This window comes from Pseudorca crassidens, chromosome 7, assembly GCF_039906515.1.
Source record: "Pseudorca crassidens isolate mPseCra1 chromosome 7, mPseCra1.hap1, whole genome shotgun sequence".
In the NCBI taxonomy this organism is placed as follows: Eukaryota; Metazoa; Chordata; class Mammalia; order Artiodactyla; family Delphinidae; genus Pseudorca; species Pseudorca crassidens.
Window position 1 is genome coordinate 87,280,180 of NC_090302.1, and position 116,061 is coordinate 87,396,240.

The following is a 116,061-nucleotide window of genomic DNA, read 5'->3' on the forward strand; positions in this document are numbered from 1 at the left end:
AAGTCATTCATTCACTTATTCAGCAAATATTTATCGACTGCCTACAGGTGGCATCACTCTTTGAGGCGCTGGGAATATATAATAGTAAACACGGCCAGGCACTGCCATGGGGGAGCTGAGATTCACAGTCAATGTGCGAATAAATAAGATAATGTCAGATATCAGTGCAGTGAAAAAGTGCTACGGAGTGACTTGTTAGAGTGACTAGTGAGCACAGGAAGAAATTCTGTGAAGAGGTGGTATTTTGAACTGAAATTTGAAGGAAAAGGAGACAGCCCTGCAAAGATAGGTTCCCCCCTCCAGGCTGAGGGAACAGCTAGTGCAAGTGACCTGAAATGAGAAAGATACATGTATTTGAGGAAAAAACAGCACTACATAGAGGAACTGGTCGGTAGAGAACAAAGGAAGGAAAGAATAAAGTAAGGTGAAGGCATGGGGAGGAGCCAGATACTCCTGGTGAGGAGTTTGGACTTTATGAACAACAGGAAACCACTGAAGAGACTCAGACAATGGTGTTATCTAATCCGAGTCACTCTGGATGCTGAGAGAAGATGACCTTTTGGAGGTGGGGATGGGGAGTGGTCGTGACACTGAAGCAGGGGGAGCGAGACTATGACAGTCATCTGAGAAGAGTGCCCCCATGTTCATCCTTTGGCCCCCTTCTCCTTCTGTCCACACTTACTCATTTGGTGACGTTACCCAATCTCTTGACTCTAAGGACGCTGTGCACTGAGGACCCCCAAATATATAAGTTCAGTGGTAACCCAGGCTGTTCATCCAGACTTGCATTTCCAACTGCCTACTTAACACCTCCATTTGAATGCCTGTCATCTCATGCTTAAGTCTAGTACTGGTTTCTGATATTACCAGCAAATGTCAAAACTTGTTCCCCTTGCAGACTTCCCTATCCCAGAACATGGCAACTCTTATGTTCCAGTTGTTCAGGTGAAAAACCTTAGAGATATCCTTGACTCCTCTCTTTCTCTCACATCCTGCAGCCCATCTGTCTCCTGTTGACCAACAATTGTATTTGTTTTCAGTTTTAGATTATGCTAAACAACACTGCTATGGATATTCTTGTATTTGTACTTTCCCACACGTGTGCATGTCTCTCTCACACACACATACATGTGATTGCAGGGTCATACATGTTATACATGTACAACTTCAATTTTACTAGTGTGTCAGTCCCACTCAGGAGACAAACCACACAGCAATTTGAACACGGACTATTCAATATTAAAAAATTATTTGGGAATTAGCTACTAAAAGGGCATAAAAGAAAACTCAAAAGAATACTCAAAGGCTGAAGAAGAGTATTTAGGAAACAAATGAACTTGGAAGGTAATTCCTGGAGCCAAGGCTGGGATTCAGACCTCACTGGAGAGAGTGTGGTTGCAGCCAACTGGTTGGTGATGAAGTTCTCTGGGTTGCCCGAGACAGAGCTGCTCACAGTCAGGAGGATAAGTCTGGTTAGCAGGGAACTGCTGCCTGGGACCAGAAATCCCCACTGGGAAGCTGACAATACTTGCTGGAAAGCTACTGGGGGGTGGGGGGGGGGTTGCTGTTGAACTCCCTGGGGTGAGCCCTACTGGGGCTCAACTGGAAAAAACTGACATTTATTTTTACAATATTGAGTCTTTCAACCTACAAACTGGCATATCTCTCCTTTTAGGCCTTCTTAATGTCTCTCAATAACGTTTATAATTTCCTTAAAAATTCTTGCTCTTATACAAATTTATAATAAGAAAAATATCAAAAATATGCAAAAGTAGAGAGACTAACTTAATGAACCCTCACTTACCCATAGGTATAGGTAACCATGATGACAGTTAATAACAAAATTAACTATCATTTCATGTCCATTTTTACTTTGTATATACCCATTTTCCCTACTCGCAAACCCCTATAATGGGAAGGACTCTTTAAAAGAATAACATAAAAATAATGCAGTTATTACAATTTAACAATTAGTAGTAATTCCATCAAATATACAGTCAGTATTTAAATTTCCCTGATTGTTACATACATATTTTTAAGTTGACTTTTGAATCATTTTCTTCTTAAAGGACTACACATTGCATTAAAGTCATATGTCTCATAAGTGGTATAGGTTTTCTCTCCCACCCTTTAAAAAATGTTTACTATCATTTATTTGTTTAAGAAATTAAGTTGTTAATCTTATAGAATTTTCCACGTTTTGAATTTGCTGATTGCATCTCCATGGTGTTTCTTAACATGTTCCTTTGTTCCCTATATTTCTTCTAAACTATTTAGATCTAGAGCAGAGGTCAGCAAACTTTCACTTTAAAGGGTCAGATAGTAAAGATTTTACTTTGGGTTTAGTGGGACATACGGTCTCTGTTGCAAAACAGACCCTGGCCATTGTAGTACAAAAGCAGTCATAAGTACTTAAATGACAACTCTATGGATAGGATGAACCTCAAGGGCATTATGCTAAGTGAAGTAAGTCAGAGAAGAAAGATAAATACTATATGATCTCTCTTATATGTGGAGTCCTTTAACGATGTGTGTGTGTGTGTATATATGTGTGTGTATATATATATATATATATATGATATGTATATATAAATAAGCTCATAGTTAGAGAGCACAGATTTGTGTTTGCCAGAGGCAAGGGGTGGGGGTGGGAGAAATGGTGCACTTTTTGTGTTTGTCTTTTTGTTTTGGGTTTAAATAGATTGAATTTTTTAAAAGGGAGGGGGTTAGGGAGAAATATGTACAGGAGTATTGGGAACCATGGGTAGTTAAGATGTTCCCATCTTCTCCAGTCTTCAGAGATTATTAATACCCAAATGACAATAGTCTACGTCTCTATTCTACTGCCATCAAAGAGTTCAGTATTTTATTAGGTTTTCCTCCTCATGTAATTTTAGGGAACTGTTAAGGAACCTGTTGCCCCAATCCTCCCATTCTAGCCAAGAAAATCTGGTCTCTGGCTCTGGGACAGTGCTTTGCTCTGCTGGTCACTCCTTGCCGTCTTTCTCCTTTTCCAGGCTGCTATCCTTCTTCTTCTTTCTAAGGGAAAATAAAAACATTTAGTTATAAGACAACTTAATCTAGATTTAGGGGGAAAAATCTAATATTGCAGGTCAATAATTCTGCTAGTTATACTCAATCTATATGCCCAAACAGAATAGGTAATGTCTCAGCCTAAAGCATTTTCATATACATGATGGGGAGGGGTAATGGTAGGTGTATTAGCATCACTAAAAGAGTCATCAAAGTGTTGCCTCCAAAATTAAAGGACAGCCTGCTCCCTAAAATACGGAAGTTCATTGCAATCCTCCAAATGATAGTTTTCAACTTGGAAAAATTTAAGATCTTGTCTCCACCAGCTATAGAGGAGGCAATGTAAACTCTGTGGATCAAAGAGAATTTCTGTAACAAGTGATGTGATTCCTGGGTTTTGTTTGCATATACAGAAACAGTAATGATCAACTTAACCGAATATATACTGAAAGAACAACCTGAGAGATCTTTGGTAGGGAAACTGTGGAGTTCCCTGATGACTGAAACTTCCTAACTTGAAAGAGCTATGAAAAAGAGAAGAGACTATAGATAATTTCATATATATGTGGAATATATAATATTGGGAGATAGAATCTAAAAGGAAAGACCAAAGCACAGATAGTGTGACTGTCTTAGCCGGGGTTCTTTCTGATATGAGGACCTTGTGAAGACAGTTATTTTGGGAAGTAATTCCAATGAGCAGGAGTTGGGTTGGGACCAGGAGATTGAACAGGAAAAGACAGAAAGACATGAATATGTCATTGAGCTGGTCACTGCTGTGAGTGACTGAGGCTCCATCTGCTGGAAAAGCCTCTGAGAAAATGTAGAATGCACCTCAGATTCTTCTGCCTTAAGTAAAAAAGTACAGTAGTTTATCTATTGGCTCCCGGCTCCGTGATCAAGGTTGCCCTGTGGGGTATCACCTCCCTCAGTTCCAGGTTTGCCTGTATGTCAGGTGATGAGCGAGTTCCTGTGGGCTAAGAGGAGCCCCAGCTCCCTGAGAGATAGCAGCTACTGTCAAGTTCTGCCTGCATTCCTCTCTAAACCATGCCGTTTTATTAAGCGTTTTACAAGGATTACCTGTCTTGTTTAATTATTACTCTTCCCATTGAGGGTTGGTTGGCAAAGCAGATATTGTAGATCAGCCTTCTCAGCACAACCACATCTGTCCCCAAAGGAGTGAGAGGCTGAGGTGTTTGATAGATACGAAAACAACAATTACCGTTTTCACTAAGGCCTGGAAAAGGCCAGGCCGATGCCCATCCTGCAGTCCTATGCCCATCCTGCAGTCCTATGCCTCTGCTTTATTTTTCTTCTGAGCATATTATTTATTGGCTTATCTTATTTGCTTGTGGTTGGGTCTCCTGCCACTACAATGTAAACTCCTTTGGATTGGGACTTTGTTTTGTTAGAGCAAAAGGAAGTAGTCAATAAATATTCACTCTTTAATGAAAAAGGAAAACGAACGTTTATTGGTGTGGAAGCAATGAAGTTAAGTTCCCGTTAAAGAAGTTTTGGTAAAGAGGTGATAGACACTGGTACAGGTAAGGGGCAAGTTGCAGGGTCTCAGGGAGCAGGGATAGATCTCAACTGGAAGCCTATAGCATATGGAGTTAATGAAGAGGAAATTTTTAAAAAACTGAAAAAGGCAAAGATGGGAAGGGGTTCCTTCACAATTGCCCCATTTATCAAATGTTTGTGTGTTTATTATCAAATGTTTGTGTGTTTATCTGTCCCAGCACTCAATAGAGGACAGAATGGTTGGACACAATATGGTAAGATGCAGAAGTGGGAGCAAAGGGGGTGGCAAACTGGAGAAATTCAGAGGAAGAAAGAGGCCTGAAGAAGGCTCTCTAAGATGTTCATAAGGGCCTGGCCTTCTCCCTAAAGCATCTGTGTAAGTGAGCTGTGGTATGTGTTAGGGGAAAGGATTACAGGAAGTTTCACACTAGAGAGACCTGAAGAGAATTTGACTTTGTCACCAAGTTTTCAGTAAAAGAGGACAAAACTAACTTTTCTACTGACGCAGGTCATCAAATGTCATCCAAAAATGGAGAGTGGCTTTCACAAAGGAAAAGCAGAGCTAATAATTATGTAAAAATTAGCTCCCTGAGAGTAGATTTCTTGAAAGTGGCAAGGTTTAGAAAACCTGAGAGAAAAGTAGAAACAAAACAACTTATCCTGGGCTTGGGGGCTGTGGATGGTGGAGCTGGGTGCTGTGTATTCAGCCAGTGTCAAACCAGAACTCTTTGTCCGGTGAATCAGTATTTCCTGTCAAAGCTGAACTTGTCAGACAGACCTTCAAAGAGTTCGAGGATCCCAAGAGTCCCAGGAAACATGTGCCCACTCTTCCTTCTTTGTTTCAAAGCCCCTCTTCCACTGTTGTCTGTGGCTACATTTTCTTGTCTGTGGGGCACGATGCAGCTTGGGAGGCTCAGGCAGCTGAAGGCTGGAATCAGAAGAGACATTCCTGACTCCACACACCCACTGTTCCTTCCCCTTCTTTAGGTGTCAGAACTCTGGGGGACCAAATCCTGGGCTAGCGTTTCTGGCCCTGCCTAAAACCCTCTGTGTCGTTCAAACAAACAATAACCGTTGTTGTGTAAGTGACATAAGTCAAGCCAGAAACATGCAACCCAGAGAAGTATATTTTACATTTTGATTTCTTCTTTCCTTTTGGCAAAAACTTGTTGTTCCCATCCCTGCCGGGGCAGATATAAAGTGCTCTTAGTGTGGAGTGGAGAGGGGCCATTCTGCTTTAGCCTGGTGCCTGTCCTGGATGCCCCCTGGTTACAAAGACACCTCCCCGTGGGAAAGCAGTGTGGGTCGGCCCAGGCTTGCACAAACGAGGTGCTCCAGCTCCCACGCTGGCTCCCAGATCAGCCAGAAGATTTTCAGCCAGGGCCAGATCTCCTTAGCACAGAGTGACTGGACTGCAGATTTGATAAGACCTCACTGCATCGCACAGTGCATAGAGCCCTGTGTCTGAGGTTGAGGTAAGGCTGAATTGAAGGAATACTTTTTGACTAGTAGAAATCACATGTACTATTGAACAGATTATGAAATTGGTATCATTTGTGACATCATCTTTTCCCAGGCTGGGAAATTCGTTATTTTAAATTTCTCCCTTTCCTTTATGTTGTAGATAGAAGTGGTCACCAAATCCAACATTACAAACAACCCCTCTGAGTGATTCCTTTCCTTTTCATGCCCTGCCATCTCCAAACACTACCCATCGTCTGGGATGCAGCTGGGAGGGAGGTGAGCATGGGCTCTGGAGAAAGACATTCCAGATGTACATGTTGGCTTTGTCGTGTAACTTGGACAAACTAAACTTTCTGTTCCTCAAGTTATTATTATAAAATGGGATTGAAAATACTTCTTACTTTGCAGGGCTATTGTGAAGATTAAATGAAATAACATTTATAAAAATGTTAAGGGGAGACCTTCAAGATGGCAGAGGAGTAAGACGTGGAGCTTACCTTCCTCTTCACAAATACATCAAAAATATATCTACATGTGGAACAACTCCTACAAACACCTACTGAACACTGGCAGAAAACCTGAGCCTTCCCAAAAGGCAAGAAAATCCCCACGTACCTGGGTAGGGCAAAAGAAAAAAGAAAAAACAGAGACAAAAGAATAGGGACAGGACCTGCACCTCTGGGAGGGAGCTGTGAAGGAGGAAAAGTTTCCACACACTAGGAAGCCACTTCACTGGCGGAGACAGGGGTGGGCTGGGGGGAAGCTTCGGAGCCGCGGAGGACAGCACAGCAACAGGGGTGCAGAGGGCAAAGCAGAGAGATTCCCACACAGAGGATCAGTGCCGACCAGCACTCACCATCCCAAGAGGCTTGTCTGCTCACCCGCAGGGGCGGGTGGGAGCTGGGAGCTGAGGCTCGGGCTTCAGAGATTAGATCCCAGGGAGAGGACTGGGGTTGGCTGAGTGAACACAGCCTGAAGGGGGCTAGTGCACCACAGCTAGCTGGGAGGGAGTCTGGGAAAAATTCTGGACCTGCCGGAGAGGCAAGAGACCATTGTCTTGGGGTGTACGAAGAGAGGGGATTCCTACTCCGTGTGCCCACAGATGGCAGAGCACCGCTTAAGCAAGCTCCAGAGACAGGCGCAAGCCGCGGCTACCATCTCGGACCACAGAGAAGGACGTGGACCGCTAACACTGCTGTTGCTGCCACCAAGAATGCTGTGTGCAAGCGCAGGTCACTACCCACACCTCCCTGGGAAACTGTGCAGCCCGCCGCTGCCAGGGTCCCATGATCCAGGGACAACTTCCCCGGGAGAAGTTGCACCTCAGGCTGTTGCAATGTCACGCTGGCCTCTGCCGCCACAGGTTCCCGCCACATTCCAATTGTGACTACCGTACCCCTCCCTCTCCCTGGCCTGAGTGAGCAAAAGAGCCATAATCAGCCATTGTTTTAACCCCGTCTTGTCTGGGTGGGGAAGAGATGCCTGGGGGTGGCCTACATGCAGAGGTGAGGCCCAAACCAAAGCGGGACCCTAGGAGCTGTGCGAACAAAGAAGAGAAAGGGAAAATTCTCTGTGCAGCCTCAGGAGCAGTGGATTAAATCCTCGCAATCAGCTTGATAAACCCTGCATCTATGGAACACCTGAAGAGACAACAGATGTTCCCAAAATTGAGGCAGTGGACTTTGGGAGCAACTGCAGACTTGCGATTTGCTTTCTGCGCCTCATATGTTTTTGGTTTTATGTTTATCTTAGTTTAGTTTTTAGTGCTTGTTATCATTGGTGGATTTGTTTATTGGTATGGTTGCTATCTTCCCATTAAAAAAACTTTTTAATTATTATTATTCCTTTTTTCTCTTTTTGTGAGTGTGTGTGTGTGAGTTTCTTAGTGTGATTTTGTCTGTTTAGGTTTGCTTTTACCATTTGTCCTAGGGTTCTGTCTGTTTGGGTTTCTTTTCTTTGTTTATTTTTTGTTATTGAGGTTTTGTTTGATTTTCTTTTTTTTTTTTTTTTTTGAGGAACGCAGGCCTCTCACTGTTGTGGCCTCTCCCATTGGCTCCGGACGCGCAGGCTCAGCGGCCATGGCTCACGGGCCCAGCCGCTCCGCGGCATGTGGGATCTTCCCAGACCGGGGCACGAACCCATGTCCCCTGCATCAGCAGGGGGATTCTCAACCACTGTGCCACCAGGGAAGCCCTGATTTTCTTTTTATGAGCGTGTGTGTATTTTTCTTTGTGTGATTTTGTGTGTTTAGTTTTGCTTTTACTATTTGTTTTGGGCTTCTATCTGTTCTTCTTTTTTTCTTTCTTTTCTTCCTTTTCTTCTGAGCTGTGTGGCCGGCAAGGCCTTGGTGCTCCAGCCACATGTCGGGCCTGCGCCTCTGAGGTGGGAGAGCCGAGTCAAGGACATTGGACCACCAGAAACCTCAGAGCCCCACGTAATATCACTCGGCGAGAGCTCTCCCAGAGATCTCCGTCTCAACACTAACACCCAGCTCCACACAATGGCCAGCAAGCTCCTGTGCTGGATGCCCTATGCCAAACAACTAGCAAGACAGGAACACAACCCCACCCATTAGCAGAGAGGCTGCCTAAAGCCATACTAAGTTCACAGATACCCCAAAACACACCACCGGATGCAGCCCTGCCCACCAGAAAGACAAGATCCAGCCCCACCCACCAGACCACAGGCACCAGTCCCCTCCACCAGAAAGACTACACAAGCCACTGAACCAACTTCACCCACTGCGAGCAGACACCATAAATAACGGGAACTACAAAGCTGCAGCCTGTGTAAAGGGGACCCCAAGCACAATAAGTTAAGCAAAATGAGAAGACAGAGAAATATGCAGCAGATAAAGGAGCAAGGTACAAACCCACCAGAGCAAACAAATGAAGAGGAAAGAGGCAGTCTACCTGAAAAAGATTTCAGAGTAATGATAGTAAAGATGATCCAAGTCTCAGAAACAGAATGGAGAAAATACAAGAAATTTTTAACAAGGACCTAGAAGACCTAAAGAGCAAACAAACAATGATGAACAACACAATAAATGAAATTAAAAACACAATAGAAGAAATCAATAGCAGAATAACTGAGGCAGAAGAACAGATAAGTGACCTGGAAGATAAAATAGTGTAAACAACTACCACAGAGCAGAATAAAGAAAAAAGAAAGAAAAGAATTGAGGACAGTCTCAGAGACCTCTGGGACAACATTAAATGCACCAACATTCGAATTATAGGGGTCCCAGAAAATGAAGAGAAAGAGAAAGGGTCTGAGAAAATATTTGAATAGATTATAGTCAAAAACTTCTCTAACATGGGAAAGGAAACAACCACCCGAGTCCAGGAAGGACAAAGAGTCCCATACAGGATAAATCCAAGCAGAAACATGCCAGGACACATATTACTCAAACTATCAAAAATTTTTAAAAAAGAAAAAATATTAAAAGCAACAAATAACATACAAGGGAATCCCCATAAAGTTAACAGCTGATCTTTCAGCAGAAACTCTGCAAGTCTCCTCTATTTACAATAGCCAGGATATGGAAGCAACCTAAGTGTTCATTGCAGATGAATGGATAAAGAAGATGTGACACATATATACAATGGAATATTACTCAGCCATAAAAAAGAACGAAATTGAGTTATTCGTAGTGAGGTGGATGGACCTAGTCTGTCACACAGAGTGAAGTAAGTCAGAAAGAGAAAAACATATACCATATGCTAACACATATATATGGAATCTAAAAAAAAAAAAGGTTCTGAAGAACCTAGGGGCAGGACAAATAAATAAAGACATAGAATTAGAGAATGGACATGAGGACATGGGGAGGGGGAATGATAAGCTGGGATGAAGTGAGAAAGTGGCATAGACTTATATATACTACCAAGTGTGAAATAGATAGCTAGTGGGAAGCAGTCGCATAGCACAGGGAGATCAGCTCGGTGCTTTGTGACCACCTAGAGGGATGGGATAGGGAGGGGAGGAGGGAGATGCAAGAGGGAGGAGATATGTGGATATATGTATATGTACAGCTGATTCGGTTTGTTATAAAGCAGAAACTAACACACCATTGTAAAGCAATTATACTCCAATAAAGATGTTAACAACAACAACAAAAAAGAAATTCTGCAAGCCAAAAGGGAGTGGCAGGACATATTTAAAGTGATGAAAGGGAATAAACTACAACCAAGATTACTCTACCAAGCAAGGATCTCAGTCAGATTTCACGGAGAAATTAAAACCTTTACAGACAAGCAAAAGCTGAGAGAGTTCAGCACCACAAAACCACCTTTACAACAAATGCTAAAGGACCTTCTCTATGCAGGAAAGACAAGAGAAAGAAAAGGCCTACAAAAACAAACCCAAAGTAATTAAGAAAATGGTAAAAGGAACATACATATTGATAAGTGATAAATGTAAATGGATTAAAGATACAGACTGGCTGAATGGATACAAAAACAAGACCCATATATATGCTGTCTACAAGAGACCCACTTTAGACCTAGGGATACATACAGACTGAAAGTGAGGAGATGGAAAAAGATACTCCATGCAAATGGAAATCAAAAGAAACCTGGAGTAGCAATAGTCATATCAGACAAAATAGACTTGAAAATAAAGACTAAAACAAGAGACTAAGAAGGACAATACATAATGATCAAGGGATCAATCCAAGAAGAAAATATAACAATTGTAAATATTTATGCACCCAACATAGGAGCACCTCAATACATAAGGCAAAGGCTAACAGCCATAAAAGGGGAAATTGACAGTAACACAATAATAGTAGGGGACTTGCACCAATGGACAGATCAACCAAAATGAAAATAAATAAGGAAACACAAGCTTTAAGTGACACATTAGACCAGATGGACTTAATTGATATTTATAGGACATTCCATCCAAAAACAACAGAATACACTTTCTTCTCAAGTGTACATGGAACATTCTCCAGGATAGATCATATCTTGGGTCACATATCAAGCCTCGGTAAATTTAAAAAACTTGAAATCGTATCAAGTATCTTATCCAACCACAATGCTAGGAGACCACATATCAATTACAGGAAAAAACCTGTACAAAACAGAAACACATGGAGGCTAAACAAAACGCTACTAAATAACCAAGAGATTACTGAGGAAATCAAAGAGAAAATCAAAAAATACCTAGAAAAAATGACAATGAAAACCCAACGACCCAAAACCTATGGGATGCAGCAAAAGCAGTTCTATGAAGGAAGGTTATAAAAATACAATCCTACCTCAAGAAACAAGAAAAATCTCAAATAATCAACCTAACTTACACCTAAAGCAATTAGAGAAAGAAGAACAAAACAAACCCAAAGATAGCAGAACAAATCATACAGGTCAGATGAGAAATAAATGAAAAAGAAGTGAAGGAAACAATAGCAAAGATCAATAAAACTAAAAGATGGTTCTTTGAGAAGATAAACAAAATTGATAAACCATTAGTCAGACTCATCAAGAAAAAAAGGGAAAAGACTCAAATCAACAGAATTAGAAATGAAAAAGGAGAAGTAACAACTGACAATGCAGAAATACAAAGGATCATGAGAGATTACTACAAGCAACTATATGGCAACAAAATAGACAACCTGGAAGAAATGGACAAATTCTTAGGAAAGTACAACCTTCCAAGACTGAAGCAGGAAGAAATAGAAAATATAAACAGACCAATCACAAGCATTGAAATTGAAACTGTGATTAAAAATCTTCCAACAACAAAAGCCCAGGACTGGATGGCTTCACAGGTGAATTCTATCAAACGTTTAGAGGAGAGCTAACACCTCTTCTTCTCAAACTCTTCCAAAATATAGCAGAGGGAGGAACACTCCCAAACTCATTCTATGAGGCCACCATCACCCAATACCAAAACCACACAAAGATGTCACAAAAAAAGAAAAGTACAGGCCAATATCACTGATGAACATAGATGTAAAAATCCTCAACAAAATACTAGCAAACAGAATCCAACAGGACATTAAAAGGATCATACACGACGATCAATTTGGGTTTATCCCAGGAATGCAAGGATTCTTCAATATATGCAAAACAATCAATGGGATACATCATCTTAACAAACTGAAGGATAAAAACCATATGATCATCTCAACAGATGCAGAAAAAGCTTTCAACAAACTTCAACACCCATTTATGATAAGAACTCTCCAGGAAATGTGCATAGAGGGAACCTACCTCAGCATAATAAAAGTCATATATGACAAACCCACAGCCAACATCATTCTCAATGGTGAAAAACCGAAAGCATTTCCTCTAAGACCAGGAACAAGAAAAGGTTACCCACTCTCACCACTATTATTCAACATAGTTTTGGCAGTTTTAGCCATGGCAATCAGAGAAGAAAAAGAAATAAAAGGAATCCAAATCAGAAAAGAAGAAGTACAGCTGTCCCTGTTTGCAGATGATATGATACTACACATAGAGAATCCTAAAGATGCTACCAGAAAACTACTAGAGCTAATCAATGAATTTGGTAAAGTAGCAGGATACAAAATTAATGTACAGAAATCTCTTGCATTCCTACACACTAACAGTAAAAAATCTGAAAGCGAAATTAAGGAAACACTCCCATTTACCATTGCAACAAAAAGAATAAAATACGTAGGAGTAAACCTACCTAAGGAGACAAAAGACCTGTATGCAGAAAACTATAAGACCCTGGTAAAAGAAATTAAAAAATGATACAAACAGATGGAGACATATACCATGTTCTTGGACTGGAAGAATCAACATTGACCATACTACCCAAAGCAATCTACAGATTCAATGCAATCCTTATAAAACTACCAATGGGATTTTTCACAGAACTAGAACAAAAAATTTCACAATTTGTATGGAAACACAAAAGACCCCAAATAGCCAAAGCAATCTTGAGAAAGAAAAACGGAGCTGGAGGCATCAGGCTCCCTGAGTTCAGACTATACTACAAATCTACAGTAATCAAGATGGTATGGTACTGGCACAAAAACAGAAATACAGATCAATGCAATAGGATAGAAATCCCAGAGATAAACCCACACACATATGGTCACCTTATTTTTGATAAAGGAGGCAAGAATATACAATGCAGAAAAGACAGCCTCTTCAATAAGTGGTGCTGGGAAAACTGGACAGCTACATGTAAAACAATGAAATTAGAACACTTCCTAACACCATACACAAAAATAAACTCAAAATGGTAAAAGACCTAAATGTAAGGCTATCAAACTCTTAGAGGAAAAAAAAGGAAGAACACTCGATGACGTAATTCACAGTAAGATCCTTTTAGACCCACCTCCTAGAGAAATGGAAATAAAAACAAAAATAAACCAGTGGGATCTAATGAAACTTAAAAGCTTTTGCACAGCAAAGGAAACCATAAACAAGACGAAAAGACAACCTTCAGAATGGGAGAAAATATTTGCAAATGAAGCAACTGACAAAGGATTAATCTCCAAAATTTACAAGCAGCTCATGCAGCTCAATATCAAAAAACAAACAACCCAATCCAAAAATGGACAGAGGACCTAAATAGACATTTCTCCAAAGAAGATATACAGATTGTCAACAAACACATGAAAGGATGCTCAACATCACTAATCATTAGAGAGATGCAAATCAAAACTACAATGAGGTATCACCTCACACCGGTCAGAATGGCCATCATCAAAAAATCTACCAATAAATGTTGGATAGGGTATGGAGAAAAAGGAACCCTCCTGCACTGTTGGTGGGAATGTAAATTGATACAGTCACTATGGAGAACAGTATGGAGGTTCGTTAAAAAACTAAAAATAGAACTACCATATGACCCAGCAATCCCACTACTGGGCATATACCCTGAGAAAACCATAATTCAAAAAGAGACATATATCACAATGTTCATTGCAGCACTATTTACAATAGCCAGGACATGGAAGCAACCTAAGTGTCCATCAACAGATGAGTGGATGAAGAAGATGTGGCACATATATACAATGGCATATTACTCAGCCATAAAAAGAAACGAAACTGAGTTATTTGTAGTGAGGTGGATGGACCTAGAGTCTGTCCTACAGAGTGAAGTAAGTCAGAAAGAGAAAAACAAATACCATATGCTAACACATATATATGGAATCTAAAAAAAAAAAAATGGTTCTGATGAACCTAGGGTCAGGACAGGAATAAAGACTCAGACGTACAGAATGGACTTGAGGACGGGGAGGGGGAAGGGTATGCTGGGATGAAGTGAGAGAGTAGCACTGACATATATACACTACCAAATGTAAAATAGCTAGCTAGTGGGAAGCAGCCACATAGCACAAGGAGATCATCTCTGTGCTTTGTGACCACCTAGAGGGGTGGGATGGGGGGGTAGGATAGGGAGGGTGGGAGGGAGGAGCAAGAGGGAGGGGATATGGGGATATATGTATATGTATAGCTGATTCACTTTGTTATACAGCAGCAACTAACACAACATTGTAAAGCAATTATACTCCAATAAAGGTGTTAAATAAATAAATATTAATTAATTTAAAAAATGCAGATGACTAAAGAGCATGGTCCCAATTGTTCTTTTAGATGTGATGATTAGAAGAAAAATGTTTATAAGAATGTGCACCAAAATGTTAATAATGTTTTTATACTGAGGTGGTGGGATTTATGAGCTCGTTTTTTTTTAAACTTGCATCTTTGTGCTTTTCTATATTTTTAAAATTTCCACAATGAACATGTATTACTTTTGTAACTAAAAATCATTAATATGAATTAAAGTCCACCAAAACTTGAAGAACCGGTTAGATGATAGCACTTTTATTAAAACTTTCCCGATCTTCCCAGTGGCTGGATCAAGGCTCAGCTAGGAAAGATGCATTCCAAGCTCACTCACATGTTTGTTGCCAGATTAATTCCATCCCCGCCACACACACACACACACACACACACACACACACAGAGCTGTTCCTTGACATGTGGGCCTCTTAATAAAACAGCTCAGAAAATGGCAGCTTGCTTCATCAGATCAAGCAAATGAGAAGAGTCAGAGAGAGAAAGAGAGAAGCCACACTCTCTTGTAACCTAATCTTAGAAGGAACCACCCATTACTTTTGCTGTATTCTATACATGAGAAGCTAGCTCACATTCTAGGTGCAGCCCACATTCAAAGGGAGGAGATTATACAAGGAAGTGAATATAAGAGGCAGGCATTGTGATCCATTTCAGAAGTTACCCACCACATGTACATACTATATGATGCCATTTAGAGGCAAACCTAATCTTCAGTAAAATAAATCAGAACACTGGTTTCTTGGTAGAGGTCACACGGAACTTTTCCATGGTGATGAGGATGTTCTATATTTTGATATGTGTGTTCATGGGAGTACAACTTTATCAAAACTCATGTACAGTACACTTAAGGTCTGTGTAATTTATTGAATGTAAATTGTACCTCAGTTTAAACAAATTTTATCTTACATTTTTTTTTAAAGGGTGGATAACTTAGCCTTCCATATTACCAGAAATGGAAGTATGCAGTAGTTCACTTGTGTGCTTGATTTTAAACCAAAGTTTCCACCTTTACTCTTTTTTTTTTTTTTTTTTTTTCTGTGCTGGGCCAGATCTTAGTTCCCCAACTAGGAATGGAACCCATGCCCCTTGCAGTGGAAGCACAGAGTCCTAACCACTGGACCGCCAGGGAATTCCCCTACCTTTACTTTTCAACATCAAAAAATGTATTCAACTCCACTTAATAGATTGAGAAATTACCTGTCAATATCTGACTATGAATTCAGAAAAGACTTAAAATAAATTCGTATTTCACTATTCACAAGAGTACCTCAATGTATTTGAAAATTAAATTCTTCAATGTGGAGACCGTTATTTTTTCCAGTCTGTTAGCTGTTTTCTTCCCACTGAAGAAATGCAACTGAATGTGTTATGTTATTATAGCAATAAACATTAACTTCAATGTAAAGCTTTTAAATACTTTTTTTTATCTTTTAAAATTTTTTATTACACTTTTTGTATTTTAAAAACGACTGTATAAGCTGGAAAGCCACCATAAGTATACTTACATCAGCAAATTTTTTTAATGTTTGATTTTTTAAATTGAGGTATAATTGACATATAACATTATATTAGTTTCAGGTATACAACATAATGATTCAGTATTGGTACACATTGCAAAATAATCTACCACCATACATAAGTTACAAAATTTTCAAAAATTTTTTTCTTATGGTGAGATCTAGTCTCTTAGCAACTTTCAAATATGCAGTGCAGTATAATTAACTATAATCACCATGCTGTGCATTACATCTCCATAACTTATTTATTTTATAACTGGATGTTTTTATACCTTTTGACCCCATTTCACCCACCCCCACCCCACCACCTTGACAACCACCAACATGTTGGCTGTAAACACATTATTTTTAGAGTTCAATAAATGGTAACCAAAAATTTTCCTTGCCATACATGTCTAGCAACTCTACATAGTATGGAGATAAAACAGTTCGAGAACTAGGCCTCTAGAACTGGAATCAAAAACTCAAATGCCTACAGTCAAGGCAGAGAAGTAACATAAATTAAGGAAGTAGGCCAGACACCTTAATTCTTAATTCTTTCAACACAGGCACAGAGTAGGTATAATTTCTATTTCCACAAACAAATAACAAACGTTGGCTCTTTTGATTCAGCTATCATTTTCCTCCTATCCTCTCAACTCTGTTTGAAGGAAACAACACTACAAGCACACTGGTGGAAGGCCAACATAGCCACACCACTGGCGACACAGAGAATGGTGGAGAACATGGCAAAATTAAAAGTGCCCCCTCGACCTCAGTGCCAGCTGAGTGTTGTCCTGTGGAAATTCTGGCCCAGCTGACAAGTTGTGATTTCTTTCAACTGATGCTAGAAATCCAGTTTCTAATGTGAAATTTCTCAATTTTTATAAAAAATTTTATTTAAATGACAGAGCAATATAAAGCAACAAACTCAGAAAACATTTTAACACTGCATAGACCTAAATAAAACATATCTCTAATCTCTAATTGCCCTTAGGACAATTTCCAGAGACATTAAACGGTTTTTATAGTTTTTTCTACTTTCTCTCATCTAACCAGAGAGTGGGCCCACAGAGCATCTCATGCTGCCGTCCCACCTTTCCATAGACTTAACATCACGCTTCAGGTAAGCAGAATTTGAAGAACAAGGTTGGGTACTGTGACACAATTGACGAGACACATCTCTGTTCTGATCTTTGAGTGAAGAGGATGTGGCAGTGAAGCCTAGGTATCCTGTCCCATTGTCTCTCCCTTCCCTTCCTTTTCCCTCCCTTTTCCTCCCCTTCCCCTCCCCTCTCCTCCCCTTCCTTTCCCTCTCCCTCTTTCTCCCTCTAGCTTCAGACAGTTGACCACACTGGCTGGAGGATGATACCTTCCCACCAGGTAGCAGATGTAAAAATTTCCCCGGGCTTATCTATACCCATCTAGGAGCAAGCCTCCACTGGTACTAAGGCCAAAAATGGAACAACTTAGGGCTTCCCTGGTGGCGCAGTGGTTGAGAGTCCGCCTGCCGATGCAGGGGACGTGGGTTCGTGCCCCGGTCCGGGAAGATTCCGCGTGCCGCGGAGCGGCTGGGCCCGTGAGCCATGGCCGCTGAGCCTGTGCGTCCGGAGCCTGTGCTCCGCGAGGGGAGAGGCCACAACAGTGAGAGGCCCGCGTACCGCAAAAAAAAAAAAAAAAGGAACAACTTCTTGAGGAAACATATTAATCTGGAATTTTTTCTTTCTAAGGTAGGGGTCCTTACTTTTTTCAGTGCCATGAACTACAACAGAAGTCTAGGGATGGCTACAGCCTCCTTCTCCAAATAATGTTTTTAAATACATGAAATAAAATACATAAAATTATAAAGAAAACCAGTTACCATAAAAAGTTACTGCACTATTTTCTAAATATGATGTACTAAAAATATTCTTCTTTATGAACATATTAAATAACAAGAACTAGTGGAGGCACTAATAACTACCAGAATACTGAGCAGCACATAAATGATTTTCTACAAAAACTATAAAGTGATATGAAAGTATTTCAATTTCTATTGATAACAAAGTCACAAGCGCAGCCAATATTACTGTGGTCTTGCCTACATTCAAATGAAAAGAAATGCTAAATTTTGGTTAGGGAAAATCAAGATGTATTCTTTCCCCATCCAAGTTCACCAGCCCACTAAATTCTGTGAACCCCAGGTATGAACCCTTGGTACTAAAAATATGGTCTGGGCCAAAAGTCTGGGGTAGTGCTTCTCCAATCACCTGGGTTAAAATGCAGATTCCTATTCAGTGTGTGCACCCCGATATTCTGCATTTGTAACAAGCCCCAGGTAATGCGATGTTCTGGTCCAGGTCACAATGCAGAGAAAATGTTCTGAGGCTTATCATGGGAGACCTCAACCTGGAGTGGAGGTGAGAGTCAGAGGCACACAGATGGTATTCCCTGACCGTGGGAGTCCCCAGGAATGGCTTGGGGTTTCTGGTTTCATCCTAAAGAGGCATGCTTTGTTTTACCATGTGCTTCAGTATTTAATGACAGAAAGAGAACTTGGACATTCTGAGCACTGGGTGCCCTCAGTTTCCCAAAGCTACCACGGAATAGCAGCTACTGGTCAGCTAAATCGCTGACCCTTGGCAAGTCCCAGCACTCAAAATGTATGCACAGGTACACATACCCATTCACAGAAAACAGAAATTACTCACAAGTCATAAAAATGATTCACCAAGACTGAAAAGTTGACGCGATGATGCAAAAGGAAAAATGTCACTAAAGTCTCTGAAAGTATTGACATATGTACCTTTGCCATTTTCCTGAGAGCACAGAAAATATATATAAATTAAAATAATATGTAATATATAAATATACAATAATAATAATATATAACATATATAACTCTTCTCTAAACTAGGTTTCATTCTTCAGGCAAACTTAGCTGTCACAAAACTCCAGTGCCCCTGTACTTGTACTTATATATCTAATATATAGAAAAATATTAAAACAGCAAGAAAAAGTCCAGATTAACAAATGTCACTGTTTTTAGCAGTAAAATAGCCAGACGTAAGCAAAATATCAAGAATATTAAACTAATTTTCCTTGTTCCATCCAGAATAGTTGTTGGTTTTTTTTGCGGTACGCGGGCCTCTCACTGCTGTGGCCTCTCCCGTTGCGGAGTACAGGCTCCAGACGCGCAGGCTCTGCGGCCGTGGCTCACGGGCCCAGCCGCTCTGCGGCATGTGGGATCTTCCCGGACCGGGGCACGAACCCGTGTCCCCTGCATCGGCAGGCGGACTCTCAACCACTGCGCCACCAGGGAAGCCCCAGAATAGTTTTTATGTTTTTGTTTTTTAAGAAATCCAGAGACCTGGGGCACTGGGCTACATTTCTTCTTTAGCCTCCTTGGAACACATGGATCCCTTTTGCACCACCTCTCTGCATCCAGCATTCTCAGCTAACCTTAATTCAAAAGCCAGATTGGCACTACCATCAACCTCCCACCACGGGAATCTGGTTCTGTAGAGGAAGAGCAGAAACTGCAAGTTTCAACCCAGCTGCAAGGACTGCCGGGCTGTTCTTAGGGTGCCCTCTGCTGGCCACACATAGAAGCAGAAGTCTTTCCACACCGATAAAAAGAAAGGGTCATTTAAGGCCAAGTATTTGAAGTGACTGCAAAAGAAAAACATTTAAGTAAGAACCCCATTCCAAGGCATTCTGGCTATTAAAACAAAAGACTGACCATGTTAAGACTTTAGAAAAACACAAAAGCATCTTCCTTTAAGAATTCTAAAAATGAAAATTAGAAAAAATATTTTTGCAAGAAAGCAAATCTTGTTTTCGTTTGTTTAATATTTATTTATTTTGCTGTGCTGGGTCTTAGCTGCGGCACGTGGGATCTTCGCTGAGGCATGAGGTATCTTTAGTTGGGCATGCAGGTTCTAGTTCCCTGACCAGGGAATGAACCCAGGCTCCCTGCATTTGGAGTGTGACGTCTTAACCACTGGACCACCAGGGAAGTCCCTGTTTTTGTTTTGTCACTGAAAAAAATGAGTTGATGTTTAAATTTTTCAAGTCTTAGCACTTTTGGTCCCTGGGTTTCAGAAATGATGTTGATGATGCAAGAGAAGGTGGTTACACAGTTTGGGAGCCCCAAGGTAATACTCTAGAAGCCTTTTAAAAGTAAACTGAGGGCTTCCCTGGTGGCGCAGTGGTTGAGAGTCCGCCTGCCAATGCAGGGGACACAGGTTCGTGCCCCGGTCCGGGAAGATCCCACATGCTGTGGAGCGGCTGGGCCTGTGAGCCATGGCCGCTGAGCCTGCGCGTTCGGAGCCTGTGCTCCGCAACGGGAGAGGCCACAACAGTGAGAGGCCCGCATACCGCCAAAAAAAAAAAAAAAAAAGTAAACTGAAACAGGGGGCAGAGTCAAGATGGCAGAGTAGGAGGACATGGAGTTTTTATCTCCTCACAGGCAGCCTTCCAAGCAAGCACCTACTGGGCACTTGTGGGAGACTTCGGACACCTAAAGGGACGGGAGGAATCCCCATGCAACCAGGTAGGACGTGGAAGGGAAGGAGCAGGGGGAAGAAGGGTGGAGGCAGGATTGGACCAGTGCCCCTGATAGAGGGACTGCAGGAGAAGAGATATTCCCCTACTCAGAGGGGCCCACTCACAGTGAGGGGATCAGCAGGAATGGAGAGGGACCTTTGAGGGATCATGGGATCATACGGGAAAGTGGCCAGGATCTCCCTTGCATGCTTAGGCCCCAGCAAGCCTGCTGGGGTCCCAGGCCTGGGTGTCCCCAAAGCCCACTCCGGCCACATGGGTCCTGGGCCTGAGGCCCCCTCAAAGCACCCTCTGGCAGCACAAGTCCCAGGCCTGAGCCCCACCCCCACCAAGGCCTCCTCTGGCTCTACAGGTCCAGGAGGGCCAAGCGCTGTCCCCCTTCCAAGGCTCCTCCTGCTGTGCTGGCCCCTGCGGGCATGCCTGTGGAGGCCTGCACCCCAGCTGGCCCGTGCAGGCACGTGTGCTCCAGGCCAGCTTCAGGAGCAGACGCTGGTGAAAGGAATGTGCACAGAGATGGGTTGACGTGTCCGGTCCTGAGGCCTAACTAGAGGTCTTTGAGGGCCTACTGGGGTGGTGGGGGTTGGCTGTGTGTCACCATGGGGGCAAGGACACAGAGCAGAGGCACCAGGGAATGTTTTTTTTCTTATTTTTTTTATTCTTATCTTTTAACTTTTTATTTTATTTTTTGCTGTTGTGGTTCTGTTTTGCCTTCTTGTTGTTATTTCATTTTCATTTCTATATTTTCTAATATATTTTTAATTTTTCTAACTTTATTTTTTATTCTTTGTTATCATTCTGCTCTTTTTTGTTTGTTGTTGTTGTCGGGTTTTTTTTGCTGTGCCATGCAGCTTGCAGGGTCTTGGCTCCCAGGCTGGGGGTTGGGCCTGAGCTCCTGTGGTGGGAGTACTGAGTCCAAGCCACTGGACTAACAGCGAACTTAAGGCCCCAGGGAATATTATTCAGTGTGAGGTCTCCCAGAAGTCCTCATCTCAGCACCAAGACCCAGCTCAACCCAACTGCCTCCAAACTCCAGTGCTGGACATCTCAGGCCAAACAACCAGCAAGACAGGAACACAGCCCCACTCATCAAAAAAAAGTGAAATGACAAAAAAAATATGTTCTAGATGAAGAAGCAAGGTAAAAACCTATAAGACCAAATAAACGAAGAGGAAATAGGCAATCTACCTGAAAAAGAATTCAGAGTAATGATACTAAAGATGATCCAGAATCTCAGAAATAGAATGGAGGCACAGATCGAGAAGATACAAGAAATGTTTAACAAGAACCTAGAAAAACTAAAGAACAATCAGTGATGAACAACACAATAACTGAAATGAAAAACACAATAGAACGAATCAATAGCAGAATAACTAAGGCAGAAGAACGAATAACTGAGCTGGAAGATAGAATGGTGGAAATAACTGCCAAGGAGCAGAATAAAGAAAAAAGAATGAAAAGAAATGAGGACAGTCTCAGAGAGCTCTGGGACAATACTGAATGCACCAACATTCGAATTATAGGGGTCCCAGAAAAAGAAGAGAAAGAGAAAGGGTCTGAAAAATATTTGAAAAGATTATAGTTGAAAACTTCCCTAACATGGCAAAGGAAATAACCACCCGAGTCCAGGAAGCACAAAGAGTCCCATACACGTCAAACCAAAAGAGAAACACACTGAGACACATATTAACCAAACTAACAAAAATTAAACTCTAAACTCAAAGAAAAAATATTAAAAGCAGCAAGGGAAAAGCAAACATACAAGGGAATCCCCATAAGATAATGAGCTGACTTTTCAGCAGAAACTCTGCAGGCAAGAAGGGAGTGGCAGGATATATTTAGAGTGTTGAAAGGAAAAAACCTATAACCAAGATTACCCAGCAAGGATCTCATTCAGATTCGATGGAGAAATAAAAAGCTATACAGACAAGGAAAAGTTAAGAGAATTCAACACCACCAAACCAGCTTTACAACAAATGCTAAAAGAACTTCTCTAGGTGGAAACACAAGAGAAGGAAAAGATCTACAAGAACAAACACAAAACAATTAAGAAAATGGTAATGGGAAAACACACATTGATAATTACCTTAAATGTGAACGGATTAAACACTCCAACCAAAAGGCATAGACTGGCTGAATAGATACAAAAACAAGACCCACATATATGCTGTCTACAAGAGACCGACTTCAGACCTAGGGACACATACAGACTGAAAGTGAGGGGATGGAAAAAGATATTCCATGCAAATGGAAATCAAAAGAAAGGTGAAGTAGCAATACTCATATCAGATAAAATAGACTTTAAAATAAAGGCTGTTACAAGACACAAGGAAGGACACTACATAATGATCAAGGGATTGATCCGAGAAGATATAACAATTGTAAATATTTATGCAACCAACATAGGAGCACCTCAATACATAAGGCAAATGCTAACAGCCATAAAAGGGGAAATCGACAGTAACACAATAATAGTAGGGGACTTTAACAGCCCACTTTCACCAATGGACAGATTATTCAGACAGGAAATTAATAAGGAAACACAAGCTTTAAATGACACAACAGACCAGACAGACTTAATTGATACTTATAGGACATCCAAAAGCAGGAGAATATACTTTCTTCTAAAGCACACATGGAACATTCTCTAGGATAGATCACATCTTGGGTCAAAACTCAAGCCTTGGTAAATTTAAGAAAATTGAAATCATATCAAGCATCTTTTCCAACCACAACACTATAAGATTAGAAATCAATGACAGGTGTGGACTTCCCTGGTGGCGCAGTGGTTAAGAATCCACCTGCCAATGCAGGAGACACAGGTTCTATCCCTGGTCTGGGAAGATCCCACATGCCGCTGAGCAACTAAGCCCGTGTGCCACAACTACTGAGCCTGCGCTCTAGAGTCTGCGAACCACAACTACTGAGCCTGCAAGCCACAACTACTGAAGTTTGTGTGCCCTAGAGCCCATGCTCCACAACAAGAGAAGCTATCATGATGAGAAGCCCATGCACCACATCAAAGAGTAGCCCCCACTTGCCGCAACTAGAGAAGGCCCGCATGCAGCAGCGAAGATGCAACACACCAAAAATAAAAAATATATAACTAAAAAAAAAGAAGAAAAAACCAAACACATGGAGGCTAAACAATACACTACTAAATAACCAAGAGATCACTGAAGAAATCAAAAAGGAAATCAAAAATTACCTAGAGAAAAATGACAATGAAAACACAATGACCCAAAACCTATGGCATGCAGCAAAAGCAGTTTTAAGAGGGAAGTTTATAGCAATACAAGCCTACCTCAAGAAACAAGAAAAATCTCAAATAAACAACCTAACCTTACACCCAAAGGAACTAGAGAAAGAAGAACATACAAAACCCAGAGTTAGTAGAAGGAAAGAAATCATAAAGATCAGAGCAGAAATAAATGTAATAGAAACAAAGAAAACAATAGCAAAGATCAATAAAACTAAAAGCTGGTTCTTTGAGAAGATAAAATCGATAAACCATTAGCCAGACTCATCAAGAAAAAGAGTGAGAGGACTCAAATCAATAAAATTAGAAATGAAAAAAGAGAAGTTACAACAGACACCACAGAAATACAAAGCATCCTAAGAGACTACTACAAGCAACTATATGCCACTAAAATGGACAACCTGGAAGAAATGGACAAATTCTTGGAAAGGTATAACCTTCCAAGACTGAACCAGGAAGAAACAGAAAATATGAACAGACCAATCACAAGTAATGAAATTGAAACTGTGATGAAAAATCTTCCAACAAACAAAAGTCCAGGACCAGATGGCTTCACAGGCAAATTCTATCAAACATTTAGAGAAAAGCTAACACCCATTCTTCTCAAACGCTTCCAAAAAAGTGCAGAGGGAGGAACACTCCCAACCTCATTCTACATGGCCACCATCACCCTGATAGCAAAACCAGACAAAGATATCACAAAAAAGAGAAAATTACAGACCAATATCACTGATGAACATATACACAAAAATGCTAGCAAACAGAATCCAACAACACATTAAAAAGATCATACACCATGATCAACTGGGATTCATCCCTGGGATGCAAGGATTCTTCAATACACACGAATCAATCAGTGTGATACACCATATTAACAGATTGAAGAGTAAAAACCATGTGATCCTCTCAATAGATGCAGAAAAAGCTTTTGACAAAATTCAACACCATTTATGATAAAAACTCTCCAGAAAGTAGGCATAGAGGGAACCTACCTCAACATAATAAAGGCCATATATGACAAACCCACAGCAAACATCATTCTCAATGGTGAAAACCTGAAAGCATTTCCACTAAGATCAGGAACAAGACAAGGATGTCCACTCTCACCAATATTATTCAACATAGTTTTGGAAGTTTTAGCCACAGCAATCAGAGAAGAAAAAGAAATAAAAGGAATCCAAATCGGAAAAGAAGCAAAACTGTCACTGTTTGCAGATGACATGATACTATACATAGAAAATCCTAAAGATGCTACCAGAAAACAACTAGAGCTAATCAATGAATTTGGTAAAGTTGCAGGATACAAAATTAATGCACAGAAATCTCTTGCATTCCTATACACTAACAACAAAAGATCGGAAAGAGAAATTAAGGACACAATTCCATTTACCATTGCAACAAAAAGAATAAAATACCTAGGAATAAAGCTACCTAAGGAAGCAAAAGGCCTGTACTCAGAAAACTACAAAATACTGATGAAAGAAATCAAAGATGACACAAACGGAGAGATATATCACATCCTTGGATTGGAAGTATCAATATTGTGAAAATGAGTACCCTACCCAAAGCAATCTACAGATTCAATGCAATCCCTATCAAATTACCAACGGCATTTTTCACAGAATTAGAACAAAAAATTTTACGATTTGTATGGAAACACAAAAGACCCCAAATAGTCAAAGCTACCTTGAGAAAGAAAAACAGAGCTGGAGGAGTATCAGGCTCTCTCACTTCAGACTATACTACAAAGCTACAGTGATCAAAATCCCTACAGTGGTAGCGACTTCCCTGGTGGCACAGTGGTTGAGAATCTTCCTGCCAATGCAGGGGACATGGGATATCCCTGGTCCGGGAAGATCCCACATGCCAGAGAGCAAATAAGTCCGTGCACCACAACTACTGAGCCCGAGTGGTCACAACTACTGAAGCCCGTGTGCCTAGAGCCCATGCTCCACAACAAGAGAAGCCACTGCAATGAGAAGCCCGTGCACCACAACAAAGAGTAACCCCCACTTGCTGCAACTAGAGAAAGCCCACGTGCAGCAACAAAGACCCAATTCAGCCAAAAATAAATAAATAAATCAATTAAAAAAGAAAAGAAAGACAGTATGATACTGGCATAAGAAGTATAGATCAATGGAACAGGGTAGAAAGTCCAGAGATAAACCCACGTACCTATGGTCACCTAATCTATGACAAAGGAGGCAAGAAAATACAATGGAGAAAAGAGAGTCTCTTCAATAAGGGGTGCTGGGAAAACTGGATAGCTACATGTAAAAGAATGAAATTAGAACACTACCTAACACCATACACAAAAATAAACTCAAAATGGATTAAAGACCTAAATGTAAGACCGGACACTATATAAAACTCTTAGAGGAAAACATAGGAAGAAACTCAATGACATAAATCACAGCAAGATCTTTTTTGACCCACCTCCTAGAATAATGAAAATAAAAATAAACAAATGGGACCTAATGAAACTGAAAAGCTTTTGTACAGCAAAGGAAACCATAAACAAGAGGAAAAGACAATACTCAGAATGGGAGAAAATATTTGCAAACGAAGCAACTGACAAGGGATTAATCTCCAGAATATACAAGCAGCTCATGCAGCTCAATATCAAAAAACAAACAACCCAATCAAAAAATGGGCAGAAGACCTAAACGGACATTTCACCAAAGAAGACACACAGTTGGCCAAGAGGCACATGAAAAGATGCTCAACATCACTAATTATTAGAGAGATGCAAATCAAAACTACAATGAGGTATCTCCTCATACCAGTCAGAGTGGCCATCATCAAAAAATCTACAAACAATAAATGCTGGAGAGGGTGTGGAGAAAAGGGAACCCTCTTGCAGTGTTGGTGGGAATGTAAATTGATATAGCCAGTATGAAGAACAGTATGGAGGTTCCTTAAAAAACTAAAAATAGAACTACCATATGACCCAGCAATCCCCTTACTGGGCATATACCCTAAGAAAACCATAATTCAAGAAAACACATGCACCCCGATGTTCACTGAAGCACTATTTACAACCGCCAGGACTTGGAAGCAACTGAAATATCCATCAACAAATGAATGGATAAAGAAGATGTGGTACATATATACAATGGAATATTACCCAGCCATAAAAAGGAATGAAATTGGGTCATTTGTAGAGATGTGTATGGACATAGAGACTGTCATACAGAGTGAAGTAAGTCAGAAAGAAAAAACAAATATTGTATATTAAGGCATATATGTGGAATCTAGAAACATGGTACAGATGAATGTATCAGCAAAGCAGAAATAGAGACACAGACGTAGAGAACAAACGTATAGACACCAAGAGGGGAAAGGAGGAGTGGGATGAATTGGGAGATTGGGACTGACATATATACACTACTATGTATAAAGTAGATAACTAATGAGAACCTGCTGTATAGTACAGGGAAATCTACTCGGTGCTCTGTGGTGACCTAACAGGAAGGAAATCCAAAAAAGAGGGGATATATGTATACATATAGCTGATTTACTTTGCTGTACAACAGAAACTAACACAACATTGTAAAGCAATTATACCCCAATTTAAAAATAAACTGAAAAAATAAAGAACTCCTACAACTCAACGAAAGAACAAACAACCCTATTCAAAAATGGGCAAAGAGTTTGAATAGACATTTCTCCAAAGAATATGTACAAATGGCCAACAAGCACATGAGAAGATGCTCAACATCACTAACCATCAGTGAAATGTAAATCAAAACTACAATGAGCGGGCTTCCCTGGTGGTGCAGTGGTTGAGAGTCCGCCTGCCGATGCAGGGGACACGGGTTCGTGCCCTGGTCCGGGAGGATCCCACATGCCGCAGAGCGGCTGGGCCTGTGAGCCGTGGCCGCTGAGCCTGCGTGTCCGGAGCCTGTGCTCCGCAACGGGAGAGGCCACAACAGTGAGAGGCCCACGTACTGCAAAAAAAAAGAAAAAAAAAAAAACTACAGTGAGATATCACTTCACACCCATTAGCACACCTACTACTACTACTACCAAAAAAAAAAAAAAAAAGGAAACAAGTGGTGAGGATGTGGAGAAACTGGAATCCCCATGCACTGTTGGTGGGAATATAAAATGGTGCAGCTGTGGTCCATGTGCTACCGTGAAAAACAAACGATGGGGTTTGGAGAGCTTCCAGTTCATGAACACACTGATGTGCTGGGAGCGGGGCACACCTGGAGGAGTCGTGGAAGCTCCAAACCATTTCCCACATACCTTGTCCTATGCATTTCTTTCCTTTGGCTGTTCCTGAGTTGTATGCTTCATAATAAACTGGCAATAGAGAGTAGAGCACTTCCCTGAGTTCTGTGAGCCATTCTAGCAAATTATTAAACCCGAGGAAGGGGGTGTGGAGACCCCAGATTGATGGTTAGTTGGTCAGAAGCACCAGTCACAACCTGGGACTTGGGTTTGGCATCTGAAGTAGGGGGCAGTCTTGGGGAACTAAGCCCTTAACCTGTGGGGTCTGTGCTAACTCTGGGTACTTAGAGTCTGCATTTAATTGTAGGACCCCTAGTTGGTGTCCAAAGAGTTGGAGAATTGCTTAATGTGAGGGAAAGATCCCACACATTTGGCATCAGAAGTGCTCTGTGTATAGAGGAAACAAGTTTCCTTTTACCATCTGAAAGAACTGAAAGCAGGGTCTCAAAGACATATTTGTGCACCCATGTTCATAACAGGATTATACACAAACAGCCAAGAGGTAGAAGCAATCCAAGTGTCCACTGACAGACGAATGGATAAACAAAATGCGGTATATCCATATGATGGAATATTATTTAGTCTTAAAAAGGAAAGAAATTTGGACACATGCTGCAACATGGATGAAACTTGATGATATTATCCTAAGCGAAATAAGCCAGCTACCGAAAGATAAATATTGTGGGATTCTACTTTTATGAGGTACCTACAGTAGTCACATTCATAGAGAAAGAAAGTAGAATGGTGGTTGCCAGGAGCTGGGGACAGGGAGGAATGGGGAATTATTGTTTAATGGGTATAGAGTTTCAGTTTTGCAACATGAAAAAGTTCTGGAGATTGGCTACACAACAGTGTGCACATACTTAACACTACTGAAGTGTACACTTAGGAACGGTTAAGATGGTAAATTTTATGTTATGTGTATTTACAATTAAAATTTTTTTAATCTTAAAGTAAACTGAAGCATGTCCACAGAATCATTCCTTCATTTGCTGCCCCGTCCATCTGGCTCAGCTTCTATAAACTTAGAACGTCAGAGCTGGCAGGGATTTGGAGACATAGTTCCATTTTAAAGATTAAAAAATGGAGGCGACAGTGGCAAGGTGACCTGTGAAGGTCTTGGTATGTTAGCAGTGAAGACAAGACTAGAAAGAAGAGCTCCTGACTGGCCCCCTCCAGACTGGGGCCCTACCCTGCACCACGACCCCGATGGGGACAGTCCATTTCTTGATGGAGATCATAATAGCTCTCATCCAAACCGGGGTTCCTTCCCACACACCACTGGTCTGGGGGGTCAGGCAAGCCCAGGAAAAAAAATGTACCTTGGTTAAAGTCCATATATGATCTGAATTTCAAAGCCCCTGAACAAACCTGGAAGGAGAAGAGGAGAGAAATACGACCAACTTAAATGCTGACAGGGCACACTGAGTATTGTTTTTTCCATTGAGTTATTTTGTAATTTTTCCCAACATGAGCCTTGAAAGGAATATTACCCTTCAAGGCAGGCTGAATAAATGACCTACTGTTTTCCTGCCTGTCTACAATAATATCACAGTATGAGGTATGCATATAAATTATTTTTTATTTTACTTTGATGATTGGGAAAAGATACCAACATATAAGATCAAATCAAAGCTAGCAAATAACTCTACTGGCAGTTAAGTGGCTGATTTTATTAAAATAAAGACATGTCTGTTTAAACCAAAAAAATGTTGCCGCTGGCACTCTGCTTTGGCTGGGACCTTTGAAATTAAGGCCAAGGTGCTGATAAGCACCCTCACAGCATCGGCCTCCTTTGAAGCACTCGCAGTACCTGGAACAGCACACAGATGTGCGGTCCACGCAAGTGCCTTGGAAACAATCCCTTTCACCAGTGGTTTATTTTGAGAAGATTCACTTTCAGCTGGTAAGGCTTTGCCCGGATACATTTCTCAGGGCTGATGATGGCTCCTCGTGCAGCACATGATGTAGATTCTCTTTGCATCTTGCAGACATTCCTGTTGTGCCTTAACCAGGGGTGAGCGCCACAACCAAAACAGCTGGGAATATTCCCTCATTCCCCCCAGTCTGCAAGCCAGTCTGCAATTCTGCCCCAGGTTCTAGCCCTTCAAATCTTGAGGGATGTTTTCTTCGTCCACAGGTTGCTTAGGTTTTAACTGGCTGTTTAAAGTTAAAAAGGAATATCTCAAGCCCCCTGCCATGCTGAAAGGAGAATAAAAAAGAGTGAAAATAAATTCCATAGATGGTACAACCAACAGTTACTGACATCTTTACAAATACAGTCAACTTAATTTTTTTTGATAACTTGGCTGTTTCTTTTTCTTTATTTTATTGAAGTATAGGTGATTTACAATGCAGTCAGCTTAATTTGAAGGGAATTATTGAGCCCCCTGTTTTACTTCCTCAAATTTGTGTATTGATCGATGAGAATTAACCCTCTTATTTACAAATCTGTGGGGGCAGAAAAAGAGCAGATCAAGTCTAATAGAGAAACTTGGAGAAAAAATAAGCCCTTGGTTATTACTTGAATAAACTATACAGTATTATCCTAAAATAGTGTCCCACCTCTGAGGCCCCAAAATGCCTTTCAAAAGTATCTTAGTCACTCCTCCCAATATCCTTAGCACATGGTGCTTCAATGGAACACAGATTTAGTGAGGCCCATTCACAAAAGGAAGACACACAACTTAAGGGCTTTTCTGAGAGGAGGAAACAGAAAACTAGATCTCAACCCTTTGAATTTTCATTACATGGCCCCATGGTCCACATGAAGGAGTATGTCATAAAAAGAGATGAACTGAATGATTTAAGTAAATTTTATCCTAGAAATTGTAAAGTCAAAACACCTCCTGCTCTTTCACTTATAACAGATTAATCAGGCTTTAAAAATTCATATTTTACTAAAATGAGTTCATTTAAAAATCCCACTTACCAAATATTTAACCCTACAAAGTTTAATACAGAGAAAATGTAGTCTCCACCTACTAACATTCCAATGTAGGCAACGGATACGTTCTGCAGAAAAAGAGAGGATTAATGATTTTAAAAGTAAAGGCTTTAGGGGGAAAACTCATACATATAGTGAAACCTGAAACTAAATATTTTAGTTACTTTTCAAAGAGACTCGCATATAGCAGGGGTTCATGGAATATTGAATAAGTGGATAAAAACCATTACATATGGCTTTATAAAGAAAATGAAATAAACTACAGCACCATAATCACAGAAACTGCATTATCCATACCCTCTTCCAGTTAATACATAGGAAGAAGATGTAAGAGTTGGGTTGTAATCAGCTTTCCAGATTTCATCTCTTTACCATCATTGGGTAGTGAATTTTAATCATATTAGTCCTAAACTTGAACAAACTAAGACATCTGATAAATTACAAGCAGTACTCTGTCCAGTGTATTCTCAGAGGCCCTTGGGCAGCCAACACAGAAGTCTACTGTTGAAGCACTCACTCACGGTAGGAGTTCACGTGAACAGAAACACAAAGCAACTGCAGAACAGAATTTAGAACACCTCCACCCTCCTGTTCATTAGTGTGTGTTCAAATGCATGTACACACACGCAGCATACACACCAGTCCCAGAGTTAATCACCTTATAACTGAGCATAGATCTAGGCCGAAAACAGTTCTTCACAAGAATTCCCTTTCTTAGTCAGCAAGGTTCTCCCAGAAAACCAAACTGTAGATCACAAGGTATCTTAGCACAGAAATTTGGGTTTTTTTTCAGCTATTTCACTTGGTTTTCCCAGACCATCCCTTCCCACCATTCCCAATTTAAGTCATAATTTGTCTCTTCCTTTTAACTGAGCAAGTCTTCCCTCTTTTTGTGGATTAGGAGATTAGAAGACGTAAGGAGGGATTACCCAGGCACAGCTGAAAATATCACAAGCCTTCATTCTTACTACAGCACGGATAATAACAACAATAAAATCAAACAGTCAATTCCCCAATTTGGTTGTGCATTTCAAGGCTTCAACCACTTACCTTGATGGCTCCAACCACCGCCGTCGTCAGGGCCGAATTGTAATAGCTGCACAAAAGTGTGGAGTACATCAACAGAAACCTGGGGCAACGAAGAAAACACTTGAGTGTGCCTTACTGGTCTGGGTAATAAACAGATTAAGAAGAGCCAGTAAGTGACCCACACAGGCATTTTAAACAAATGAAAAAGAAAAACACACCATAAAGATTAAAGAATACCTACATCTTAAAACATCTCAATAATTCGATATTTTCAGGAAAATGGTCCAGTCGTGCATTAGCCAAACTGTCTACCTTAGGTGTCCTTTTCATTTTGTCTGTGCATTTTCCATCAGTGTTTCCACAAAAAGGGGATAAGGACAATGAGATTCTTTTAATGATCTGAAATCTTTCGTTTAACAGATGTTACAACAGTGGGTTTCAGTCCTCTCTCTGCATCAGAATCACCTGGTGCACTTTTAACACCATGATGCCCGGCAGAGGGTCTCCAACTGGTTTGAGGTGGGGACCCAGCCATATGCCATATCAAAGCTCTATGGATGACTCTAATGTGCAGCCAGTTCTGAGAACCACTGGTGTTAGCAGGGAAAACCAGTTGAATGATTGCTAGCTTTGGACAAAGAAGATTTAAATAATGGATTCCACATGCCAGTGGTACTCCTGTACCTTATTACTAAAGTTAATCTGACAGTCATTCAACACTGACCAGTATATGGGCACTTGTCAACAAAATGACTACAGAATCATGACCAAACACCCGATAAGAAAGTATACATATACACAGGAATGTAGAATTCAATCAGAGATAAAGAAATATATTCATTTCACTCAAGTAGTAACGAAAATTAGCTGTAACCTAGGTGGGGTGCAAAATTTCATCCACTGGAATCAGGTGATTAAATGTTGAAAGAGGTTACAATAAAAACTGGTTGAGAATGAGACTGGAAAGATACTGAGAGAGCGTAAGATGTATTGGATTTTAAAGCTAAACACCAGTTAGAAGGCATGAGCTTGGGAATTGTACTCTAAGAAAGGGCTCAGCCCCTAAGCATTAGGGAGACTCCCCCTGGGGCAATTTAGCACCCAGTCGCAGGTCCAGGACCAAACTTCTGATTGTTAATAACAGAATCTAGATCACAAACAGTAACCGTTTTTGTCCTGAGTTATGTTCATTACCCGGGATGATAGAGAAAAAATATTAGAGATAACATACATCAAGCTGAGGAATAAACTCAATTACAAACAAATTCTGTAATCTTCAAAATAATGTCTGTCTTTGTTATTAAGGTAATTACAATAATTTGGCAAGTTAGAGAATCCAACATCTTGGTCTTTGTGGCTTGTATTTAAAATGTGCAATTGATATTAAATTTGCAATTTTCACTTGAATGGGATCAGAAAATCTAAGTCTGTACGCAGTATTCAAATGTTTAAAAGAAGTTGATTTACCACATTGCCAAGTTTGGTTTATTAGATTTCAAAGAGTTGCTAGGCTTGTAAAGCAATCTGGCCCATCAGCTTCTCTAGGGCCTAATTAAGGCTTGGAATTGCTGGAAAAATCAGGTAAATTACATTTGTAAATCACATTTTAAATGTTTAATTTTTTTAAATTCACTAAGTTGTAAACAAGACTGATTTACAGTAAATTATTTAGGAGATTTCAATCAGTTAAACTTGGGTTAACAAACCATTAATCAAATAATGAAAGTAAGTATTCTTATGTTAGTATAAAAATTACTAGCTTTATAAATAGAGCAAGAATATTTATAAATTGGCTTAAGAAAATCTAAGTTTTTTTAAAATTTTTACAATTTTAATAAATTCAACATTAATTCAGAGTCCCAGGGAACTATAAATAATCCAACTTATGCATAAAATGAAAAGATTAAAAAACTCAACCTGGTGTTACTTGGTGCCTGCTCTGCTGGGCCTGGGTAGTAAGAGTATATAAACCCACAGCATCTGCCCTGAAGGAGCTAAGAGTCTAATAAAATAACAGAGATCACAACTCCCAGGAGGGGCCCAACCCAATTTCCAGGACACAGAAAAGCTTCCTGCAGGCTTCCTAAACTGGAGCGCAGCCTTAAACTTAGACAGTCATGAATATCCTTTATGTCCTATTTTTGCTTAAAATTTCCTACTCCAGGGTTTCCAATCATGCAATGTTTTCTTCATTCCACATTTTAGCGAAACCACCTTGGCCAATATCCATCTAGCATGAGTGTGGGCCACTAGGACACTCACCCACCAGCTGGGCTGAGCGAGGGGAGGAGTCCCTGTCTCCAGCCTCCTGGGGGAGTTTGAATTAGCGGCAGTCCTCCTAAGTGACAGATGGCATCTGACACAGGAACAGCCACTTTCTGCAGACAGAAAGGCTGCACTTCTTAGTATACCACCTGGGTGTCCCCAGAGAGGGTAACTATAAAATGACGAGGATCAAAGGAGTGTATTAAAACTTTTTCTAAGAAAAATTATTTATTTCTATACGCAAATATGCACCTACACTGTCCTTTGGCTAAGACCAAGGTTCTGAATTAAAAGACCCTCCATTAACTCAATGCAAAGGAAACCACTTTTAACACCAAAAATGTCAACCTCCACATGACAGTTTTGATTTTAGCATCTGTGAATTAATAAAATGTAAAGATATTTAAAAGCACTGCTGAATTCTCAGTACATTTCTGCCATTACGTACTTATAAAATCGTACTTATCATCTGTGTACATTTGAAAACTAATGGCACATACAAAAGATACACATTTATTCAGACAACAGATACCAGCTGGTGTTTTGGCTTGTAGGGCCCCAAGGGATGGAGGTACCCATGTGAAAACCCCTGAACCAGAACCCTTGCTCAAAGGTTTCTTCCTGTTTCTGAACAATAACACAAAAAATAACTGATTAACCCAAAGTTGGACGGCACACTCGTGGGAGTCACAGGCAGAACTCAAATGGCCTTGTTTACAACTTGTTGCTGGTTACCATTCCATGTACACGCATACATAGAAGTCCAACACAAATGTTCAAATAATAAAATGTTACTTTTACACTCCTTCCACCAACCACAATTGTACCCAAGCACATGACTCTCTTATTTCAGATTTCAAAGAATTTCAAGTAATCTCATCTTGCCCATCTCTGGTAAGAACTCTCTCCTACCCCAGACCTCAGTGGTGTGCCAGGGAAGCCAAAGTCATGGGATAAATATGATCTATTTTCCTGGAGCATCGATTTTACGCTACAATGTGGTTTGTTGGGAAATGATGGAAATATCTACACTCTTTGAAGGTTCTGTCACTCCTGTGTCCAAGCAATCAGCAGAATCCTATTTTGTCTTGGACCCTACATCTTGGCAGGATCAGTGAAGGTTCAAAGAATAGAACATTTTTTATGCTGTGAGTAGGGAAAATTGATACATTTGTGTTTCTATTAAGGAATATATTACTGCTTCAGTGAGATCAAAGAGGCTGCTACTAGGGCAGAAACAGATTAGGATAATTGCCTCCAGGGCTTAGGGGCTGGTGCCAGATGCTGGTGTGAATGAACCAGAACCTGTCACTTCTCGGCAAGATTAAAAAGAACAGCAGAACTAGCTTTTTAAAATCTAGTTTGTCAACTTACATTTCAGTCTTATTTTACCTCTACCTGCATTAAATTATCGTGGCTCCCACAATCCAGTCTACCTGCCTGATGCAATTTCACTTCATCATATGCTTTATTTACAAACTCTTGATTACAAATAGCATTTCTTAAAGCTGAATCATTCACCATGACTCAGAAGAAAAGTCTGCTCTTTTCACCATTCCACTGGCTTCTTAACATACAGTTCTAAAGTGTTATAGTTTTTAAATTATATTTTCAACTCCGGATAGAGGGTTGGTGGTCAGAGAAAGCAAGCTTGAAATGCAAACTTGAAAGCAGTGAAAATAAGAAAGAAGCTGAGAGAGAGTTCTCTGGAGTCAAGGGTCGGAACACGCACATGTTAGTCCTGAGGCTCCCTGAGCATGAACCGAAGAGAAGGGACAGCCAGTTCCAGTTGTTCTGAAAAGCAAGGGTATGCTCAGAAGCTTACAATGGTTTCTATTACTGCAAAGAAGCAAGTGACCTAATCATCGTGTCCTCTGAGTGAGAAACTGTAAGAAAGCAGGATTCTGAAAAATTCACCATGCCAAAATGGAAGTTTCCTTCTAGAGCTGTTTCAGAATTAAAACATGGTGGTTGAAGATGAAGCAGACATAACAGAAGAAAAACTATTGAAGTCATGGGCCATAGGCAGAACCAAATCTGTCTGGGGTGAAAAAGGACAGCCAAACTGAACAGGCTGGGCTCAGAAATAGAAATATTAACAACAAAAACAATAGTTAACACTTACTGAACATTTTCTATATGTCCACACTAAGGGCTCTTTACTCATTCAATCCACATAACCTTATAAATTAGCTACATTACATCACTGTTCCCATTTTAAAGATAAGGAAATTGAGGCTCAGAGAGGGTAAATAACTTGTCCAAGGACCCAGAGCTAAAAAGTGGCAAAGCCAGGATTCAAATCTAGGCCATCTGATTCCAGAGTACAGGCACCTGTTAGAATGATGCCATGATTTTAGTGTCCTCAAAAGACCCACTTAAAAAACTGAGACCTACCTAGGTTTTACCCTTAAAGTTGTAGAATCTGAAATATTAATGTTTTCATCATTTACTGATTTATTTTTAATTACTATGCCTTTATGACATTTTTACATGCAAAATGACTACTGATAAAATACTAACAACTTTTATCAAGAGAGTATTTGTTTTCTAGGAAGCACATTATTAATTGGAAAAAAAGGCATGTAGTTGTAGATCAATAGGGTCAAGATTCTGACAAAGAAGCCCCAGAAGTGCCAGCTCAGGGACTGCCCACCCCACCACTCACTGCAGACAGCTGACGTCAAAGGGTTTACTTCTTGGGACTTCCCTGGTGGCACAGTAGTTAAGAATCCACCTGCCAATACAGGGGGCACAGGTTCGAGCCCTGGTCCAGGAAGATCCCACATGCCGCGGAGCAACTAAGCCCATGCGCCACAACTACTGAGACTGCGTGCCACAACTACTGAGGCCCGCGTGCTCTGGCCCGCACGCTGCAACTACTGAAACCCACGTGCCTAGAGCCCGTGCTCTGCAACAAGAGAAGCTACCACAATGAGAAGCCCACGCATCACAATGAAGGGTAGCTCCCACTCACCACAACTAGAGAAAGCCCACACATAGCAAAGAAGACCCAATGCAGCCAAAAATAAAATTTTTAAAAATAATAAAAAAAAAAAAGGTTTACTTCTTGATTTCCTTCATGGAATGGGTAAATAGTAAAGTGCAAGTGAAAAAAACAGACAAAACAAAACAAAAATATTATCAAGTTTATAATGACATGAGATAAAACTAAAACTTGGCTCTGCTGTTCACAGGTGAACATGGGCTTAGGCAAGGAAACATGCTGGTCTGAGTTTGTGTGATATGGGTTGACTTTTTTTTAATTGTAATGGGGGGAAAAGGATGATTTCACCAAGGGTAACTCACAAACACAGCTTAGTAGATTTTTTTCAAAGTTACATGTTCTCAGTCAACAACTGGGAAAACTACAAATATCTTACTACACTTAGGCCTCCAACAATGGCTGCCTAAGTACTGACAGCACTTAGTACTCACCCACTGCCAAACAACCAATGCCTGAAAGAACACATTATTTGAGAGACTACTGGTTTTGAAAGAGGCACAAGAGATTGCCTAATATCCCTCCTTTGGAAAAGAGAGAAACTGGGTACAGAGTGATAAGGGCATTTGAGCCAGGCAGGCATCAGAGCAGCGGACAATAGGTACAGGATCAGGGTGCTTCAGGGCAGAGGCCATTGCAAAACAGCACTGTCTGTAAACTGAGCCCTGGGCCAAACCCCAAGTGAGAAGGGACACTAGCCCACTGAGGCCAGACCCTCAAAAAGGCCAGAGTGGTCCAGGTCAGGGGCACACCTGGCTACCAACTAGACTGAAAACAATTTGTCCCTGCAGGGAAGTTTCTCAAATTCCTATTTTCGGTCCACAGGACTGATTAAGATTAAATAATATGCTCACAGGTCACCAAATACACAAGAAAGTAAACCATAATGATACTCACAAACTACATATTTAGTCAACCAACGACATATTCAGATTCTCAAGAACTGCAGATATTGGAATCATCAGATGCAGAATACAGAATAGCTATGTGTGTAATATCTAAAGAAATAAAAGGTACAGTCTCAAAGATGACCCACAAAAGAATGTTAAGAATGAACAGACAAGTTTGAAAACAAACTGTGGAACTTTTACAAATAAAGTAAAAATTGTTAAAATCAAAAACTCCAGCAGGGAGGGGCAAGATAGGGGTAGGGGATTAAGAGGTACAAAGTACTATGTATAAAATAAGTAAGGTACAAGGATATACAGTACAACAGAGGGCATATAACCAATATTTTATAATAACTCTAAATGGAATATAACCTTTAAAAACTGTGAATCACTATGTGGTATACCTGAAATACATAATACTGTACATCAGCTATACCTCAATAAAAAATAAATTTAAAAAAAATCTCCAAGAAACAGGTTAAACATTAAATCAGACACAGCTAAAGAGAGAATTACTGAACTTGAGGATATACATAAAAATACTTTTACTGATGTGATTACGTTACTGCAACTAAGATCAAGTTTAAGAATTGAAGAGTGTTGATCAAAGACTCATGAATTGTCTTAGTCCATTTACACACAATGAAAATTACAGTACTAGTAATGTAAAAAAATAAGGGGGAATTCATCTTTCTTCACAGGAAAAATCTTTTGACAAATAATTCCAAGACAGTCATTCAAAGACCCTTTCTTATGGGATAAGACACAGGTGCTTGTGTATACATGGAGCCCAGTCCAGGAAGGATACTCCAAACAGCAGTTGCTTCTGGAGAGGAAAACTGCAGTGTCACAAGGCAGGGAAGAAGGGAAGGTGGCTTATGTTCCCTATGCATCCTTTTGCAGCTTTTGTATTATTTACTAGTTGTATGTATTATCTATTTATGAAAAGGACTTTACAAGTTTGGGGAACATATAAAAAGACAAACTGCATGGCCACTCAACAGGAAGCTATACCTAAGGGAAATTTTAAGAACAAAAGCCTAAAATTATTGGGCAATATAATGGCCTGGGCATCTCTCCTCAGAAAACACCCTGAATATAACAGGTACAACACTACAGAAAATGGTTATTTCCAAATATTTATGTGAGGTGAGAACCTTGGGAACCTTGGGACATTGTGACAAAGACAAAAAACACATTTGAATTTGATAGGGCTGCTGATTTTATTTCAAACTAACTTTCAGAAATCAATATGCAACATCATATTTTGGAGGTCACATTTAGCATGGGTCCCAATCCACTCCTCTGCTGCAGTGCTACTTTTCAGTAGAAGTTGGAGAAGCAAAAAGGGATTTTGACAGAGCAGACGGAATGTATATTTTGATTTGACTTGTTAAGAGATACCACAGACCAAAGCTTCTTCTTATCTATGGCTTCTTACCCCAAAAAACAGGAAAGAAGAAACTGTATGATAAATAGAACATTCTTCCATTGGTTGAATTCAGTAGCCTATTATCAAAAAGAAAGAAAACTAATGGTTAGATTAATAATACTGGTTTTACCAGTGTGTACACTCTAGTACAAATTCCAGTTTCGCAAACAGAAAATACAGTTTCAAAAATCCTGGGTAATACTAGCTGTGTGGCATTGGGCTAATTATTTTTCCTCCCTGAACCTCAGGCTCATTTTACAAATGGGGATTATTTTTTTAAAAACTTCCTCAGAAGGTCAATGTGAGGATTTAATGAAATTGTTTAGAAACTTACAGGTGGCAAGAGCAAAATGACAGCTATTATTGCTATGGCTATCGTTAAATCTTTACTAATTTGTAGTCATAAGATCAGCGTTGTGTTTTTAATAAATAATATTAAAAGAAAGCTTATTATAAATTTAATAATTCTGGCAAGACTAAGAAAACTTAAAGTTCATAAACTGTTTTCAAGAATTTGCACAAGAGGAAAAAAAAATGGGAATTCCCTGGCGGTCCAGTGGTTAGGACACAGAGCTTTCACTGCCAGGGCCCAGTTCCATCCCTGGTTGGGGAACTAAGAGCAGCCAAAAAAAAAAAAAAAAAAAAAAAAGAATTTGCAAATGCTTAGGAAGTATCATGAACAAATAAACTATTGTGTGCTATTTACAAAGCAATCAAGTAATTGGGGTAGAGGAGCTGGTAGACAGAGAAGTTTAAGACAGCTTCTGCTCTTAAGTGAGAAAATAAAAACCCTTTTCAGGTAACAATAAAAAGGAGTATTTTATTCATGATTTGTCCCTTGCCTGCATCCAAAAATGACTTTACGGTGACTCAAGACTATATGTAAGTACATGCTGAATAACATGATTAAATATAAATTCTATTCACTTTCTATTAAGCAATACTTTGTTAGCCAAGTTTTAGTAACTTTGTAGATTTAAAACTATTTAAATCTTTCTTAAGTTTATAGTTCAAATTTTTAAACCAATTAAAATGGAATTCTCTTCTCTGATTACACTTTACTGTCACTGTTTCATTAGTAACACTCTGACCACCTCTTATGAAAAAATACACATTAAATGTTGATAACTGCCAAACATGGTTGATGGGTACATGGGATTTGTTATACTATTCTCTTTCCTTCTGAACAGGTTTGAAAGTTTTCATAATAAAACTTTCTTTTTAACACTTACTTGTGAAATAAAATAATTTAATAAATATAAATCTGTCTTACTGGCAAGCCCCAAGCTGATCAAAGGGTCATAAAACATCCAGGACAGTTTATACCAAGAGAGTCAAAGATCAAAACCAAACAGAAACTTATGGAAAACATTCTGTGTCTGAAAAATTAAATAAGATTGTGAATAAGAGAAAAGCATATGCCCCAAACTTCAAACCAAAGGTAGGAAAACACTTATTTACTCAAAGAACTGGGAGTATTTATGAAAACAGTATACAAAAACTATATATTCTTGATACCACATAAACCATTGAGAGCTATGTAGTAATTTTCATAAAAATACTTGGATTCATTGCCAGCCTAAATTTTGATAGATTTTAGTTTTATTTTGTTTCTTTAATAATCATGAGGCTCTGCTGGTGGCATTTTAAAAAGTCATGTGGCATGACATTTATTTGAAAACATAGAAAATAAAGATGAGTAACAATATTAAGTACTTGCTCCTTTAGACTCACTATTGCTATGAAGATATGTTGGAGTGTGAATCTTTTTCATTTTTCATTAATGTGTTTTTTAATCAGAAAAAAGTCCTATTATTTACCCCTATTCATCAACTGCAACACACTAAATGTACCTTGAACTTATTGCAATGATTCAAATAACTAAAGAAAGTTCACCCACTATTTTCCAGGGGCCTAATTTGTTAACAAGAGGAGCTGGCATTACTGACTTTGTCAATCACAGATAGAATCAAGGTGCTATTACCAGATCTGCTGACTGTGTTAAGTCGATGACTGTGTAAGTCCAAGGTCCAAGAGTGAACCCCCAGTACAGTGAGTCACACACACGAGTCTTAACACAATCTCTGACCCCCTACAGTCAACCGGGAATAATGACTCATCAAAGTACTCCTTCCATTAACAAGAGAAGTTAACCTTTCACTCGAATTCCTCAATTAACTTTCAATACAATCAAACCAAACTTGGCAAATAAAATGCAATTTTATATTGCAGACTAACACACCTAATTATGTAAGTTCACTACTTTTTTGTATTTGGTTCACAGTCTAAAATGGATTCAGCCATGGTTAAAAGTGACCAACTGGAAGAAATTCATAGTGATTCAATGAACACAGAGCAAAACAACATTAGTAGTGAAAAATCTTACTATTTTTTCCTACAGAGTTTTAAAAATTACTGATTACAGTGTTATCTCTTTTGGCATCTCTTATCATATAATAATTTTAAATTAGAGCCAAATTTTTAACTTTATGGTTTTCGTATCTTTGTCATCTTATAGAAAGCCTTCTCTTACAGTCTCTTACAGAAAATAAATATATTTTTCTGATTATAATTTTTCTTATAAACTTTTAAATTAAATCCATATATTTAGCTCTGATCCATCTGAAATTTCAGTGAATAGTTATCATTGCTGGGGCTCTCAGGTAACTATAGTAACTTCTGTTTGAAATCTTAAGAGACTGATCAAATGGAAGAGGCTAGATGGGTAAATACTGAGATATTCCAGCATCGAAAGGCAGAATAGGAGCATAATATTCTCCTAGAACACCAGGATTGAATAAGTTAAGGTAAATGTTAGGCCTCTTATACTTTCTAAGCTATAAGTGATAGGTTATAGTTTTTATCATATGTGAAGGAAAGAAACACTTTTCATATACTGATACAAATTAAAAAATTGAGGGGCTTCCCTGGTGGTGCAGTGGTTGGGAATCTGCCTGACAATGCAGGGGACACAGGTTCGAGCCCTGGTCCGGGAAGATCCCACATGCCACAGAGCAACTAAGCCCGTGCACCACAACTACTGAGCCTGTGCTCTGGAGCCTGTGAGCCACAACTACTGAAGCCTGTGTGCCACAGCTACTGAAGCCCATGAGCCAAGAGCCAGTGCTCCGCAACAAGAGAAGCCACCGCAATGAGAAGCCTGCACACTGCAAGGAAGAATAGCCCCCGCTCACCACAACTAGAGAAAGCCTGTGCGCAGCAACAAAGACCCAATGCAGCCAAAAATAAATAAATAAAATTTTTTTTTAAAATTGAGATTACAGCAGATGATGTGTTTCTAGAGCCAGACAGCCTCCTGGATCTATCACTTACTGTCTTTGGAAAGTTTTTTAAACACTGTGCCCTAGATTCCTTGTCTATAAAATGAGGATAATAATAGTACCTTCTCCTCAAGCTACTGTGGGAATGCAATGAGACAGTTCATGTAGAATACTTCAAACAACGTCTGATAGAATAATTCCTCAATAATTATTAGCTATTTTTACTATTACTTGAGAAAGTATAATAATTCTGCATGGTAATCATTACAAGCAGGTGGCAACTTCTGAAAGCACCATGCTATAAGTTTGTAAGTCAACGATTTAAATGTGGAAATACATATTCCTATTGAAATGCTGTTACAAATTATTAACATAATACATGTAGTCTATTTTCAAAAGGTACCTAAAATTCAGTTTCTGGTCACTACGCCATTTATAACATTGTTCCCATAGGGAAATGTGCTTTTAGTTTCAATCAGGTGTTCTAAGAGTTCCTAGAAGTTTCTAGATTTCTATTTCTAGAAATAAATATATATCTGAAAGGCTATAAAGTACCAGAATCTCAGAACAGATAAACTCCAGAGACTCAAAAGAAAAACTCATTTTTATGATAATGAAAAGAGACAAGCCGGTAGGACGTTGAGGACTCATAATTTCACCTTGTTTATGTAATACTGCTGACACTAAATTGGTTTAATTGATGGTAGCTGAAAAATAAATAATGTGCTTTTAGATATTCTGCCCTGTTCATCATTGCTAGAGGTATACGGGGTGCTTGCTTTAACTTCCAATATTCTGAACTAACAGTGAGGCCCAGGTTCACACACTGAGACCCCTTTAATCAAAACTGGGGTTTCTTGGTAGTTTTCAATATAAACATATGGAAATGGATGTTTACCCCTGGGGACATTGCTGCTAAGCCGTCAACCTTTCTCTTGTTCTGAGAAAGGAACTGTACGAGGGAGAAAGTATAGTTCTGAGAAAGAACAACAAGCCCTGACATTCACCCCAGGAGTCCCCAGAATCTGAAAGCTTTTAAAGTCATTCAAACCCTAAAAGGTGACAAATGGGATTGACGCTCAACCCATGTGCACCACACAACCATGCTGACTGTTAAATACAGAAATGCTGTCAACGTCTGCCGCTGGGGTGGGGGCGACGGTGGGGGACTGTGAACCCCACCCCCGGCCCAGCAACAACAACAGGGTTAATGAAGGTTAATGCCCAGCCCATGGTGTGGAGGGGGACGTCTGTGGGAGAGGCCAGAGGCCACACTAGACCAGGATTTTGCCCAGCATACCTCGTTTCTCACATGAACTTAAAGTGGTTTGTCTGGTAACTTTCTGAGCCCGCACATTTCAAGGTAGCCATGCGGATGTTATGGGGTGAATATTCACTCTTCCTAAGAGATACCCACCTCCCAACTGGGCCTCCCATCCTTCTACTAACTTATCATTTTATTTGTCTCTGACAGGTGTACAGCAGATAAGGTGAACAGGGCAAATACCAAAAGAACAAAACCTTCTCAAAATTCAAATGTAGATCCTGGAATATTTAGAGGCAAATGCCATGATGTCTGGGATTTACTTTAAAATATTCCGGGGGCGGGGGGAAAGTGAGAGCAGATGAGGATAGATGAAATAAGAAGGGTGAAATGCCAAAAAGTGTTGAAGTTGTGTGATAGGTACATGAGAGTTCATTCAATTATTCTATTTTGTGTGTATTTTTCCAAATGTCCATAACAAGGGTAATAAATAAGTAAATCCATTTTTTAAAACTATCAAAATCCCCTTCAAAGTTAACTAGCTTTCTCAGGATCCCCATGCCAACAAAGGGGAAAGGGAGACTCAAACTCAGATTTTTGTTGTTGTTTTGCAAAAAGCTTCAAGACCAGAGTTTTTTTGACTACTTCCTGCTACTCCCCACAGTTCTAAAGATAAATGCCGAGAAAAGGAAAGTGTCAAAGGTATTACTGGGCGTACCAAACATCTTGCTTTCGGAAATCCTAGTTACCTTTATACACTTTTTATTTCAGTAAGTACCACAGGTTAAATATTAAAATTTTAAACACTGCTAAGTAAGAATGAATGACTGTAATCAGCTCACCTGTCGAAGGTCTCCGGTAGAGACACTAAGGATAAGAGTTGGGATAATCATGAAGCAGGCATTGTAGAAAAGCACTCCATATTTCCCTAACTCCTGCAAAAACCAAGAAAACTCCACTCAATTTTAGAAATATGAAGCATCAGACTTCCTGGAGCCATTTATTTTATTTTCCCCTGAAGCTAATTATACAACCATGTACTTATGCAGAGTTAGAACATGCATTCTGACCAGCTCTGTATTGGAATATTTTCAGCAAATTTCTGATGTAAAATGCTTCATTTCAAGTGTACTGTGATTTCCAAAAAAAAATTTGCTTTATCCAAAAAATGACAGATAAAGTGGATGGAGATGGATGGACTCTGAGGTTCCACCCATCTCTGACATTCTAATTGTTCTTTTTTTAAAAGCATGCTATTCAAAATGGGAAATGTGGAACAAAGTAAACAGCATTAACAATATTAATATAAATAGAACTCCTTCAAAACATCTGCTCTTTCCATTAAGGAACAGCAGGGTTAAAACACCAGGTATCTTGTTTTCCAAGCTTGCATAAATTTAATTTTCATTAGAGGCTACATCCGCCACTTTCCATACAGGGTGACACACTGTGATTCTCAAAAGACAGCAAAACCAGTTTTGTAAAACTGCCACCATTAAAAACCAAATGGTAGTGCAGAAAAATACAGCGCAGATAAAAAACAGCTCATAGGAATAAGCCTGTCCATCAGAGGGAACACCCTCACTCAACACAAAGAACTTGGAACAAAGAAACATGTGCCTGGCCCATCCTCCAGAGCTTCCTGCACAGCCTGGGGAGGGGGGCGGGCGTGGTGAGGGCTGGGAGCTCTGACCTGAGGGCAGCCACAAGGAAGGGAAGCTCATACGCCCACCCGCCCCTCGTGACAGGACCTTATAAATTATCCATTCCAATCATCTCATTCCACAGATGAGGAAACTGAGGTTTGGAGAAGTGAAGGTTCCAGGTCACAATAACCAGTCAGCAGCAAAACTTGAATCTGTAACCCACATCTCCAGACTCTCAAACTACAGCTGCTTTCAGAATACTCCTGACTTCACATTGGTCACTGATGATGATGGTAAAAAAACTTCTTCTAATTTTAATTTGCCTTTCAAAATAATCCCCTTTCTATATAGTATTCTGACTTTGCATCTAAAATAGTGCCCATTTTTCCCTTCCTACCTAATTTTCACCCAAACTTTGCAAGACAAGGAGTAACAAGAACCTATGCAGACAAGATAATTAAAAAGAAATTAGTAATCTGTAGATCATAACATGTAAATTAAATTACATGTCATCTTTACAAGTTCATTTTTTCATGTAATTTCAGTGGCCAGATGACAAAGCCTAAAAGCTAAAGGAGTGAAGATCTGGTACCTTTGGGTCCATTTTCTGTTTGGTATAAACACCATTCGCTGCTGTGAAGATATCATTCAGGAATACAAAAATATAGCCTTCCAAGTTAAAAGCAAGGTCAGAACTGGGAGGGAGAACACAGAGGAGTATGATTATTCAGAAACTCACAACTTGGCCTCAGACACTCTCTGTTTCATCTTTCCTAATCAAATCCATTTGTGATGCTAGTAACTACCTTTTCTCTGGCATATTTTCCCCCTGTATGGTGATGAATGGTTAATTCTTCTGCCCTGTCCCCAGACAAAAACAAAACCAGGCCTTCAGGAGGCTTAAACTTAATCACAACCGCTTAAAACCAGAGGGACATTAACCATCTTCCTTTGACTGCAAAGCCATTCTTTTGCTAACTGGTAAAGAGGAATGATTTGTTCAACCCACCTGTGGCTTATTGTAGTAAATAGGGCCTTCCCCAGAGTACAGCCCTCTGGGGACAGCTGAGCAGTGACATGGTAAAGGGGTCAAATGAGGAACTGACACCTCCATCTGGTCCCCACTCACGTCATCCACTAGCACCCCCACTAGCCTGTCCATCAAAAAGGCAAGGCAGGGATCCATTCCTTCTCTGCAACTCCTCTAAGGCCCCTTTCTTCCCATTCTTTGAAGCATCTTCTCTTCAATTTCCATTTTAAATAAATAACACTAGTATAAAAATGTTTGGGGGGAATATGGCAAAGGGAGGAGAGAGTGAACAACAGCTAAGCCCAGATGTGATGCATTCACCTGCACTTGATCTTGCAAACAGTACCACACCCATGTCCAAATTCATAAGTATATATTGTCAAGAAGGTTTCCTTTACCCTCTTTGGGTCAGTGTCTGGGGGCCTGTGAATTTAACTGACAACAGACAGAATAACGGGGGAAAAAAATACAAATTGTTTTAAATATTTTACATGCACAGGAGTTCACAGAAAAGAAATGAAACTCAAAGAAGTGGTCAGACTCTGGGGCTTAGATACCATTTTAACAAAAAAGAGGGTTTGGGTGTTAAGGAACAAATAAATTGTGGGAAAGGGACTAGGAAATACATAGGGGAAACTAATGGAAGATAAGGGTTATTTTAATAAGGTTTGTTTATGCAGATTCATCTAGATGCTTACTCTCTGTCTCTGGTGATAAGAATTGCTTTCCTATTTCAAGTACAGGACCAAGGGACACCTTCACAAAGGCAAATTTATGGTCTACTTTTAGGCAGAAAAGGGAGGGCAGAGAACTCTTCCCACATCTATTGATTCTCAATTGCCTTCAACTCAAAATAATGTTTATGCCAAAGTGGCATATATTGGAGTGGCATATCCTTATCCCCTTCAGTATCAAAATAAGATTATTTCTAACCAAAGAGAAGGAAATAGGTAAAAATTGCATCAAAATCTGAATGCAAATTAAACCAGATTTTGCTTGAGGCTTCCACTGCCATTATTTACCTACAAATATATTTGTGAGAATATAAATTAATTTTAGATCATCATAAATCATAATTCTCTGGCTCAATCACAATAGAATCTCTGAAAATAAGGGTTTTCCAGATCTTTCCTACCCACATTCCGCTCAGTGTTAAGAAGTGTCTGCCATTCCCTAAGATGGCAAAGAGATGAATGATCAAAAAAGTGAGGTACCTTTCCATCCAGAGGAATGGAAAGGAAGTGTTACTCACTTCCTCAGGGAGCCTAAGGGGAATTCTTGGAGTTTTCAGGTCTCCTACTTGAGGGGGCCAGGAATTCCCAACATCATTTGTTTGGGCCAGTAGTGAAAGCACAGACGTTTGATAAGAATTTACTTGTGTTATAAATGGGAGCAGATTCATGGTCAACCCGTGCGATTGTCATTTAGGGCTGTTCGCAGACGTTATATTTCAACTTTTCCTGGCCATGTGACTTGCTTTGGCAAATACAATGTAAGAAGAAGTAACACGTCACTTCCGGGGGAAAGCTTGGAGAGCCAGCAGACAATTCCTCACATGCCTTCTTCCCTTCTGGATGAGCAAGGAAACCCCCTTTAAGGCAGAGGTTCCATCCCCCTGGGTCCCTAAGTAGCTACAATGGGCAGAGCACTCCCACAGCATTCACTGATGTTAGTATGCATCTGGAGTGTGAGCAGAATATACCTGGTACGTTAAACAACCACGATGTAGGGGCTATTTGTTACAGCTGCCTAAACTGGCTCATCTGTTACCTGCCTTTGATGAGTTAATTTGAGTGAGAGCAGAGAAGGGTGCGGTGACAGCTGGGCTGCAGCTAAGAACTGTGCTTGTTACCCACAGGGATATTTTCCATTCTGTGGGTGCTGAGGAAGGGGAAAGCCGAGAATTACTATTCCAAGCTGGCTCTTGGGTAAAAGTCAGATGTTTTGGGAAACACTACTTACCCTTTCAGCTCACTAGAGTATCACCTATGAGCTGAATTCCTACTAACTGCTTCTGGCGATGTGCTTTCATACACACAGGGTCTGACGTGCCACGCCTCATCAAAGACTTACATTTTTATAAACCAATTTTTGTACAAGTCTTCAACTGGTTCTAAGTTAGTGGTTTTCAGACTGAGCTCCAAGAAACCTAGAAGAGAGAGGTGTCCCTGGGGAGACCTCAGCCCTGTGGGAGGAAGGCACTTTTAACAGAGTACCTCCCTTTTTTAGCTACTTCACGCATACGTTTTGTTTGAACAAAAGTCTTCATGATCAAAACAGGCTCTAAGTGTAGCTGCTTAATGTCTGTACCAGCACCATATCAGGCATGAAACACAGCACTGAAACCAAACAGGCCAGCTTTAAGGGGGATGAGCTCAGCCACAGCTAGAATTGGAGAAGAGGAAGTTACAGATAAAAAAGGCAAATAATAAACCCTGGTCTAGGCAAGGGACTAAACACATTTATAACAATAATAAACACCATTATTATTGCTAATATCTGTCACCAGCTGGCATGCTATATCTTTAATCAATTTCTTTTGCTTATTATCTGTTTCCACCAACCTGAATGAAAGCTCCATGAAGGCAAGGATTGTTCTCGGTCTTGTTAACTGCTGGACTCCTCAGCACATAGAATGATGCCTGGCATATAGTAAATGCTTCAGCATGTTTTTGTTGAACTTGACCACGAACTAGTGTAAATCCTGGTTTACTATTATCTCATTTAATTCTCATAGTGATGCTATTAGGTGGATGATATTCTAATCTGCACTTCACGGTCAAAATAACTGGGGCACAGAGAGGTTAAATAGCTTGTCCTTGGTTATAGAGCCAGTAAGTGAGGAGACCAGAATAGGGTTCCAGACATCCTGGCTCTGTAGCCCACACCTTATTTAATTTGCAATTAATGATCCAGAACTCTTGTTTCTAAATGAGTTAATGAAACTAGTTTAACTGAAATTCCTCCAACTTTTTCTTTCTTCCTTTCATTCACATAGGTTTTTCTTTTCTATTACAGTCGTCCCTCCATATCCACGGGGGACTAGTTCCAGTACCCCACACCCCCACGCCCTCTGCATGCAGGTACCCAAATCTACGGATGCTCAAGTCCCTTATATAAAATGGTGTGCAGCGTCTGCATATAACCTACATACATCCTCCCATATACTTTGAATCATCTCTAGATTACTTATAACACCTAATACAATGTAAATGCTATGTAAGTAGTTGCCAGTGCACAGCAAATCCAAGTTTTGCTTTGGGGAATCTTCTGGTATTTAAAAAATATATATTTTCGATCCATGGTTGGTTGAATCCACAGATGCAGAAGGCTTGGACACACAGGGCCAACTGTATCCTTTATACTTTATAAATGAGGAAACTGAGGCACAGAGAGGCTAAGAAATAGCTGACAGAAGTTAAGTTTCAAACCAAGGAAGGTAACTGCACACATGCTTTAACCACTATGCTATAAAAGGAGTCCGAGCGCCTGCTTTCAAATGCAAACTTGGAGTCCTTATTCCTGGTCAGGTATATTAATGAATAAGATAGTAGTCATGCACTGGTATTGGCTCATGTCCCAAACATTTAATGAGCGTATTCCATCCTTGGAAATATTGACCAATAAGGCATCACAGGATGATAAAACAAATCAGCTTACAAGGGCTTTATAAATCTGTTATTCTTCTTAGTCAAATGCCTAAGAACTTTTCAAAATTCTTTGTAAAATTTTTATATTGAAGACAAACATTCAGTAATAAAAGTATACAGTTTACTCCTTTTATGAAGAAAAGCTGTATTAATACCTTGTAATGCTCACTCTATATATTTCTCAGAAATGTTCTGGCCAACTTGGAACCCAGTTTGACTTTCACAGGAACACATGGGGATTCCACTAACATCAACAGATTTGTCTCTTGGCTGCTCAATTCAACTGCAGCCAGATGGAAAATGAAAAATGAGGAGGGGGCCAGGCCTATTGTCAAAGACACAAAGGAGTTATTGAGCAGAAATAGTCCAAAGTCTTACCCAGCTGCTATGAAAGCACCAAGAATGATGGCAAAGACACTGACAATGATGTTCAAGGAATACTGTTTCCTGTAATAAATAAATAGTGGATGGATAGATAGGTAGGCAGACAGATGGATAGATGGATAGATAGATAAGGAAAGGAGGAGGAGAGGAAAAAATATAGATTATATTTTTAAATAAACTGCAAATAGACATTGTTAACAGTTTTATAGCTAAAATCTAACGGACAGTGCTTTATGTAAAAAGAGTACTAAAGGTACCTTAAATGGATTAGGAAATCAGACCAAATTTACTTTATTTCTTAAGTAGTTGTCTTAATCTAATTACAAATGTATTTCTCTGTTCTCACTAGAAAGACGCTGGGACAAAATGCAGAAGAGCTCCTGCTGGTGGGTCTAGTTGGTATGTACTTTTATCAAGCATCCAAAGATTAAGATAAAATTCAATAGTAAAACTTAAAACATTGGGCCATCATCCAAATTTCATCATTAAATTGTCTCCACAGCAAAATCAAGAATCACCTTTTTAGATGTCAGCCTGAGTATCTTTATGAGAAATTTTTAAACCAACATTATAAAAATTAATTTATTCTGATGTTACACCATAATTACTGCATCAGAATGAATCTCCCTGATTTTCTGCTACTCCTATTCTATACTATATACGTGGACAACTTTTCCTCTACATTCCAAAATCAGTGTATATTCCATCTGGCTCAGGAAACAGATTTACATCTGTTTTGGGGTTGTTGGGTTTTTTTTTTTTATAATTTTTGACCACACACACATTTTATTTATCTAATGTAAAATTATAATCGTTTTTAAAAAACACTCATTACATTCTTAGGGAATCATGGAAATAGGAGACTGCTTTTAAGTGAACAAACCATTTGCCCTTAAGTTATTGCTACTAGCACTTCAAATCAACTATTTGAAAAGATGACTAGATGTTGAGAATTTGCTAGGTAAAAATAATGTGGGGGTGTGGGGAGAGGACACCAGAGGAAAAGAAGAAAAACAAAAATCACCCGAGTATGATGGTTTCCAGGAGTAAAGTAAGTGGAATGGTAAATTTCCTGAGCACGGTGAACATCGGCAAGCTGTCAGGAAAAGATTCAAGTATAATATCATCAGACACCAGGTACTTTTTTAATGCCTTACATTTTTAATTAAGCCCATTAATTTTCCAAATTAAATATAAGGAATTAACCTTAATTATCACACATGCTACTAATAAGTCATATTAAATAATAAAAAGAAATGGAGATTCAATAATTTCATGCCACTTTTACTTACTAGCAATTCAAAACATCATACTATCCAACTACTACAAAGTTTGTGCTAAAAGATTATATGCAGTGTGAACCAATATAGCCTTTGACAAATCAAGTTGGGACTATGTATGGACAGTCATTAAACGGTCCTAACCTAGGACCTAATTACTTCTTGCTGGGAAACTTACCCTAAGATAATAACCCAAAGGAAAGAAAAAAAATCGTGTGCACAAACATGTTCATTGCAGTAATGCCTTTGGGGAAAACATCAGAAACCACCTGAATATCAGACAAGGCAATGATTAAATAAATTATGATAAATCCACTTGAGGGAACATTATACATTAATTCTATAATATAAAACTTTACCACTCTTCGAAAACGAACGTTAAATAAATCAAGGAGGTGACAAAACTATGTACAGTCTACAACTGTAATAAAATACATTCTGTATATGGAAAAAGACTGAAAGTGAGTATTTAAAATAGTATGTTAGAGGATAAAATTATGGGTAATTTTTCCCTAAAACTTTATGTAATGAGACCACATTCACTGCCTTTCAAAAATACTTATGAACCTTTCACCCACTCTCAAAACCCAGAGATTCCAGGACACAGTTCAATGCACAGCCACAGACTGCCAGGGCTGGAAAAACCCACCTCCATCTGCTTCCAATGTGACCCTGAGAAGATGGTGACCAAAGAAAGGAAAGCCAGAACCACAGCGTCTGGGGGGTGGGATGGGCAGCTCCTCCTGACCAGACCTGAGGAGGGGTTTCACACTACAACCAGAGAGCAGTGCAGAAAGAATTTTCAGGAACTTCACTTAAAAATGTCTTATGAGACTGGTCTGAACTGCCTTTTTCAAAGCAAGACAAAAAAAAAAAAAAGTCTCATTATTTTCCATTAAATTCAAAAAGTATTTTTAGATGATGCCTTTTAAAAGCAGATAAGGGGAATTCCCTGGCAGTACAGTGGTTAGGACTCTGCGCTCTCAGTGCCGAGGGCCTGAGTTCAATCCCTGGTCGGGGAACTAAGATCCCATAAGCCATGCAGCATAGCCAAGAAGAAAAAAATAATAAAAAAATAAAAGCAGACAAGGATACTTAATGGTAAAAAGCTGAATGTTCCTCCCCCTAAGATCAGGAATAAGACCACTCTCACCACTACATCTATTCCGCATGGTAGTTGAGGTTCTAGATGGGACAATTAGGCCAAAAAAAAAAAAAAAGTATACAGTTTGGAAAAAAGAAAAGAAAGTTGTCTCTATTTTCAGATGATATATACAGAGAAAATCCTAGAAATCCATTAAAAAATATTATTAGAACAAATGAAGTAAGTGTGCAGGAAACAAAATGAATATACAAAAATCAACTGTACTTCCATACACTAGCAATGAGCAATCCAAAAAGGAAATTAACAATTCCATTTATGATAGCATCAAAAAGAACAAAATCCTTAGGAATAACGTAACAAAACCAGTGTAAGAATTGTAATACACTACAAACTACAAAATATTGTTAAAAGGTGAAAGAAGATTAAATGGAAAGACACTCTATGTTATGGATCAGAGGCTTAATGTTGTTAAAATGGAAATACTCGCCAAATAAATCTATAGATTCAACACAGTCCTACCAAAATTTCAGCTGGCTTTTTTTCCCCCAGAAATTGACAAACTAATTCTATAATCAATGTGGAAATGCAAGAAAACCAGAAAGCCAAAACAATCTTGAAAAAGAAGAACAAAGTTGGTGGACCCAATTTCAAAACTCACTACAAAGCTACAATTATCAGTATTATCTAGTACTAGTTTAAAGATAAACATTTAATCAAAGCAATAAGATTGAGAATCAAGAAATAAATCTTTCCAATTACGGTCAATTAATTTTCAACAAGGGTGCCAAGACAATACAATGGGGAAAGAACAGTCTTTTCAATAAGTAATGCTGAAACAACTCAACATTCACATGCAAAAGCATGATTTTGGACCCCTACCTCACACTATATAGAAAAAATTATGTAAAAATATATCAAAGACCTAAATGTAGGAGCCAAAACTATAAAACTCTTAGATGAAAGAATAGGATTATATCTTCATGACCCTGGGTCAGGCAAAATTCTCTTAGACACAATACCAAAAGCACAAGCAACAATAACAAATATAAATATATCAGACTTCCCCAAAATGTAAAACTTTTATAAATAGATAAACAACATGTGATAGATATATACAATAGAATACTATACAGTCTTACTAAGGAATGAAATTCTGATACATGCTACAACATGGATGAAACAAAAACATTATGCTAACTGAAATAAACTGGACATAAAAGGACAAATATTGTATGATTCCATTTGTATGAAATATCTAGAATAGGCAAATTCATAGACATAGCAAGCAAAATAGAGCTTACCGGGGCCAGGGGGATGGGGGAATGGGGCATTCGGTTTAATGGGTACAGAATTTCTGTTTGGGATGATGAAAAATTTCTGGAAATAGATAGTGGTGATGGTCGCTCAAGATGGTGAATATACTTAATGACACTTAACTGTCCACTTAAAAACAGTTAAAATGGTGAGTTTTATATTATGTATATTTTACCTTAATTATTAATTGAATTTTTAAAAACTTAGAACTTTTGTGCTTCAACGTACACCATCAAGAGAGTAAAAAGACAATCCACAGAATAGGAGAAAATTTTGCAATCATATATATAATAAAGGACCTGTATCTAGAATACCTAAAGACTTAAAACTCAATAATTAAAAGATAAACAACCCTGTTAAAAAATACGCAAAGGACTTGAATAGACATTACTCCAAAGAAGTTATATAAATGACTGATAAGCACATAAAAAGATGGTCAATATCATTAATCATCAGGGAAATGCAAATCAGAACCACAATAAGATACGACATCACAACCACTACGATGGCTATAATCAAAAAGATAGACAATAACAAATTTGGCAAGAATGTGCAGAAATTTTAACCCTCGTACACTGCTGGTGGGAAAGTAAAATGGCACAGCCACTTTGGAAAACAGCTTGGCAGTTCCTCAAAATGTTAAACACAGAATGGCCATACCCCCCAGCAATCCTACTCCTAGGTATAGACCTAATCAATAGCAATTCTGTTCTTCCACTTCATCAGGCCAAAAACCATGAAGGCATCCTGGTCTTTTTCTCATACCCTACATGTTATTCATCAGGATACTGTGTTAGCCCTTTCTTCTAAATATATCCAGCACCCAGACTATGGCCTCAACCTCACACTAAAAATAACCAGGGGATCCTTGGAGAAATGGCAGGAAAAGTCCAAATAAATCTGGGACATCATGTACCAGGAAGCAAGGAAGTAATCAAAGACTACTGGGGCTCTAGAACATAGGAGTCAACTCAAAGAGGCTCCCACTGACCTGAGATGATATAATTTGAACATCAAAAGAAGTATTTATATAATGAATTAAAACATTAAGTAAATAAAACAAATAGAATAATGGAACAGAATAGAGAGCCCAGAAATATACCCACACAAATATAGTCAACTAATCTTTGACGAAGGAGCAAATACAATTCAATGGAGATAGACTAGCCTTTTCAACAAATGGTGCTCAAACAACTGGACATCTACACGTAAAAAAACCTGAATCTAGACACAGGCCTTATACCTTTCACAAAAATTAAGTTCAAAATGGATTATATACCTAAATGTAAAACATAAACTTCTGGAAGATAATGTAGGAGAAAATCTAGATGGCCTTGGGTTTGGCAATGAGTTTTTAGATACAACACCAAAAGCACAATCTGTGAAAGAAAAAAATGATGGTGGAACTTCATTAAAATTAAAACTTCTGCTCTGAAAGACAGTGTTAAGAGAATGCAAAGACAAGCCATAGACTGAGAGAAAATATTTGCAAAATGCATATCTCATGAGGGACTTGTTTCAAATAAATGAAAATGCATGAGTTAATAATGATGGTAAAAAACAAAACAAACAATAAACAACAACTCACTATTGAAGGTGACAGGACACTAATTTATTACTCTGAACATTTATAAATAAAGCTTTATCCTGCCTTTCCTGTATGATATGGTGAATGAAAGTTTGTATTTATTGAGGAAGTTTAGACAATTAATGTAGAAGGGGTGATATAGTTAGAAAATCATCATTTTTCAATTTGAAATGAAATAATGGATCTAGACAATGATCATCAAGAGGCTAAAACCATTAGGGGAAAAATTGATGGGAAACATTCTAATAAAGGGACAAGACTGACCCCTTAAAATCATTAAAAGTGGAACTGATCCATTAAATATCATTAAAGGTGGGATAAAACATTATGTATCCCATGAGGTGATGCAGTAGAAGGAACCCAACATCACCAATAAACTGATGTTGCCTGAAAAATTGAATCTGAATCTGATTAAGCCTCTAGGACCAACTACCAGTTTATGGAAAATAGGGGAGAGAGAGAAACATACTACATGACACCACGTATAAGCAATCTTCCTTCCTTCCTCCTCAGTCTCACTTGCTGAAAGCCTTCCTCCTCAGTCTCACTTGCTGAAAGCCTTCATCTTACCTCTTCTGCTATGCATGTAGAGAAGTGTTGAAGAACACTTGTAATAAAGATGTTTGTAAGATCACTAAAACAAGAAGGCCTCATCTGCGAGGCAGAGACCCCCAGTGCGGCTGGACAGCTATGGGGGTAACTGAAGGCATCCCCACGCTGCAGGTGGGCTCAGAGACAGGGCAAGAGGATATGTAGCAACACAGCAATAGCACCTACCACAGGGAGTTTTAATACAAATTTAAGACAATTAAGGAAAATTGACTGTCCTAATCCCAGAAGGAAACAACAAAACAACTAAAATATGTAACTAAAAACAGTATTGGACATTTTGTTTTTCACAACAACCACAATCTGTCCTTTCCAAACAAGAGTGAAAGACAACAGGCCTAATTTCACATTTCTCAGTTTTATATGTACTTTCTCCTTCTGGTCTACCTCCTACCTGCCACTTTTTTTCTCTCCCTATACAAACAGGTTTCCTTCCATTTCTGTCACCCTTTGGTCAGACTTTATTTTCCCATTATTCACATCTTTTTCATAAGGTTTGTCACCCTAATGTGTGTTCATTAGTCTACATATTTCACACCACGTTTTCCAATTTATAGGATGACTTGGTCTTTGTACACTTCTATTTTCATTTTTGCAGTGACTTTTAACAGAGTAGTCAAAGGACCATAAAATAAATGCAAATGCAGATTTCAGAAGTATATATCACATACGTGAAAATAACGTCTGTCATTTATTTTTCCTTGTACCAAGGCTGACCTACACCAAATCTGACAGAATATTCCTGCTTTTTTTTTTTTTTTTTAAAGAAAGATTTTTTTGACGTGGACCATTTTTCATTTTTTATTTTTTTCAGTACGCGGGCCTCTCACTGTTGTGGCCTCTCCCGTTGCGGAGCACAGGCTCCGGGACGCGCAGGCTCAGCAGCCATGGCTCACGGGCCCAGCCGCTCCGCGGCATGTGGGATCTTCCCGGACCGGGGCACGAACCCGTGTCCCCTGCATCAGCAGGCGGACTCTCAACCACTGCGCCACCAGGGAAGCCCTATTCCTGCTTTTATAAAACTGTGATGAAACCAAAAGTTACACAGAACCATATTCGTATAAATGAATCTTCCTGAATAAATCAAACCTTCTCTATCTTGATTTCTATAGATTCACATTCTATCTTCAGACTTGAACATAAAGAAAAATATATCAGCTTTTTAACATTTCTAAAGCATTATCAAATTAAATTCAAAACTCTACCTTATTTTCTTAAATTATGGAATATTATTGTCTTCTATATGTAGCCCAAGCAATATCTTGAAAAATCAAAGCTGGTCTTTGTGACACTAAAAGCAAACGAGTGAAGACTCCCATCAACCATTATCCTGCACTCTACCTTAATTTACTTGTGCTTGATAATCCACTTATGTGGTTTCCAATGTAGAGGAGAGGCAGAGGAAACAGCTTCAATAAAAAAAGAAAGAATATTTGGTTAGTACTCCAATAACATTTTCTTTCATATATAAAAATGGTGACATTCACTCCGCATCAGTAAGCAAATCATTCTGAGTTCCTTTCCTTGCAATGACTATATTTTCCAGAATCCAGAACACATCATGACTTTCTCCATGTGATCAAAAAATAGTTAGGTAGGAAGTGATATCCATAATCATGGTGGTGGTGTGGAGGCTGGATAGAAATGGAAATCTTGACCTTGCCCACATTAGTAGACTATTTCCCTAAAAGAAAGCTCTGAACAAGCACCTCTCTTAGGTGGAGACCCCTAGCCAGGTTGGTGAGTTGAGGATGGGTGTTTATCGCTTATAAACTATATAAATATAGTTTATGAATGAGATTCAGAAGGCCATTGAAAAAGTGTGCAAACTTCTGTTATCTATGCATATATGCACTTTTCTGGACAAAGGCAAAGGTCTATATCCCATTGATGTGTCACACAGTTGGTGACACTTTCAAAAAGTTGTGTATACTGGCCACATTACTTTGGAGTTACTTTGTTTGCTTTAAAGGCCTAGAATAATTAAATATCTACCAAGGTTAAACAATGTAGCTTGTACTTGAATTAGGTTTACCGAGCTCTGAGCTCCTGAATTATTTTCTGATTGTTAAGAGAAATATTATTCAGAACACACTGAAAAAGAAACAAAATGTAACACCTAGTCTTCCATAAACAAACAAAAAAAACCCTTCATAAGCTCATATGATAACTTTTAAGAACTTTTTAACTAATATAATACTCCATAGCTATCAAGATGAGTCCAACATTTCTTTTTCCACTAAAAAGACACTAAGCGTGCAACTCCTATATCTTTTGAAAGCTTTTTTTTTTTTTTTTTGCGGTACGCGGGCCTCTCACTGTTGTGGCCTCTCCCGTTGCAGAACACAGGCTCCGGACGCGCACGCTCAGCAGCCATGGCTCACAGGCCCAGCCGCTCCGCGGCATGTGGGATCTTCCTGGACCAGGGCACGAACCCGTGTCCCCTGCATCGGCAGGCGCACTCTCAACCACTGCGCCACCAGGGAAGCCCCTTTTGAAAGATTTTTAAATACTATGTGTCATCTGCAAAAAAGTTACAGAATTTCTTTATTAGGAAATTTGCTCAAGAAACATAAGCAAGATAATAGATCCAGGACCTTCCCTTTTATTCATCAACATTGTAAATGAAAAATGTTTGGGCCTGCCATATCAGTAAACAAAGGATGTTGCAGCCTGATGGCTTGATAGCCACTACAGCCCCCCTGAAAGTGAGCTCTGAGGGAACTCAGGATGGAGACAAATGGGCTGCCCACTGCCAAGCCCTCAGTCACTGCAGTCACCCCCATGGTGCACCCTGAGGAGACTCAGGATGGAAAGGAAGAGGATACTGGTCCCAGATAGCTAAGGTCACATCAAAGGAATAATTTCAATGAGCCCAGACTCTTGCATCTTCCCATACATAGAAAAGCACTAAATTCATTAGCTTGAGATACTATCTGGCTTTCTTTAACTAACAGTAATCTTTTGAAGTTCCAACTACCAGGTCTTTTTTGCAAAAACTCCTGTATATGCTGGCCCTTCCCTCACCTCTTTAGAGCAGTCCCTCCGAGCCACCTGAGCTATCTGAGAGACTGTCTCCTGGGCTTAAGTCCTTGTTTTGTTCTCAAAATAAAACATAATTCTCAACTTTTACGTTGCACATTTTTTTTCAGTCAACAACATTCTGGTTAACAGTGTACAACTGACTCAACAATCACACAGCTGGTGATATTACAACTTTAGAGGTTCTTAGGTGTTGAAGAGAATCAGTTGCCCCTATTTCCATATACAATTCAAAATAAAGACAGTACTGACTTCTAGTTTCTGGTAACCACGGGCTAAATTATTTGTGCTAATTCCCCTGCTGATTAATCAATGCATTAATTAATCAACTTTATAATTTGATAAGTTAGATATGCCTGTTTTGAATTCCAGGGGAACACTAAAAGAACTGAAACAGAGGAGTTCCATGGTGCACAATTAAACACTATAATTCACCAGTAAGATTTAACTAATTTAAAATTTTAGGCACCTATGGGAATTCCCTGGCGGTCCAGCGGTTAGGGCTCTGCAATTCCACTGCAAGGGGCACGGGTTCTATCTCTGGTCGAGAAACTAAGATCCCGAATGCCGCGAGGTGCAATCAAAAAAAAAAAAAATTAGGCACCTAATCATACAGCCTCAAAATACATAAAACAGAACAAAAAACCTGGCAGAAATACCAAGAGAAATAGACAAATCCATAATCAGACATAATGGCTATAGCAATATCTCTCTTCTCACATACTCTTAAAATGTGACTGACACTCCCTTCCATCCAGAGGTAGTGTCTATGTCCCTACAGCAAAAGGCAACTGGAACACAGAAAAAAGGCATCTCAAAAAAACCTACAGCAAACAATACACTTAATGACGAGATAGTAAAAGTTTCCCCTTTAAGATCAGACAAAAATGCCATTTCCATTTCTATCAACATTGCACTGTAGGTCCTGTGCTATATGGTATGGCAACTAAAAGAAGTGAAAGTTAGAATGTTGCAGATACAAAGACAATATACAAAAGAAAGATAAAAATATGTACCTGAGAAGTGGAATATGTCCTGCCATATCAGTAAACAAAGGATGTCACAGTCACCAGCCACTGCAGCCACCACCTTTGCAGCCACAGCCTATGGTGAGCTGGTGAGCCCTGAGGAAACTCAGGTTATGAAAACACAAGATACTGGTCCCAGATAGCTGAGATGCATCTCAAAGGAATGATTTCAGTGAGCCCAGACTCTTGCATCTTCCCATATATAGAAAAGCTCTAAATTCCTTAAGTTGACATATCTGGTTTTCTTTAATTAACAATAATCTTTTGATGTTCAGACCACCTGCCCTTTGTTGCAAAACTCCTATATGTCCTGGCTCCTCACCTCACCTCCTCAGAGCACTTCTCTCACAGTTACTTGAGATGCTGCCTCCCAGGCTTGAAGTACTAAAAGTTCCCGCCGTATAAAACATAACTCTCAACTTTCACATTGTGAATAATTTTTTAGTGGATATACTTCTAACTTTCCAAATAATCTGGGGGTGTTTTGGCCGTGCCATGCAGCATGCAGGATCTTAGTTCCCTGACCAGGGATCAAACCTGTGCCCCCTGCAATGGAAGCGTGGAGTTCTAACCACTGGACCGCCAGGGAATTCCCCTGTTTTTAAACGATACATGCAATAGCAAAAAAAAAAAAAGATGTACCTCAGAAAAAATCTAACAAAAACTGTTAGAACTCTATAGAGAAAATTATAAAACTTTACTGAGGGCAGTTAAAGAAGGGGTATGCACACCATGTACATGGATTGAAAGATTCAATACTTTAAAGATGTCAACTCATTCCAAATTGCTTTAGAGCTTCAATGCAATTCCAGTCAAAATCCCAAAAGGTTATTTTTCATGAATCTTGAAACCTGCTTCTAATATTCACATAAAAATGTGAAGAACCAAGAACTTAGGAGGAAAGACTTGCTCTACCAGATAGCAAGACTTTGCATAAAGCAATAGTAATTACGACTGTGAGGTAATGGTGCAGAAACACAAATAGACAAATGAAAAAGCATGGAGAGCTTAGAAATATATGTGAACAATAGTACCAAGATATAAGTGGCACAATATTAAGGATAAATTTTTCAGTTGAGTCTGCGACAAATGAAAAAATAAATGAAATTGTACCATTACCTCACACCATCCACAAAAATCAACTCCAAGCAGATTAAAAACCTAACTCTGAAAAACAATATATCTTTTATCTAGAAAAATATCTTCATAACCTCAGAGTAGGGAAGAATTTCCTAAATAAGAAAAATAGTGATTAATTATTAAGGAAAAGACTGATAAATTTTAACTATTTTAAAATTAAGATTCCTTTTCATGATAAGGAATACATGATAAAGGAATACAAGATAAATACAATAATAAAGAAAATAAAAAGATATGAAACAGAGCGGGGAAATATATTTGTAATGCTGTATATAACTAACAAGAGGACTATCATTAATATATTTTTTAAAACTCCTACACAAATCAGTAAGAAAAAGACATCAACCCAACAGAAAAATGGGCAAAAGTCTTGAACAAGTATTTCACAAAAGAGGATATCCAAATGGGCACTAAAAAATGAAAAGGCACTCAACCTCATTAATAAACAGGGAAATGCAAATAAAAGCCAAGAAGATGTCATTATGCACCCACCAGATCAGCACAATTTAAGATGACTGGCATACCAAGGATTGGCAAGAATGAGGAGCAATAGGGACCTTCATGCACTTTCGTCAGGAGTAGGAACTGGTACAACCACTTGGGGGAAGAGTTTGCCATTATCTACTCAAGTTGACAATATGCTCACCCTAGGAGTCAGCAGTTTCACTTCTTGATAAGCTTCCCAAAAAACTCACGCACATGTGCTGTTTCGGACTGAATTGTATCTGCTCGAAATTCACATTTTGAACCCCTAGCCCCCAGGTGACTGCATGCGAAGATAGGGCCTTTAAGGAGGTAATTAAGGTTAAATGAGGTAATAAATGTGGGGTCCTAATACAATAGGACTTGTGTCCTGATAAGAAGAGGAAGGGACACCAGGAGTGCATAGGCACAGAGTAAAGGCCACATGAGGTCACAGTGAGAAGACAGCTGTCTATATGCCAAGGAGAGAACTCTCATCAGAAACCAACCCTGTTGGCACCTTGATCTTGGACTTCCAGCCTCCGGAAGTGTGAGAAAATAAACTTCTGTTAAGCCACCTAGTCTGTGGTATTTTGTTATGGGAGCCTTAGGTGACTAATACTTGTGCACCAAGATCCAGCTATCAGTATGTTCAGAACAGTACTTTTTATTTTTCTAGGGCCCAAACTAGAAACAACCCCAACTACCATAAACAGTAAAACAGATAAATAAATTGTAATATATTTATACAATGAAAATAAAAGAATACGGCTACAACAATGTGGATGAATCTTACCAACATCTTACCAACATAATATTAAGTGAAAGAAGCAAGATACAAAAGAATATATAGAGTTTAATTCTCTTTATATAACATCCAAAAATAGGCAAACCTAAACGACAGAATTCAAGGATACATACAAATTTAGAAAACTTACAAAGAAAGCAAGAAAATTATTAATACAAAAGTCAGAATAGTGGGTAAAGAAGGATTTTGTGATCCCATCTCATGACGTAGGTAATGATTACAAGGGTAATTATTCATTCAACTACACAGTCATGTATGATGCCTTTTTTCCTATGTCTAGATCATATTTCACAATTGTTCAAAGTATTTAAAAATTATATCATAAGCTAAGTGTAAGCAAGCCCAACAATACTCTGATTTTTCTTTTGATGACTGGGTTAATATCTTTCCTATACTTCAATATTTTGTTTTTCTCTTTTTGTGGATGTCCCTGATTATTGATGCAGTAAGCGTGTGCTTAGTCGACCTGATGAATAATCCAGAGCTAGATGCCAGTGTTTTTCCAGGCCTGAGAGACATGGCAGTGAACAAACCATGTGAGGTCCTCACTCTCTAGGAACTGCAGTCTGATTTAACCTCCCTAAATCAAAAAATGTCACCACGATCGATTTAATACCACCTGTCGTATGGGATTGCTCTAGGAATGAAATGTCTGGCCTCATGCATGTCACCCAGCAACTGTACAATAAAAGTCAGTTCCGGGTTTCCCTGGTGGCGCAGTGGTTGAGAGTCCGCCTGCCGATGCAGGGGACACGGGTTCGTGCCCCGGTCCGGGAAGATCCCACATGCCGCGGGGCGGCTGGGCCCGTGAGCCATGGCCGCTGAGCCTGTGCGTCCGGAGCCTGTGCTCCGCAACGGGAGAGGCCACAACAGTGAGAGAGGCCCGCGTACCGCAAAAAAAAAAAAAAAAAAAGTTAGTTCCATTCCACATTCCCAGGAAGGAATGGCAGTTCTCATGTTTCTAGTTCCACCGTGGAAAAAAACCTACGTATATCAAAATGTGTTTATTCGTCATTCTACTCACAACTGTTATCAATCCAAGCTAAAAAGAAAATTTAAAACAGGGATCAACAAATTGGGAGGGCCCAAGAGATAAATCTAACCCATCTTTTATTCATGCAAATAGTTTTATTAGAACACAACTACACCGATTCATGTATATATGTATCATCTACAGCTGCTTTCATGGTACAGAGCTGAAGAGCTGCAGCAGAGATGGTCTGGCCCACAAAGCCGAATTAATTGCTATCTGGTCGTTTACCAGATAAGCTTGCCAATTCCTATTAGAAAGCTTTGTCATTTCAGAAGACACATAGTATTTATTTAATATCCATTGCTAAGCACATACTTTTACTACTATTATGTTACATTAGTGGACCACTGAATGATATGAAAACTTTATTAAGAAGTTTCTACCCATTGCCAGCAGGAAGCACATGTGTATAGAAACGGACCTGTACTCTTAAGATCACTTTGTAATTCTATAGCATTTCTACATCTTCCATCATAGCTTTATGTACTTTCCATCACATACCTTAATAGGAATTTTCTTGTCAAAATCAGGGAAGTGAATTACTTTATTTAGCTTGGACACATATAGTATCATTATGGTAACTGCCATCTAAAGAAAAGGGAAGAGAAAAACTTCAGCAAAATATCTGGAAAGACTATTTGAGGTACAAACACATCATCAAAAGAAAAGAGATTCACCAAAAATATATATATATCTGAAAAGTCCATTTTCTAGGTTCCAAAAAACCTATTATTCCTTGAAATATTAAAATTGTTTTTCTTGCCACCGTATAGATTGCACCAGAACTATAGGCAAAAAGTATAACATCAAATATAACGTATATGCGCTATCTCAAGGGGCTCAAGGAACGACAACAGTGGGAAAAAGGAACTGTGTCCCCAAAACTGACCAGAGTGACCACAGTCGGTGAGGCTGCTTGTTGATCCTAGACCATCCTTCCTATGTACTGAGCATATGGTCACCTTACCCCAGAAAGTAAGTGTGGGGATGAAAGGAAGGGGGAAGGGAGGCAAACTCCACACATAAACATATTTTGTAAAGTATAATATTTCTATAACACAAAAGTCAAATTAAGAGGAAAACCAACTTTAAAAGGGATTTATTTTTCTCTCCAATCTAGCCGGTGTTGCAAAAACATCTCATTCAAATGTTATTAATCTGGATTACACCAGGTATATCAGAAATACTCCAGATTATTATTATAAAATAAAAAGTTTTAATATCATCTTTCTACACACATTTTAGAACTTACTTTTCTCCACATTAGGATGCAAAAATTTAAGGTCTCCTTCAAAATGATTATCATCCTAAACCTTGAGCCCGAGTGTACAAACTTAATACTTATAATAGATTTATATAACACAAGCCCACCCTGAATTATAATTGTAGTTTGTATATATGACTTACTTTATAATTCTTACAGAAATATACCAACACTTGTTTAAAATATTCTGCAATTCAGACTTTTAAAATTTGGTCTGCTGGCTTCTTCCCCCACAAATTGCAAATCATAAACGTTTTTACCTTAATTGAGTACAATCCAGTGAATTTATTTGCCTTGGGCATTACAAAGGGCACATTACCACATATTATTGATCTTTTAAAGTACTTTTTAACATATTTTCACACTGCACCATAAAGATATCAATTTTTTGACCTTAAGGAAAGATATTGTTCCCTCATGATTTTTGTCTCCCTAAAATGATGTGCAAAGAGTACCTTATTAGCAAAACATTTAACTAGAATAATGTTTAATCATATAAATTCCAGATTCACAATTTAAAATTTAGTTAACAGATACAATTTTTATAATTTTAAGTTTTTCTCCTTATAGACTAAAGGAAAACGAAAACAAAAAAACTTTGGTGCCTGTGTTACCACGTGCCTACTAGAAATCATCAGCATATGACCAAAAAAGTAAAAAAGCCACAAATTAACGGAAAATTGTTTGAAAGTTTATCCAAGTTTATCCTTACACTTGAGAACAAACATCACAAACTTCAGGAAGGAAAGTGCAAACATGTTTTGTTTGGCCTGTAGAGAGTTTTATGAAAATATGAATCTGTTGCCACCATTTACAAATTAGGGAGTTTGATGTAAAAATTAGATTTCTCTGATCCCTAGTGGGCCTCACCTCATCTCCCTAACCTTTTTCTTCTCAGGCACAGTGGCTTAAACTGTGCACACTCATCTGTTACCCAGCAGACCTTGGAGGCTTTCAGTCTGCTGCCCCCTTGCTTTAGAGTAATTAAATTCTATTAAGGAAGTTAAAATTAGTTGCTTTTTCCTACAAATACAACTGCTCCTAAATTGTAAAATGAAATAAGATGTGTGTCACTACTTCATGTTGTTTCACCAAAAGTACCATGGTCCTCTGCCAGCTGAACAAATTCGTAAATCACAGTCTTAAACAAAAGCACTTAAAATTTCATGATGAGTACTGACAACTAATTAAGAGGGTAATTTTTTTTTTCACTTACCTGTCCAATTCCAAGAACAATTGGTGATGGGAAACTACAAAAAATATAGAGTAACAAATAATATTAGCAACTGATAAAAAAAGTTGAAGACAATATACAACACATAATGATAGGAGTTATTAAAAAGTCTTAGACTTTTTTTTCAGTCTTAGTGAAATTGTCAAATTTGTTCATTTCTTTTCCATTTTTTAAACTGATCATTGCTAAACTTGGCAAACTTCTATTGCCCCTTGAGGCAGACTGTCATATTAACAAACAACACAATTGTATATGTAGAAAGCTAAAGTAATCTGGGGATAAATTACTAGAAATAATAAATAACTTTAGCAAGGTTACTGGATACAAGATGAACACACGAAAAAAATCATTTCTATGTCTATATATCATAAAAACACAAAGAACATAAAATTTTAAAGGTATTCATTTACAATAGCACCCAAAAAACATCAAATAACACTAACTGGGTATTTTATGGTAATAAGGAATTATTTTTACTTTTTTTAGGCATGAAATAATATTGGGGTGGTAGGTTTTTTTTTAACAAAAAAGTCCCTCTTATCTTTCAGAAATTCATATTGAAATGCATATGACAATACATTTTTAATTTGCTTCAAAATAATCTTGGGGGAGAGGTTGGGATTGAGAGGAGGAGTGATATAAATTTAACAAGGTTGTTGAAACTGGATGATGGCTACATGGAGATCCATTATACGGTTTTCCTTTCTTCAAAATAATATACCCAGGTACAAATCTAATAAAAGATTTCCAAGAAATACCTCTACATAGAAAACTATAAATCAATATTTAAAAAATTAAAGAAGCCCTAAATAAATTTCATGGATTAGAAGCAATATTGCCGTGAACCATTATCCACACACTGACCTATAAAATCAAATCTCTCTGTAAAAACACGAGCAGGTATTTTGTGGAAACTGACAAACTGATCCTAAGACTGAATGCAAAGGCAAAAAGCAAACATGATCCAAGATAATCCTGAAGAAAAACAAAGTTGGAGGAATGACTCTACTGGATGCCAGGATTCTTTTATTTATTTATTTTTGGCTGCACCACACTGCATGCAGGGATCCTAGTTTCCCAACCAGGGACTGAACCTGTGCCCCGCAGTGGAAGCACGGAGCCCTAACCACTGGACAACCAGTGGAGTCCCCAGGATTCATTTTAAAGTTACAATAAATGAGAGAGTGTAGTATTTGCACAATGATAGTCTAACAGGACAAAGCAAGAGAACACAGATGGGGACAGATACATAGCTTTATGGAAACCTGATTCATGACAAAGATGACCATGCAAGCAGTAGGGAAATGGCCCTAGGTAACTGGAATCAGAATCTTAACCCCTACCTCATACCATACTTAACAAGGCAGCACATCACTTCACCGGGCTCACTCATTTTCCAGCCCTTCACTGGCTCCCAGTCATTCTCTCAGGCCACTAAAAAAGGGGGAATATCACCTAAAAAACCACCACCACCACCACCAACAGCAACACCTCAGCCCTCAATCTGTATGTCAAAGGGAAACATACCTATTTCAGATAGGGTAAGAAAAGAATAAAGAACCAACCTACCTTATCAGAGAAAACTGAATGACTGTCTGGACAGCACCACTGTGAGAATAAAATGAACTCTAATGGATGCCAGATGTGCCACCCAGACACCCTCTTCTGGACTGAAGCACTCATTCTCCAGTCGCTCAAGAGCAACCTCAGCTGAAGAAAGCTGCCTTGCCAATAGCACCCCCACTCCCTGAGAGCAGCCTGTATTCCAAGCCTGTGTGTCTGTGCAGGGATATAAAAGCCAGGGGCTTTCACCCCAATTCAAGACAACTCTGTAGAGCCCTTCCAGCTCCAGAGGGCCTGGGATCAGGCTTTGTTGTGATAAAGCACAGCCCAGCTTCTCCCTCTACCTAATCCTGCTTCCCTCACTCCCCAACAGGGGTGGGTCCCAAGAGCTCCACCCAGTATACTTCCCCTGTACCTGAGAGTCTCCTTGCCCAGTAATACAACCTGCAACATGAAGCAAAATAATAAAACCACAACATAAACAAACAACAACAACAAAAGGCTTACAGAAGGAAGACAAAGAGATCAGCCTAGAAGAGAATATAACACAGAGAGAGAAGGCACCCTTTGTAATTGCTTCCAGCTACGGAACACCTTAATAAGAAGATATCAATAAAACAAGAGCTCAAAATTGAGATAACAAAGCAATCAAGTGAGATGAAAAGGGGACCTACAGATCTAAGGAAAGCAACTGAGGATCAAAACAACATAACTGGGGGCTTCCCTGGTGGCGCTGTGGTTGAGAATCTGCCTGCCAATGCAGGGACACGGGTTCGAGCCCTGGTCTGGGAGGATCCCACATGCCACAGAGCAACTAGGCCCGTGAGCCACAACTACTGAGCCTGCGCGTCTGCAGCCTGTGCTCTGCAACAACAGAGGCCGCGATAGTGAGAGGCCCGTGCACTGCAATGAAGAGTGGCCCCCGCTTGCCACAACTAGAGAAAGCCCTCGCACAGAAACGAAGACCCAACACAGCAAAAATAAATTAATTAACAAACTCCTACCCTCAACATCTTCTTTAAAAAAAAAACAACATAACTGGGGGAGGACCTTCAAGATGGTGGAGGAATAAGACGTGGAGATCACCTTCCTCCCCACAAATACATCAAAAATACATCTACATGTGGAACAACTCATACAGAACACCTACTGAATGCTGGCAGAAGACCTCAGACTTCCCAAAAGGCAAGAAAATCCCCACACACCTGGGTAGGGCAAAAGAAAAAAGAAAAAACAGAGACAAAAGAATAGGGACAGGACCTGCACCAGTGGGAGGGAGCTGTGAAGGAGGAAAAGTTTCCACACACTAGGAAGGACCTTCACTGGTGGGGACGGGGGGTGGGGGTGGGGGGAAGCTTCGCAGCCAGGGAGGAGAGCGCAGCAACAGGGATGCAGAGGGCAAAGCGGAGAGATTCCTGCACAGAGGATCAGGGCCGACCAGCACTCACCAGCCTGAGAGGCTTGTCTGCTCACTTGCAGGGGCGGGTGGGGGCTGAGAGCTGAGGCTCAGGATTCGGGGCTTAGATCGCAGGTAGAGGACCGGGGTTGGCGGCGTGAACACAGCCTGAAGGGGGCTAGTGTGCCACGGCTAGCCAGGAGGGAGTCCGGGAAAAAGGCTGGACTTGCCTAAGAGGCAAGAGACCATTGTTTCCGGGTACGGGATTAGAGGGGATTCCCTGCCTGTCTGACCACAGAGGGCAGAGCACCGCCTAAACAAGCTCCAGGGAAAGGCGCAAGCCACAGCTATCAGCGTGGACACCTGACACGGACATGAAACGCCAACGCTGCTACTGCAGCCACCAAGAAGCCTGTGTGCAAGCACAGGTCACTATCCACACCTCCCCTCCGGGAGCCTGTGCAGCCCACCACTGCCAGAGTAGTTACAATGTCACGCTGTTACAATGTCAAGCCGGCCTCTGCCGCTTCAGGCTCACCCCACGTTCCGTACCCCACCCTCCCCACAACCTGAGTGAGCCAGAGCCCCCTAATCAGCCGCTCCTTTAACCCCCTCCTGTCTGAGGGAAGAAAAGACGCCCTCAGATGACCTCTACGCAGAGGCGGGGCCAAATCCAAAGCTGAACCCCAGGAGCTGTGCAAACAAAGAAGAGAAAGGGAAATCTCTCCCAGCAGCCTCAGGAGCAGCAGATTAAATCTCCACAATCAACTTGATGTACCCTACATCTGTGGAATACCTGAATAGACAACGAATCATCCCAAAATTGAGGTGGTGGACTTTAGGAGCAACTGTACACTTGGGGTTTGCTGTATGTGAATGACTAATTTCCGATTTTTATGATTATCTTAATTTAGTTTTTAATGCTTGTTATAATTGGTGGATTTGTTTATTGGTTTGGTTGCTCTCTTTCTTTTTTTATTACCTTCTTAATTTTCATAATTTTTTATTTTAATAACTTTATTAATTTATTTTTTTCTTGATTGCTTGCTTTTTTTCCTCCCTTTTCTTCTGAGCCATGTGGCTGACACTTGGTACTCCAGCCAGGTCTCAGGACTGAGCCTCTGAGGTGGGAGAGCCAAGTTCAGGACATTGACCCACCAGAGATCTCCTGGCCCCACATGATATCAATGGGCAAGAGCTCTCCCAGAGATCTCCATCTCAACGCAAAGACCCAGTTCCACTCAACGACTAGCAAGCTCCAGTGCTGGACACCCCATGCCAAACAACTAGCAAGACATGAACACAACCCTACCCATTAGCAGAGAGGCTGCCTAAAATCATACTAAGTTCACAGATACCCCAAAACACACCACCGGACGTGGTCCTGCCCACCAGAAAGACAAGATCCAGCCTCATCCACCAGAACACAGGCACCAGTCGCCTTCACAAGGAAGCCTCAAGGAGCCACTGAACCAACCTTACCCACTGGGGGCAGACACCAAAAACTACAGGAACTACGAAACTGCAGCCTGCAAAAAGGAGACACCAAATGCAGTAAGTTAAGCAAAATGAGAAGACAGAGAAATAGGCAGCAGATGAAGGACCGAAGTAAAAATCCACCAGACCAAACAAAGGAAGAGGAAATAGGCAGTGTACCTGAAAAAGAATTCAGAGTAATGATAGTAAATACGATCCAAAATCTTGGAAATAGAACGGAGAAAATACAAGAAACGTTTCACAAGGACCTAGAAGAAGTAAAGAGCAAACAAACAATAATGAACAACACAATAAATGAAATTAAAAACACTCTAAAAGGAATCAATAGTACAATAAGTGAGGCAGAAGAATTGATAAGTGACCTGGAAGATAAAACAATGGAAATAACTACCACAGAGCAGAATAAAGAAAAAAGAATTTAAAGAATTGAGAACAGTCTCAGAGACCTCGGAGACAACATTAAACACACCAACATTCAAATTATAGGGGCCCCAGAAGAAGAAGAGAAAAAGAAAGGGACTGAGAAAATATTTTGAAGAGATTATAGTTGAAAACTTCCCTAATATGGGAAAGGAAAGAGTCAGTCAAGTCCAGGAAGTTCAGAGAGTCCCATACAGGATAAATCCAAGGAGAAACATGCCAAGACACATATTAATCAAACCATCAAAAATTAAATACAAAGAAAAATGTTAAAAGCAGCAAGGGAAAAGCAACAAATAACATACAAGGGAATCCCCATAAGGTTAACAGCTGATCGTTCAGCAGAAACTCTGCAAGTCAGAAGGGAGTGGCAGGACATATTTAAAGTGATGAAAGGGAAAAACCAACAACCAAGATTACTCTACCCAGCAAGGATCTCATTCAGATTCAATGGAGAAATTAAAACCTTTACAGACAAGCAAAAGCTAAGAGAATCAATCACCACCAAACCAGCTTTACAACAAATGCTAAAGGAACTTCTCTAGGTGGAAACACAAGAGAAGGAAAAGACCTACAAAAACAAACCCAAAACAATTAAGAAAATGGTAATAGGAATATATATACTGATAATTACCTTAAATGTAAATGGATTAAATGCTCCAACCAAAAGACATAGACCAGCTGAATGGATACAAAAACAAGATCCGTATATATGCTGTCTACAAGAGACCCACTTCAGACCTAGGGACACATACAGACTGAAAGTGAGGGGATGGAAAAAGATATTCCATGCAAATGGAAATCAAAAGAAAGGTGAAGTAGCAATACTCATATCAGATAAAATAGACTTTAAAATAAAGACTGTTACAAGACACAAGGAAGGACACTACGTAATGATCAAGGGATCATTCCAAGAAGAAGATATGAGAATTATAAATATATATGCACCCAACATAGGAGCACCTCAATACATAAGGCAAACGCTAACAGCCATAAAAGGGGAAATCGACAGTAACATACTAATAGTAGGGGACTTTAACACCCCACTTTCACCAATGGACAGATCATCCAAAATGAAAATAAAAACGGAAACACAAGCTTTAAATGACACATTAGACCAGATGGACTTAATTGATACTTATAGGACATTCCATCCAAAAACAACAGAATACACTTTCTTCTCAAGAGCACATGGAACATTCTCCAGGATAGATCATATCTTGGCTCACAAATCAAGCCTTGGTAAATTTAGGAAAACTGAAATCGTATCTAGTATCTTTTCTGACCACAATGCTGTGAGACTACATATTAATTACAGGAAAAAATCTGTAAAATATACAAACACATGGAGGCTAACAATACACTACTAAATAACCAGGAGATCACTGAAGAAATCAAGAGGAAATCAAAAAATACCTAGAAACAAGTGACAATGAAAACACGGTGACACAAAACCTATGGGATGCCGCAAAAGCAGTTCTAAGAGGGGAGTTTATAGCAATACAATCCTACCTCAAGAGACAAGAAACATCTCAAATAAACAACCTAATTTTAAACCTAAAGCAATTAGAGAAAGAAGAACAAAAAAACCCCAAAGTTAGCAAAAGGAAAGAAAACATAAAGATCAGATCAGAAATGAACGAAAAAGAAATGAAGGAAACAATAGCAAAGATCAATGAAACTACAAGCTGGTTCTTTGAGAAGATAAAGAAAATTGATAAACCATTAGCCAGATTCATCAAGAAAAACAGGGAGAAGACTCAATAGAATTAGAAATGAAAAAGGAGAAGTAACAACTGACACTGCAGAAATACAAAGGATCATGAGAGATTAGTACAAGAAACTATATGCCAATAAAATGGAAAACCTGGAAGAAATGGACAAATTCTTAGAAAAGCACAACCTTCTGAGACTGAATCAGGAAGAAATAGTAAATATGAACAGACCAATCACAAGTAATGAAATTGAAACTGTGATTAAAAATCTTCCAACAAACAAAAGCCCAGGACCAGAAGTCTTCACAGGCAAATTCTATCAAACATTTAGAGAAGAGCTAACATCTATCCTTCTCAAACTCTTTCAAAATATAGCAGAGGGCGGAACACTCCCAAACTCATTCTACAAGACCACCATCACCCTGATACCAAAAACAGACAAAGATGTCACAAAGAAAGGAAACTACAGGCCAATATCACTGATGAGATAGATGCAAAAATCCTCAACAAAATACTAGCAAACAGAATCCAACAGCACATTAAAAGGATGATCAAGTGGGGTTTATCCCAGGAATGCAAGGATTCTTCAATATACACAAATCAATCAATGTGATACACACCATAGTAACAAACTGAAGGTAAAAACCATATGATAATCTGAATAGATGCAGAAAAGGCTTTTGTCAAAATTCAACACTCATTTATGATAAAAACCATCCAGAAAGTAGGCACAGAGGGAACTTACCTCAACATAATAAAGGCCATATATGACAAACCCACAGCCAACATTGTTCTCAATGGTGAAAAAGTGAAACCATTTTCTCTAAGATCAGGAATAAGACACGACTTCCCACTCTCACCACTATTATTCAACATAGTTTTGGAAGTTTCAGCCACAGCAATCAGAGAAGAAAAGGAAATAAAAGGAATCCAAATCAGAAAAGATGAAGCAAAGCTGTCACTGTTTGCAGATGACATTATATTATATGTAGAGAATCCTAAAGATGCTACCAGAAAACTACCTGAGCTAATCAATGAGCTTGACAAAGTAGCAGGATACAAAATTAATGCACAGAAATCTCTTGCCTTCCTATACACTGATGATGAAAACATCTGAAAGAGAAATTAAGGAAACACTTCCATTCACCATTGCAACAAAGAGAATAAAATACCTAGGAATAAACCTACCTAGGGAGACAAAGGCCTGTATGCAGAAAACTATAAGACACTGATAAAAGAAATTAAAAGTGATACAAACAGATGGAGAGATATACCATGTTCTTGGATTGGAAGAATCAACATTGTGAAAGTGACTATACTCCCCAAAGCAAATCTATAGATTCAATGCAATCCCTGTCAAACTACCACTGGCATTTTGCACAGAACTAGAACAAAAAGTTTCACAATTTGTATGGAAACACAAAAGACCCCAAATAACCTAAGCAATCTTGAGAAAGAAAAATAGAGATGGAGGAATCAGGCGCCTGAACCTCAGACTATACTACAAAGCTACAGTAATCAAGACAGTATGGTACTGGCACAAAAACAGAAATGTAGATCAGTCGAACAGGATAGAAAGCCCAGAGATAAACCCATGCACATATGGTCACCTTATCTTTGATAAAGGAGGCAAGAATATACAATGGAGAAAAGGCAGCCTCTTCAATAAGTGGTGCTGGGAAAACTGGACAGCTACTTGTAAAAGAATGAAATTAGAACACTCCCTAACACCGTACACAAGAATAAACTCAAAATGGATTAAAGACCTAAATGTAAGGCCAGACACTATAAAACACTTAGAGAAAAACATAGGCAGAACACTCTATGACATAAACCACAGCAAGATCCTTTTTTACCCACCTCCTAGAGTAATGGAAATAAAAACAAAAATAAACAAATGGGACCTAATGAAACTTAAAAGCTCTTGCACAGCAATGAAACCATAAACAATACAAAAAGACAACCCTCAGAATGGGAGAAAATATTTGCAAATGAAGCAACTGACAAAGGATTACTCTCCAAAATATACAAGAAGCTCATGCAGCTCAATATCAAAAAAAAAACCCAATCTATAAATGGGCAGAAGACCTAAGTAGACATTTCTCCAAAGAAGATATACAGATTGCCAACAAACACACGAAAGGATGCTCAACATCACTAATCATTGGAGAAATGCAAATCAAAACCACAATGAGATATCATCTCACACCGGTCAGAATGGCCATCATCAAAAAATCTACAAATAAATGCTGGAGTGGGTGTGGAGAAAAGGGAGCCCTCTTGCACTGTTGGTAGGAATGTAAATTCATACAGCCACTATGGAGAACAGTATAGAGGTTCCTTAAAAAACTAAAAATAGAACTACCATACAACCCAGCAATCCCACTACTGGGCCTGTACCCTGAGAATTCCATAATTCAAAAAGAGTCAAGTACCACAATGTTCACTGCAGCAGTATTTACTATAGCCAGGACATAGAAGCAACCTAAGTGTCCATCAACAGATGAATGGATAAAGAAGATGTGGCTCATATATACAATGGAATATTACTCAGCCATAAAAAGAAACGAAATTGAGTTATTTATAGTGAGGTGGACGGACCTAGAGCCTGTCATACAGAGTGAAGTAAGTCAGAAAGAGAAAAACAAATACTGTATGCTAACACATATATATGGAATCTAAAAAAAAAGGTTCTGAAGCACCTAGAGGCAGGACAGGAATAAAGACGCAGATGTAGAGAATGGACTTGAGGACACGGGGAGGGGGAAGGTTAAGCTAGGAAGAAGTGAGAGCGTGGCATGGACATATATACACTATGAAATGTAAAATAGATAGCTAGTGGGAAGCAGCCGTATAGCACAGGGAGATCAGCTCAGTGCTTTGTGAACACCTAGATGGGTGGGATAGGGAGTGTGGGAGGGAGACGCAAGAGGGTGGGGATATGGGGATATATGTATACATATAGCTGATTCACTTTTTTATACAGCAGAAACTAACAAAACATTGTAAGGCAATTATACTCCAATAAAGATGTAAGAAAAAACACACATAACTGCCACATGAACCATTTAGAAACAACACAGAACTAAGTGGCCACTGCTTTAAACTGAATTACCAAGATGAGGTAATCACAGTGAATGAGTAGGGAAAAGACAAACTCTCAAACATAAACAGATATAGAAGACAGATACCAGCAGAGAGGGCTAATTGCTGTGCTGTTCTCTCAGTAAAGAGAGAAAATGATTAAACTATAAAAGGCAAATTTGTTTCCTTGACATGGGGAGAATAAGTAAACTCTCCAGATCTAAGAGCACACTTGTTGTAGAAAAAGCTGTTAAGAATATTCAACACGATTAATACAGCAGCCATGAACTCTCCATAAAAATACTACCATACATCAGAATCAACCAATTAGGAATCAAATCAAAATAATGAACTCTGGAATGGAGACACTGTGATAAAAGGGTGCTGACTACTGTATCCATTTAATATGGAACAGATTCAAACAACTGTGGGATTATAATTACACAATAGGATGCTACACTGTAAAAGAAGACACGGAGGGGCGGAAACATGGGAAGAAGTATGCAAACGTCATCATTCATAGCAGAGAAGCCATATATACCATCAGAAATTGAAAAATATATATATTTGAACGTCAACAATTCTTTTTGTTGAACTCTAATTTCTCTTTTCTCCATTCAGTTCAGTTAAACTACATTTCATACGTGCATGCAACTTGCAGTCCTCACCTTAAGTAAGCCTTCAAACACAGCCAGCATGACTAATGGTAGCACAGTCCCTCATATGATGCAAGCTGAAGTTTACAGGGTCGGCTATAACGTGGTCTTGCCAAAAACTGTTTAATCTGAATGTAATCAAGCCTTTAGATCTAACTTTCAGTTTAAAAAACAGAGAGTAAGTTAAGTGAGACTTCAAAAAATAAATTAGACAACCCATAATATGGGACACTTTACAACACACCTGGCCCAGGCTTTTCAAATTCAGTTTCAGGGGAAAGAGGTGGAACAGGGGACTTTTCTAGATGAAAATAAACTAAAAAGACATAACTGTGTGCGTTGCATGAATTTTGATTGGATCTTAATTCAAATGTTTAAAACAACCATAAAAACATCTTGGGGAGGGCTTCCCTGGTGGCGCAGTGGTTGAGAGTCCGCCTGCCGATGCAGGGGACACGGGTTCGTGCCCCGGTCCGGGAAGATTCCACATGCCGCGGAGCGGCTGGGCCCGTGAGCCATGGCCGCTGGGCCTGCGCGTCCGGAGCCTGTGCTCCGCAACGGGAGAGGCCACAACAGTGAGAGGCCCGCATACCGCAAAAAAAAAAAAAATAATAATAATAATAATCTTGGGGAATAATTGGAATGATTATAGATTTGGTATTAGATTATTTTAGGAAATTACTGTTAAATTTGTTAAGAACAAAAAGGATACTACGTAGGAGAATATCCATATTTCAGGAGAGGCATGTTGAAATATCTGAGTGTAGTGTCATGATGTATGCAGCTTATATTCAATCATTCAGGGGAAAATGCAAATATAGCAAAATGTTAATTACTGAACCTCAGTGGTATGTGTATGGGTGTTCATTGTACTTTGCTTTCCACTTTTCTGTGTGCTTGAAACTTTTCATAATAAAAAGTGGTGGAGGGACTTAGGTGATCCTCAAAAAATTAAATAAATAAAAGCCCCCCGCACTCCATTTCCCACTCCTTTTTGGATTAAAGAAAACAATTTATAAAGAAATGAGTAAATAAGCAGCATCTATAATATATACTTTATATAAAAAGTAATTCAGTCTATTAATCTTTCTCCAATCCATCCATCTATCTAAAAAGATGTCTGAAGTTATCGCCTAATGTCAATTTAGTAATTTTTTTAAATTTTACCCTAATATTTTTCTTTTGTTTGAATTCTTTATCATGATCACACAGAATGACTTTTCTTTAAAAAAATATTGATTCTAGGTAGTGGGACTATGCAATATTATTACTGTCTTCTTCGTACATTTCTGTATTTAAATAACTCCCAATTTTAACTGAATTATTTTAGGAGTGAATGCAAGGAAGTAAAGACAGTGTGTGTGCACAACTCTTTGAAGAGTCGGACTCTGAAAGGAACAGAGAAATGAGCACCCATGTGGATGGGTGGGTTAATAACCCAAGGGAGGGTTATTTTTGCTTGAGAAACCTAAACATGTTTTAAGCCGGTAGAGAGAGCTTGCTGACGCAGAATAGAGGAGGATAATGAAAGGAGCCGGCAGAAGGGGACATCCAGAAGTGGGGAGCTGGACCTTCCACAGGAACAAGAGGCTCCCTCCATCACAGCAGAAAGGGGACATCGTCTGACGGTTTCAATTTCCTCAATGAAGTGTCAGAGGAGAGTGGAGGATGGGGGTGTGGGAGGTTTCAGGGTAAAAGAGAAAGTGGGCAGGAGTCCTTTCTGTGACAAGGAAAGCAATCCCCCAGAAGAAACTAGCAGGTGGTACTAGAGCCGGTTGAAGCTTGTGATCATCAATTCAACATCAACCCAGCCAGCCCGGAAGTGTTTTTTCTCCCAGGACAGTCGGAGCTGCTCAATGCTGAAGGAAGGATGCAGAAGGTAGGCTGTGCAGGACAAGTACCAGCCAAGATGGGAGCTGGAAAGGAGCCTTGTGGCTTCCAGCGCAGGGGCCCTCCTGCTGGACCAGGAGGGAAGGGATGCCTGAAGGGTGATGTGGCAGAAATGAGCTGGGTTGCAGCGCAGAGTGTGGACATCCTGCACAGGGACTGGAGTGGCTGGCAGGGTCACACTGAGCACATGGCCCTAGGAGTGACCACGGGATGTGGGACAAGGCGGGCTGTGATGGTTCAGCGTGCGTATCCCAAAGTCCTGAAGGCTTATGCGAGTCTGGGTGGAGAGGAATACCAGGACTCCACTAAATGAGCCACAGAAGCTCAGGAGCCATTACAGAGAGGACAGAAAGTGAGTGCTGAGTCTGGACTCTCCACAGAGCAGGGGCAGTGGGAAGCTACGAGGACTCAACTCCACCTCCTGGCCACACCTGGGGTGTGAACAGGATCCAGCTCCTTTCCAGGGGTCAAATGGAACAGCATCTTCAGGAGAGAGCCGGTTTTCATCAGAGTAAGAGAAAATTAGGGTTGTTTTTGTTCTTTAATATAGACTTCCAGCACCCACCACTGGAGAATCGGATTCAATATCTTTAAAAAAAAAAAAAAAAAAACTCTCCAAGTGATTCACATTACCAAGCAAGTTTGGAAACCACTGTGTGAAATGATCCTAAAGCCTTCGATTGCATAAAAGTAGACACACAGCAAATATGGAGCAAATACTTGTTGAACTGAATATAGCTAAGTTTATATTTTTTATTAAGCATCATTAGTAAATCTTCACATGTCATAGAGAACAGTATTAAAATAGCAACAAGGGCTTCCCTGGTGGCGCAGTGGTTGAGAGTCCGCCTGCCGATGTAGGGGACACGGGTTCGTGCCCCGGTCCGGGAAGATCCCACATGCCGCGGAGCAGCTAGGCCTGTGAACCATGGCCGCTGAGCCTGCGCGTCCGGAGCCTGTGCTCCGCAACGGGAGAGGCCACAACAGTGAGAGGCCTGCGTGCCACAAAAAAAAAAAAAAAAAGCAACAAAAATAACAACTCCAGACTGCCTGCACAACCCTCATGAATGTGATTCCGAAGAACCACTAGTGTCACCAAGTGGCCACAGATTCGTGCTTCTCCGTCTCACCCCAACAGGGTCTGACAGTCCAAGTCCTTCAAAGGCTCTCTCTGTCCAGCCAGGTAAATTTAGCATCTCAACGACCTAAAACTAACAAATAACTAAGACCACCCATCAGTCTTGTGCCCCAACCAGACACAATCTACTCAAACTGTAAGAGAAAAAAACATCCCCTGAGCTACATTCCCGTAATCCTGCAGATTAGGTGACTACAGAAAGGTCCTTCCTTCTATCCTACAACACAACATTCTGTCCTCAAACAGCTAATGTTTGGATCAGATTTCCATGGTTTATTGTTATAACCAAATCACCCCAACCCTCTTCCCCTCAAAAACGTGCTCCTAAACTATTTTGAAATGAGAGAATAAACAATGTTTTTTGAACAGGGCCCTCCAACTGTATATTACATTACGGAAATGTGAAATATCTGCTTATAAGGTTATAAGGGGCTTTGGCTTGCTGAGATAAAAACTCAACTTCCTCCTTCAATCATGGAACTCAAAATTTTAAAGATGAAAAGGCTAGAGCATGAGATGTCTCATATAAATTCTTTCTGGTCGGACACTATCCTTCATCTTCCCAGCACTTAACCAGTGTTCACTGGTCCTGCTTCCAACAAGAAGACATATGTTTTTGGAGGCACTGACTGCCGTGGTCAGCGAGCACACTACTTAGTCAAGAGCAGAAAGCAGAGACTTATCTTCAGACTTCAACTGACGTAACTGTCAACACTCCCCCAAAGCCTATAATAGCATTCTCTTGTTTTTTACGGTAGGTGTTTAAGTTTTCTTTTTCTTTCATTTGCTTGCATTGTATATGAAATGATCCATGTTTATGTATCTATTCATTCTAATTTCTTTGAGGGAGGGTTTCTGTTCCCCACGGACACCAGCAAGCATGCTGCAACACACGAATAGACCTTGAAGAATATCAGTAGCCCTAGGAACACCAGAAACTAACCCAAATCCATCCCTTCCCTCCATATCCACTGCTACCCTCCACCCCAGTCCAAGCCACCACTTAAAATTATCTAGAATATTACAATCCATTCCTGGCTCCAATACCATCAGTTTTTCGCCCACCCAAGAGCCAAAGAAATCTTGTTAATCATACAAATGATGACATGTCACTACCCATGCTAAAACCTTCCAAGGGACTCCCAATTGCATTTAGACTAAAATGAAAACTATTTATCATGGTCTCTCTACCTCCACCCTGGTCTCCCAATATCTGCTCTCAACACAGCAGCTAGAGGGAGTTAGATCATGTTACTCCTTTGCTTGACACCTTCCAGAAGCTCCCTCAGAGCTTCCGCAGTGGCCACAAAGGCCCTACACAATCTAGAAATCCATTACCCTGGGACCCTATCTAGTACCATTCCCACCTAAACTCCTTCCTCTTCCATGCTGGAATGTTCTTCCCCCATCTCCCTCACATTATTCATCCCTTGGCTCAACTGTCACCTCCTTAATGAGACTTCACTGATCATGCTGAGACTGAAAACTCTTCCCCATGCCCATAGTCCCTAATTCCCTTTCCTTATTTTTTTCTCCTGACCACACAGCTGCATCTGACTTAATATAAATTCTACCAGTTTATTTACTGATCCACTAGAAGGCTCTGGGTACGCTCCAGCAATATGGATGGATGCTTCACGACATATGGAATTTTGATCTGCTTTGTTCACTTCTGTATCGCAAATGCCTAGAACAGTGCCTGGCATATAACAGGTGCTTAGTGAATATTACTGAATGAATGAAGGAACTGATTCTGCCTTCCCTGCCTACCTCCACGTTGTCTTTCCTACCTTCTACCACTTGCTCATTCTAGCCAGAATGACATTCTCTCTGTTCCTCCAGCAGGCGAAGCTCATGCCCACTTCAGCACATTTTCTTCTGTGTGTAATGCTCTAGCCCCAACCATTCCACCCCAGGCACTCTCATGGCATACCTGAAATCACCTTGCTTATTCATGAGCCCACCTGTTTATTTTCTGTCTCTACCGCTGATATGGAATCTCCACAGCAGGAGCTTTGCGTTTTTCACAGCTGCTTCCCTGGTGCCAGTGATGGGCTTGGCACATAGTAGGTGCTTGGTAAATATCTGTTAGAGGTGGAACCAGCCAAGCTCATGTAGGTCTCAGCTTTTGCAAGTATAAAATAAAAAGAAGATACTCTTGACAGTCTCTTTGGGCTGAAGATACTCTAAGGTCTCTTTGGGCTCTTTATAAAATTCTGATTTTACATTTTTGCAGCACAGTATAGTTTACAAGGAGCCCTCACTTCTGACAGCTCGCACAGAGATCTGGGAGGTAATTCAGAGTTGTAATTATCCAGCTTTTGCATCTGAAAAAACGACTCTGAGGCTGGCCTAAGAGGCACAGCTATTAAATGGTGGAGCTGGGTCTAAATTCACAGCTCTTTCAATGCCAATACAACGAAAGGAGAATTAAATAGGATTTTCTAGTCTTTACAAATAGGTTCAAGGAACTACAAATTTGCTGGTTTACTGCACATTCATCCAAAAAAGTATAGAATATGAATTTTTAATTGTTTTCCCCATTTTTCCATGAACATGCTGATAATCTGAGAATGAATGGTCAAACAATGCGAATAAACTTATCCACTCAGGACTTTTCTGATGGTTGAACATCTTGATTTGTATAAAGAACAGTCACATTTGAAGAACACATTCAGATCACTTGCTCCAGCTCACCGGCACTTGTGAAAGCACTGGGAGGTAGCTCTACAAGCACAGTTGCGAGGAATGTCCTACAGCAGTAAGTGGCGGTGAGGTGTGCCCGCACCCACTGAGAGTAGAATGACTTTGCTAGGTTGTGGTTTGGTTTTCAGAACACTGAAGGTCCCGACCCTGTGAAAACGTGGTCCATGTGCCGAGCACACAGCCGCCCACATTGGCACGGGAGTCAGCAGTGAGGCTCCCCGCTCGCTGTTCCCGCCCGCCCGTTGACCAGGGCGCGGCCAAGGTGCACCGAGGGCAGGGGCAGCCCCGCCGCTCTCCCCCACCCGGGGACCTCGGAGGTCGGGGCAGCTCCCGCCGGACGGCGCGGCGCCGTAACGGGAAGGTCCCGGGACAGGTCGCCGCGGAGCAGCCGGGGGCCCCCGCGGACTCCGCCCGGACCTCTGGCGCCCGCCTCACCGGTAGGTGGTCAGCAGCGCCTTGTTAACCAGCACGAGGAGGAAGGAGCAGGTCCCGTAGAAGAGTGCAGACAGTAGCTTGGCCACCCGGGAGGGCAGCCGCGCGGAGGCGTGGTCCGTACCCGCACCCTCGGCCTGGCGGCCTGCCGTCATGTCCCGCAGCTGCCAGTATCGGCCGCACTCCGGCCTGCGCTGCCCCAGTTCCGTCCCCGCCCCCGCCCCCGGCAGGCGCTGGAGAGGGCGCGGCCGAAACAGGAAGGGCCGCGGCGGGAACCCTGCAACCCCGAGAGCCCTGCCGGGCGCCCCACGCTGCCGGCGCGGGAGGAGCGGGTTCGGCTGCAGTTCGTCCTCAAAAGCACCACTCTCTGTGTCTAAAAGGAGAACAGAGACGGGTTTGGGAGAGTTTAAAGACCCTACCTTCCTCCAAACTGCTGCCTTGGTGAGAAGCGTTAAGACTTAGGGTTTGTTTTGCTTTCTTTTTTTCCAATATTTTTAACTGACAATTTACATACAATGAAATGCAGATTTTACGAGTCCACAGTCGATGTTTTGACAAATGCATACACCCGTGTAACCACCCAAGTCAAAACATAGAACATTTCCATCACCCCAAAAAGTGCCCTTTGTGTCCCACTGGTCGACCCCCCCCATTTCATTCTGATTTCTACTACCCTAGGTTAGATTTGCCTTTTCAGAAAATTCGTATAAATGAGCATGTACTCTTTCAAGGCTCTTTTCGCTTTTATTATTTTTGTGACTCACCCATGTTCGAGTCTTTTCATTGTTGAGTAGTACCACAATTTGTCTATCCATTCACTAGGTAGGTGGTGGGCATGTTTGGTTGTTTCCAGTTTAGGGCTATTACCAAAAAAATGCTTCCATGAACATTCGTGTACAAGTTTTTTTGTGTGAACGTATATTTTCATTTATCTTCGGGAAATACCTAGGAGTGGAATGGCTAGGGGTATAGTGGGTGCAAAGTCTCCAGGCTTTTCTTGCCTCTGGGTGCTTTAAGGCAGGTTCTCCCCCTACCCATTTCTTTTCTACATGGGTGCATCTAAACATCAGGTTATTGTTCATGTTAACTGAAGGAGGGCCTCCCAGAACTGCCTACTCTGACCAGTCTACCTGGTCTAGCATTTTTTCAATTAAATGTCCCATGTTTTCATTCTAAATAATTAATTTTAAACATCTGAAATTTCAACTTTTTAGAAAAGCTAAAGATTTCAAGTTAAATAGATATTTGAGCCTAACTATATCGATGCCATGCAATGGTTTTCTTTTGGAGTCACTGAACAACCAAAAACATTTTCAGTACTGATAAGAACTAAAGCAGAACTTCTGACAAATAACTAGCACTAAAAGAGCCAGAAAGGAAGAGTCTACATTACCCAAAACAGGAAAGGAACAAACACACATAAGACTGTTTAAAATAGAAAATAAATTCATATTCAAGTTGAACCCAAAAATCTGAATTTGGAAGTCATTTTGGTTAATTGCCTCAAAAAGATCAACTATGTTTCCAGTGAGTCTCCAAATAAGTTTTGGCTGCAAAACAGTCCTGCTTCCCCCCCACCACACCACACCCCACCCCACAAACACATGCTGCACAGCATGCAGGATCTTAGATCCCAGACCAGGGATCAACCAGAGCCCCCTGCATTGGAAGCTCAGAGTCTTAACCACTGGACCACCAGGGAAGTCTAAGACTATTTTAAAGTCACTTTTAAAGACAGCCTTAACCATATTTGCATTTAATTCGCTTCTATATACATACTTCCAGGAACTTAAGTCACTGTCAAAATCTCATCCTTACTTTGTTTAAACCACAACTCACACTCAAGAGTTGCTTGTGAAATTCTTTTGCACAAAGCCTGGACAGGCTGAACCTTGCCATTGCAAGTAAACAACTAAAGATCTACCAAAAATAACTAATAAAAAAATTAAATTTGCTTGACTCAGAAAAGTAATCAGGCCCTGAGTGGATTCTATGGGTTTGACCCCAGATTCAACACATCCTGGATACAAGTGAAATGAAATCCCAGTTGCTGATTACCCTAATATAAAGCCTGGGATAGAGCTGGCAATAGTTTAATACTTTTTTACACCAGTATTTTTAACACTGTAATAATGAAACAGATGAGGACGTTAAATGAATATCTATATTCTAAAAGGCCATAATTTTAATGTAAGAAAAAGGAATTCACATGATGGTTCTAACTATGCTAAAATGATGCCTCGAATGAGACTGGAATGAAATATAAAATGCACCAAAATAATAATGATGGGAGAATGTATGGCTATAGTTGACATTTCTTTCCATCTTTAGATTTTTATATTATGGCTATTATATTTTTAAAAAGAAAAACAAATTGTAAAGGGTTTAAGAATGAACATGTACTTTAAACTGTAAATTAAAATAAGTTTTTATTCAAAGCATTTTTTAAAATTACAGCATGTTTATTCTTATGCTGTTAACTCTGCCAAACTACAACTTAGCCATATGAAGCATAAAACACTTCAAAAATCTGAATGTAAACCACATTTTTAAAACAAAAAGCAGTGTTAACACACCTCAAATTTTAGATGCCAATGTATTTTGTCCAAGTATACAGCTTATATCAAAAAAAGAACATTTTAAATATTTCTATAGTAAATAGTTGTAATAATTTCTTAAAACTTCCAATTATACAAATGAAAAGTTTGTGAATATAACTATTATAGTTGGCAAAAGCTGACAGGATAAACAAACAAAAACTCTTACTTTTGGAGGCCTTGAATTTTATTATCTGTGAACTGGCAAGTATTTGTATTTTTTAAATTCATACTGCACTTCCTTCTTTAGGTAAGTTCATCAAATTTTAAATTTCCCAAGACTGACGACACTTTTTATAATTCATTAAGTCATATTTGAGGGAAAAATTCTAGAGAAAAATGTTGAAACCTAAACCAAGAAAATTCAGATACTATAGTCTCTCTTACTTGCTCATAAGTGCTCCAAGTTAAAATTCTATATACCAGATAACAAACAAAATTCTTAAACCATTACAAATATAAATTCTCTTATTACAAAAAAAAAATCCCTCAAGATTTGTAATTTACTGTACAGAGGAATTACATTTTTAAAGTATGTCCTCATCATACACATTATTTGTTACTATCATCTTTCATACTTTTGCTCCATTTCAAGACATTTACATACCTCCCCTTCCCCGTGGCTACATATTTTAAACTATCTGTGTACTGCAACACATTGGGATTTTGAGATAAAGAAGCCTACATTTTAGATAATGTTTAAACTACATCTGTAGGCTACTACTTCAATACAAAAAAGAAACAAAAGGCGCTGAAGAGCCCATATTTCACTCTCTTATTCTGAAGCTTACTCCAATTAAGCAATCTATGAAATTACCATGCTATGATGTTATTTAGTTTCTGCTTAAAACAAGTTAAAATGATGGAGGCTTATGCCTACATAAAGGAGGTGAACTACTCAGCTCTTGATTTTTTCTATTCATGCTTCAGTACATAAAGTGGTGTTTAAAAACTTCATCTATTTTGGAAAAAATGATTTAAAACCACCACACAAGTTAACACACTTGCAGTTAAAACTATTCCAGAAGCCTACTTATTTGAGTTGCTAATATTTTCTGCAGTGTTTAACTGATAGCTAAATTTAGTGAACACAAAATAGCTTGGCATGTTATTCTGAAGTAAAGCAAGAAGGTGGCTTTATGCACTGAAAATATAAATAGGAGGCTTCCATTTGCTAATAATTCTAAACAAGCAGTACATTTAAATTTAGTGTTTGCTAACAAAGGATCTAAAACAGTTCATTACAAAACAACCCTGTAGATGTCCCTTTTATTAAAAAAATCCAACTTCCAAATCTCATGACAGGGCCCATAATATTTTTAAAAAATACCAATTACCGAGTTACCTAGACTTTGCAAGATTAATCATTCAATTTCAGCAAATGAGAAACATGAAATGTGCAAAAGTTCCCAAGTTAACAAGCTAAGGGTGACAAGTGCTTTCAAACCTAAATATCACAGTGAGTTGTAAAGCCTCAGAAAGATAGAATAAGACTGATTTTACTCCAATTTTGAAAATTCTGAACTACTGTTCATCTTACCAAGATCTTCAAATACCTATTTTCTTCCAAAGTCGGTAAGTTAGAAAGTCTTCCGAAATAGTCAGTTTTCCATTTCTCTAGTCTTATTAGGCACACTATTTTGCAATTTAAAAATATATATCTTACACACATCTTATACTTTCTTGCTTGTTTCAGTGTTTACAGTATTGTTAAACATACTAATATACATTGTTAAAAATGATCTTATAAATAATCTATTTAAACCTTCTTTGGCTACATGTACCATTCTTTTTCTTTTTTTCATACAAGTGTCTTATTCAGAAAGTGCTTCCTGTGAGAACTGCTTCCAATGAATGCATTAAACTTGCAAAATCTAGCTTCCCACAATATGTAGTTTTCTACCCTGTACTAGAAGTCCCATATTTACAAAATATTTTAAACTTTACAAGAAATCCAATACCATATAAAAAAAGTGCAATTCTCTCTCACCCCATATTCTGGGGCAATGACATTCTTCATAAATTTCTACAGAATAGCAGCCTATGATAAGCAAATAAGGTGCTTAGCTTATGCCCAAGGGTCTACTTTTTAAGTATGCTGGGCAGTACTTTTGTACAGTGGAAAGAGTCAGTGTTCTGGCTACTGGCGGAGCGGCGCTCCCGTCAAGTTTGCGAGCTCGATGAGAGCGAGGGCTCCGTGCAGGCGCTCCCGCTGCTCCTGCAGACGCCGCTGGGCACCGCTCTTCTCGTCGTCCTCCTCATCAGACTGAAGGTACTCCAGAGGGTCCTGCTGCTCCTGGTCTGCCTTCTGAACCAGCTTTCCTTTCAAGGTGGGAGTGCGCTGCTCTCGTGTTTCCCAGTACCTATACGAAATGCATCTGTATTACTTATACAGTATATATAACATTCTCAAATGTTCACTTTCCTTTAAAGAAAATAAAAAGGGGGGTCTTTCCTACAGTATTATTTTGTGTTTCAGTTTATAAAGTTATAAAGTGATTTCGAATACATTACATGTTTTTCCATAACAGAGGAAAAAATTCAAGTTCAAGAAGTTGAAGGACTTGCTCAGAATAACAAAATCAACAAGTGGCAGTTCTGGGTCTTATACTCAACTCTCTAGTCACGTGTTTTTGTCATTAAACTATAGCTGCCTTAAAGATCATATGTGAAATGGACTAGAATAAAATATAGAAACAGTAGAATAAGCATTAGAAACCCATTTATTCTATCCACAGAGGGATGATGGCTTCTGACAGAGTTAACTATGAGAAAGTTTAAACCCACAAAATAGGACAAATGGATTAATATGTGTAACACCTAGAGCTTACTCAAGAATTTAAGAGCACCATCATTTTCTATTACGTAGCCAACTGATAATTCACAAGAAAAAATACAAATGTTCCATCTTTTTTGATAACCAAAGAAAGGCATATTTAAATGACAGTACCATTACCTACAAAAATGTCCATTCAAAGACTTGTATATTCATGTTCATAGCAGCTTTATTTGTAAGAGCCAAAAACAACATAAAGGCCCATCAAGAGGTGAATTAATAAATAAGTGGAGGTGCATCCATATAACAGATTACTGCACAGCAATGAAAAGGAATGAAATGATACACTCAACAACATGATGACTCTCAAAATAATTATGCTGACTGAAAGAAGCCAGACGAACAAGTACATACTATATGACTCCATCTGTATAAAACTCTAGAAAATGTGAACTAACTATAGTGACAGAAAGCAGACCAGTCAGTGTCCTTTGGGGTGGAGGAGGGCAGGGAGATGCAGGGACAGTGGATTACAAAGAGACATGAGGAAGCCTGTGAAAGTGCTGGGTAAGTTCACTATCTTGATTTTGGTGATGGTTTCACAGGTGTCTACATATGTCAAAACGCATCAGATTATACACTTTAAATATGTACAATTTATTGTGTGCCAATTATACCTCAATAAAGCTGTTTTTAAAATTACATACAAAAAAAATACAATGACCAGATTTCAGGAAATCCAGACTACTCAAACTAGAAAAGTTTTGGAAATATTCAGAAGAATAAAAAGAGAAATGCAAACAGTTCAGTATCACTTGAAGGACAACTAAAAAAGGAAAATAGCAAAATAGCAAAATACCTTAGCAAGGTCAGCAAGGACTGTGTAACGAAGGGCTTTGAATGCTATAATAAAGGGCTTAGACTTAATATTGAGCATCATATTAGCATTTTAGAAAGACTCCTCTGGCAGCGGCATGGAGAATGGATTGAGAAGACTGAAGTGGCTGAATCTGATAATTGTTAAGGAAGTAGAATCCATAGGTTGGTCACTGAGTAGATGGGAGAAAAAGAAGATAAACACAAGGATGACTAATAAGTTTCTGGCTTGGGCAAAATTAGATATAATGGGGCAGTGGGGGCCAGGCAGGAGGAAGAGGGAGGAAGGAAGTGATGCAGTACTCGGGACAAACATATTCCCTGCCCTTGTGGAGCTTACGATCCAGCAGGGAAGATAGCCACTGAACAAGTAAATGTGTGAAGGAGGTTTTGAGAGGGAAAATACAATGTGTTATAAAAGCATCTATTAAGTGGATTTAACCTTGTTTGTTTGGGGGGTTAGTGGGCAGGTTAGGGAAGAACTTCCTGAAGTGGTGTTTAACCTGAGTAAGGAATGAAGGATGAGCAGAGTGGCTAAATGAAGAGGGAAGTGAGCACAAAGGCCTGGAAACAACAGCAATAGTGCTGTTGAGAGACAAGGAGCCCGGGTGACTGGAGACAGCTGTGTTGCTAGAGGGAGGCAGAGCCACAGCAACACAATTAGGGATTCTAGACTTTATCCTCAGTACAGAGGAAGCCAGTGAAGCTAGGGAGCGGCACAGTCAGCTGCTGCCGGTGTGTATGTGATAGATGACTCCTTAAATCAAAATATCCCTAGAGAAATGTTTTTATACTGGTCCCCTTGTTGCCATTAAAAAAAATTAAACTGGGTGCTTTTTGGAATTTTACTTTAGAATAACATCTAGTCTCTATCCCTCTAATGATCAACACGTAGCTAAAACCAATATAAAGAAAATGAAGAGGGACTGCATTAATGACCAATGAAATACAATACATAAAAAACATTCTTTTCAAATGGGGTAAACTCTTGCTTTTAAAATAAATTGTGGTCTGAGCACTCAGACTAATTAATATCATATAGTAGTTTTCTATCACACAGATCCAAATAAAACTCCTAACAATTCTGTGGTTTCAGGAAACAAAGTGCCATTTCAAGTTATTTTATAAAATATGTAGAAAAGCAACTTATTTAAACTGAAAGAACTGTCAAAGTCCCCAACTTCAACCCACACACTGGGCAGTGTTCTGCAGTAGACTCCAGAGAGAGCCTTACTTTGCCAACCACTCAGCGGCAGCCTGGTTGTCCACAGCCTGGGGCTTACTGAGAGCATCTGTGGGCTCCTCTCGCTTCAGCCTGGCATAAGGGTGCTTCGGACAGTGGCGGTTTGCATGGGTGAATCTGCTTAGGCAGCCTTCAAAACACAGAAGGAAACAGTTATCAGAATCTGGACATCCAGCAGACATGGAAAATGTTCAGTTTCTCTGGTATCCGAGAAAAGTAAATTAAGATGATGAAATTTATCATTCTATAACTTGAGGAGAAAAAAAAATAACCCTCAGCTGCTATTATCAATGCCACTGAGAGGAATGTGAAGACGGTTCTTTCACCTTGGTCATCGCAATGTAAATGCATTCAACCCCACTGGAAAGTGATTTATTAGCACAAGTCATAAAAATGTTCAAAATCTCTGACCCAGGAATTTCATTCTTGGACTCTATCATAAAAAAACATCCCAAAGGTAAACAAAAGTTTAAGTAGGAAAACATGCCCCTCATGTTTGTTGATAACAAGCAAATTTTAAAAACAAATTAAATATTTAGTAACTAACATTGAGGCAATCATTGTTCATATGCTAACGCATATATATGGAATCGAAAAAAAAAATGGTACTGATGAACCTAGTGGCAGGGCAGGAATAAAGATGTAGACATAGAGAATGGACTTGAGGACACGGGATGGGAGGGGAAAGCTGGGACGAAGTGAGAGTAGCATCGACATATGTACACTACCGAATGCAAAATAGTTAGCTAGTGGGAAGCAGCAGCATAGCACAGGGAGATCAGCTCGGTGCTTTGTGATGACCTAGAGGGGTGGGATAGGGAGGGTGGGAGGGAGGCTCAAGAGGGAGGGGATATGGGGCCATATGTTTACATATGGCTGATTCACTTTGGTGTACAACAGAAACTAACACAGTATTGTGAAGCAATTATACTCCAATAAAGATCTATTAAAAAAAAAGAAAAAGAGAAAACCATGGAGCAACAGAAGAAAACTGTACTGAATTTCAAATATAACTGTGTAAAAATGTACATAAGAAAAACAGCTTAAGAAACTATGAAATTACCAACAGTAGCAGTGTTGAGCTGGTAAAATCCACCCCACCCCTGCTCCTCCTGGACTGAAAATTTCGACAATAATGTGCTTCTTTCAGTTTAACAGTTAAAAAGTTTAAAACCAAAGTAAAAGCCTACTCTACAGGCTGTATTTACTTGGTATAGATTTTTCTACAGCATACAACTAGATATAGCATTTTTAATTGCCCTTTAAGATTTTCACCTAAAAAGAATACTTTATTTAAAAATCAGTCATTTCCTGGAAATTGAGCATGGATCACAATTAACAAGGAAGAAAACTTATGAGGTTTGATTTAAATCTTTATCAAAAATCTCGCTTCCCAAAAATTCAAGCAAAAGATATTTTAACTCCCAACTAGCTATTCCATAAACTTAACTCCTAACACCATACCATTTTCTGAACAAACAAAAGGTTTTTCTCCGGTGTGAAGACGCTGATGGGTTTTGAGCTGTCCACTTTGAACAAAGGCTTTTCCACAGTCTGGATAGTCACACAGATAGGGTCTCTCACCTAAGTAGACAGATGTTATATATTATTTCTGAGACAATAAGGTGAGAAGGGGAAGGGGCACGGAGAGAGAATCAACCTTTATATAAGTTACAACTGTAAACAACAATAAAACATGTCACAGCCTCTGCAGAGCTGCAAGTGGAAGTGCTAAGGGCACACTTGGATGATATGAAGCATCTATCCACTTGGAAGCACAATATTTTCTTTAGGCGTTGAGCTTTTAGGTACCCAGGTTCAAATCCTTAAAGTTATCATCTTCAACTTATTCCATATTTTCGCCCCACAATCCAAATCGCTAGCTCTTGCTGATTCTTGAACATGTCTGCCGCTCCTGCCTTCCCACTGCCACCTCCCCTGGTCAGACTGGTAGCCCCTCCCACCTAGAATGAACCCTGGCAGGCCTCTAGTCTCTGACCTGCACAGCACTTCCAGAACAGCTGCCAGGCAACTACCCTCTAAAATTACCCCAAACCCTACTATACTCCTTGAACAACTGAAGATTATCTGCTGACTTTTAAATGGTCCTCTAATACCTGCACTATAGCTACTACGTTAGGGAGCAGGGTTTATCTTTACTTCCCTCTTGGAGATTCATTCCAGCCACGAGGCAGTTCCCCATCTTCTACTCTTTGAAATCCCTATCTTTTCTGCCCATTCAAATCTTCCCAATCCTGTAGTCTCAGTAAAACTCCTCCCTACCCCCCAACACCCACCTCCAAATATTAAGCTACATATCCCTTCACTAACTTAGTGTCCTATGTTGTTTATGTATCATGGTACTCTCCTTATACAAAGATACGTAACACCTTGTATTCCATTTCATTTCCTATATACAACACAGTGCTAGCCTAAAGAAAGCGCTCAAAAAGGTCGTTTTTCAATCATAATTAAACTTATTATTTCTTGAATAAACATTCTTTGGTCAACAATTATATACTGGTTCTTACTATATGACTCAAAGAACAGTAATGAGTCTTCCCTAAATTTCTCATTATTTAGAAATGTACTAGACGAATGTGACAGTTGGACACAAGTTAATAAACATAGGATAAAGTAAGACAAAAGCTTTTTACAAAGCATATACTATTAGAGCTTAACTATAGCATGGAGATCTTCAGCTCTGTTCCCTGGCATACAGTGTAGTAAGCCTGGAAGTACTGGGTGACACACAATGGGTTAGTGGTAGGTCGGGACTGGGACTCAGGCACCTTTTTATGATGCCGCATGGTCTTGAATCTCAGCAACTGATTTCACACTGGCAAAATGTACTCTACAGCTGTGTACCAGTTATTTGGGGTTATTTCAGACTAAGTAGATTGAAAAAATACAAAAATTCTCAAAATCAGATATTCATTCAATAATAGTTTTCCTGAATGATACCTAAAGTCAAAACATCTTGGCCACCTTAGTTTATAATGATTCAAAATTAAAATTTTACCCTTTTTCAGGGATTTAGCTAAGAAAACTGTATTCTAGCATACCACTAAAATATATCTTTTCAAAAACGGAAAGAAAAAAGAAACAGGTGATGACCATAAACATAGTGGAACAAACAGGGGACTAAGGGTTAAAAGCCCAAGTTCTAGACCCATACTGACCAACAGAAATAGAATGAGAATCACTTATGGTAGCCACATTAACAAAGTAAAAAGAAACAGGTGAAATTAATTGATAATATACTTCATTTAACCCCATATATCTAAAATTCTATCATTTCAATTTGTAATCATTATCAAAAATTTTTAAAGATATCATTTACTCTCTTTTTTTCATACTAAGTGTATTTTAAACATCCTGTTCATCTCAATTTAGACTAGCCACATTTCACGTGCTCAACAGCCACATGTGCTACTATACTGGCCAGTGTAGTTCTAGACTTAGGGGTATGAGAAGTTGTAAGTCAGTGGTAATTGGGTGTTTTTGTGCCTCAGTTTCCTCATCTGTAAATTATTTGATATCATTATTAGAACCATATGGCTCCTTCTGGGTGGGACCAACTTTCTCTATGGAAAGAACAAGGCCCTCTTTATATTATCTTGTTGCTCTTTATATGGTATTTTTATGGTATTTTAAATGCAAGTATAACTTCTCTACACAAATAAAGATACATGATAGTCTTGGGATAGCTACCTATAATACGCTTAATTCCGAAAAATTATACTTCACCTTAGATTTAATAGTTAGGTCAAATACCCTGAGGATTCTAGAAATTCTATTAAAAACTTGACTATAACTGATTTAGGATTTGGCCTACAAATCAGTTTTAACAATTATACAGACAACTTAAGGGCATATCAGGTAAAATTCGGGTACATAGAAGGATAGAACCAAATTTAGTAATAACATTCCTGTGACAACTACATTAATTACCATGATAACTTTAGAAATCACATGGTATCAATGTTCAGAAAACTATCCCTCCCCACCAAAAGAGAAGCTGACTATACAGTGCCTGTTTTTAAAACTTTACAATAAGGAAATGGAAGGTAACTAAAAATTAATTTATAGGCCCAAACATCAAATCAGCTTTCAGTTAAGTATCAATTTTGGCATTCTCTAAAATTTGCTCAGCTTACCTGTATGAGTCCTTTTGTGAGCCTGGAGTGACTTCTCCCGTGGAAACACCCTATTACAGATGTTACAACGTATTCTGCTGGACGAATGCTCTCCTTCATTTATTAAATCCCGTACAGTATCTGCTCTGGGTCTACCACGTCGGATTCCATCCTGTTAACAATGTGCATAAACATTAATATAATTTCTTGGACTCCACTCATTAAAACAAAATATCATAATACAGGCATGCCTTACTTTACTACGCTTCATTTTTTTTCAATTTTTCAATTTTATTTTTTTATACAGCAGGTCCTTATTAGTCATCAGTTTTATACACATCAGTGTATACATGTTAATCCCAATCACCCAATTCATCACACCACAACCACCACCCCCCACCACTGCTTTCCCCCATTGGTGTCCATACATTTGTTCTCTACATCTGTGTCTCAACTTCTGCACTGCAAACCGGTTCATCTGTACCATTTTTCTAGGTTCCACATATATGCATTAATATACGATATTTGTTTTTCTCTTTCTGACTTACTTCACTCTGTATGACAGTCTCTAGATCCATCCACATCTCTACAAATGACCCAATTTCGTTCCTTTTTATGGCTGAGTAATATTCCATTGTATATATGTACCACAACTTCTTTATCCATTCGTCTCTCAATGGGCATTAAGGTTGCTTCTATGACCTGGCTATTGTAAACAGTGCTGCAATGAACATTGGCGTGCATGTGTCTTTTTGAATTATGTTTTTATCTGGGTATATGCCCAGTAGTGGGATTGCTGGATCATATGGTAATTCTATTTTTAGTTTTTTAAGGAACCTCCATACTGTTCTCCATAGTGGCTGTATCAATTTACATTCCCACCAACAATGCAAGAGGGTTCCCTTTTCTCCACACCCTCGCCAGCATTTGTTGTTTGTAGATTTTCTGATGATGCCCATTCTAACTGGTGTGAGGTGATACCTCATTGTAGTTTTGATTTGCATTTCTCTAATAATTAGTGATGTTGTGCAGCTTTTCATGTGCTTCATGGTCATCTGTATGTCTTCTGTGGAGAAAGGTTTATTTAGGTCTTCTGCCCATTTTTGGATTGGGTTGTTTGTTAATATTGAGTTGCATGAGCTGTTTATATATTTTGGAGAGTAATCCTTTGTCCATTGATTCGTTTGCAAATATTTTCTCCCATTCTGAGGGTTGTCTTTTCGTCTTTTTTATGGTTTCCTTTGCTGTGCAAAAGCTTTGAAGTTTCATTAGGTCCTATTTGTTTATTTATTTATTTCCATTACTCTAGGAGGTGGATCAAAAAAGATCTTGCTGTGGTTTAAGTCAAAGAGTGTTCTTCTTGGGGTTTCCCTGGTGGCGCAGTGGTTGAGAGTCCACCTGCTGATGCAGGGGACACGGGTTCGTGCCCCGGTCCGGGAGGGTCCCGCGTGCTGCGGAGCAGCTGGGCCCGTGGGTCGTGGCTGCTGGGTCTGCGTGTCTGGAGCCTGTGCTCTGCGGCGGGAGAGGCCACAGCAGTGAAAGGCCCGCGCACTGCAAAAAAAAAAAAAAAAGAGTGTTCTTCCTATGTTTTCCCCTAAGAGTTTTATAGTGTCCGGTCTTACATTTCGGTCTCAAATCCATTTTGAGTTTATTTTTGTGTATGGTGTTAGGCAGTGTTCTAATTTCATCTTTTTAAATATAGCTGTCCAGTTTTCCCAGCACCACTTATTGAAGAGACTGTCTTCTCCATTGTATATCCTTGCTTCCTTTGTCATAGATTAGTTGACCATAGACGTGTGGGTTTATCTCTGGGCTTTCTATCTTGTTCCATTGATCTGTTTCTCTTTTTGTGCCAGTACCATATTGTCTTGATTACTGTAGCTTTGTAGTATAGTCTGAAGTCAGGGAGTCTGATTCCTCCAGCTCCATTTTTTTCCCTCAAGACTGCTTTGGCTATTCAGGGTCTTTTCTGTCTCCATACAAACTTTAAGATTTTTTGTTCTACTTCCATAAAAAATGCCATTGGTAATTTGATAGGGATTGCATTGAATCTGTACCTTCCTTTGGGTAGTATAGTCATTTTCACAATATTGATTCTTCCAATCCAAGAACATGATCTATCTCTCCATTAATCCAAATTTCTTTCATCAGTGTCTTACAGTTTTCTGCATAGAGATCTTCTGTCTCCCTAGGTAGGTTTATTCCTAGGTACTTTATGCTTTTTATTGCAATGGTAAATGGGAGTGTTTCCTTAATTTCTCTTTCAGATTTTTCCTCATTAGTGTATAGGAATGCAAGAGATTTCTGTGCATTAATTTTGTATCCTGCAACTTTACCAAATTCATTGATTAGCTCTAGTAGTTTTCTGGTAGCATCTTTAGGATTCTCTATGTATAGTTTCATGTCATCTGCAAACAGTGACAGTTTTACTTCTTTTCCAGTTTGTATTCCTTTTATTTCTTTTTCTTCTCTGACTGCCAAGGCTAGGACTTCTAAAACTATGTTGAATAATAGTGGTGAGAGTGGACATCCTTGTCTTCTTCCTGATCTCAGAGGAAATGCTTTCAGTTTTTCACCACTTAGAATGATGTTTGCTGTGGGTTTGTCATATATGGCCTTTATTATGTTGAGGTAGGTTCACTCTATGCCCACTTTGTGGAGAGTTTTTATCATAAATGGGGGTCGAATTTTGTCAAAAGCTTTTTCTGCATCTATTGAGATGATCATATGATTTTTCTTCTTCAATTTGTTAATATGGTGTATCACATTGATTGATTTACTTATATTGAAGAATCCTTGCATCCCTGGGATAAATCCCACTTGATCATGGTGTATGATCCTTTTAATGTATTGTTGGATTCTGTTTGCTAGTATTTTGTTGAGGACTTTTGCATCTATGTTCATCAGTGATATTTGTCTGCAATTTTCTTTTTTTGTAGTATCTTTGTCTGGTTTTGGTATCAGGGTGATGGTGGCCTCATAGAATGAGTATGGGAGTGTTCCTTCCTCTGCAATTTTTTGGAAGAGTTTGAGAAGGATGGGTATTAGCTCTTCTCTAAATGTTTGATACAATTCACCTGTGAAGCCATCTGGTCCTGGACTTTTGTTTGTTGGAAGAGTTTTCATCACATTTCAATTTCATTACTTGTGATTGGTATGTTCATATTTTCTATTTCTTCCAGGTTCAGTCTTGGAAGGTTATACCTTTCTAAGAATTTGTCCATTTCTTCCAGGGTGTCCATTTTATTGGCATAGAGTGGTTTGTAGTAGTCTCTTAGGATGCTTTGTATTTCTGCAGTGTCTGTTGTAACTTCTCCTTTTTCACTGACTTGAGTCCTCTCACTCTTTTTCTTGATGAGTCTGGCTAATGGTTTATCAATTTTGTTTATCTTCTCAAAGTACCAGCTTTTAGTTTTACTGATCTTTGCTATTGTTTTCTTCGTTTCTATTTCATTTATTTCTGCTCTGATCTTTATGATTTCTTTCCTTCTGCTAACATTGGGTTTTGTATGTTCTTCTTCCTCTAGTTCCTTTAGGTGCAAGGTTAGATTGTTTATTTGAGATTTTTCTTGTTTCTTGAGGTAGGCTTCTATAGCTATAAACTTTCCTCTTAGAACTGCTTTTGCTGCATCCCATAGGTTTTGGATCATCATGTTTTCATTGTCATTTGTCTCTAGGTATTTTTTGATTTCTTCTTTGATTTCTTCAGTGAACTCTTGGTTTTTAGTAACATATTGTTTAGCCTCCATGTGTTTGTGTTTTTTTACATTTTTTTCCCTGTAATTGATTTCTAATCTCATAGCACTGTCGTCAGAAAAGATGCTTGATGTGATTTCATTTTTCTTAAATTTACTGTGGCTTGATTTGTGACCCAAGATGTGATCTATCCTGTAGAATGTTCCATGTGCACTTGAGAAGAAAGTGTAATCTGCTGGTTTTGGATGGAATTTCCTATAAATATCAATTAAATCTGTTGGGTCTATTGTGTCATTTAAAGCTCGTGTTTTCTTATTAATTTTCTGTCTGGATGATCTGTCCATTGGTGTAAGTGAGGTGTTAAAGTCCCCCACTATTATTGTGTTACTGTCGACTTCCTCTTTTAGAGCTGTTAGCAGTTGCCTTATGTATTGAGGTGCTCCTATGTTGGGTGCATATATATTTATAATTGTTATATCTTCTTCTTGGATTGATCCCTTGATCATTAAGTAGTGTCCTTCCTTGTCTCTTGTAACATTCTTTATTTTAAAGTCTATTTTATCTGATATGAGTATTGCTACTCCAGCTTTCTTTTGATTTCCCTTCACATGGAATATCTTTTTCCATCCCCTCACTTTCAGTCTGTATGTGCCCCTAGGGCTGAAGTGGGTCTCTTGTAGACAGCATATATATGGGTCTTGTTTTTGTAACCATTCAGCAAGCCTGTGTCTTTTGGTTGGAGCATTTAATCCATTCACGTTTAAGGTAATTATCGATATGTATGCTCCTATGACCATTTTCTTAATTGTTTTGGGTTTGTTTTTGTAGGTCCTTTTCTTCTCTTGTGCTTCCCACTTAGAGAATTTCCTTTAGCATTTGTTGTAGAGCTGGTTTGGTGGTGCTGAACTCTCTTAGATTTTGCTTGTCTGTAATGCTTTTGATTTCTCCATCGAATCTGAAGGAGATCCTTGCCAGGTAGAGGAATCTTGGTTGTAGGTTCTTCTCTGTCATCACTTTAAGTATAGCATGCCACTCCCTCTGGCTTGTAGAGTTTCTGCTGAGAAATCAGCTGTTAACCTTATGGGAGTTCCCTTGTATGTTATTTGTCATTTTCCCCTTGCTGCTTTCAATAATTTTTGTCTTTAATTTTTGACACTTTGATTACTATGTGTCTCAGCATGTTTCCCCTTGAGTTTATCCTGTATTCGACTCTCTGTGCTTCCTGGACTTGGGTGGCTATTTCCTTTCCCATGTTAGGGAAGTTTTCGACTATAATCTCTTCAAATATTTTCTTGGGTCCTTTATCTCTCTCTTCTCCTTCTGGGCCCCTATAATGCGAATGTTGTTGCGTTTAATGTTGTCCCAGAGGTCTCTTAGGCTTTCTTCATTTCTTTTCATTCTTTTTTGTTTATTCTGTTCTGCAGCAGTGGATTCCACCATTCTGTCTTCCAGGTCACTTATCCTTTCTTCTGCCTCAGTTATTCTGCTATTGATTCCTTCTAGTGTAGCTTTCATTTCAGTTATTGTATTGTTCATCTCTGTTTGTTTGTTCTTTAGTTCTTCTCGGTCTTTGTTAAACATTTCTTGCATCTTCTCAATCTTTGCCTCCATTCTTTTTCCGAGGTCCCATATCATCTTCACTATGATTATTCTGAATTCTTTTCCTGGAAGGTTGCCTATCTCCCCTTCATTTAGTTGTTTTTCTGGGGTTTCATCTTGTTCCTTCATCTGGTACATAGCCCTCTGCCTTTTCATCTTGTCTATCTTTCTGTGAATGTGGTTTTTGTTTCACAGGCTGCAGGATTGTAGTTCTTCTTGCTTCTGCTGTCTGCCCTCTGGTGGATGAGGCTATCTAAGAGGCTTGTGCAAGTTCCCTGATGGGAGGGACTGGTGTTGGGTAGAGCTGACTGTTGCCCAGATAATCAAGTTCTTACTTCTTTCTGCTAGCGTTGGAGGGTCTCCTGCAGAGGCGGTGGGTGGCTGTAGCTCACCGTGGGGACAAGGACACTGGCAGCAGCAGTTTTGGGAAGTACTCCTTGGCATGAGCCCTCCCAGAGTCTCTATTACGCTTCACTTTATTGCATTTTGCAGATACTGCGTTTTTTACAAATTGAAGGTTTGTGGCAACCCTGTGTTGTCAGATGGTGATTAGCATTTTTTAGAAATATTTTTTAAAAGTGTTTTTTTGTTTTTTGTTTTTTTTGCGGTACGCGGGCCTCTCACTGTTGTGGCCTCTCCTGTTGCGAAGCACAGGCTCCGGACGCACAGGCTCAGCGGCCATGGCTCACGGGCCCAGCCGCTCCGCGACATGTGGGATCTTCCTGGACAGGGGCACAAACCCTTGTCCCCTGCATCGGCAGGCGGACTCTCAACCACTGCGCCACCAGGGAAGCCCTAAAAGTGTTTTTTAATTGAGGTAATTTTTAGACATAATGCTATTGCACACTTAAGAGACTACAGTATAGTGTAAACATAACTTTTTATTCATTGGGAAACAAAAGCTTGTGTGACTAGCAGTCTGGGACTGAACCCACAATATCTCAAAGGTATAACTGTAAATAATTTTTTGAAACCTTTCTTGAGTGACATCAGTGAAATGGCAGAGTAGGTAGTTCCAAGGGCCCACCCCTCCACAGATCACTAAAAAGTCAAGCAAAAACTGTTCAGAATCAGCTTTGTCACAACTCCAGAAAATGATGAGAAACTTACAGCAACTCAGAGAACAATGAATCAAGAAACAAGCAATGTAAAACAGTAGGAAAGCATTGCAGCAATTTTTACAGCCCTTGCCCCACCCCTTCACTCAGTGGTCTTTGAAGATTACTGCCTTCATTCTTAGTGTAGGAATCTAGTCCCTGGTTCAAGAAAGAACAGAGAAGACTTTACTCTGAAAGAATTTTGTTTGTCTGTTTTGCCCAGCCTGGGGGCTACCTGAAGGTCTGAAACAAGATGCTTGTCTTTGTTTTGCTAACTTAGAACTCTCTCTGGGCAGAAGAGTGGCTACACAGAGGGCATCTCTCAAAAACCTTGTAAGGTCAATAACAACTTGCTGCCCCCTGGGGGAAAAGATTTCAACGAAGGCACACAAACACACCAAAAGCCTAGGAGGAAAAGCTGGGGAGAGAATTTCCTCAGGAAATTAGGGCACTGGAAAGTGCCCACATATCCCAAAGACAGGAATTTAGGAAGCCACACACTTGCCTGCCCAGCGCAGGAAGCATACTCAGAAAAAACCTGAAAAGAACATAAGTTTTCACCTCTGGCTGATCCTTAGGCTCAGCACAAACAAGAAATGAAGGCTAAGACAGACTTGTAAACAGTCTGGCTAAGTACAGAAGGAGAGCTACAGCACAGACCATTCTGAAAAGTTAGAAGGGGTTTTTCCCCCCTTTCTTTTCTTTTCTGTTTTTGTTTTTTGGGTTTTTTTTTTGGGGCATTCAAGATCTCTCTCAAAATATGAGATGACTAAAGCTAAAGAAACAGACTTTAAAGAACAAACACAATAAAGAATAGAATTTACAAAAATAGTTTAGAAAAGTCACCAAACAACTACAAACCACAGCACACAACTAAAACAAACTCTGAGGAGAGAGGAGAATCTGATTTCCAGAGTTACTACTTTATAATATTCAAAATACCCAGTTTTCAACAAAATATTACAAAGCATGCAAAGAAACAAAAATATTAAATCCCATACATAGGAGTCAATTTCTCCTATGAGGAAGCAGACATTGGACTTACTAGACAAAGATGTTAAACTGTCTTAAATATGCTGAAAGAGGTAATGGAAACCATGGACAAAGAACAAAAGAAAACCAGGAGAACACTGTTTCAACAAACTGAGAATGTCAAAAAAGAAACAAAATATTATTATTATTATTTTTGTGGTACGCGGGCCTCTCACTGTTGTGGCCTCTCCCATTGCAGAGCACAGGCTCCGGACGTGCAGACTCAGCGGCCATGGCTCACGGGCCCAGCCACTCAGCGGCATGTGGGATCTTCCCAGACCAGGGCACGAACCCATGTCCCCTGCATCGGCAGGCGGACTCTCAACCACTGCACCACCAGGGAAGCCCACAAATTATTTTTAAAAATAGAAATTCTGAAACTAAAAAATACAGTAACCAAAATGAAAAAAATTCACTACAGAGTCTTAATGGCAGATTTGAACGGTCAGGAGGAAAGAAACAGCAAATTTAAAGATAGGTCAACTGAAATTATCCAGTCTGAGGAACAGAAAGAGAAAAGAATGAACTGGGCCTATGATACCAGTAGGACATCAAGTGTCTTATGGGTCCATTTGGGCTGCTAAAACTAAATACTACAGACTGGGTAACTTATAAACAACCAAAGTTTATTTCTCACAGTTCTGGCAGTTGTAAAGTCCAAGATGAAGATGCTGGCATGGTCAGGTTAGGGACTACTTCCTGGATCATACCCAGTGCCTTCTTGCTGTGTCCTCACATGGCAAAAGGGGCAAGAGAGCTCTCCAGGGCCTCTTTCATAAAGGCACTAATTCTATTCATGAGGGCTCCACCTCCATGACCTAAGCACCTCCCAAAGACCCCCACCTCCTAACACCATCATCTTCGGGGGTCAGGATCTCAACACACGATTTCTGGGGGACACCACAGCATCAAGCATACCCACACACACACAATCGGAGATCCAGAAGGCAAGAGAGACTAGGGCAGAAAGAATATTTGAAGAAATAATGGCATAAACACAAAGAGAGATATACATGGAGATATAATCAAACTATCAAAAGACAGAGACTCTTGAGAGCAGCAAGAAAGACGCAATTTATCACACATACCAGTCCTCAATAGGATTAACAGCTGATTTCTCAGGAGAAACTACGCAAATCAGTGGGATGACATGTTTAAAGTGCTGAAAGGAAAAAAAAAAATCAAACAATAATCTTATATTCAACAAAACTATCACTCAAAAATGAAGAAATTAAGCATTCCCAGACAAACAAAAGCTAAGAGAGTTCATTGCTAGACCTGCCCTACAATAAATCTAAAGGGAGTTAGTTCTTCAGGCAGAAATGAAAAGACACTAGACAATAACTCAAAGCCATACAAAGAAATAAACAACACCAGGTAACTACATAAGCCAGAAGTATTGCACTTTGGGCTTATAACTCTTCTTTTCTTTCCTATATAAAAGATAAATGCCAAATGTATTAAAAAATAATAAATCTTTGTTAATGGGAACACAATATAAGATGTAATTATGACAACAACAACAAAAAGGGAGAGGGACAGAAATATATGGGAGCAGAACTTTTGTATACTATTGGTGCTAAGGTGATATTAATTCAAAAAGAAAAAACAGAAAAGGAAACAAGAAAGAAAAGAAAATAGTTCATTACAAAAAAATCAAACCCAAAAGAAGGCGGTAATCGAAGAATTGATAAACAAAATAGGTATAACACTATAGAAAACAAATAAAATGGGAGAAGTTCTTCCTTGTAAGTAATCACTTTAAATGTAAATAGATTAAATTCTGCAAACAAAAGGCAGAGATTGGCAGAATGGATTTTTTTTTAAATGAACCAACTATATGGTATCTACAAGAAACTCACTTTAGGGCCAAAAACATAAATAGGTTTAAAAGTGAAAGGATGGGGCTTCCCTGGTGGCACAGTGGTTGAGAGTCTGCCTGCTGATGCAGGGGACACGGGTTCGTGCCCCGGTCCGGGAGGATCTCACATGCCGCGGAGCGGCTGGGACCGTGAGCCATGGCCGCTGAGCCTGCGCGTCCGGAGCCTGTGCTCCGCAACGGAAGAGGCCACAACAGTGAGAGGCCCGCGTACGGCAAAAAAAAAAAAGTGAAAGGATGGAAAAAGAGATAACAATTATAAACACATGCACACCTAACAACAGAGCTCCCAATATGTATGAAGCAAAAATTGGCAGAATTGAAAATAAAAAGACATAGTTCAAAAATAGCTGGAGACTTTCGCTTTCAATTAATGGATAGGACAACTAGACAGGTCAACAAAGATATAGAAGACTTGAACAACACTATAAACCAACTACACCTAACAGAATATGAAGAACATTCCACACAAAAACAGCAAAATATCCATTTTTTTCAAGCGCACATGGAACATTTCCCAAGATAGACCATATGTTGGGCCCAAAGCAAGAATCAATAAATTTTAAAAGACTGAAATCATCCAAAGCATCTTCTTTGACATACTTGGAATGAAACTATAAATCAATAACAGAAAAAATACTGGAAAATTCACAAATATGTGGAAATTAAACAACACTCTTAAACAGCCAATGGGTCAAAGAAGAAATCACACAGGAAATTAGAAAATACTTTGACATGAATGAAAATAAAAGCACAACATATCAAAACTTATGGGATACATTTCTAGGACTGGAAGGCTTAATATAAGATACCACTGCTACCCAAAGTGATATACAGACTTAGTGCAATCCCCATTAAAATCCCAAAGGCCTTTTTTGCAGAAATGGAAAAAGCAATCCTCTACTCATGGAATTGCAAGAGGCTCCAAGTAGACAAAACAATATTTTAAAAGAACAAAGTAGTACTCACACCTCCCTATTACAAAATTTACTGCAAAGCAATGGCAATTAAGACAGTGTAGTACTGGCATAAGGAAAGACATAGGCCAATGAAACAAAATGAGAATCAAGGCGTTAACCCTTATCCTATGGCCAATTGATTTTCAACAAGGGTGCCAAGAACATGCAATGAGGAAAGAATAGCTCTTCAACAATATCGTTCAATCTGAGAACAATATTGTTCTCAGAACAATAGTTCTGAGAAAACTGGATTTCTACATGCAAAAGAATGAAGTTGTACCTCACACAATATATAAAAAATTAACTCAAAATGCATCATACACCAAAATGTCAGAGCTGAAACTTTAAAACTCTTAAAAGAAAACAGGGATAAATATTCATGACCTTGGATTTGACAATGGATTCTTAGATGTGGCACCAAAAGCCTAAGCAACAAAAGAATAGATAAACTGGACTTAAAATTAAAAACATTTGTGTCACAGGACATTATCAAGAAAGTGAAAAGACAACCTACAGAATGGGATACAATACTTGCAAATCATATGTCTGATAAGGTTTTAGTATCCAGAATACATAAAGAACCTTTACAACACAACAACGAAAACTCAAATAAAATATGGGTAAAGGACTTGAATAGACATATCTCCAAAGTAGTTATATGTATGGGCAGCAAGCCCATGAAAAGATGCTCAACATCATTAGTCATTAGGGAAATGCAAATCAAAACTACAATTGAGGTCAATTATATCTCAGTAAAGCCTGAAGGGAAAAAGATTAAACACACACACACACACACACACACACACACACACACACACACACGGTGAGATACGACTTCACACCAACTTAGTTATACTCAAAAAAAAAAAAACAGGAAAAAAGTAGAAATAAGGTGTTTTTTTGGTCAAGAATGTGCAGAAACTAGAAACTTCATACATTGCTGGTAGAAATGTAAAGTTTTAGCCACTATGGAAAAGTTTGACGGTGTGATACAATGTCATATACATATGTACATATACATATACAATGGACTGTTATTCAGCCATAGAAACGATACATGCTACAAGGTGGATGAACCTCAAAAACAGTATACTAAGTAACAGAAGTCAGACACAAAAGGCCACACATTTTATGATTCCATGTAATAAAATGTCCAAAATAGGTAAAACCACAGACAGAAAACAGATTGGTGTTTTCCAGAGACTGCCTATAGAGGGGAAAAGGGAGTGACTACTTAATGAATACAGGACTTTCTTTTGGGGCGATGAAAATGTTTTGGAACTTGATATAGGTGGTGTTTTCACAATATTGTGAATTACTAACTATCAGTGAATTATACTTCAAAATGGTTAATTTTATGCTATGTGAATTTCTGCTCAATTTTTTGAAACACTAACGAGCTCTGAACGTACTATGGACTTTAGTTAATAATGTACCAATTTGGTTCGTTAATTGTAACAAATATATCATATTAATGCAAGACATCAGCAATAGGGGAAACTGGATATGTAGTTGATGGGAACTCCCTGTACTGTCTTAACATTTCTATGTATGTAAAACTAATCTAAAATAAGCATTTCCTTGAAGAAAAAAACTTTCTTTCCAGGTAAGTTAAATTTTTACACATATAAGTTAAATGAAAAAAAAGAAAAGAAAAACATAAAAAACACCTACATCCAAACTGAAGATGTTTTTACTGCTGTCAATATAAAAACCTAAAGCCTTCCCAAAGCTTAAAAACATCAGCCTGAAACCTTGATAATAAGCCACAGCAAAATTCCCTTCAATCAATTTTCACCTTGAAAGAAAAGCTCAATCTCAACATGGATGAGTTATCTTATAAGTCATGTCTAAAAAATTCTTAGATATTAAAACCTATTTCTGCAACAGCCAAGAGGTGGAAGCAACCTAAATGTCCCCTGACAGATGAATGGATAAAGTAAATGGGATATATACAATGAAAAATTATTCAGCCTTAAAAAAGAAGGCAATTCTGCCATATGCTACAACATGGATGAATATTAAGGGCATTATCCTAAGTAAAATAAGGCAGTCACAAAAAGACAAATACTACATGATTCCACTTATATGCGGTATCTAAAATGGTCAAACTTAGAAACAGAAAGCAGAATAGTGGTTGCCAGGGGCCATAGAGAGGGAGAAAGGGGGAGCTCGAGATGGGTACAGTTTTGGTTTCGTAAGATGAAAAAGTTCTGGAGTTCTATTACAACAATGTTCATATAGTTAATACTTTAAAATGGTTAAGATGGTAAATTTTACGTTATGTGTTTTCTGCCACAAAAGTATAAAAAGAAAAAAAATGTGAGGGTACTCCCCAGTGGTCCAGTGGTAAAGAATCCGCCTTCCAATGCAGAGCACGCAGGTTCGATCCCTGGTCAGGGAACTAAGATCCCACATGCTGGGGGGCAACTAAGCTGGAGCCACAACTATTGAGCTCGCATGCCTCTACTAGAGAGCCTGCGTGCCTCAAACTACAGAGTCCACATGACCTGGAGCCTGCACGCCACAACTAGAGAGAGAAAAACCTGCAAGCCACAACTAGAGAGAAGCCCGAGCACCTAAACGAAGAGACCACGTGCCTTAATGAAAAAAGATCCCACATACCTCAACAAAGATCCCATGTGCCACAACTAAGACCCGATGCAGCCATAATAATAATAATAATAATAATAATAATGGAAAAGAATGTGAGAAAGCACTGTGGCAGATTATAATATTGTTAAAATATTCACTGTTCCTTCCGCACTGTGGGCCCCAATGAGGCCAACTTGGCCATATAACTTTGCTTTGACCAATGAAATGTGAATAGAAATCACATGTGTGACTTCTGAGCAAAAGCTCTAAAAGCCATCACAAGGTTCTACCATCTCTCTTTCCTCTCTGCCTTGAGACTCGCATGTCCCAGGTAGGGGATGTTCCTCCTGGGTCCCAGAATGAACAGGATGAAGAGCACAGCTGCTGTTAGCCCTCACAGGATACATAACACAAGCTTTGTTTAGGTTGACATTGAGATTTTGAGGTTCATTCGGCAGCATGGTTTAGCCTAAGCTACCTGACTCAGGCACATTGTTAATAAATATTTGTTAATGGGATAAAGATCTCATCAATTCTCCACAATAATTGTATAAATTGTTGCTGGTTATGATCATATCATGAATAATTGTTTTAAATAGTTTTAAAAATGAAAAACAAACACAGCATCTATGATCCATAAAAACAGCAGATGATTTGTTCTGTTAAGAAAGAAATGGAACGTGAAATAAGGTTAATTAAAAACCTTAGTAATACAACTCCTCTGCCATGAAAGGATAATTTCCCTAATTTTTTTAAATACATTTAATGTATAGTATTGCAAAGTATAGGGTCAGTGATTCTCAACAAATCTTTGTTATTTATTTATATTTATTTTTGGCTGCGTTGGGTCTTTGTTTCTGTGCGAGGGCTTTCTCTAGTTGTGGCAAGCGGGGGCCACTCTTCATCGCGATGCGCGGGCCTCTCACTATTGCGGCCTTTCTTGTTGCGGAGCACAGGCTCCAGAAACGCAGGCTCAGTAGCTGTGGCTCACGGGCCTAGTTGCTCTGCGGCATGTGGGATCCTCCCAGACCAGGGCTCGAACCCGTGTCCCCTGCATTAGCAGGCAGACTCTCATCCACTGCGCCACCAGGGAAGTCCCCTAATTTTTTTTTTTTTTTTTTTTTTTGCTGTACGCGGGCCTCTCACTGCTGCAACCTCTCCCGCCTCGGGGCACAGGCTCTGGACGCGCAGGCCCAGCCGCCACGGCGCACGGGCCCAGCCGCTCCGCGGCACGTGGGATCCTCCCAGACCGGGGCATGAACCCGTGTCCCCCACATCGGCAGGTGGACTCTCAACCACTGCGCCACCAGGGAAGCCCCCCCTAATATTTTTTAAATACATAAAAACATATTGTTGACTCCATTACAATTTGAAATAACTGATTTAGTATCAAATACTATTTAGTATCAAAATTTTAAGATTATCCATTACTATTTTCTCTGTTTCTGGTTAAAAAAAAAATTATCAAGCATGTTTAATAGTGGGGGAAGATTTTTTTTTTTTAAGTTAACTATTTGGCTGCCTCCCAGTAACTGTAAGATCTTGTTTCATCTAGAAACAAGAAAATGCAAATCATACTTGCATTTTCCAAGTGAGAAATAAAGAGCTGAAAAATGCAACATAATACAACATCCCAGCCATATACAGGTAAGACTTCACTAAGTGCATTCTTTCAACTAAGAAAATTAAACAAGGCAAGTAATCATCTAATACCCTAAATAAATGAATAAATAGCATCTTTTAACCATATATACAAAAATGAGCAGTGTCACTTAAAGAGGACCTTTTTCATTTTAGCCTTAGCAATAAGAAAACCATGTATCTATGTACATTTTGACAATAATAGAGTTAACTCATCAGCAACTAAGTGTACCTGTAGCTTAAGAGAGAAATCTTGTCAAGACTGCTTGATGATTTGCAAAAAAAAAAAAAAAAAAAGTAAAGTTAAAAAAGAAACTCTTAGACATCCTATTGCTATTATATGGCAACTGCTGCAAAATAAGCTACTAGAAAGAAGAAAAATGAGTAAATCGCCAAAATGTTTGCATACTTCAGCAGGTTTAATTTTTAAAACAATCTCAGTACCTCCAGAAGATAGTGATTTTGAAAGTGTTTTCTAAAATATTTCATGGTAAATGTTTTGTTTTCAATGTCAATAACTTTAAAGTTATTTAATAAAATTGGAGTTATTTCTCAAGCCACTTAGAATAATGTACACATTTACCTAAGCTTTAGAAAAAGTTATGTTCAAACTTTATATTCATGTGATTACTAAAAAAACTAAAAGTCCTCAACACATTTTTATACAAAGTAAAATTCAAATAAATTATACAGCTACAACATGGAAGGAAAAGAAAAACAGTTCTCAGAGGGAGGCGTGTGTACTTTCTCACTTTCATGAGAAAATGTAAATAGATCTTATTTTCCTTTTCGAATTCAGATTTAGATCCGAATTTCCTATGGCTTGCATATCTGCTTCCTAACTCTATCCCCCACCTTGACCTATCTGGACCACTTTCTAAGTCTTAATTTGCATCTATCTATTGTACTGTTTGTATTCTCATGATGCATCTCAATCGAGATATAGGCAGTTATGAATAGTGTGTATTATTTCATAAGTCTACTTGCATCTTCTTTTTTTTTTTTTTTGGCCATGCTGCCTGGCGGAATGTTAGTTGCCTGACCAGGGATCAAACCTATGCCCCCTACAGTGGAAGCGCAGAGTCCTAACCACTGGACCACCACCAGGGAATTCCCTACTTGCATCTTCTTAATACTAAAAATAAATAAATAAACCCCTAAAGTCAATACACACATGATAAACACAGAAGCAGTATCAGGTACAGATTAAGAGTAAGGGCTCTAAAAAGTTCCAATCAGTTCTGCCACTTATATAATGTTAACTTAATCTTGGGGACTTCTCTAATTCATCCTTTTTCATCAGGTAAACAAGGTAAATTAATTAAAAGAATTCAATACAATCAACACAGAGTCTGGTGGTTTGCTCTGCAAGGCAATAAATAACAAATGGTGGCTACTATGTTCACGTTAACACGTTAACATGACGTTATGTTTAAACATGGTGGTTATCAAAAACTACTGTGTACTAATCAGCTGTTTGTAAGGCTATGTGCATTCTAGATGTTTAAAGTGATTGGTGATAGAAAGGGGAAACAGGATAGGCAGCTGGCGGGTCCTGAAGGGTAAGTGGTATCTGAGGATGTGCAGAGAAGCCAAACTACACAGGTCCCAAAGTGGAGAAGTAACCTCATGAATGCAGTCTGAGTAAAGGGCACAAAATATGGAGGCTTGGAATATCATTTGGCAGATGAAAATTAGACCTTCTCCCTTCCTTCCCAGAATTCTACAACCTGGGAAGAGACAGTGCTAATATATAACTATATCCCAATTGTGCTAAACAATCTTGTGATGAGGGGCCAAAATAAGTTGGTATTAGATGGATGTTCTCCTCACAGGCGGGGAGGCAGTGTTGGGCAGAAACAAACAAGAAAGCAAGCAAAAGCTGACACCAGGTGTGTAGGACTCAGATGTTAACACCTCCCATGGGAAAGGTGGCATCAAAAGACAGTAAATGAACACAAAAGTTGTTCTCAAACCCAAAGCTGTTATTGCCTCTAACCCACATACTGAGCGAAGGGGGTAGAAGTTGGTGCCATGTTATTGGCACCAACTATATTACAAACTTGTCTTCCCAAAAAGTGAGCAGACTCAGCCAGCATGATTCACCTATGAGTATATGGAGATAAAAGAACTATGAGTACTTTAGAGAAGCAAAACAAAGTAAAGGAGGCTGGAATTCCCAACCTTTAGTCTAGAATGTACTGATCACAAATCAAACGAGGTAACTTCCTTAAATGAAAGTATATTCCAGACGGCATAAAATATGGAGGCTTGAGGCTCCCCCTCAAGTTGCAAAAACTAAATGAATGAATTTTTGGAGCTGTATTTGGATTGCTTCATTGATAAAAGGACACGTTAAAATCAATTTGTCTACTAATTTATGAACTAATTTATGAAACAGTTATGGTATGAAAGATGGTGAGGAGGAAAAAAAGTGAAATATATAACAGCCTTTTCACTTTTAAATGTTTTTCATAACTTGTGTTATGTTTTACTTCTGAAAAGAGAAAGACAAAGTGGAAATAAAATTCAAACCTATGCATTATTAAGAATGTTTTCTAAAAGGTTTATATGAAGATAAAACTGTTTTAGCCCCCCCCAAAAAAAGTATAGATTTCACTTATCTATTATAACATTAATCTTCTTGGATAATCCAAAATTAGATTCAGTTATAATTAAGAATAAAATAACAGATGCAAAATCTTCTATAAGTAATTTGTGCATATATGTCTTTATGTTGCTCAACCATATAACCTACTACATATATATTTTTTTAAGTACTAAACATGTAAATATGTTAACACGGAAAAATATCTAGGATACCCAGCCATCTTACTAAGGGCTACCTAGAGACAGCACACAGTGATTGTTCACTCCACAAACTCAGCACTAATATAAATATTTCTACTGCTTCTTCTTTCAAATTTTTACTGAAGTGCAGCTTCAAGAGTTGAAGTGTGTCAAGGCATATAGCTGTATAAATTTATAGTTCTTTAATAACAATGCCATTAGTAACAAAATGTATCAATTTCCTAAGGCTCAACACAGTGTTTCAACATCTTTGCTACTGCGTGTAAAATGATGATAAAACCTGTTTCAATTTTTATAATATTTGCCAATATAGACGTACTTATCAACAAGGTGATTTACTTGTTTTATCTTTAGCAAACTGCTTAGCTTATATAGCCACTTAACAAATAGAATCTGAATATTAACCTTATATTAGCACCATTCATTACACAAATACTTAACTGAGCACATTTATTCAGCATTTACAGAGTATAAGGTATTAAAGTCAAATAAGTCTACCAGAGAGAAATTGTCCCGGCGCTCCTGGAGCTTACAGTCTATAGAGGTAAGTATATGTCAGCAGGGAGGCACCTCCAACACATGCTTCAGGACTAGGAGCCACAAAAACTCAACTACAGTACCAGCGTTCCCGCTACCTAGCTGTGTACCTTGCGGAGCTCCCTTCACCAATCCCTCTAAGCGTCAATTGCCTGATCCGTAAATTGTAGGTTTGAAACCTTTCCAGCTCTAATACAGTCTGAGACTCCAAGCAATTCGAGGTTGGTGACAACAGCGTCCCATTCCACTCTGAGCTCTCAGAACCTAGCAAAGTAGTACGCTGGATGCGTGAAAGACAGCGAGGGCTCAACTCCCGGTGGGGAAGATTCCCCTAAGTCCCTTCTTGTTCTTCGGCTATCTCTACAGGGCATCTTTAGCAGGGGCGGGGTATCTGCGGTGAGGCAGAAACTGCGCAACCCCTCCCCCCGCACCCAGAGGAACAGTTCAAGGACTGCGGTCCTTCCCGCCCTCTCCCGCCAGAAAAGACTCAGCGGTGGGCCGAACGACTGGCAGAGCGGGTTGACCGTCCCCCTCCGTGACAACAAGGCCACACTCCCGCCTACTACACCTGCTGGCCTGTGGCCTCCGGTCTGCTGTGCTGCCCCACCCCCCGGGCGGTGTCACGTGACTAAAACCTAGCCCCGCCCCCGGGGCAGTTTTTTGGCGCGCGGCAGTGACGTCAGCGTCCTGTCACCCGCCAACGCCACCGCCCCTGCCAGAGCGACCTCGCGTTTTAAACTCGGCCCCGCCCCGCCCGCCGTGTCTGCGGGCGCTGCCGGCTCCCGGGCCGCGCCGTTAACGGGCCGCGACTGCCCCAAGCCCCGCCCGCGCCGCTTACCTTGAGGTGGCCGCTGTCCGGGCTGCTCGCTTCCTCCTCGTCCTCACCTCCTGAGGCGGCGGCGGCCGAAGCGGTGGGCGGGGGCGCGCCCCGGCCCCGCAGCCCTGGGTGCTCTGCGGCGGCGGCGGGCAAGGCAGCTGAGGCGGCGCCCCCGGCGGCTCCGGGGCTGAGCGTCACGTTGTGCGCGTTCTCACCCCAGCGCCACGGGTACACCATGAAGTCACTGAAGCCGGGGCTGGTGGGAATAAGCGGTGGCGGCGGCTCCGGCTCCCCTCCGCCGCTGCATGTGGGCTTGATCGGGGTCGTCCTGATGACCGACACCAGCACCCGCTTCGGGGAGTCCTGGCAGAAGATGACGGGCGGCGGCTGCGGCGGGTTGTCAGCCATCGGCGCCTCCACACCCCGGATCATTGCCCGGCCCCGATCCGCAGCTCCGGCGGCCGTGGGCCGCACTCCCTGAGCCCGGGTCTGGCCCTTTGCTCCGCTCGCCCGCGCTGCTCGGAGTCGCCGGCTCTCAGTCTCGCTGGCTCATGGCAGGCGGACGTTTCCTGGAACCCTCCTGCGCGGCGGCCAGCGAAGAAGCAGAGCCGCTCGGCCTGCACCAGGCTGCCAGGGCCGGACCCCAACCCTGGGTCAAGCCCGCCCTCCACTCTTTGTGCTCCCCAACGCAGGCTGCAGCGGCGGGAAGCAGCGGGCGCCTTGCCTTGCGATGACAGGAAAGCAGGACGCGCAGCGCCGAGCCCCCGAAAATAACAACCTGCCGCCGGCGTCCCTGCTCCAGTTTTTCCCGCGTTACATTTCGCGCCTGGGCGGAACCAATCACCGCCAGTCCCCTGCCCGCTGGCCGCAGCGGCGAGTGACAGCACATGCGAGCCAATAGCTGTGCCTGGATTTCTTTCTAGCTAGAGCAGGGCGGAGCCGGACCTGCGCGCGGGTCCTTTCTGCCACGCTATTGGCCGCGGCTCTTGTATTTTTTTTCTGCCTGAAGAGCCAACAGCGTTCGAAACTCCGGGGGAGCGCGCGACGTCTGCACTCGCCCAGACACACCCTCCAGTAGCCCCGCCCCTGCCGTCCTTCCGCGCGGTTAGTCAGGGTTGGAGGCGCGCTGTGGGCGACAGGCAGGGGCGGGCGGTAAGAGAGTTGCTGATTGGAAAGTTATCAGAGAGGGGGCGGGCCAGGGGTGGTAGTTGGCCGGCGGGGTCGCTCGTCTGGCGGCCCCTCCCGCCTGTGGCTGTTGGGCTGTAGTTCCCGCGCGGCTGGGAATTTAAAGGGCTGGGGCCCGGGCTGCCCGCCCCCGTCCGTGGCTCCCGCCACCAGCTCTAGGGGGACCGAGGCCTTCTTACTGCAGTTTCTAGTAGACACCAAAAGGTGCGTCGTTTCTTAATGGTTCCCATCTGCCCAGCTGTTGGACTCGCTGTGAGTTGACCCTCTCCGCAACCCCCTACTCGCCCCAAGGCTGAGGTGGGCATCAGTCCCAGCCTTCGCCTCCCCGGGCCTCGGTTTCCCATTTGTGTAAAGTGGGGTAGTTAAGGAAGTCGTCTCTGAGGTCCCCGTGTGCTGCTCGCGGCTCGGAGGGGACACGAACACAGGCGTGTGTCCATTCTTACACCCGGGACGGATGCCCCAAAGACGCCAGAGGACTCCCCGCCCTTCCGCCGTGGTTCCTCACCCGTCCGGGGCCGGCCCTTCATCCCCCGTCTGGAAGGGCGTTGAGCTGTGGGTGCCCCGGACGGTTCGGGTCATTCCCAGCTCTGCCCGCCCCCGCCTCAAGGACCCCACCCCGCACCAGAGGGATCCTGAACGACCGGAGTCTAAGTCTAACAGTCACCCACCGAGGGCCAGTGTGGGCTCGGAAGGGGATGGGGGCAAAATGGGATGTCCAGCCTCGTATTCACTAGAATGTGAAAGAAGTGACTGTGTTTTGTTTTGTTCTTTGGTTTATTGCCAGGGCCGAGCCTGACTCATAGTAGACTTTCAATAAATATTTGTTGAATAAATGAGTGAATATTTGGTAGTTTAAGATTAGGATTGGTAATTAGAACAGACCTGCATAATAGCTGAGTATTCTCTCTCCCCAACACACACACACACACACACACACCTATGCCACAAGTGTTTAAAAACAAGTTTAACTTATATGAACAACTTCTAAGATACATTTTTAAGTGATTAAAAAAAATGGGGACTTCCCTGGTGGTCCAGTGGTTAAGACTCCTCACTCCCAATGTAGGGCCGCCTGGGTTTGATCCCTGGTCAGGGAACTAGACCCCCCGTGCCTCAACTAAGACCCGGCGCAGACAAATATTTTTTTTTTTTAATGGACTAGTATGATTTTATTCACCTTTTTAAAAAGGTGGAAAATAAACATACATTTTTGCTTTTATATATGCAAAATACTAGCA

At 39.8% G+C, this 116,061-nt stretch overlaps 2 protein-coding genes across 9 annotated transcripts; both read right to left on the bottom strand.

Moving 5' to 3' along the window:
- Positions 1-29,682: 29,682 nt before the first annotated feature.
- SLC35D2 (solute carrier family 35 member D2) lies at positions 29,683-83,545 on the bottom strand. 7 transcript variants are annotated; one of them, XM_067744831.1, is made up of 12 exons: positions 83,348-83,545; positions 66,830-66,863; positions 64,851-64,937; positions 58,178-58,245; positions 51,965-52,036; positions 50,935-51,003; positions 46,469-46,571; positions 45,073-45,165; positions 39,695-39,762; positions 32,116-32,194; positions 31,051-31,133; positions 29,683-30,320 (listed from the first exon to the last, which is right to left on the bottom strand). In XM_067744831.1, exons 1-12 carry the CDS (start codon positions 83,497-83,499, stop codon positions 30,218-30,220), a joined length of 1,011 nt encoding a protein of 336 aa, XP_067600932.1. In that variant the 5' UTR covers positions 83,500-83,545; the 3' UTR covers positions 29,683-30,217. The 7 variants fall into 7 exon arrangements, with proteins under 7 accessions (XP_067600932.1, XP_067600933.1, XP_067600937.1 ...); XM_067744832.1 differs by having other exon boundaries at positions 32,116-32,234; XM_067744836.1 differs by having other exon boundaries at positions 83,330-83,442.
- A 2,211-nt stretch (positions 83,546-85,756) lies between these two features.
- Positions 85,757-114,532, bottom strand: ZNF367 (zinc finger protein 367). 2 transcript variants are annotated; one of them, XR_010945111.1, is made up of 6 exons: positions 113,660-114,532; positions 94,997-95,147; positions 92,301-92,420; positions 90,828-90,966; positions 89,577-89,766; positions 88,179-88,304 (listed from the first exon to the last, which is right to left on the bottom strand). XR_010945111.1 is itself a non-coding variant. In XM_067744839.1 (5 exons), the coding sequence occupies exons 1-5, from the start codon at positions 114,068-114,070 to the stop codon at positions 88,082-88,084; spliced, it is 1,044 nt and encodes a 347-aa protein (XP_067600940.1). In that variant the 5' UTR covers positions 114,071-114,520; the 3' UTR covers positions 85,757-88,081. The 2 variants fall into 2 exon arrangements, 1 of the variants encoding a protein (XP_067600940.1); XM_067744839.1 differs by lacking the exon at positions 89,577-89,766 and having other exon boundaries at positions 85,757-88,304; positions 113,660-114,520.
- Positions 114,533-116,061: the final 1,529 nt, after the last annotated feature.

Excerpts from the sequence above, each read along its gene's own strand:
- SLC35D2 (XM_067744831.1), bottom strand. The coding sequence starts at position 83,499 with ATGACGGCAGGCCGCCAGGCCGAGGGTGCGGGTACGGACCACGCCTCC. Across the intron at positions 64,938-66,829 it reads TTGTTCTTGGAATTGGACAG|ATGGCAGTTACCATAATGAT; the intron begins GTAAGTGAAAAA and ends CCTTTTCTTTAG. Across the intron at positions 46,572-50,934 it reads GGTGCTTTCATAGCAGCTGG|TTCTGACCTTGCTTTTAACT; the intron begins GTAAGACTTTGG and ends TCTCCCTCCCAG.
- ZNF367 (XM_067744839.1), bottom strand. The coding sequence starts at position 114,070 with ATGATCCGGGGTGTGGAGGCGCCGATGGCTGACAACCCGCCGCAGCCG. Across the intron at positions 95,148-113,659 it reads CGGACAGCGGCCACCTCAAG|GATGGAATCCGACGTGGTAG; the intron begins GTAAGCGGCGCG and ends CATTGTTAACAG. Across the intron at positions 88,305-90,827 it reads GCCGCTGAGTGGTTGGCAAA|GTACTGGGAAACACGAGAGC; the intron begins GTAAGGCTCTCT and ends CATTTCGTATAG.